General features: G+C 41.6%; 1 protein-coding gene across 1 annotated transcript; it reads right to left on the reverse strand.

Moving 5' to 3' along the window:
• Positions 1–24,267: 24,267 nt before the first annotated feature.
• Positions 24,268–116,095, reverse strand: ZFPM1 (zinc finger protein, FOG family member 1). Its single transcript, XM_075282153.1, has 12 exons — positions 116,068–116,095; positions 114,943–115,548; positions 67,283–67,423; positions 66,827–66,937; positions 61,807–61,908; positions 40,199–40,338; positions 32,720–32,819; positions 32,425–32,634; positions 31,669–31,893; positions 29,764–29,859; positions 29,015–29,164; positions 24,268–27,590 (listed from the first exon to the last, which is right to left on the reverse strand). The coding sequence occupies exons 2-12, from the start codon at positions 114,980–114,982 to the stop codon at positions 25,345–25,347; spliced, it is 3,561 nt and encodes a 1,186-aa protein (XP_075138254.1). The 5' UTR covers positions 114,983–115,548; positions 116,068–116,095; the 3' UTR covers positions 24,268–25,344.
• Between the last annotated feature and the right edge of the window lie 9,899 nt (positions 116,096–125,994).

The raw sequence follows: 125,994 nt of genomic DNA on the forward strand, positions 1-125,994 counted from the left end.
AGCCACTGTCACGCAACTTTCCCAGTCTTCTGAATGTCACATCTGCCTACTTATGCTGTAACAATGGGTAACCGTGCCCAACTGGACAGACTTGCTATTCACTAGGGTGAAAAAGCTGAGATTCCTCTACCACAGGTGTAATGAAGCTCCTATTGACTGTCACTCTGCTTTCCCAGAAAGTGAATAGGCTTGATGATTTCCCATCATATCCATCCTAGAGCAGCTCTATAGTGTAGGATAGATCTAGATCTAAAGTTATTGTTATTACAGCTTTCAATGTTATCAGCAGATTAACAGCAGCCAGTTTATAGGTGTTCAGTTACGTAAAGCTTCTATTCTTTGGCCCCCCAGGACCCCTCTTATTCCTTCCAGCGTCCTGTAGGGCTGATTAGGAGAAGTTCTGGACATTATGTTCTTTCTCTCCTTTAGCAGAATTTCCTTTGTTGTGTCAGACATTGTTGCGTTTCCATAATGTGCAGTACTCAGAGAGGTTCTCATCCATGCTGGCCACAGCCTGTTCCCAGGTACAAGAGCCAGAGGCAGCGGGGAGACCCTCTTATCGAAAGTAACCAGGCCCACACAATGCTTGAAAGTTCATTGAAATGCTACTGCTGCAGTCTCCTGGATAATTTCTAAAAGCTTCACATAAGAAGAAAATGTTACGTTATAATATTTTTCCACTGCGCTAAGGACAGATTATGTTTACCTCTGTTTTAGTATATAAGCACAAAAGTACAGAACAGTTTACAACCTAATTAGTAGCAATTAGCAGTAATTATTGTTAATATGTATTTGCTACTATTACATAGTGTGATCTGGGGCCTCACACAGATCAGTCCATAAAATAAACCTTGAGTTTTTATCAGAGGGATTGCACTTAGTTTCTAGATTTCACCTGAGCAGAATTCCAGATTGTAACACACAGGAGGGCCAGGGCTGGTATCACCGGTAATATATCAGATGTGGCTGGCTTGTAGGGAGTCCCTGGGTCCCAAATGTGCACAAAATCTCCCTTTTGATGTCCCCAACTACCCATCCCCACGTGGTACCTGACAATGACAACAGACAACCAGGTCTCGGGGGTAGCCGTTGCTCTTTTACTAGCAGGACAAGGTAATACAAATGTACATATGGAGTAATTCTTCACATACAATACAGTGATCTTTGTAGATAGTGTCCAGTTAAGCAGGTGATGGAGCTTGGAGCAGGAATGCTTTGGATAGTTTAATTAGTAGTTGCTTGGGTAGTTACACTTGTATATACTTGTAAAGATGGACTGTATCCAGGGGGTTAGTCCTCAACAAACTGGGTACACGTATGTAGGAGAGGAAATAGGGGTGTTGACAGCGGGAGACCCTCAAATTCTGTCAGACTAGCTATGGGCTTCTTAAATATAGATTTGTCCCAAAGACTTACTTGAATAGAGAGATATGTGTGAGGTTCCCAGATGTATGGATAAGCAGGCCTGTATCCTTTAGTACTTGTAGACGGAACTTCAGAGGAAAACACTCTCTGATGAGTATCTTGAGCACAGAAGAGAAGACATCTCTGGTTGCAGTGCCCTGATGCTTGGCTGCCATTTTCAGCTCCCCATGTGTAGATCTCTTCACACAAAGGAACGCAAAGGGTTCCCAACCCCCTCTAGAGAGGGCTGTAACTCCTCCTCCTCCAGGCCAGTCAAGGGAGCTTGATTGGTCCTGAAGATCACCTGATCATACTGGACACTCCTTTACATTGGCAACATAAATTACAATGGCAAGTATAGGCAGGTGTAGTTCACAAAATATCCACAAGATGGCGCATTAATAGACCCCCCAGGTGTGCTGGCTATGGTGAAATAGAAATACTGGTAAATATATATAAAGAATGGGGAGGAACCTCTTTACCTTATATGCAAATGTCCATACCATCTGGGTCTGCAAGGACTATTAAAGAAAGTTGGACGAGCAGGACCGGGACATTACAAGATATTCTCCAGAATTCTCATTTTAAAAAATAAATATATATTTTTTGATCTCTGTTCTCACTATGACTTCTCTGCAGGTAACAGGGAATGAAATGTATTTATTCCAGCAGTAGTAATTGATCTGGAGTGTGTAACTGGCTCAGACTTGTTATAATGCATCTTCAGATCCTGTGATATGTCATAATAGAATTACATCTGCCTATTGTTTCACTCCTGAAATCCGCCCACAGTCACCTGCGACAATAAAGATAAACAAGTTGTTCGCTCTCTTCTGTCAGTGTATGTGATGGGAGTTATTTCAGGTTGGAAAAGTACAATTTCCTGCAGTATATGGTATCATTTACATGGATTACCGATGCATAACTCAAGTTTATTTCTCTCTTGCAGTTTTACGGCTTTTCGTTTCGGCTTTGCATTCTTTGGGTCCCCTTGGGAACGCAAAAAAACAGAAATCTGACCAGCTTAAAAATCATATGATGAGTAATAGGTGCACCAAGCAAATCAATAATAGAGGGGTCCAAATTTCAGTATGGAGTCTCCAATTAAGGAGACCAACCTTAGGCTGAGTTGGGTTTGGTGATTCGCAGCAGTAGTCTGTACACTCCCAGGCTAGGGAGGAAGAAATAGACCAATATTCGACCAACTGAACGTCCCGAATTGGTAGGGGTATGTCCTATAGTAGATACTGCGCTGGAGGCGACTGATGCAAATTCAGAATTTTTATTGAAGAAACATACCAACACAACGCTTACACCAGCATTTCGGGGGAAACTGTCCCCTTTCTCAAGTGATACATGATTAAAAGGAGGGATCCTTTTATCCAACTGGGACAAGTTTAAGAATCCTCCCGGCGCGTCTCAGCTTAAAAAGCAGTTATCCCCGGAAATCAGCGGACCCCATAGACTATAATGGGGTCCGCCAGGTTTCCGCCCATTTTTCTCCAAAAAAATGCGGAGAGAAAAGTCTTGCTTGCAAGACTTTTCTCTCTGCATTTTTTTAAGTAGGTTCAAGGACAGAAATCCAGAGCATATAGCAAGCGCTAGTGTGAACCTATTCTTATGGCTTAATGGAAGTTACCGCTTCATAGTGAGTTATGATGTACTGGGGTCCCAAATAGAGATGAGCGAGTACTATTCGATACGGCTGTTTCGAATAGCACACACCCATATAAATGAATGGAAGCGGTCGGCATGCTGACTTTGCCGGCGGCCGGCTGCTTAACCCCCTGCGTGCCGGCTGCGTCCTTTCATTCCTATGGGTGCATGCTATTCGAAACGGGAGTTTCAAATAGTACTTGCTCATCTCTACTACCAAAGAGTGATATTGCTACTATGCTGGACTAACATAAAGTAACACTATAGAAATCCACTGCAGAATTGAGCCTCCAATGTTTCACTTCACATTTATTATTATAGTTGTTACTGGCCACAACATAACCTGCAAAACCATGTAGCAAGTACTAGGAAAGTATTAACAAATGTTTCAATGTGTGCAGTAGAAACATTGGGGGGGGGGGGGGCAAAACCTGTGGCTGGTGCCTCATTGTTTGGCAGTCTGTGAAGGATGTGTGTACATGTTCAGGTTTTCAGATGCAGCTTTTGAAGCCAAAACCAATAATAAAATAAAAACCAATTTTTTTGAGGGGGAGGGGATGTTGTTGCAGATCTTATTGTGTTTTTTTTGTTTTTTTTTTTAATTTAGCAGGAGGGATAAAAATAAGAGTTTCCTATATATTTCCCATTCCTATTGAAGCTATTCTTGGCTTTGGAGTTTAAAAAAAAACAACAAAAAAAAACCAGCAAAATGTCATCCACGTATTATGTAAAAAAAAAACAAAAAACGTGATGCGTTTCCACTGCTGTCTTTTCCTCAACGTTTTTGGCTGCGGCTTGCTATACTGTGGTCACACTAGCATCGGTGATTGTTTGGGGACTCCATCCCAGTTCTGTTTAAAATATGCAGAGAGAAATGTTCTACAAGCAGGACTTTTATCTCTGTCAATCTCGGGCGTAAACTCAACAGACCCCTTTATAGTCCATTTAAATCTTTTTAGGCGGATAGGATTTCAGGTAAGGAGAAGCTAGCGTAAGTGGTGCCTTAAGCTTTATTTACAGGCATCAGTATAACTCAATTTTGATTATTTTGCCTACAAGTTATGGAATAACTATGCACAATACAATATGTTTTCCCCATTCTCTCATATAATATGTCTGTTTTGTTTAATGTAAACTGAACAACCATTTTGCTGAATTTCCTCTTTTACCTATTAGCTGGACCATAGAATCTGATTAATCAAATCTCAAACTGCTTCACCCAATATGTTCTAATTGCTTGCAGATTGCTTGCCAGCCTGTGAGTCAGCGAACCTCCAAACCAGATTGTCCCCTCAGGCCTTATGCTGATTTATAACACCGATGAACAGACCATTTTCTGATAACATTTAGTGGACTGAAAGATCAATCTCCCCAATCCTTGAAAAATCATAAATGTTTTATGACGAGCCTCTCGCCACTATATGATCTATGTTGACTTTAGAAGAGAGATGAAGCTGTCAAGTACCGCAGATAAAAGAGCAATGCCTGTCTTTGAATGGAAGTAAAGAACATGATTCATCCAGTGAAGTTTGTCCCCACAATTGCTGTGACACCTCTGTAGAATATAATCTCTGCTGGATGGAAAATAATTGGGAAGAGATTTGTTTTCCTGAATTTTATAAGCACCTCCACGAAATCTGTGCTGCAGAAAATAACCCCTACTGGCTTACACATCTCCACTCATAGACGTAGCAGAGCTTAATTTGTGAAGTAGCAGACGCGGGTGTATCGAAAATGGTAAAGGGCTCACTGGAGATGGCCAGGGCCCCACAGCACCAGGGTAGCAATCAGGGAAATCCTTGTTCACTGATCACTATACATATTGTTAATGGAAAGGGGCCTGGTGTATACAGGCATCCCAGAGCGCCGAGCCACTTTCCAATATTACCCGGCCTATGGGAAGTGATTAAATATAACAAATACTTATACTCACCCCTCCTCAGACTCTGATGGTTCCCAGCATCTTCTTTGGGGCTTTTCCAGCCAATGACTGAGGTCACACTCCCCAGATGTCATTGCTGAGGCCTGTGATGGAGCCCTAGAAGTCATGTGGGGTGCACCAGTGTAATGACATCAGCACACCCGCGTGACTGCTGAGGCCCAATTACAGGTCCCTGCAGTGATGTTTGGTGCGTATGACCGCAGTCACTGGCTGAAATAGCAAAGAGGATGCCCAGGAGAGGTGAGGTAAGGCGAGTAGGAGAGTTTATTTTCCATCACCTCCCCTTGGCCTCCGATCATACTTCAGGGTCTCAGGCGACCTGAATTTTGAAACTCACGAATATTCGTAAAATTTCAAGGGGTTCATCTGATGCAGTTTAAGTAGCACTCTTGGAGCTTTTAATACTGTTTTGGACCAATGTGGAGAGCATATTATGTGTGCGGGTTACCGTGGAGCATATTCTAACATGTAGGGCCACTTCATTATTTTTATTACACCGCATCTATTTTAGAGCATCCATGCACTATTATTACAGGCTGTAGTTACATTGCATGGTCACTATAAAACAGATACTGTACAATATAAATAGCGAAAGAGTGAGGGTTCTCCCTAAAGCACCACGGTCCCATCAAACAGTTGATCAGCAGCGACCCTGTGTGTTAGACCCCCACTGATCTCTTAGATCTCTTTGACTGTTAGGACCCTACAGATCAGATATTTACCAGAACACGCAGCTCCCAGTATTGTTTTTGTGCCGGACGCTGCTCACTTATCATATTATTGATAACCGCAGTTGTGGGTACTGTAGTTGTTGAAGTTTGAGATGGATTGTTTGAGATCCATTAGACACTCAAGAGTTAGGGCAGGTTGGGAGGTGGGGTTGACTGTGCAGGTAACATGGGTGGGGTCAGACAGGTAGGAGAGGAAGGGTACATTCACATGGAGGAAAATGTCGCTGAGTTTGGAACACCATTGATGGAGAGCAGAGAACCACATGGCGGTAAGTCCAGGTCACCGGATCAATGCCAGTAGATCATGAGTTTGAAAACCTGAGATGTCGAAGTGCCCTAGGGATGGCAAACCCTTGGGTGCCTGAACTTTTCGTTTCACAGCTTGTAGCACCAGTAGTATTTGCTTATTAGACTTGTGCCCTCACAATGAGGAATTTTATTAGATCCAGTGGGAATTTTACGGCACTTTTCTCATTTATTTAAAGAGACCTTGCATGTCCTTTAAGATATGCCATGTTACATACCACTGCAAAGATAGGAGTTTGCTGAATTCATGGCACTGTTCATTTTGCAGGTGTGTGCCAGAGATATCGGTGCCAATATCAGACCGGCTGCACAGTTCAGCGCCAGACAGTACTCTTCTATAGACTTGTTCAGTGTTTCTATACCAGTGGACACATGAACAGAGGTTTTTAGAGCCTTCAGTAGGTTTTCTGATGTCACCCTTTTGTTGTTTCTTGCTTTTTGGTCTCTTGCATTGATCATAACAGGATTCTCACGACAACAATCCTGAATTTTCCCCATTTGTAGAAATGCTTTTTGAATATATGTGCACCCAGATCTTTATGAATGCTTTTGTAGACTTTTCCTACTTCAAGTATCTCTATAGCATTTTTTTTTTCAGTTGTTTGCCTCAAGCCATAGACATTTTGTAAAGAACAGATCTGTCATAACCAAGCTTTTGGTTAAAGCTTTATTTTATGGGCAAAGCAGCTGCTGAACTGAGCCTTGCTTAAACTTGATACAATGGTAGAAAAGTAGACTAGACTGGGTTGGTTTGGGTTCTGGATATAGATATGAATGTGCTTATTTATTGACAAGTAAATGTCTTGATAAGGAACTCAACATATAGAATTAGAAACCAGGGAACTTTTCATTAGATTACTGTTAAGCAGCCAAACACATTAGCTTGGCAATAGATTTCACCAGGTTCAACAGAATCTATTGAAAATTTAATGTCTGTGGAAACTGCAAGGCTGTCATATCTATATATCTAAAAGACTCTCTCGTCTACACTTAAGAGGGGAATGAAGCTGGCCTTACACATGAGAAAAATGGTCAGTCATGATGCTGTCAATAACCTGATGACAGGATCATTTGGATATATTGATGGTAGCGTCATTTGTACAATGAGACTGCCTGGTGGGGGTGGGGGCAGTCTTTAGGAAACAAATGGAGTTTGCTCAAAGTGTCATTTGATATGGCAATGACACCATACATATTTTCAACCAACCTTGGGTGATATTTTCCTACTAATAAAATGTGTTGAATGAACATTCGTGGTGCAAGGAGAAAAAGTAAATGAATCCTTTAATATAACAACCTATAGCTTTCGCCATTAGCAGCAATTACTACCAGCAGACATTTTCTGTAGCTGCAAATAATATTAGATGTATTGGTTCACCAATAATATTGGGATGTCCTCTTCGGGACATATTACAGCCTTTCAAAAGGTTAACTGGTTGTTGTAGAGCTTTCTTTAGGTCATTTGCCATTATTCTCCCCTCCTTCAGATGCCTATTGCTTCTTAGGAATGGGCCCCACGTTGTGAAAACACAGCGTTTTGGCCATAACGGTTTTGCAAAAAAAACACTGCGTTTTATACTGCCTACCAAGGGGATGGGATTCTGGCTAATCCCATCCACATATTGCAGAAAAAAAATTGCAGCAAAAATGCTGCGATTTCAAAAACGTCCATGTTTTTGTAAATCGCAGCATGTCAATTATACCTATGGAAATGCTGGCGTTTTCTGTATAGGTATAATAGAGATATACTGTGAAAAATGCTGCAGGAAAAAAATGCAATGTGTTTCCACCACAGTCTTTTCTGCAGTGTTTTTGGGCTGTGGCTCACTACATGAGGCCTTAGGCTGGGTTCACACGGGGTTTTTTGGACCGAATTTTGACGCAGAATCTGCCTCAGAATTTGGTCCAAAAAAACACCTCTCATTGACTTCAATGGAAGCCGTTCACTTTTTCTGCGACTGACTTCTTCCCGCTCGCGGAAAAAAGAAGCGACCTGCCCTTTCTTGCCACGGAATGCCATGACAGCTGCGGCTAGTCGTGAGAGGCGTTTTTGGACCAGATTCTGAGGTGGATTCCTGCGTCAAAATCTGGTCCAAAAAACCCCATGTGAACCCAGCCTTAGAGTGATCTTTAACTTGGCACTTACCTCAAAGGAGAATAGCAACAGTCTTTAATTTTAGTTTTATGCATTGAGATACTTTTATTTTAAAAAATAAATAAATAAATAAATAAATAAATTGTTAGTAAACAGCCCACATTTTATTGGTAATTGATGCAGAAATCCAAGTGACTTCAAAGGGTTCACCTTAGAGATGAGCGAACAGTAAAATATTCGATATTCAATATTCGTTTCGAATAGCCCCTCAATATTCGACTATTCGAACGAATATCGAACCCCATTATAGTCTATGGGGAAAAAATGCTCGTTTCAGGGGATCCCACCATTCGACTCAGGAGAGTCACCAAGTCCACTATGACACCCCAGGAAATGATGCCAACACCCTGGAATGCAACTGGGACAGCAGAGGAAGCATGTCTGGGGGCATCTAACGTGCCCAAGTCACTGTATTACGTCGGGATCCCTGTCAGCTTGTGATATGCGGGAGCTGACTTTTTCCTATAGGAATGCATTGACCAGCGTTGATTGGCTGAATACCATACAAAGTACAGCATTCGGCCAATCAACGCTGGTTCTGCCGGAGGCTTGTCTGTGAGGAGGCGGGAGTCTAAGATTGGACCAGAATGGAGACTGATGTGGACTGATCTTAGACTCCGCCTCCTCCGGGAGAACAAGCGTTGGTTGGCCGAATGCTATACTCTGTATGGCATTCGGCCAATCAACGCTGGTCAATGCATTCCTATGCTGAGATGTAGCAGTGTTGGCTGTGCACTCAGCTCGTCTACACCGGAGATGCTGCCAAGCTGAGCGCACGGCCAGCACTGCTACACCGGAGATGTGAACCCTGCTGCACACTCAGCACTGCTGCATCAGAGATGTAGCAGAGCTGAGTGTGCACGGAACCCTGCTGCACACTCAGCCCTGCTGCATCAGAGATGCGCTGAACCCTGCTGCACACTCAGCTCTGCTGCATCACAGATGTAGCAGAGCTGAGTGTGCTCTGAGTCATTTTCTCTGATGAATCCCCTTTTCGATTGTTTGGGACATCTGGAAAACAGCTTATTCGGAGAAGACGAGGTGAGCGCTACCACCAGTCTTGTCTAATGTTGGAGAAGGGGACAAGACCAGAAAAGATGAAAAATATGTGCTGGACAGGAACCACAATGCCAGCAGCTATCCAGTACATTTGGGCCGAGGGAGTGAAGAAGACCTTGCATGTGATACCAGTGCGTCAACATTTTATAGAAGTTCTTCTTATGCGTGACATATCTATAAATAAATGACCAACCTGTACTCGAGATAGGTGCGCCCAGGTAGCCCTCCCACTTAGACATATAACTACGTGTAGAAAAGACATCCAGAGTGGGATCTGGGAGGAACTGATATATATCAGAAATAAGACCAGCAGTAGTAACACCAGACTTATAAAACCTTTCAAAGAATATGTGTGTTGGGGTCTTGGGTCCATGGAAAATAGAGCATGTTAGATGTGAGATGTGAGATCTGAAAGGTAGTCACAGTGCAGAGGGATCTACCCTATTCTCATTAGCACAAGGAAGTACAAGAAGCAATGGGATGAAATTAAAGGGAAAGAGATACAGATTAGACATTAGGAAAAACTTTCTGACAGTGAGGGTAGTGAGAGAGTGGAATAGGCTGCCACGGGAGGTGGTGGGCGCTCCATCAATGGAAATCTTCAAGCGGAATCTGGATAAACATATAGCTGGGATGATTTAGGAAAACCTGCACTCGCAGGGGGTTGGACCCGATGGCCCTTGAGGTCCCTTCCAACTCTACCATAAGAAATAAGAGATTTGGATATAGGAAAACTCACTAGACTGGGAGAGTATCATGGAAGGCGGATTTGCATATTCTTCCCATAGTTCCTTGCAAAGTGGAGTGCTAAAGGCTTAACAAGTCTCCACACACCTATATGGTGGTCTCTCCCTAAGGAGTGACAATATCCCCCGTAGACTGGGAGAGGGCCAAACTTGGATTGAAAGTCAGTAAATGAAAGGACACGCATGGTTTTATAATCCATAACATTGGCAAATCTGAACATCTGAACATGCCAGCTCGTAACCAAGGGTCAGCCATTAATATACCGAGCCCCAGAGGGTAATTAGGGTGGAGGAGAAATGCTGTCATGGAGGAATGTGCAGAGGATAAAGGAAAGTAGGCTGCACATCCCTTGTGAGTGCAGTGGTGTCCAGTAGATTAGTCTCCAGGAGAAAGTGAGGACTGGACCAGAGCAGGGAATTAGAAAAGTTGTGACTTGCTCCTCAACACACCATGTTCATCCATTTGGAGTAGACCAGACCAGTATCTGGTGCAGCTGGGCTGCACAATAATATAAGACAAAGGCCGCACTTCACCCTAGGAGCCAACATGTGCTGCCTGGAAAGCCTGTATTTCCCTCTGGCCCAAACAAACTGCAGGCAATTTGCCTGATACAATTGAGAAAATGACCTGGTGAAATAGATTCCCAGATACTTCATAGGAGGAGAACTACCACTTCTACTGGAAAGAAACCTGAAGGCCAGCCAAAGTAGAGGGGGGAATTTGCATCTGCATAGGCTAAAGTCCTCTATAGATTGCAATACACTTGTATTGCAGTCTATAGTGTCTATAGGTTCAGGTCCCCTAGTGGGACATCACTAAAAACCACTGCAAGGCACAATGTTCTACACCACTATACAGACTCTCTGCAGCCAGGAAGCAGCTGTTTTTTTTAACGCAATTTGTCACAAATTAATTCAGGTTGAATAGTATCGGAAAATTCGGTGAAGCTGCGGAATCAAATTTTTCAAAAATGTGCTCATCTCTAGTTATGAATAGCTTTACTTGCTATACAGCAAGCCTGGAAATGCTTGGCTGTGAACATGAAACATGGTAAGTCTAATGCCAACACCTTTAAGTTGCTGGCACATCTCTGACTCCTCTCACTGGATCCTTTGTTTGTTATGGTTTGGGTGAGACATTTTGAGTGTTTATCACCAGTGTCTTGGCTGTTTATATTTGTTATAATATGTAGAATAATTACATGACCAACAATATAGAGGAATTTATTTGGGAATGAATTACAGAATCCTTGGTCTGTGTCTGTAAAGCCGCTTTCACAATGCACACAAATATGATTAACAAGCAATAGCACAATAGCAGATTGCCTGCCGCTGTCTCCATAAATGCTTGTTTTGAATTTGAAATCCTAGAATTAATGACAACATTTTGTTACCTAGGAGATTGCAAAATCCTATAAAGCTTCAGTTAGCTGTACATGAGCCACTGTCATTGCAAAATTTAAAGGGGTTGCCTCTTTCAGACCAGTACTGAGACATATCTTATTGTTTGTGTAATAAAAAGCTGCACAAATTTCCAATATAATTTCAGTTTTATAAATCCTTGCTGTCATTCGTACTGCTTACTCCCAATTGATACAGATCAGTCCATGGTCATGTGATGGACAGTACATGTGCTGCGACTATAACTAGCTGTGCACCTGTGTGTCCATCACATGACCATGGACTGTCCACCACATGACCATGGACTGTATATCACATGATCATGGACTGATTTTTATCCACTGGAAGCAAGTTCAATGAATGACAGCAAGCAGAGATCTAGAGAACTGTGAGGAACTGATATAGAAAGTATATTGGAAAATTGTACAACTTTTTATTATACAAACTAGTGGTCTAAAAGTGGCCTACCCCTTTAAGATTTTCCCTAATTTTTCTAAGGATGAAGCAGCTGATAAAGTATAAAGAGAAAGATATAGAAATCTATAGTTACATACATGATGAAACATTAAAGGGGCGCTATCAGCAAAATTTTGCTGTATGAGCCCCACATATGCATGAATAGCCTTTAAAAAGGCTATTCAGACAACGCTAATCTTATTTTAAACCCCCATCCCGTTTTAAAATAAAACTATAAAAACACATAGGTAAATCATACCTTAGCGTGCACCCTGGGCGATGATGTACGATCCGACATCATCTTCTGGCACGCCTACCTCTTTTTTTCGACGACGCCCTCCGGTCCTGGCTCTTCCCCGGCTCCATCTTCATCTTCTTCCGGTGGTTCAAATCCAATTGGTTGAAATTCAGCACATGCACAGTAGCGCTCCCTCTGGAGCTTCTGCGCACACTCTGGCGCCATTTTTCTCAATGGCAGTGCTGCCAGAGTGTGCGCAGAAGTTCCTGTTTGCACACACCCATAGGAGATAATAGCAGAGATAAGTGCTGCTGGGAACTTCCTGTGCTGGCTGGAAGCTCATTAGCATTTGAAAACGGACTTATTCACAAACCACTGAGGCGATTTACATACTAAAGGTAGGTGTGAAGTAGCATTTCTAAAGGGTATGCAAGGATGTGATTAGTTAAAAATGACTTTTCCCAATGATAGAGCCCCTTTAAGAATGGACTTATGCTTTATACATATAGCCGTACCACTTTTTATGGACCTAATGTCCCTGAAAAGTGGCCATGTGTGTCTAGCTAAGTCCACAGAGACCATTAATTCAGATGGCAGTGAATAATGGCCATGTGACGGCAGTTTTTGAAATGGCGATCATAGAACCCATGATTTCATTAGGTCTATTCACATGTCATTATCTATGTCCGTTTTGACAGACAAAGATAGTGCATGCAAGTTTTTTGGACGTCTGTAAACAATGAACCATCAAAAAAACAGCAATGTACATAGATACATTGGATTCCATGTGTTAGACCCTATTCACATCTGCGTTCGGGGAGTCTGCTTGGAGACCCGCTGAACAGAAACCTATTGGCATAAAAAAGCGGTTACCTAATGAAACCCGTGGACCCAATAGACTTGAAAGGGGGGCATAGACCTGTAATAATATGGAAGCAGCACTTTTCTCTCTACACGTTTCGTGCGGCAACCGATCGGTACCACATGGACCCCATTATAGTCTATGGGGTTCTCAGGTTTCCATAGGTAACTGCTATCTTTATGTACATAGGTTTCCATTTGGAGGGGGGGTCCCCAAACAGACTTCCTGAACAGAAATCCGAACACAGAAGGGAATAGGGCCTTCGTGAAACCCACATGAGACATGAGACATTCACGTTTTTCACTGTACCATAACTATATACACTTCTTCTATTGAATTGACTCTTGACTTTGGCTCAATAATGTCCAAACTGTAGGGTCAAGGTTTAGAGACTTAGACCACTTTACAGGCCAGGCTACACTATAGTACAAAAAGCAGTGTTTCACACACACACAAATAATATTGAGGGGCCACACAGTGGCTAAGTGGTTAGCACTGCAGCCTTGCAGCACCAAAGTCCTGGGTTTGAATCCCACCAAGGGCAAAAAAACATCTGCAAGGAGTTTGTGTGTTCTCCCCGTGTTCGCGTACATATTGATAGGGCTCACAATATACATTTTTCCCTATGTGGAGCTCACAATGTACGTTAAGAAAAAAAATGAAATAAAAAATAATATTGCACAGAGCAGCATCTGTCATACCTTGGCCCCTTAAATGCTTTCAACAAAACGGCACAATGGGTTATGAATGAAGTTTTAACAATATTCTTCTAGTCAATGTTATTGTATAGCAGTATAGCCAATGTATAGATTATGATAATGAAATGCATTTTATACTGCTGTATTAAGCACGGCACCAAGGCCAATACACACTAAGGGAAAGATTTGACTAAACTATAATGTCCTTGATTTAATAAACATCACCGAAGGGCGCGCAAGCCGATAATCAGATTCATCTGAAGACAAAAGCGCTATTTAACAATGAATAAAGGGAAGAATATCAAGCTGCCTCCGCATCCCGCAGTCCCCCACCTCCTTAATGTAATCAGCAATAATAGATACAATTATACTGTCATTATTACTACAATACTGAGTCGCTCTAATAGAACATAATTGTAGTATTATCAGGAAGTCAATACAGGAATGTACACTCCTGCTGGCAGATGAGCAAGCGTGCTGGATTCAATAACCAAGCATGAACACAGGTGACCGTGTTGTAATTTACATTTTAACATGGTGTCAACCTAGGGCAGTCAGACACTTAACACAGTGACCCCGCTCTGATCATTGACATTTTATTGAAATATTTCAATAGAGCTCCTGTATTTCTTGCTTTATTTATTAATGCATAAAGATGAGAAGGACTGAACAGACACCCACAAAATAGGAATATCATTAATAAAATGATCACAAAATTCTTCTACATAGATCATAAATATTTTGCTCTTCTTTTATATGTTAGAGGAAGGCTAAGCTTGGATACCGCTTGGACTAGTGAAAGAACAATGCCCTCTAGTGACCAATATGAAGAACACAAACCTAAAAGCAGACCGGTTTTAATGGCCCATAGCAACCAATCACAATGCAGCTTTTATTTTCAGGAGCAGAATACACAATAAAAGCCGCTCTATGATTGATTGCTATGGGCAACTAAGGCAGTCTACCCTATTGACTTAAAAAGGATTTTGCTATAGGAAATTGTAGAGTCTACCTCTAAACAAGTTATCTCACTTTTCCTTAACTCTGAACAAGTTATCTCCGATCTGTAGCTCTCCAGTAGAGATGTGAAACCTCAAGATTCCTTTGGTGACTTAGGTCCCTGATTAGTTTTGGGTCAAGCAAGTTCAACATTCTTCAGACCTAGAGTATAAGGTCGAGGCTCAGGGGAGGTGTAAAATAAATAAATAAATTATATATTATATATAGTCACCAGTTGTGTTTATTCACTTAGCACTGTTTGGCTACTTTTGTAACATCAGATGTTAAATATTTATAAAGGCAAGTCTTTATATATATCATTATTGTATTTACTAGTGTTTAGAGGAGCCACAAAAAAACCACGTATCACCTATCCATAGCCTAGATGATAAATGTATGATTGCTAGATGGATGGTCTTTGGGATCTCACCAATTATGAGATCAGGGCTCTGATGTCCTTAACCGGTTAAGGACCAGGCCCAAAAGTATGTTAAAGACCAGGCCTCTTTTTTCAAAACTGACATGTGTCACTTTAAATGGCAATAACTTTGAGACGCTTTAACTTACACAAATGAATTTGAGATGGTTTTCTCGTAACACATTATACTTCATGTTAGTGGTAAACACTAATCAATATTTTTGCATTTATTTATAAAAAAACTAGGAAATTTGATGGAAATTTGAAAAAAATTGCAATTTTCAAAATGTGAAATTCTCTGCTTTTCAGGCGGATAGTCATACCATCCAAATACATGAATAAATATTATCTCCCATATCTCTGCTTTATATTGGCATCATCTTTTGATTGTATTTTAATTTATTTTGGACGTCACAAGGCTTACAAGTGTAACAGCAATTTTCCAGATTTACAAGAAAATTCTCCAAACCAATTTTTTAGGGACCACTTCAGTTCTGAAAGTAATTATAAAGGCCTGTATAATAGAAACCCCCATAAATTACCCCATTTTCAAAACTGCACCCCTCAAATTATTCAAAACAGCATTTGGGATGTTTGTTAACCCTTTAAGCATTTCATAAGAATAAAAATAATATGGCAGTGAAATTTAGACATTTCATTTTTTTTCACTAATACATTCATTTAGACCCAAAATTAACACATTCACAAAGGGTTGAAGGAGAAAATGCATCTGACAGTTTATTGTGCAATTTCTCCCGTGCACAGAAATACCCCACATGTGGGTGTAAACTGATTTTTGGGCACACGGCAGTGCATGGAAGGGAAGGAGCGACACTGGGTGTTTGAACAGCAGATTTTGCTGGAATAATTTTCAGCGCCATGCCTTATTTGCAGAGACCCTAGAGTACCAAAACAATGGAAACCCCCCAAAAGTGACCCCATTTTAGAATCCACACCCCTCGCAGAATTCATCAAGGGGTATAGTCAGCATTTAGACCCTACAGTTGTTTCACAGATTTTACTAACATTGGGATGTGTAAATGAAAAATTACTAAAATGTCACTTTATCTCCAAAGTTTTCATTTTCACAAGGGGTTAAAGGAGTAAAAGCCCCCCACAGTTTGTTAAACAATTTCTCCTGAACACGGCAATAACCCATATGTGGCTATAATCTGCTGTATGGGAACATGGCGGGGCTCAGAATGGAAGGAGCGCTATTTGGCTTTTGGATGGCAGATTTTGCTGGAATAATTTTAGGTGCCATGTCGCATTAGCAGAGCCCCTAGAGTACCAATACAGTGGAAACCCCCTAAAAGTGACCCCATTTGGGAAACTATACCCCCCACAGAACATATTAAAGGGTAGAGTGAGCATTTTGACCCTACAGCTGTTTCACAGATTTTATTAACATTGGGCCATGAAAATGAAAAATTACTTTTTTTTCAACAAACTGTCAATTTAGCCCCAAATTTTTAATTTTCACAAGAGGATAAAGGAGAAAAAGCTCCATAAAGTTCGTTACACAAATTCTGCTGAACACAGAAATGCCCCATATGTGGTCATAATCTGCTGTATGGGAACATGGCGGGGCTCAGAATGGAAAGAGGGCTATTTGGCTTTTGGAGGGCAGATTTTGCTGGAATATTTTTCAGGTCCCATGTCGCATTTGCAGAGCCCCTAAAGTACCAATACAGTGGAAACCCCCTATAAGTGACCCCATTTTGGAAACTACACCCCTCATAGAATTTGTCTAGGGGTAGAGTGAGTATTTTGGCCTCACAGGTGTTTCACAGATTTTATTAACATTGGGACGTGAAAATGAAAAATTACTTTTTTTCCCAATAAATTGTCCATTTAGCGCCATAGTTTTAATTTTGCAAATAGTTTAAGAATTAAAAGCCCCCCACAGTTTGTTACACAATTTCTTCTGAACACGGCAATACCCCATATGTGGCCAAAATCTGCTGTATGGGTACATGCTGGGGCTCAGAATGGAAAGAGCGCTATTTGGATTTTGGAGGGCAGATGTTGCTGGAATAGTTTTCAGGTGCCATGTCGCATTTGCAGAGCCCCTAAAGTATCAATACAATGGAAACCCCTCAAAAGTGACCCCATTTTAGAAACTACACCTGTCAAGGAATGTATCAAGGGGTATTATCATTTTGAGCCTAAAATGCTTCCCAAAAATTAATGTACAAAATGAAAATTGAAATTTTTAAAAATATGCCATTTCGGTGCCCAATACGTTGCACCCACTTTGTGTTGTCAGAGACCTGCACTCCTAAAACTATTAAGTGGGCCATCCCGGGGGTCAAAAAATTATATATGTGGGTGTAAACTGCTGCTTGGGCACACAGTAGGGCTCAGAAGGGAAAGACCACTGTGCGTTTTAGCTTTTGGGATACAGATTTAGAGGGACCCTCTGGGCGCCATGATGTTTTTGCAGAGCCCTGGAGGTTCCAGTAAACTGGAATTCACCAAGAAGTGACCCCATTTTGTAGGGGCAATTTTAGGGTCTCTGCAAATGTGACGTGGTGTCCAAAAACGAAGAATCTAAATCTGCACTCCAAAAGCACATATTGCTCCTTCACATCTGCACCCTGCTGGGTACCCAAATAGCAGTGTATGCCCACATGTATGACACTGGTGTACCCCGGATAACGTACTTAATGCCATATGTGGGTAGAATCGGCTGTTTGGGCACAACCGGGGACAGAAGGGAAGGAGCGCTATTTTGGTTTTTGGAGCACAGTTTGGTTTTTTTTGCCACTTTTGCAAAGCCCCTGAATTGCCAATAAAGTGGAATCCGCAGACATGTCACCCTATTTTGGACACTACCCCACTGATGGGATTTATCAAGTGGTGTAGCGAGAATTTTTAACCCTTGAGTGTTGCATTTATTTAGTTTCCAGAAATGAAATCGCAACTGATAGAGAAGTTAAAAATGAAAATTTTACAGATTTGCCATTTCAGTGTGCAACATGTTGTGCCCGACTTATGTCAGCAGAGACACTCCAAAAACTGTTAAACGGGTATCCCAGGCACAACAGCTTTTAGAGCGTTCATCTCTGATACAAGGTGGGCACAACATATTACGCACTGAAAGGACGTATTCCTGGAAAAATGGTCATTTTCACCTCTCACAATCCACTACAGTTATAGTTATATATATAAAGTTATAGCAACACTTGGGGGTTAAAAATGCTGTCTGTACCCCTGGATAAATCCTTCAGGGGTGTAGTTTCCAAAATAAGGTAATTTATCAGGGGATTCCAAATTACTGGCGTTTCAGCTCTACAAAAGTGTCATGGCATCCAAAAACCAAACCGTCTGTGCTCCAAAAACCAAATGACCCTTCTTCCCTTCTGTGTCCGGCTGTGCCCTAGTATCAGTTTATACCCACATATGACATTATGTCCGTTATCCGGGGGTACACCAGTGTCATACATGTGTCATACATGTGTCATAAACTGCAGTTTGGACGTACAGCAGGGTGCAGAAGGGAAGGAGCGCTATGCGGCTTTTGGAGCACAGATTCAGATGTTTGGTATCTGGACGCCATGTCATGTTTGTAGAGCCTGTAAGGTACCAGAAAAGTGGATTCCATGGGGTACCAGGAGTGACCCCATTTTGAAAACTGCACCCCTCAAAGAATTTATCAGGGGGTGTAGTGAGTATTAGTATCCCGGACGTGACTGCACAGCGGATGGCGAAGAGGGAATGTATAAGCTGTGCGGAGGACATTGCAAACACCAAATTCCCTACTATGTCCCCGTAGCTCCTATGATTGGGGGAGTCACTCTGGGGGTCACTTTAGGGGTCACTTCTGGTGTCTGTTCCCTCATAAGCTGTAAATCTGGGGTGTCCCCTGATATCCGCTCACACAGCTTATATATTCCCTACATGACGCACCCAGTTGTGTTCTAATAATTTGGCGATTTTTGAGGGTTTTTGTCTTCACATTGTGAGATGCTATATTTTCTTTATGTTTCTGGTGACGCGGCCATATAAGGGCTTATTCTTTGCGGGATGAGATGCATTTCGTAATGACACCATTTTTGGGTGTCTACATCTTATTGAATACATTTTATTAACCCTTTTTTGCTGGATTTAAAAAAAAAAAAATCAATCCTGGCATTGAGTTTTACTTTTTTAATTTTGCGCCATGCAGCGTACAGTATAAGTAACATGTTCCCTTTATTCTGCGGGTCGGTACGGTTACGACGATACCTCATTTATAGTATTTTTTTATGTGTTACTAGTTCTGCAGAGGAAAAACACATTTGGGGACATAAATCAATGTTTTTTGCATCGCATCTTCTAAGAGGCGTAACATTTTTATTTTTCGGTTGACAGAGTTGGTTGAGGGCTTATTTTTTGCGGGACAACCTGCGCTTTTTATTGGTACTGTTGTCGGATGCATATGACTTTTTGATCACTTTTTATAGCATATTTTGTATGGTGAGATGGCGAAAAATCATTACTTCCGGCGAGTTTTTTCCGTTTTTTTTTTCCGGCGTTCGCCGTGTACATTAAATATTATTTCAGTTTTATTGTACAGATTGTTACGGATGCGACAATACCAAATATGCATTGTTTTTATTACTTTTTAGTTCTTTTTTTATATAATTCATTTTCTATTGAGAAAAAGGGATTTTTGGGCTTTATAACTTTATTAATTTTTTTCATACACTTCATTTTATTTTTTTTACATTTTTTTTTTACTTTTTCATGTGTCCATTTAGGACACTTCAATCAGCAATACTTTGCTGATATAGAATGCCATGTGAGACACAGCCTGCAGGTGTCCCACATGGCATTCCGTAGCAGGATGTCAGGCTGTGTAGACGCACAGCCTGACATCAGAAGGTCCTGGCAGGATCACCAGGTATGTGGGGGCTTCGGGCAGTCTGGGGTCACTGGCCAGACCCCAGACTACCTTTTACTGCTATCGGCACCCTCCGATCTCGCCGCGGGGGGTGCCGATCTGATTCAATGGTCGGCGGATGCCTTTCGATCGCGCCGTGATGTTTCACGGCGCGATCGAAAGGGTTAAAACGTCCAGTCGGACTCAGTTCCGACTGGACGTTATTGAGGAAGGGGTTAGGTGTTAGTAACACCTAACCCCCGTCCTCCCCGCACCCATCCCCCCGCGAAATAGGTACCTAAAGACAATAGTTTTACAATAGTCCGGTCTTTAGGTACCTGGACCGCAGGCCGTAATTTTACGTACGGCGGTCCTTAACCGGTTAAAGGGGTTGTCCCATCACAAGGATCCTATCTATACTGCTTGTTAATGTGGATGTAAGACTTTTCCTAAATACACTGCTTCAGCAAAACTGCTTTGTTTGTCCACTATCTTACTTTATTCATTTCTTTGTTGACACAGCCCTTGACTTATCTGGTCAAGAGTCAAGTGATGTATCAGCCTGCTCTCAGGGGGGAGGGAGAAGGGGCTAAGTGCACGGGAGCGAACCTGGAGGGGGGGGGGTAGTTTACACTTTGGGGGAAGGGGCCGCCAATACAGACCCAGCATCCACTGTAATAGAGAGGCGGATGCCGGGGAGGGTTAGACGCCGACACAGGTGCCTGCGACATCGCTGCGCTCCTGCCCTGCATGAAGCCATCAGCGGCAGGAGCGATGCTGCTATTCCAGAGGGGGGGGGGGGGAGGAGCGGAATAGCAGCATTGCTCCTGCCGCTGATGGCTTCATGCAGGGCAGGAGCGCAGCGATGTCGCACCTGTGCCGGCGTCTAACCCTCCCCGGCATCCGCCTTTCTATTACAGCGGATGCCGGATCTGTATTGGCATTGTGAAGGCTGGAGAACTGACTGGTCTCACCATCTATGAGCGCGCACGCAGGGCCAGCGGCATAGAAGTGACGTCATCTCGCCGCTGGATTTGCATATGTAACCCCGCCCACGAATGACGCAACAAAGCCGGAAGAAAGAAGATTTTACAGCAGCGAAGACTGGTGAGTATGCGACGTGGGAATACCCCTTTAATTTGCAAGGAGAGATTTTAGTACAGGTTGTGCTTCTCAGCCATTGAATGGAGCAGTACTGGGTGTGTGTAACCAATACTATATCCAAAGGGGGAAAGCGGGACCCACGTTCTTGTGTTCATTGGAGATCTCAGCTGTTGGGCCCCCTATTATTGTACAGTTGAAGATAAGTGGTAAATTCTTATACTTGGCCCATAAAGCAGATATTTCCATTAAATATACTACTCTAGCTACAGGTCTATCCTGTTAGCAGCCACATGCACAACATATTTTATGCACTTTGTAGCTACTATCAGTGATCATTGAATACATCAGTCTCATGGTGCTACCTCCACTTCCCACTACCCCAAGAGGTGGTGACTGACACACTGCCTTGTATACACTTATAAACAGCTACCTGTCAATCACCATATCGATGAGTGGCTGCAGGTGGTGGTAGCACTTTGCTCCTATAAACAGTCAGTCAACTACAGTAAGAGCATGGAATATATCAGGCTAGCTCTTTTTTGTGTGTTTTATGGTGCTATTTTGGTTACTATCCAATCTATATCTATACGATATGCTGCCTCATCTGCTTTAACAAGAACTAGATTTTCCTGGCTAACACAGCAACACACTATTGTTCCTGTTTTATATTACAGATATAGTAGTAAAACCGTATGTAGCTCTCTGCTGGCCCCCAATGGTTCTGTGCAGCAACATCACAAAATCTAGTTGTGTAATAAGAGGTATTTCTATCCTACACATAAGACACAGCCAAATGATCTACCATAAATGTGTGACAGTTCCAGAGACAAGACCGGCACCTAACTCAAGAATTAGGGCCCCGTCACCCTTGTTCATCTCTTTGCGGCTGCTGTCCATGCATATATCACTTAGTTACATGGCAGTTACAAAAAAAGGCAGAGCATTGTGTAACCAGCCATAAAACAACCGTATAGCATAAGCCATGAAAAAAAAAGTAAATTTTTTTGCACATTTTTGGGTAAACATCAGCCCTGTCAAATTCATTATCAGTTAGGCCAGTTTTTTTTATCTTAAATAAGGCCAGAAATCTATGGCAGCAAGAAGCTGCTGTAGATTTTGTTAAGATGCTCAAACCTCAGGTCATGGACTTACCTTGTGACAAGGCAGGCACCTAGTTCATATATTTGGTGCAAAATCTGGAAGGGGGCTGAGATTATCAAGACTCGCATGGAAAACGCTGGTCTTGACTAATCAGCCCCATAGATTTTTTTTGATGTGGAAATGCAGCACTTTTAACAAAGTTCACAGAGATTTCCTCTGCTGACTTTCTCCTTCAATAACACATATAGGTAAACATCCAGTGTCTCCATACGTATAATTGACATACTGCGATTTCCAAAACCGTGAGGGTTTTGGAAATCACCACGTGTCGGCTGCACCTAGTTTAACGATCTGCGGCATTTACGTTATGTGGGGCCCCGGTCTTAACCCCATGACACAGCAGATAGGAGCAGGGTAGTATGGTGTGGGTTAAGGAACTGTGCTCAAAGATAACTCCGGTCATATAATATAGCAAGGTCAGTAATGACTGTGACATCTAAGGCCTGGTTCACATCTGCATTCAGTATTCCATTCAGCTTGGGGACCCTCCCCCTGAACGGAATACCGAACACATTGCAAGCGGTGAACAATGAAAGCATACAGACCCCATAGACTATAATAGCGTCAGTGCGTTTTCTGTGCGGTGTCCACATGAGTCATGTGGAGGGAAAAAGCACTTCAAGAACTACTTTTCTCTCCGCATGATTGAGGCGAACACTGCGTGGAAAACACACGGTCCCCATTATAGTCTATGGGATCTGTGTGCTTCCATTGCTCACCACTTTTGCAAGACCCTGAACGGTCTAAGGAGAGGGCCATGGACTGAGTGGGCGTGGAGATGGTGTTATCTTTTAAAATTGGTGACGTGTGTAAACAAAAAATGGGGAAGGGGAGCGAGAGTATAAACTACTGTGAGGGGCCGTAGGCCAGTGTCTTACCCTCAGCATCCATGTGAGGAACACCCGCCCACCCTGCCCTTTTAATGAGCTTATCTCCCCTGGTGCTTTTCCTTTTTCTTGTTTTTTTCAGGTCCATTCCTGTTGGCAGGAGTCCATGCTCAAAGACTGAGGAAATCGAGGTCCTTCATGCCCGCTGATCCACAGAGGGGCATTCCGGTAGGTAGCAAGAACGTCTATAGGAAGAGGGGAATTTGGGCATGGCTTTATGTGTTTGGTTACTTGATTATTTTTGGTTAATTATTAAAACATATGTTGGTTAATAAACTGTGGCCAACCCAACAATTATCCACAATTGTCTTCTTTATTTAAGGATGGTAATCTTTGGGGTTCTTCACTTATATTTAAGTCACCAATGGGTAATGGGGGTTTGAAAGTCCACTCAGTCTTAATGCGTTCGGTATTCCGTTCGGGGGGGTTCTCCAAGCAGACTCCCCAAACGGAATACCGAACACCTGTGAATCGGGCCTAAGAGAGGACAATCAGTGGGCTGGGGGTTCCTTCTAACGCTCAATGAGTTAGACTCTTCCATTGGTGGAAAAAAAACTATTCCGGTCCGACCTTATGCCATGTGTGCCCAACACTGACTGCTTTTCCATCCAAGAAGGGTGAGCCAGGTTTGTGTCACAGAAAACTGTGGTACGGTAAGATGGTTGGAGGCCCAAGATAAACTCTTACACCAAAACACATGAACCTTTCACTTCTGGCTGCCATTCCAGGTCTCAACCATATGCAGTGTCAGCAGTAATGAAATGTGAGGAGATGAACACAAGGACAATGCGACGTGAAGAGACAATATACACAAGCTTTATTTCTGTACACAATTATACACACTTGTTAGTCACCAGAAATGTGTGTTTATTTGTAAATCAGTGCTCTTGGTATCTATATTAATATATAAATATATTTAAAGGACTATTTTAAACACAACTTGTTGGTTTTCCAGTTTTCGTCATGTATATAATGCCATGTACAAAATACAAAAAAAAGTGGAGCAGGGACCAGAAGGCAGAGGGTGAAACCAACCCATTCCTTTACCTAACAAGATGCTTGTTACCAGTCCTCCTCTGTATTACTGTGGCGCCATGACCGAATTCCAGGACACAATGCGCTGTGTAAACTTTTAAGTGCCCAAATTTTTTTCTGACAAATACAGAACATTCCAAAATGTAGAACTCCTATTTACTCTATAGGAGTAGACTATTCACCTTCATATTAATGGGGGATGCTTAAAGTGTTCCCGATGTAAATAGATCTCCCGCCATGCTGCAGTACCTGACAGCCAGTGTTGCAAAATGAAACAAAAGCAACATACAGTATCTGGATAAAAAAGTGAAACAACACTGACCTTGTGTATGAACAGCAATGCTTCCCAGACAGGGGGTGAAAAATACGGATCCCAGACACAATGCATCCCACCCCCCAGAAAAAAACTAAACTAAAGTTTTCCCTTAATGTAGCACATAATATTTTTGCTTGTCATCCTTATGACAAGATCTGGGGTACTGTTTTTATCTGCTCAAAATATTAAGAACAACAAATGGTCCCAGAGGAAATACCGTATTTCCCCCTCCCCAATAAAATCTATTTTTTTTTTTCCTGGAAACATTCAAAGATTTATTTTTTTTTCCAAAATTTATGAACTTTTCACTATAAAAAAAGAAAAAAAAACTGTAGATTTTTTTTCTTCTTTTTACCTTTGTTTTAAATACATCTCAAAAATAACTTACTGAAAAAAGGTATTCCCTTCCCCCGCCCTGTAACAAAGACACACTTGTCTTCATGGTTTTCATTCTCTGTAACAGTTATTGTGCTTCAGAATCAGGAGGCGTTCACTACATAGACTGAAATGACTTATAGTTTTTGTGTCGTAGTGACAGACAGTGCAATTCTGAAAGGGTCTGAAAAGCGTGGGGAGGGGGCACCTGGACTGAAATGCATACTGTCGTCACTGAAAGAACCTGTGTATCTTGTGGGCACAGGAAGCAGAACACCCTAATGCCCTTCTTGGGATATTCTCTCTATGAAGTCTTGTTAAATTTAACTTCCACCATGCTTCCTGGCAGTGCCACAATTTCATTCTAAGTGCCAATATGACAGCGGATTCTTTATTAATAATTTTCTGATCCTGTGGCTGCCCTTGTAGCAGAGACGTCTCCTGGAGTCACAACGATCTGCACTGTCCCCAGATCGCTTGGTCACTTTAGAGCTCTGCCACAGTTTCAAGCAAAGTCTCCAGTTCAGGTTATTTAACATGCTCTGCTGCGTGTGATGAACAGTAGTATTTTTTATGAGCAATGAATGTAGACAGGCTACTAAACTTGATGTTGCAGAGGCGACAGTACCTGTGGTTGCCATTTGGCAATGGAGTAGACAGACCTGGCTTTGGAGGCTGCATTGCTTTATCCCCAGGCAAGAATGCAAGGGTAGTTGCCCTCAGTCCATCTTCTCTTCGAGTTTCCACCAAAGGATTTAGAGGGAGAGCTGGAGAGTTTGGCAACAAGGGCCGTGGGGTGCTGCTTAACACTGGCCGAGGTGTGGAGTTTGAGACAGGACTACCATTGACAGAGGACGATGGCGACGAGGCATCTTTGCTGTTTGCATTGTCTCTTGGCATTTGTAACGGAGAAGTAGATGACACGGGAGGACTGGGCAAGCTACCCTCTGATTTAATACTTGGTTGTGCTCTTGCAGGTAAAACAACTTCCATGAATGTGCCTTGTAGACGATGAGCTGGTGTGGCTTTTGACAACAACAAGCCATGGACACTTCTGAAATGTTCAAGTAAGTCTCCTCGGATAACCACATTTGGAGGGCAGTAAGGGCAGGATGTTGTAGAAGATGGAGATGCCTCTGCTGCAGGGGGGTACTGCAAGATAGGTTTAGTGTCTGGAATGGAGGTAAAGGGAACGGCAATAGACTGGGTGGCGTCATTTACAGATACTGGACTTTGTCTCTCTACTTTCACCTTCACTATGTCTTCCCCAATCTTTGCAGCGGTGTTGACTGGAGTTTTCATTTTCTGAAGTTGCTGCAGAGCTTTCTGTTGCAAAGGAGCTGCAGGGCAAGAAAACTTCTTGTGAGCCAGGTAGCTTTCTAGGCTATTGAAGCTGATACGGCAGGCAGTGCATTCATGGTAGTCTGTCAACGGGACCACTGCTGCAGCTGGAGATGGCACTGGAGCTTCAACCAGGAGGCGAGGTTTCTTGCTTAAGTCTATTGGCCCATCAGCAGCATCAGGGCTCGAACTTGGAGAGGGTACAGCAGGAGCTGGTATGAGGCCTTGTATGATGGGAAGTGCCTCTATTCTGTTCAGCGGTAGTAATGCTGAAGGAGTCACCTCTGTTGGGGCAATGCCATGGATCTCGTACAGCTTTCGTCGTTTGCGTGTTCGTGGAGTGGGCTGAGGTGTATATGGTGGCCCAGGTTTGTTGATACCAGTCCGGCGAAGGGGAGGATCATGGCGTGAGGCACAATAGTAACGTTTGTGCACCACGTAAGTATCATGTCTGCTGAATCGGATGTTGCATGCCTCACACACAGTGCGGGTTGGATCTTCATCTGTGTCATCTAAGGAGCTAGGACTCTGACTGCCTTCAGTAACATGCCCACTGCCAGTGGGTTCACTCTCTGTGCCAACTCCCTCTTCAACTTTAATTGATACAACTGGGGCACTCTCTCCTCCAGCTTCTTCCTGGGGTGGGACTGTCCCTTGATCATCAACAGGGGGTAAAGTGGAAGTGCCAGGGGCCACTGTGGCTCGCATGGGTGTAACTTTAATTTTGCGGCCACTGGCCGGGCTTTCCTCTGCCACATGCCTCCCCGAGCAATAAAGTCTCTTGTGCACATAATAATTATTAATATTATTAAAGGTGATTTCGCACTCAAAACAAGTAGCACCCTTAGGTGCTGCATTTCCTGAAAAGCCAGCCGGACTAACTGCTTGCCCTTGTTTTAGCCGGCTGTGCACCAATTCCGACATCTTTGCCAGGATCTCAGAAGCTTGTGGTACAATGGCAGGAGTTGCTTCATGTCCAAAGATATAATGTGGCATGATGACTGTACCACCACCTGCTGCTGCTCCGGACTCACTGGGGACCGGACTAGACCCAGGTGTGGGGCTTGAGATTTCAGTCTTTACTTTGACAGTTGGGGATGGCACCAGTGCTGCTGCTTCTGTGGATTCAGAGGTAGCAGCACCAGACTCACAGATGGGTATTAGCAGTTCTGGCTCCTCTTTAATTTTGATTTTGAGTGGAGGTTCCTCATTTCCTGACAGAGAGGACACTGGAGATGTAGCATCACCATTTTTCAGGACTTCTGCTGGCTGCTCTCTTTCTGGATCAGGTGGGGACTGGACAGATTGTACGTTGATGGGGATGGGAGATGTAGTGTGCATGATGGCATGTTGCTGGAGACTGGTCAGTCCGTCTGCCAAAAATCCACACAAGCTGCACTTTAGAAGACTGGAGGAAGAGCTTTGATTTACCACTGTGGAAATTAAAGAAAATCTTATTACTAGAAAGAAAGCAAATGATAATTTCCAGAAAATGGTCACAATTATTACATTCTCTTAACTGGAAATCCTGTACAAAGAATCCTGCCAGAGGTATTGCACCTTCTTAAAGGGCCAGCTGCCACTAATACTAAAGTCCACGTGTCAGATCAGTACTGATGTGTTATAAAGGAACTGGCAATGTCACTGCCAATATGTGAAGCAAAATTGTGGTCACCTCCTGTTACTCATCCCAATTAAGAGCACTACAGTTAGCCCCTTTGTGAACAATATGGAATAGTACATTGTATCCAAGTGCACAAGAACTGGAGAAAAGATGAATTGCACTGAGTTATGCTTAGGGCTCGTTCACATCTGCGCCGGCACTCCGTACTTGAGGTTTCCGTTTCCTGCATAAAACAGAGGCAGGAGACAGAAACCTGCTGGACTCTCTCACCCATTCATTTGAATGGGTGAGAAAACTGTCCGGCCGTGAGCGGCGGTGAGCGTTTTGCACTCTCCGCCGTGAAACCGGGTTTTATAATCCGGACACAGAGTCGGACATGCAGTACTCTGTGTCCGGATAAAAAAATCCGGTTTCGTGGCGGAGAGCATAAAACGCTCACCGCCGCTCATGGCCGGACCCGGTCTATGGTTTCCGTCTTCTGGCATGCAGAAGACGGAAACCATAGAACAGAGACCCTGAACGCAGGTGTGAACCTAGCGTCACAAGTGTTCTATATGATTAACCCTAAAGCAATGTGTTAGGCCTCAATACAGATATAATGATAATGATATCATATTATATAAAACAAAAAAAAACCCTGAAAATAAAAAAATCAAAAAAAAATCACACCCCTTTCACTAGACTTCAAAATAACTACAAAAATATTTATTTTACCGCTACATTGTTTGCAAAATGAAATAATATCAGATTGTAAGCTCTTGCACAGCTTCATACACAGAAACAAAGAAGTGCCTGATGTCAGGAGATGGCGACTAAAAAAATTTTTAAATTTTTTGAAAGCTTTTCTTTTTTTGTAAAAGGTATTAAAAAAAACCATTATATAAATTTATTATCACTGTGATCATGGAGACTCAAAAAAAAAATATAAGGAATATGTCTGCACAGTAAATGCTGCAAGAAAGTGGCAAAAATGCAATTTTTCTCTAATTCTACCATCCATTATTATATGGTATCTCTATTGAAGTACAATTTGTCCCACAAAAAATAAGCCTTCATACAGCTTTGTGGAAAATAAAAAAAAAAGTTATTGCTTCTGTAAAGTAGGAAGTAAAAACGAAAATCAAAAAATGGAAATTGGCTGCACCTAAAAAAGGGTTAACTGGTGTATAAACGGTAAATTTATTACATTTATCATTATTCTTAAAGACACAGTGATCAGCTATACACACACACCAGAGGCTGTAGACTTGACTGTAGGTAGTGTTTTTACAAGGGGAAACACGTCAACCTTGGATCCTGGTTGGCAGATCATGTGATTGGTCACCAAGTGGCTGTAGAGAATGTCACGAGTGATGGAAATGAAGCCGCATCCGTGACATACACCTAGAAATGGATAAAAGAAATTAAGAAAATTATGGGAGGTGTGCACAGAAAAGGATTCTCTCCAATATATAAAACTTGTTTATCCAGCATCAGTCTTGTCATGTTTTAAGACTATGAAGACAGGACAGTGCTTAGCTCAATCTTGTAGTCTAGAATAAGACAAGATTGGAAACAGAAGATAAGTTGCTGGTTAAATTTGACTACAGAGTAGGGATAATAAATCTTGATAAGAAAATGTTGGATCAAAAGGAATTTCACTTTTTACATTACTACAGATTAATAGTTTTAGCGTAATTTTATAGATAAACCAGTTATTTAAAAGTACATCCAAACTCGGCACTATGGATATGACACTATAGTGAACAGGCAGTGTGGTTCTGTTCTCTATGTTGGTGTTATTAATATAAAAAAAAAAACCTGCAAAGGATGTATAGCCAAGCGTGAAAATCATCCTGACATTGTAATGTATTATCTGTCACATGACCTATTGGTCTCTGTTATGTCTGACCTTAGGGAAACCCTAAAATGTGCCTTTCCTGTGGGAATAGTTAGAGAATTGATTTCTATTAAGACGCCCCAACCTACTGTACATTACTTACCATTTAGGGTGTCTGTGTGAACCTTCAGATGACGCTCACAATTTGCCTTGGTGGTGAATGCGGACAAACAGATCAGGCACACAAACGGTCTCTCGCCTGTGAAAAGATAAGCGTCTCAAGTTATTTAGCCTCTCGCTGCACCACCTTGGGCTCCTTGTTATCACAAAGCAACGCTAGCCACTTGTACTAATAGAGAGGAGTGCGCTGCACTCTGATTAAGATGGCGAGATAACGTCCTATGATGCTATTAATCTGAAGGGGACACTTTGAACAAATGGATTGGAGCCTATTACAAAACAGAGGCGGCAGATTAAATATCTCCCTTTCTGGAGCGCAAAATACTTCTCAGATCAGATTGTTGCAATGGGAAGCTTTAGATTAACCCCCCAGTTTCCAAAAGCCTATCCCCGGTTGTCAGGGCAGCTAAGAGTTAAAATAGGCTGCTCACATTGCAAAGTGTTGGAATTGTCTTATGTTGTCATCCAGATGTGATCTAGAGAGGAGCTCCGCTGTATGGTATCCTTAATTCACCTGAATGCTCCATTCTGTGCTTTCCTTATCAGGACTAAAATGTATGCAGACATTCACCCGTGTTTCTCCGAAAATAAGACAGCATCTTATATTATGTTTTTTTTCTCTGAAAAAAAGGGCTAGGGCTTATGTTTGGGGGAGGTCTTATCTTTAAGGAACTTTATTTTTCACAAATGATGGTGCAGGGTCCATGGGTTTTAAATTTGCTGGCACTCTCTCTCTAAACACTTTGTGTGGCAGTGTCCCTGTGTCCTCTCTCTATCCTCTCCTTTATGCTAAGGGGAGAGGTGTTGTAGTGTAGTGGCTGCGTCTGGTCACATAGGTAGCCAAACCCATAGGATAGTAGCGGCCAGGAGGCAGGAAGCAGGACTCTGTAGCCAGGTGGCTTAGGAGCGGGTGAGCCAATTTTGCACTGCCATGGCAGGAGGTAGCTGGGCACTTGTTCCAGGACAGGTGGGAGCTATGGTATGCTTATTCTCAGTCACTGTGACATCAGATAATCTAGCGCTGGACGCACTAGGGCTTATTTTTGGAGTAGGGTTTATATTTCAAGCCTAGTCCAAAAACCCTGCAAAATCAAGCTAGGGCTTATTTTCAGGGTAGGGCTTATTTTTAGAGAAACAGGGTAGTTATTTTCTGAGGACACTTGTAAAGTAAAACAGTCTGAAGTCGAGGCCGTTTAGCCCACTGTAAGAAACGGTCATTTGTGATTATTAGGCCAGGACAGGTTTTTAGTCTCTACATGTAATTGAATGGTTTCTAGACTCGATCAGGAGAATGTTCTTCGGAGCTGAGATAGTAGGTCGGCATTCCAAAAATATTAAGTGTATATAATATTTTTTTTAAGATGAGAATACCTTCCTGCTACTATTTGGCAGAGGGTCTGGCAGATCACTTCTAAGTGTATTCCCCAGCATTTGTCCAATTCCAGCAATGTGGTGATGGGTAGAGCCTCCCTCCTTACATCTATAAAGGTGTGGAAGACTATGGCCACAGAAGAGATTACCGCTAGCTTTTATTCACAAGAACCTGTCTGCACTGGGATCACTTTATGGCCACTGATAAATACCCAGCCATTCTCCAGACCACTCTGTCTATGTCGGCCACAGCACCCCTAACAGTCCTCTCTTTTGGAGCTCCTATCCTTCCTAATTGTATGCTCTACATTCTATTTCATCCTTCTGAACTTGTGTTTGGTAGTTTTGCCCATTTATATTGCACGCTGGGGATGGACGCCTGGTTTTCTATACTGTTCTATAAGAATTTATAAAATATCTTTTTAATCTTTTTAATATACAAGATAGGATCTCCTCAGAGACTACAAGGATTACAATGTATTATGGTGTTCAACACAATTTAAAAAAATGTATATACCGCTATGACTCCTCATGTGAATCTCCAAGGAGCTCGCACTTGGGCAGCTTTTCTTGCACTGGGGGAAAGGACATATCCGCTCATTTGGGTAGGAGTCTTTGGGCTTTTCTTCAACTGATGGAGAGGTGGAGCTCTGCCGGCTGGCACAATAATACATGAGGTGTGCCTGCAGATTTCGCTCACTGCGATACCAGATGCCACAGTCTTTGCAGGGAAACACATCCTCTGGAATAGACATGCAACAAGGATATTAGGAGGGAAGCAGTGATATCTACAAATGCTGAAGTTCAAGGAAACATGTCATGCTAAAATGTAGCCCAGTCTGTATTCAGCATGTTATAGAGCAGAAGAAATTGAGCACATTGATACACAAGTATAGTCTTATGGGTAAAGATTTACATAACTTGTAATTTATTACTTTAAACCTCCTGCTCTTCTTATGTTTAGGAGTCCAGTGGACGGTCCTACACACTATGTCTCTATGCACCCTCATACATACAGGAAAGGCCTTCCAGTCTATACCATGCTGTCTGTAGATTGTACTGCATTGTTAATGTGACAAGTTTCCTTTAAATAAGAAGTAGGATGACACAGATACAGAACTGCAAATATTGTGACCCGAAATACAGCTTCAGCCTGGTATTTGTATCAGGTATTTTGTGTATTCCATAAGTACACATGTATTCACAAGAAACCGATTACATCACTGGTGCATTGATATGCTACTCTGCTGTATGTGACAAGCACATCACTTACTGTTGACAACTGCTGTAGCCAGTATTGCAGCCATGCCAGCTTGTTGAGGGAGCAGAGGAAATTCTGTGTGGATAGGGATCTCCTGGTAGGATTCACAAGGCTCCTCTTTTATTTTAAAGTTGGGAATGGCCTGAGGTTCAGCCATAAGGAAGGCTCTTATGACATCTCCTTGTTGAATATCTTTTGAGGTCTTGCACCAGATCTGGTCACCTGGACAGAAGAAATGCTGTTTAGAGTCTCGCCGCAATAGAAGCAGTGACTTAATACATTACAGTATGAGACACTAGGTTCTAACCTTTCCGATATATAACGGAGTTGGCTTCCAGCTCACAAGGAACAAAAGTCAAATTCTTCAGCCAACAGTCACTATCCACTTCCAGAGATAGGGAGGCGTTCTAAGATAGACATGAGAGAGGTCATTACAAAATCCAATACCAAAAGAAAATCTCATTAGAAAGGGTTTAATATACACATACATCCTGGCACACTTTGTGCTGGTATCCGAATGAAAGTAGCAGGTGACTTCACCCAAAAGAACAGCAAACTTCTAAAATACTGCGTTACTGGGAGCATCAGGGTTTTGTCATGATGTAGTCAAACTCAATCCCTTTAAATGCCATTACATTCCATGGCCAGCAGGTGGCAATCTTTCCCTTCAGTTGTAGATCAAGATGCACGGAGTGCTGTTCTTTACTCTGACTTATCAGACAATTCGAGTGTTATTCTGAGAAATGTCACCGCGCTTCACTTCGTGAGGGATTTAACACGCTTAGTGGTTCTCAGACATTTTCTAAAATTTTTGCAACCAGTTTAATGCTGTCGGCAGCTGGTGGACCTCCGCAACAACCTCATCAATGTGTTCAACGGGCCTTGAAGCACTGTGTCACTTATGGCTGTAAACACTTGTAAAATTACAAAGGTACTGACACAATGTAGACTCTAGGTCTCAAGTCATATTTACAGGACAAAATAATAACGTCCCCCAAATTAGCCAATTATAGGGCTCTCCGCATTAGAAAGATTTATGCAGTAATAATCCGATGCATTAAGCTCCAGTATAAAACCACTTGAACCATAAACATTTCAACATTGCAAAAGACGCATTGCTGTGAGCCCTGCGGCTTCCCGTAGAATCCACTCTGCTCAGGACCAAGTCCTTCCATGTCTCTAATGAATATTAATGAGTGCAGAGAAAGAGAAATTAATCTGCCTGATCCTCAGATGGCTGCGTCAGTAACGATATGAAATCTAATTATTCCTTCCAATATTTCTAAGACCCTCGAACACAGAGTGCTGGCGCTAGTCAGCTCTGGCTTATCACTGCGATGGGCCGCGTGTTCCCGGCACGATAAAGAGCTGGGCACTGCTGATGATGCAGAAAAGCCCTCATTGTCAAAACACGAGCTGCCTGCCTTTTTCACCTTCCCTTGGTGCTGCTCAAAATGCATTATAGAAAGTACAGCTGCTATGATGTCACAAGCAATTAGGAGGAATGGGGAGGGGGGATAGTTTTCTGCTGTGGGAGAAGGGACTAGTTATTTGCATCTTCACATATCCATCGTCCATAGCAGTCACCCTGTATTACTTATATTATTCATTTCTCTGCTGGAATGAAGCCAGCGTAACAAGACACAAAACAGTGCACCACTATGGCCACGGACCGTAACAATGTATACAGTGGTCATTGTGGTACTTAATATCACCTTAAATTCACATATAATACAAGTGTGTTTGCTGACATTCGGTAGGAAACATTTTTTTTTATAGAACATGGTGGAAAATGCCTCTCTGTAGATGGTCATTACTCAAACCTTATATGTGGCTATGGGATATACTATGTATAACGTGTACAAATGACTCAAAATGCTCATTCATGGGATCCTGGAAGGGATGGAAAACTACTTACAGGGCAAACAGGAGTAGAGTACAAGGAAGCTGTATCTTTAAACCACCCCCTTCCCCTCCACTTCAATGTCTGTGACAAGATGTGTTGTTTTCTTCTGAAACAAAGAGGTCAGTGTCTCTGCTCTGAACTTTGCCTGATACCATCAGAAACTCTATCTAGACTGCATCCGCTGCATGGCTTATCCAGGGAAGGGGCTTCTAAAGCCTGGCACAGTTTCCAGAAATGCTGCAGAGGATGAACTGAAGAGGGAGGGGGCAGCCTATTTACTTACACCAAGTTGGATAGTTTAGGGGGAAAAAAGTGAATTTTGCAGCTTGATGTGCAATAGATATTGGCATTGCAGGAGTGTGTGCCTTATAGGACAGCACTGATTTATCCTAATAGTACATTTAATCCACATAAAGTCTGCATCATGAGGCAAGCTGAGCTGAAATGTGTCCATATAGGAATTACACATGATCACAGGTATACGTACCATAGCAATAGCGCATACAGTGGCGTCACCCTAATTAGGTTTAACTTGTGTTTATTAAATTATCATTTTTAAAATTGCAAAGAATTTAAATATCTACGTTGTTCCTGTGAACACTGTATATAGTCACAGTGCCACGAGACTGCAGCAACGTCATCCGCACCATACAGCCTGAAACATAGCGTTTCATGATGTGTCATTTCAATGCAATTATAACACCAACATTATAAAATATAAGAACATTTTGCTCCAAGTGCAATTGGTTTTTAGGTTTTTCACCCTAATGACAAATACATTAGTGGACATAATATAATAAGACATCTATTCTCTCACGTATGATTGAAATGCAAGACGTGATTCATCTCTGACCATTAGGGGCACTGTTCCATACCAAATGGTAATTATTGTAATTTGCTTTCCGTTTGGAGCTGTGAACACCAAGGAAAACTTGTTTTTCTGTGCAGCAAGTGCGAGAAGTCTTAAGTAGATTTTTTGTAGAATTCCAGATGGATTACAAATGTCTCTGCAAGTGCCGGTAGAGAAGGAGTTAATTCATAGCCTGGCAACCTGCTAGCTTCTTACAGAACAGGGCTATCTCATCAGAGGATGTGCGACAATTAGAGAAAATGGTTTTCTGCCAAGAGGGAGAGAAGCAAAGGAGGAAGTTTAAAGATACTTAAAGTGTTAAGGATAGACCTTCTCCATCCTGCCTCTCCTAGGGCTGTACTGATATCAGGGAAGAGGGGGGAAAATGATGAGCTGCAAAGCATCAAGACACCCGATAAGGACTGGGGTGAACGTTGAAAACACCAGTGAAAATATTTAGACAATAAATGAAGTATCGGGAAGGCAGGACATTATCTGAGAGGAATCAATCACTTGGCTGTCTTATGTCTCGACTAGTGGCGCCACAAGATCATAACACCCCGAACGGGGAGATAAGGGGTTAATGAAGGATTTCATTCTGAGCAGATAACGGGCTCAATCGCTATCACAAACCCAGCTTGCTCTCGTCTAAAATTTCGAGCTTTAACCTTAAAGCAGAGGAGATAACGTCCCCCCCTTCTTCCCCCTCTTTGTACAAGATAGACGAGCTCAGATTTTGCGTTATATTTAGTTTATTTCCCCCATAAGCAGAAATTCATGTTATAACCTCTATGTGCCTCCACCCACAAGAAAAAAAAATTGTATCTGGAAAATCACAACCCCATGACAACAATGACAACAGAAACATTTAGTTCTTAATTGGGACATTGCAAATATTCTGGCACTGGATAGAAATATTCATAGAGTCCCCCTCTGGCATTGAATATGTCCACATGACTCACTTGGGTGAGCGAGACAGAAAACTATACAGGAGACCAATCTTAATGTAACCAAATTCTTCCATTTTGAATTAGAAACTGCAAATAAAGTGCTCATAAGCTGGGCAGCTGCTTAAAATATACAGTAACAGAAGCGCAACGTGAAGCTCATGGGCTCCAGAGCAAAACATGTAACAGGGCCTACCATCTACCTTATGTATTTAGAATCTCTCCAAGACTAAACTTCTACTGTTTCCACCATCTAATAGATCTGTCCCCTGATATATCCATTGCAGTCTCAGGCCTTACTATAACTCCTAGGCAGTATGCCCGCTGCCTTGGGGTAATGTTTGACTCAGACCTTTCCTTCACCCCCCAAAAGGAATCACTCGCATGCTCATGTCACCTCCACCTCAAAAACATCTCCAGAATACGCCCTTTCCTTACCAGAGATACATTAAAGACATTTATTGTATCTCTGATTCATTCTCGCCTTGACTACTGTAACTCCTTACTAATCGGTCTTCCCCTCACTAAACTCTACCCTCTACAATCTATTCTGAATGCAGCGGCCAGGCTCATCTATCAGGCTAGACGCTACAGCCATGCCTCCGGTCTGTGCCAGTCGCTACATTGGCTGCCTATTCATTATAGAATAAAATATAAAGTTATCACCCTCATCCACAAGGCTCTCCATAATGCTGCACCTCCATACATTTCCTCCCTCATCTCTGTCTACCGCCCAACCCGTGCTCTCCGTTCACTCAATGACCTAACACTTACATCCTCTATTATTAGAACCTCCCACGCTCGTATACAAGACTTCTCCCGAGCTGCACCACTTCTCTGGAATGCTCTACGCCGGACAATCAGATTAACTCCCAATTTCTACAGCTTCAAGCGGAAACTAAAGACACATCTTTTCAGACAGGCGTATCACAATTCCTAATGTAAACCCCTTCTGTACAGTAATTAGAATCCCTAATATTTAACCCTCCTCTGTCCCTGCTCCCACACTACCCCACATGATATGATGCCATTTCAGGCTAATTTTATATGCCCAAGCACCATCCACATGTTAAAGGACACGACTGGTGACGGCTCATAAAGTTTTATGTTTGTGTAATGACAGTAATCTCTATTACAGAATTATCTGACCCCCTGTATAAGCAATGCCACCCCTGCTACCTCGTGTCACCCCCTCTACCACATAGATTGTAAGCTTTTGCGAGCAGGGCCCTCAGTCCTGTTGTGTGAAATAACTTTCTTTGTAATGTATCTTTTTGTCTGTATTTGAACCCTACAAATTGTACAGTGCTGCGGAATATGTTGGCGCTATATAAATAAAAATTATTATTATTGTAGTATATTTTATGTGGCAGAAGGACCTCTGGGCAACTGTTTCTGCTATACCAGCTCTGTCCCTGAACAGAGATCTACAGGACAAAAACGGGTTTCAGTTCTTCGGGTCCGATTGGAGACCTGAATAACGGAAACCCAATCTGCTTACTAGAGGTTACCCACGGAAACCCACAGAATCCCATAGACTATAATGGAGTCCACCAGGATTCTATAAAAAAAAATCTGCATTTTTCAAGTGACGTGAGGAACAGAATCCCTGAGCGCAGATGATAACCGAGAGACTTAGACATTGACCAAGCACACAAATTTTAGTAGGGCTAGCCAATCATCTAATGTTTTAAAGGTGTGTCCTGAACCTCCCTTGCTAGTACCTAATGTAGAGAAAGAAGGATCGGACATGTTAGATTTCAATATACCCAATTCTCAATAAGCTGGCACCAGAAGTGTTTATCCAAGTCACATGCCCACCTTAAAGGTAAGAACAACATTAACCTTTTCCAGCCAATACTTCATACGTTGACATCATGAAGGAAGAGATTAATGGCATACATTTATGCCAATGGTGCAGATTCATCAAATGACCCTATGTCATCTGCAGCAGAAGCTAGCTACAATATACAAATGGGCTCTTACTGCAATGGGCAGGATTAGATTTGTTTAACTTCTTAGGGGGCGTTCACACTACCGTCTGTGTCCGACAGGTAGTGTCCGCTACTAGTGTCCGCTCAAAATGTGGCACGAACATTAGGAGCGGACACTAGCTGTATCCACGACACCTGTCATTTATTTAAATGGCGATCGGGTGCGTTCTTTTGCACTCCGTGCCCTTCCTTCCGACATGTAGGGTTTTTCTGTCCGCTTGAGAAGTCAGACATCTTTACATGCGGACAAGGAAGGAAGGGCACGGAGTGCAAAAGAACGCACCCGATGCCCATTTAAATAAATGACAGGTGTCGCGGACATAGCTAGTGTCCGCTCCTAATGTCCGTGCCAGATTTTCAGCGGACACTAGGAGCGGACACTACCTGTCAGACACCGACGGTAGTGTGAACGCTCCCTTAGTGGGCTGTAAACTAAATAATGCAGGAATTGTTTGTTTTGTTTTTTTCTTTTTTTGATCCCTCCCAAATCACAGAATAGAAAGGGTTTAAGAATTGTATATATTTCAAAGTAGGGGGTTTTCTGGAAATTACATAATGATGACCTGTCCCTAGGATATATGTGATAACCAAGGCTGTGGAATCAGAGTCATGGAGTGGGTTGTAAAAATGTTATATCATTTTTAATATATAATAATCAGATGCATAGTTTGTTGCATATTTACTTTTATAGGATTCAATAACTGGCTTTTTAATGAATTAGAGGATTTACTTTAGAAAGCCTAAGTCAGAAAAGGAGTCTGAGTCGGTCTAGGGAAAAATGCAGGTGTTGGAGTCAGTGGTTTAGCCTATCGACTTCACAGCCCTGGTGGTTAGTATTGGTCCAACCAGCCGTTTGAATATGCTATGGCGTTCACGAGTGCTGCAGTATCTTACCTCTGCCGATGAAGTCACGTTCATTGGTCAAATGGTATAGCAGCAGCTAAATCCCATTAAAGTGAACAAGGTTAAGATGCAATAGCAAGCACAGCCCCTACAGTATGTACGGCACTGGACTTGATATTCAGTAAATGCTGCAGCCTCTCTAACCAGCTGATTTTGGTGGGGGACCCAGTCCCAAGAAACTTCAAGTGTAATTATTGTGACACTATATAAATCGTGTATCAATATATTTGTAATGGCCCACAGAATAAAAGGTATCACATTATTTTCAAAAAGGACAAATTGATGAAGAAAGAAAGAAAGAAAGAAAGAAAGAAAGAAAGAAAGAAAGAAAGAAAGAAAGAAAGAAAGAAAGAAAGAAAGAAAGAAAGAAAGAAAGAAAGAAAGAAAGAAAGAAAGAAAGAAAAAAAGAAAAGAAAAGAAAAAAAGGATAAATAATAGATAAATCACTTTTAACAGGTCATTGGTTCTAGCAGTGGCAGCCTGATCCCTCAGTTACCAGTCTATGATTATATCCCATTTGTGTTTATTTCATCATGGCAGCCAATGACTGGTTTCAACAGTGTCTACTGTACAAATAATACATTGCTGGAAGGTAAGGAATGTCCCCTCTGAAAGTACAGGGCTATGGACGAGTGCTGTCAGGGGATGGTATGGGGGATGATGCTAGGCTGTGAGGAATGCCCTCCTGAAAGTGGGGAGATAATGGTGCTAAAACTAAAGGCACCGACTTCTCAAAACCCAGGCACATAACGGGAAAGCAGACAGTTCACTGAATTCATATAAAACTGCATATGCATGAGGACATGAAAAGCTCTGTAATGCCAGAAGGGTAGTGTCAGGTGTGGTGTCAGGGGATTCAGATCTCCAATCAGAGGCAGCCAGTGTCAGAGCTCAGAATCACACCCCTTTTCTGCCCCTGCCTCATCTGGCCTTTTGACAATACAGACTCTATATATAGCATTTCCGGCACCAAAACGAACAACAACTACGCCAGAATCAGTGGAGTAGCACCTATTAATTGATGTAAAGAGCTGAAAGTGTTGGAGGTGGAGTGATTCATTTATAGAGGGCCTATGTCACAGAATTTGTGCTTGGACACATGAACCAGGTGGCGAACGGCAATGCTCACTCCCATGCTCAATCCTGTCTACAGTATCAACAATTGTATAATTAATGCATGTCTTACCATATCTGTTCGGTCTGGAGAAGACGAGGCACCACTGAAGCTTCCTCTGTATGGCCCCCAAGTGAAGCCCTTGAGGATGTTGTTCTCTGCTCGAACCAGACTTACTCCATCGGGTGATGGAATCTCCAAAACCAGCTCCTCTGTGGAGACAAAAGAGACAGGTTGACTAGGCTGGTACAAGTATGTTGTAGTCCTTTGCTATATTCACATATACATTCTACATATAACGTCTAAATACCCATAATAAACTAAAACCTCCAAATATGGGGAAATAATTTCATGGGCCTCAGCTGTCGCAGATGTCTGTATGCTACTAAAAGTGACTGGTGCTGAAGGTAGTAACAAGGGTAGTAACGGCTTTAAATTAATATTAGACTAATATAATACTAATCAGTTATCATACAGAGAAACGCATGCACAGCAATGACAAATATTCCCATATTCCCTTGTGCGGGTATCTGCAGTGTCTGCCATTTTAGTTGTTATATGCTTAGTGGTATTTTTGAGTTTGCAATAATAACAACGTGAATCCTTTGTTAACATAAGGTTAACATAAGAGCAGCGAGGTCGGGGCGCTCATGTCCAACTGATAAGGTTCCAGGCCTGACACTTTCCATGTCAAAACATCCATCTATCTTCTCTATATCAAACCCCACCAAGGAAAATACACAGAGCCACTGATAAGGCTGCCTGAATGAGCTGGAGGACATACTAACAAACAGGGCCACGGCACAGTAGCAACTGCAGCAGTTACATTCCCAGGCACAAGCATCCCAGGTGCAGAGACCTCAGACTAGAGTGTCAGCTCTTGGACGTTTCACTGTAGAAAACTGCAGTTGTATAGAGGAAAAAAAGGAGAGATAGCTGTAGTCGCCAGTGCGGAGCAGAATTATACAGGCAGTTATGTAAAGAAAACTGCAGTTTTATATATTATTGTAGCAGAAGATTCACAAACCATATCAAATAGATTTCTCCCTAAACAGAAAATCTCAAAGGGGAAGCTGGATAACAAGCGGCACAGCACCCAGTTATCACAGACATTGCAGAGACTGTGGAAAATTGTGGGAGCGGTTCTTGTAGCCATACTGGTTATGACATAGCTTTCCCAGGAACAAATACATTTATGTAAAATTCTTAATTTCTTAACTTAATGCACTTTCACACATACCAGTGATTTCACACATGTAACTAGTATTGTGTAAGAGCTGACACAATGGACATCACCGGTTAGCAGTGTGTCCGCCAGGCTGCGTTCAGTCACAATGTAAAACATACAACACCCACTGTGTTTGTAACAGAGACTTCTACAGCAATATTAGAGCTGGCCTAATAACCGGAGACTCCGTGTTACTTCAAGCAGACGCAGGCGACCCCCAGACCTTTATACTCTAAACCTCCTGATGGCGGTTTTTCCTGAGCTGGTGAAAATAAAAGCTGATCTGGCAGTTATTAATATTAAGAGCACTCAGTAAACTAGTAGTTAAAAATAATCTTTTTTCCCCCGATTATCACAGGAGGCAAAGTCCACTCTGAATCCTATCTCTGTATCAATAGTGTTGGTTCTCGGTGACTCCGAACCACAACAAATACAGGCCCCCGTAATCTAATCTCCCATCGCAGGCGAGCATCTGATTGGCCAGCGCCAGCCAGCTGGTCTGCGTATTATCAGACTATTCCATATCGCTGGAATCATTAAGTAAATGTTGCAGGTAACTGGGGCTGTTTGTTACTGATAAGTCACTGTGAAATGAAATAATAGGAGAGTCACACTATTAGCGGGTTTCCTGGGAGAGGCGGAAGGTCACTGGAAGACTTTATATAATGCTGACACTGCTTAGTGCTGGAGAATGGAGACTACAAGCAGCACTGACTGATCAGAAGGACACTGAGGTGCAATGGTCGTGTCTTGGTCTAATAAGTCAATGGATTTAACTTCTAAGACATGGATGCCAATATCGACAAGGAAAACAAGTGTAGGCAGTGTAGTATTCACTCTTGCCACTAGGGGTAGTAGAGAAATATAGGTTTCCCTCGTCAGCAAGGAAATTGTCGTGTATATTAAAGATGCATTAAGCTTGATGCATTTATACAGTGACTCAACTACTATATACAAGAAAGTGGGATTCACGTGTAGCAGAAGAAACCTGTAACACATTTTAGTGAAATAGATTTTCAGATCTGGGCATGTCCGACCTGTGGCAAATATCTGACTTTGCCAATTTTGTTGCATATTTTCAGTCTAGACTTCTAGCAGATCCTTCTACTGACACTTTAGACCGCGGCCACAGCATTCCTAAATGCCCTATGTTTGTTAACATTTTTTGCAAAATAACATGAAACCGGCAAGTCTTTGAAGGCAACCTAAGGATATACAGATTTAGGAATCTCTTTCATTGGATCCGTAGCTGAAGGCTTAATTTCGAAGAGGTAATAGCGCAGGAAATTCCCAGGAGGGTTGTATTCAGCAGCGTTTGCTCTGGGACGGTTATGGGTTATATAAAAAGAACCAGTCTGGTGTTCCCTATCAGGTAATTAACTGCCCAGGTAGAGGGAAACAATGGAGACGGGCAGAGGACTAACTGTCCAATTACACTTCCCAAGTGACAGATGGAGCATGAAGGAAGAAGGGATTGTCGTGCTGGGGAAGTGCCAGGAACAGCCAAGTTAAAGGGACAGCATCACTTGATGCCCAAGAACATTGACTTTTCTATAGAGACCTGAGTCCTTAGCATTTATCATTCATTTGGATCACCACAATTCCTGCAAGGCCCTGAACTATCTAAGGAGAGGGCCATGGACTGAGTGGCGGGAGGGGTTGTATTGGTTTGAATATTCAGTGATGTAATATAAACAGAGAAGTTGGGAGGGGGAGAAAGGATGAGGAGGGGCCTTAGGCGGTGCCTTACCTTCTGCTTGCCAAAGCGTGAGGAACACCCACCAACCCTGCCCCTTTATTCCAGTTTCTTTTTAGTGGCTATATAATGGTTGTGCTCTCCTGTGGTTTTCTCTTTTGTCTTTACAGATGTTACAGCTTGGGGGAGACCATGCCCAAAATAGGGAGGAGAACTAGATCCTTCATGCCCGCTGCATCACAGTGGGGCATTCTGGGTGGAGAACCGCTGTTCATATGAAGAGGATCAGGGGGAATGGTTGTTGGTGTTTTTGTTGATACACTTGTTTACAAAAATTGTTAATAGATATGGTCAATAAAGCTGTGGCCAACCCCACGTTTACCATACTTTGGTCTAATGAGTTTTGCTTTATCAGATTAATAAAGGGCAGTGCAATTTTCGTCACACGTTTAATAGATTTAGTTTGTGGAAGTCCACTCAGTCCAGTGTTCTCTGTGAGCAGGAGTTGTACAACTTCATGACAACTCCCATACAGTTACACATGCTTGCCTGCAGCTCTGTCCATCTTTTTTTTTTTTTTTTTTTGGTAGAGTTGGAAGGGACCTCAAGGGCCATCGGGTCCAACTCCCTGCGAGTGCAGGTTTTCCTAAATCATCCCAGCTATATGTTTATCCAGATTCCGCTTGAAGATTTCCATTGATGGAGCGCCCACCACCTCCCGTGGCAGCCTATTCCACTCTCTCACTACCCTCACTGTCAGAAAGTTTTTCCTAATGTCTAATCTGTATCTCTTTCCCTTTAGTTTCATCCCATTGCTTCTTGTACTTCCTTGTGCTAATGAGAATAGGGTAGATCCCTCTGCACTGTGACTACCTTTCAGATATTTGTAGACTGCTATTAAATCTCCCCTCAGCCTTCTCTTCTGCAAACTAAACAGTCCCAGTTCTTTTAGCCGCTCCTCATAGGACATGGTTTGCAGACCTTCCACCATTTTGGTTGCTCTTCTCTGGACTTGCTCCAATATATCGATGTCTTTCTTGAATTGAGGCGCCCAGAACTGTACACAGTATTCCAGGTGTGGGCTGACCAGGGAAGAGTACAGCGGAATAATGACCTCTCTTGATCTAGATTCAATGCTTGTCTTAATACATCCCAGAATTTTATTAGCCTTTTTTGCAGCAGCACCGCACTGTTGGCTCATGTTGAATTTGTGATCTACTATTATGCCCAAGTCCTTTTCCCCTACTCCTACTCATCATTGGTGTTCTAGGGTCAGAAACAGGATACAGGGGTCTTAGTGGTGGGCTCACCAATGGATTCAAAATAAAATAAGAAGAATAGTGTTTTGTGTCACAGCAGATCATTCGACCCACAAGCACCTTTATGTGGTGCTATTGGCATATTACACTTGGCATCAGTTTTACAGTCTCTAAGGTTACTTGCTCAGATAAATGTGTTTGCTGCAGATTTTTCACACCAAAATTCACTACAAATCCATTTACATACCGGATTGGTTGCGGATTTTGTGGCAGATTTATTATGCCTAGTATGTCAGTTTTCTATGCCAGTTGTCTTTTAAAAAGTTGTACATTTTTATGCAAAACAATTGAGACTCTTTTTGCACCAGTGCCACTTAAAACAGGAGTGTGGCAAGTGGTAAGATGTAGATTTAACATTTATGCTAGTGTACTATCATAAAAGATGTCTGAATGCTACACAATCTATGAGGTGGTGAAGATTTCAGACTGGACATATAGCACTGCTGGAGAATGCGTGTGACACCACATATGTAGACTGGGGTCCACTACATCGGTCTTCATATATCAACCTTTTTGTTCTTATTTTCACCCATTGTTTTGAAAAAATCTGCAGTGAAAATCTGAAGAAAGTATTAACATCAGCACCGCATCTCATCTTCGATTTGGAAAAAAACAGCAATGTGCATGAAATTAAGAAAATCTTCTGTTAAGCACTACTGTATAACACTGCAGATATTTCATATGAAAATCTGAGCATAATCCACGTGTGTAAGTAGCCTAAGGCTGGTCTTACACGACCGTAGTCTAAGTCCGCAAATGGTCTGCAATTGAGGGTTTTCAATTGCGGACGATTTGCGGATACATTATACTCAATGTGGCCTCTTACACCACCGGATATTTTATCCATGGTGTGCCGGGCCGCAACTGAGGTCCGCACTTTTTAGAACATATCCGTAATGGCCGCAATTCACGGCACTGCACGGACTCGCCCATAGAACTCTATGGGCGAGTGCAGCAGGTCACAGACATCTGCGGAGTGTAAGTTGAAGATCAGCAACTAGTGTTGCTGATCAGCAACTTGCGGACCGTAAAAGCATTATGGTCGGTCGTGTAAGACCAGCCTAAAACAGACTATTCTGAAGTCATTTCTGAGAGTGTGGGAGTTACTCTCCCTTACAGACTGGACAGCATGACACTAAACATCCAAAAGATTTATTTATTTTTAACTTTTTGTATTTCCCTATGGATTTACCACTTACTTATGCCATGGTTTGATGTAAATGTTATTTTATGCTGAATTGTGTGAGATCTCGATGAATGTAGGGATACTTGCTTAGACAGTATAGGCAGAGTACATGAGAGTACCTAGTTTTTGTCAATCTGGCATGTAATAATTTCATTGTATTTAGAAGCTCTAGAACATGATGTTGTGTTAGTGCTGAGACACTAAGAAGATTCCCCATGTCAGGATGTAGGGGAGGTATGTTGGAGAAGTCAATGAGAGATCCATAATTTAGGCCTCAGAGTTTGCAGGCATAACAATAAGCCCCCTTCAGGGTCTTATGTTTGCAGTCATCCCTCTCACCTCAGTTGAGATCACAAAGCATGGAAATCACAATTCACAAGTATTGATTTTTTTGACACAGCACAAACTGAAATGTTTATCAGCGCTGAACTGTGACCTCCACTAATAGCTCTGAGATCTCAGCACCACAAGAAACGCGTCACACAGAGTACAACTGGATTATGGAGAATTGTTCTGCGTGGTGACAGGGACAAAGAACAAAGTGAGACCAGCCGAGAAGTAATGCTGATAATAATTCATTTTTATTATGATATTAAGAGAACTAGAATAGTCCCCTTCTATAAAGGACAACACAAACAACATGGCTTATGTATAGTATATAACAACCACACAAAAGCTGACTGACTGCAAGAAGTGATTTTACTTCACTTAATTACTTTCCTCTTAGCCTATATTCACAGGACTGGGATGCAAAACCATTCATTTCTCGTGGACTTTTTGCATCCAAGTAGTGGTCATTTTAGGGCTTTTTTTTCTGCTAGCAGAGAAAAAGAAGTGACATGACCTTTCTTCAGGCGTTTTCCACCTCAAGAAAGCAATAGAAGTGAATGGGAAGCGCAAACCGCGCGTTTTAAAAATGCGTAGTAAAAACGCAACGTGTTTTTTGCGGCTCGTTGTCTTTAAGGATGGGAAAACCGCCTGGAACCTTTTGGAAGCGATCTAAAAAAAAAAAACGCTCCACAAAAAGCAGTGCCAAAATAAGTCACACGTAATTTACATGTGAACTAAGCCTTATGGATCCCTCATACATTGCAGTGTATGAAGGGATCCGTGAAAATAGACAAAATGATTGACTTATATTCTGATGGGCCGCGACAATAAACCATCAAATATCGGTCATGTGAATAGCCCCCATTCAGTGACATTGAAAGTAATGAATCCATGTAAATCCAGTTTTTTTTAACCAATAGCAGCATGCTCCCTAACTGCAGTAATGCGTTGCATATTTTACTTGTTTTGTGTTGTTGTGATGGTCTTTAGCATATAGGTGAGATGTATAGTAACATGTACTACTCATTACAGTAAAAAAAAAGCCTTGTAAATCCAGCTTCAGGTAAAAATATATATATTTTGGTGCTGACCAATGACATAATGAGCCAAGCTGACCTATTACACAGTATAACATGTACCGTACTTTCAAATCTTGCCATCAGCATGGCCCATATTGCACAGGATGAACTACAGCCAGTGAACATCGTACATCGAGTGACCTTAAGCAGGAAAAAAAATAATCAAACACTCATTTATCAGGTGATCGGCGGCACATTAGACAGACTGACTCTTGAGGACGTGCATTCATAGGATTGAAAGATTTTCCTACTGGTCAGCAAGAACAAACAGACTAATAGGGCCTTAGGCGATCCCACTCCTGACTCACTCATACCAATGTACACTTGACTCAGCTAAGTGTGCATGCATTTCTGAATGAGGAGATTGAAGCAAGCAAGTACCACACTCCTTAAAGGGGCTCTATCACTAGGAAAAGTCATTTTAACTAATCACACCTTTGCATAGCCCTTAGAAAGTCTATTCCACACCTACCTATAGTATGTAGATTGCCTCAGTGGTTTCTGAATAAGTCCGTTTTTATTCATATGCTAATTAGGCTGGTGCACGATACATCATGCACTCCTCTCCCTGTTGTTTTCTATGGGAGGCTGCTGCTGCTGATGATGACTCAGCTTCCTGTTTGCTTCACACACATAGGAGATAATAGGAGAGAGGAGGCTGCTGGGAACTTCCTGTGCTGGCTGGAAGCTCATTAGCATGTGAATAAAAACGGACTTATTCAGACACCACTGAGGCAATCTACATACTAAAGGTAGGTGTGAAGTATCATTTCTAAAGGCTATGCAAGCATGTGATTAGTTAAAAATGACTTTTCCCAGTGATCGAGCCCCTTTAAAGGGGTTGGCCACTTTCAGACCAATATTGAGAGACAAATGTTTTTTGTTTGTATAATGAAAAGTTGCACAATTTTCCAATATACTTTCTGTATCAGTTCCTGACTGGTGTAGATTTCCATTCTAGCATACAGACATGCGCATGATTTATTAAGAGGCAGGAACATCTTGAGAATTCAGGGCCTTTATTAAATATGGCGAAGGAAATTCCAACCTTGATAAATTTTCTCCCATAAATATTCCTAGTTATAGAGTCCCAACACTATTATCCCTAAATAACTAAGCCGCAAGAGCTGCTCACAGAGGACTAGTGCGGAATGAAGTGATGTACGGACCATCCTAGCATGTGACGTTTGTGTGGCTGTCAGTTGTCAAGCCACTCCACCTCGTTAAATCTTGCACTCACCCTTCACTCAGACTGCAAATTGAGCATAAATCGCCCCCAACACTGTCCACATACCCCAAATACACGTCACCACCACTACTGACTTCAGGATCAGCAGAAGCATGTCGCATATACATGGCTCTTTCCATTAGTCAAACACACTCACTTTAAAAAGTTAATGGGATCATAGCGCAAACACAAATTCCTATTAAATGTAATAACAAAATACCCAAAGGGTCTCACGCTATATACAGATTTTATTATAGATATATAGAAAGGGCACATCCAGCTTCCTTTCTGGCTCCCAGGTTTGACACCAGCTTCAAGGTATCCAGTCTTTTGTAAGGTGAAGATCCTGGCTTGCGCTTAGGTACGTCTCCTGCAAGAGTGTCCGCCTCCTCCCACATCTTGACCAACCTGGGAAATGGCTGGTTTCATCTGTGTCTTGGAAAGCAGAATATTCCACAGATGGCAGAGCTCGCTGTCTAGGTCACACTCTCTTATGCCTGACTGCCCAAGTTTTAAAGCAAAACTTGCCTTGGCAGTATGCCAGGTTTTGATGACAGGAAGGAACATTTTCACCACTGACCCTCCCGTGACATTACTCGCATACACACATACCGATGTAATAGACTGATGACATATACATAAACAATACAGCCACTAAGGATATATGTCAACAATATAATTCATTAATTATACATACACAAATGGGGCTTCATTCATGACATGGGATCTACAGATTACCTTTATAATTTGACAACGATGGAGAAAGTTCTAAAAAAATAAATATATATATATATATATATATATATATATATATATATATATTTTTTTTTAACTTCTTTCAAAGGGCTCTCCGTGAAGACCTCCATTTTTATAGCAGAATATCTCTTGAAACTCCTCGCTAGTGGAGAACGCAGAATACACTGCTGGGGGGGGGCTGGCCTTCCAAGGATAGCAAAGACTCTATTCCCAGGAAACCGTGGCGGGAGAAGGAAGCAAGTGCAGAGCGATTAGCTGTGTGCCAGATATGATGAGCAGTCCTGATATCCTGTGCCGGAAAGGGGGAACCACATCTCTGATGTCACCCCAGCTGCTGATAGCCAGAGGATGACTGTGAAAAATGGGACTTCAGATTGTCAGAGCCAGCTGTCAGCAAAGCTTGGGACACTCAAAGGGGTCTGGGCCTATTGACCTTGGTCAAGTGCCTGCATGAGTGATATTGGCTACTAACAGGGGTCTTGGTCATATTCAGAAATATACAAGTATGCACATAGGATACAATGTTATTAGATAACAGTAAAGATTTTTACGCTAGGTGCCAACCTGTGATAGAAGTGATCAAAGTCCATGGGGGTACCACATACTGTAAATGCCAGACAAATCTATAAAAGTGTTATATACGGCTTTCACAAAGTAAGAGGAATTAGCACTAATAAAAGTGCCAGTCTTCACTGATGTACTTGCATTATATTCAAGAACAAGGAATATAGAATGTGCAATTGGCCGGACAGTGGAAATGAGTGTATGTCTACCCATGACATGCTGGCTGGTGTCTTTCTGATAAGGATGCTGTCTGTTTCTCAGGATCAGTGAAGATCCCTGCAGCTCTACTCATACCAGTCATTTTTTTACTATGTTACCTATAGACATGGCATATAAGATTTTGGTGAGAAAACCCATGTAAACTGCTCAGGCACATAAGATACACGTCGGTCACAATGCTATTGGCAACAAAGGATAGTTTTTCTTTTAGACAGTTTGGATGTATCTGCCCCAGAGTGTTAATCTAAAACAAATATTTCTATCTGCCGTCAAAGCAAGCCGAGTCTGATAAAGAGCAAAATAACTTAAATTATTCTCCCCACCCACACATACCAAAAAAGTGACTTTATCAGCTGCATCTCTTCCCTCCCATGTCCATCAGAACATGCTGTGCCTCCGTGGTGTGGAGTTCTGGTCCCACAGATAGCAAGACCTTGAGGTTTTTACCCAAACTCCAGGCATTTGGAGATTAGGGAGGCAGGAGAACTGGGGGGAGATAAAATTAACTGAAACCGGTTTTCATCACATTTTAATGAAAAGGCTTTGAAAATAAAGTTAAACACGAAGGACTTTTTCACACACCAGGGAAGGAAATGGTACATTCTTAGGAGAAAGGAAAGGATTCCTCAGACGTCCGTGATGTAAATAAAGCCAAAGAAAACAGAATAGATAACTGGGAGCATAAGAATATTTAATCTGGACAGGTTTGGGGGGGCAAGATGACCTAGTTCAAGTCCTCAGACAAAACAGAGAAAGTGGAACCAAATCTGTGTAGGTTAAAACATCTTTTCCCTCTAGGGCTAAGTTGCTATAAACAGTATAACTATTATCATTGGAACTGAAACCCTTATAAGGAGGCATAGAAAACAGGCCTCACAGGAGGTCTCAACAGGAGCAACATGGCCGCTACCTATAAACCACAAAGTTAATAACAAGACAAAAGAGGTAGCTTCAAAGTAAAAGTGTATCTGCATTATTCCACTAGGACACAGCTACAGGGTATGTCAAAATAGTTTAAGATCTATCTCAACAGAGAATCAGACTACTGTAATAAAAATACACTTGCTAAGCACTGTCAAGCAAGTATAAGAGCTGCAGTATAAAGCATAGTGGCAGGAAACAGCAAAGTGAGGCCTGGTTCACATCTACGTTTGGTATTCCGTTCGGGGAGTCCGCATGGGGAATGGAATACTGAACGCATTGACAAGCGGTGAGGAATGAAAGCACACAGACCCCATAGTCTATAATGGGGTCCATATGTTTTCTGTGTGCTATCTGCATAAGTCCTGCAGAGAGGAAAATAGTTCATGAAGTACTTTTGCCTCCGCATGACTCGTGTGGACACCGCACAGAAAACACATGGACCCCATTATAGTGTAAGGGTCCGTGTGCTTTTATAAGCTCACCGGTTGTCAGTGCGTTCGGTATTCCGTTCAGGGGGGTCCCGATGCGGACTCCCCAAACAGAATACCGAATGCAGATATGATCAGGTAACTACTCTACAGGGTCCTACCCAAACTCAGCAATCTAAGACAATGTAGTGCACCTTTCTGTTCAAGATGTAGGCAAGGACCTCCACTAGTCAGAGACACGTCCTGAAAGATATCAATAGCTTTGACATAAAAAAAAAAAAAAAAAAAAAAAAAAAACACAACACAACCACCATTGTATTATGACCACATTATTCTCAGGAAGGTAAATTCTACAGGATGACAACCAACAGTAAATAACTTCCCCTAAATTATATAAAAAGAATAAGAAAAGACACGAACACAAAGTAAAAAGAATACAACACCCACATTCATATAAAGTGCATGATCCAACTTGCAGTAGACTTTGTGTCTTGTAAACCGCTAATATCTTGCTGCAGGAAATGGTTAACACCCCCAAGTCATCACGAAATTCGGAAAGCTCAAGGATAAAAGTTTATGAATTACGATCCAATAAATGTAATGGTAGCCTAAGAGGTAAAGCGCTAATCCTGGCGCTCTGGCATCACATACTGAGAGTAAAAACATGGCTGAGTAATCTGCTGCAATTTGTCCTTCCTTGCCAGTGGAGATACATCCCGATAACATCTCTGTCCCGTGCGCAGTAATGAACTTTTAATTTTTATGCTTCCAGGCAAAATAACATAAAGCCCATAAAAAGGGACACGATGCAGTAAAATGGATTTCATTAACGCAACACAGAAAAAAAAAAAGCGGAAAACAGATCATCAAGTGTAGAGAAAGAGAAAATGTAACCAAAGCAGAGGAATCATCCAATATATGATATATAGGGAAAGAAAATCCATATGGAATACATGGGATCAACTTTCACCTTTACATAATTAAGGGTTAAAGAGCTATTCCCCAAAGTATTAGAGAATTACATTCCACTCCAATATGGCTGCATATGTTAGCCAGCTTTGTAAGGCTCTCCGTTCAGAACTCGCTGTAGTTATGCAGCTTACCCTTTTCTGTACTGATGCATGACTGAGCAAATTTACCCTTCCGGGCTCTAGAAAAGTTGGGCAAAAAAAAAAACCTATGTAATGGTGAAGCTGTGTTCATGTTACTTGTTACCCAGCCTTCAGTGAAAGAGATAAAAGCGAATAAACTTAAACAGACAAGGATGAGTCAAGGATTTAGGTGGCAAATGGTGAATTACAGGGCATCATGTGTGTAGTCTGCCCTGTAAATTCCCATAAGTGCGTGTGTGTCTGCGGCTCCGGGGTTAAGGGTTGGCGTTTTCAGGGAACCGTTTGCTCATCAATTTGTAAAAGCAAATTAACCAGTCCTCCATCTGTAAATGCGACCAAGTTGAGGATTATAGATTATAGTTATCAGTTATTTGCATATCAGAATTTTAAGCAGTCAAACCCTCCAGCAAACAAGGTCATTCCAAAGATAAAAATTCAGTTATATTTTTCTCTTCTTTAATTCCCAGCCTCAACTTGTCTTGCTGAAAGTGACATTATAAAATTAACCCCGGAGGTGCTGGAAGATCAAGGACTTCAACCAGAACAGTGAACACCTTCACAGCCAGCGCAGACAATGTGGGGAGGAACACATCACAGAGGGGATCTCGGGGTCCCCTGCACCTTACAATACATCTTTTTTATGCTTTTTATTCAATGTAAAAAAGATCTCCAGTAAACTTTTGAAGTTGAAGTTAAAATCTACATTTATTATTATTTTTTTAAAACTGGGTTACTCCAGCGGGTAACAGTCGGTTTTCACTTACCCGTCTCTGTTCCTGTCCATAGCTTACTTAGGCCTCCATGGGATGCTTCACATTATGTCCTGGAGGTCTTGTCCTGACTCCTGGAGGGAGGTTAGCCGTGGACAAGTGTGAGGATAAGTGAAAATCAGCAATTGCCTGCTAGAGTAATCCAGTAGGTAGCAGCATAAATTCCCCCTGTGAGGTCCTATAACGTTGGGCTCTTACTATGGTGGTTCTTACTGTATGGGAGCCTGTATACTGTGTGAATGTATTAGTAAAGGATGAATTATACTGTGTGGGGCCAATAAAAGTAGCTTTATACCAAATGGAGCTCCAGTCAAAAGCTTGCTATGGGGCCCAATCTTTCCTAGTCCCTATGTCCCTCTTTTCAATTTTATTTCAACTCACCAAATGAGAAGTTAAAATCTCCAGAAAGAATTACAGTAAAGACACACGCTACAGTGCTAGCCCACTGGTGTTTTCGCCAATAATGTGAAACATTTACTGCTTTTGACTTGTTACCAGTAGCACAATAACCCCCCAAATCGGTAAGTTACAGGCAGTAACCAATGGGATTTAAAAAACAAAAAACAACCAAAAACACTAAACTTTTACTTTAATGGTCATTCCCAATAATCTGATTTTACAGATTCAATTTTTAGATGCATAAAAATGCACCCTTTGGGCATATACAATACCAGATATTACTTTAGACTAAAGTACAAAGTTTGATATTTTCCATCAAATCGTATATATCAGTGAACCATTATCAAAGTATTGAAGAAATGAGAGGGATACTCATGAATGGTGAATGAAAAGAAGAAACTTGGAAAATGGGCTGAGTACCTAGACCGAGAATGAACATATAGACCAACACAAAAGTGTCACAGACAACACTGATAACATCCAGACAAAACAGAGAGAGGGCAGAAAACAGGGGATGGGTTGGGGGGAGGAGGGAGATAAGGACTTCCTATGTGGCATCTCTACTAGGATGTCAATTATCGGGTGGGCATGATCATGTACAACCATCCAGGTAGGATTATCCATGGAGATAAGATTGCTCCAAATTTGTTCTGGGACAATGCTCATCACCAAACCATTGATCCACAAATCACTGTGGTTTACTTTTAACCAATAGATGCCATATTTTAAGCACAAACCAGTCAAAAATAATAAAGAAAGAGCATTGAGCAGAAGGGAGAATTGGCATCTGTTTCAGTCAACAGCAAAAAAACCAAAGCAAAATCTCCAACAACAAAAAAAGCTGCTTTTCCGCAACGTGGGGCCTCTGCCTAAATGAGCAAAAGATCATGCAACAAATGAACAAACATTCATTTGTTAGGCGATTGCATATGTGTTGTTGTTTTTTTTTTTTTTCAATGTAGATTGTGAACCCCATATAGGGATCACAATGTACTTTTTTTTTTCCTATTAGTACGACTTTGTTGAATGGGAAGAAATCAATGCAAACACGGAGAGAACATACAAACTCCTTGCAGATGTTGTTCCTGGCGGGATTTGAACCCAAGACTCCAGCACTGCAAGGCTGCAGTGCTAACCACTGAGCCACCGTGTTGCCCCTAATCTGTGTTTTAACATGAAAAATCCTAGATTGTCAGCATGGATAGAACCAATGCATACGGTAAGAGAATGAACAATGAACAATATGATAATCCACAAGCAGTAATGTCTATTTCCAAGAGTGGTCAAGAACTGGAAACATTGAACATCAATGTAGAGCAGGGTGATGGCTATGCGAGAGGTCTAGACGTAGGTCTGAAGGGGTACTGTGTCTCAATGGGGACACAGGATGTTTTAGACCATACATAACCTGCTAAGAAATCTGGGTAAGGTGTATGCAAACAAAACCTCATTGCATGTGTTTAATTGCAGTAATAAGTAACACGTTAGTATACATCTCACCTGTATGCTAAAGCTTATTAAACCAGAGATTTTCAGTTTAATGACTATAAGCAAACAGGCGATCTGCATAGTAACGTGCAAATTACTGCAAATATAAAAACGTGCAATTCAACATATGCCTTATGAACCCAAACTTATACTTAGGGCAATTATTGGGAACACCTCATCCTTGGAATGCTCGTTCCTGATAACGTCTTATGAGGTCTTATTCACACTGTCCAATGTCTTGCATCAAAACCAGGGACAGGGACAAAAAATGTCGTGTGAATAAAGCCTAGGGCTGGGTTCACCTGGCAAACACTCACTGGTCAGCGGATTGCATCTTTTATATAGTATGATATGGTACTGCCACATGGTTGTTCTGAATGTAATTCTGGGGCCACCAATGCATTTACTTATAAGTAAATGAAACCCAATTAAAGAGGACCTTTCATCAAATTGGGCACAGGCAGTTCATATACTGCTGGAAAGCTGACAGTGCACTGAATTCAGCGCACTGTTGGCTTTCCCGATCTGTGCCCGGTGTAAAGCGCTATCGGTCCTGGTACCTCTTCTATGGTCAGAAGGGCGTTTCTTACAGTTAGCCAGGGACGCCCTTCTGCCCAGCAGTGCCTATCGTGCTGTACTGTGTGAGCAGGGCGGAACTCCCCCCTCCCTCTCCTGATAATACTCGTCTATGGACAAGCACTGTGAGCAGAGGGAGGGGACGTTCCTCCCCGCTCACAGTGTACAGCACGATAGGTGTTGCTGGGCAGAAGGGCGTCCCTAGCAAACTGTCAGAAACGCCCTTGTGACTGTAAAGCGCTACGGTACCGGGACCGATAGCGCTTTACCCGGGGCACAGATCAGGAAAGCCGATAGTGCGCTGAATTCAGCGCACTGTCAGCTTTCCAGCAGTATATAGAACTGCCTGTGCCCAATCTGATGAAAGGTCCTCTTTAAATCTGAGGCCACAGATTATGGGAAAGCTGCTCTTTTTGTTGTATATTTTGCTGCAGTTTTTTGAGCCAAAGCCAAAGTGGATTTAACAGAAGGGAAAAGTCTAAGCACTTCCTCTATATTTCCTATTCAGAAACAGCCTGCTTTACTGTAGTGTGTGGACTCTAATTAAATAATTATTGTATTTGGCACAAATTTCTCCATAATTTTGGCACATTTTCACTTGCAAATCTGCCCCATGATTCTAATCCAGGCTACACCTTGGTGTCTGTGCCCCAGTCACACATGTCAGGTACTGTGAGCAGCTCTTGTATCCATCAAGCATTAACATAAGTGCCTCAGAGCGGTTTTTGGAATGGTCGCTGGTATCAAATGCCTCCCTCTCCACAAATGTTACCCAAGTAGACGTCGCGTGAGCTCCCGGTCATGTTTTACAAGCTGTGCAATGCAAACAGCAGGGATCCCATGGCTGCTCCAGAGATGGAGAATACTATGGGACTGTGATAGCAATCTGAGCCTAAATTATTCACCAGAGCCTCAATGTGAGGCAGAAACGCCGGGCGGGCGGACAAAGGAGGGGGCAGACTGCTAAGAGAACGGCAGAGGGGTTTCTGTAAACTAATCCACACTGGCTGATGTGCATGGCCTATAGTGTCTGGGGAAGAGGGTGCTGGCAAAGTGACTATAGCAGAGGCAGAAAAAATATTTTAAGTCATGGGATACAAGAGTATCCCATGTCTCCAAAGGAGAATGAAAATTGCATCATGTAAATGAGAAAAAATAATACTTACTAAAGAACTGGGAAGGGACAGAGCAGTAGCCGGAGCATCTGATGAAATAGAATTGCGAATTTCAAGATGTCGGTGATAATTTCGGATCCTAGCTGTGTACTAATGGAGTAGTTCTGCAGTGTAAAGTTATGGCTACACAGCAACACAATTAAAAATCACACGAATGCCGCACACAATGTGATATGCATACGATTAAAGTAATTAAAAACAAAACAAGCAAAGAATGTAATTAACTATTTACACCTACACAAATACACATGAATATGTGTATTAAAAAAAAATAGATAGTATACAAAATTTCAAAGGTTATAAAGTAATTGCACGTGACATTTGATGCGATGCTGTATGTGACATGAACATTTGCAAATACTGAAGAAGGCCGGATTGTCACATCGCAGTAGCACCACATCTTGTGTGTGTGTGTGGGAGGTTCCCCCATAACAATAAAAGGTTGCCATGTAGCCCTGGACTAAAGCATTGTGAATGAAGAAAATCATCTTTACTAGGTCTCAGATGATCTCAAGACTAATGATCCATAGAGCCACTGCGTTCATGAATATATGTTAATATTGTATTGGCAACATTAGCATAGAGTCTATGAACCGGAAATACTATACTGTATATGGCTATGCTATAAAGCTGTACCTTTACTCTACACATGTAAATTACCAGGAAGAGGCATTTGACTATTTCACACAGTTTCGTACAGAAGACAACTTTCATGAACATCATGGGGTCAGATATCTTTTGCGCAGTTTTCTGCACCTGACTTAGAAGAACAGACACAGGAGGCGTGATAAATGTCCCCAAAGGATGCAGGCTCCTGAGGAATACAGGAATTCTCTAATACAAAGATGTGTAGAATGTGAATGGCAGAAGCTGGGAGGGAGAAACTGACCATATTCTGTGGTTTTGGCGCTGAATGTAATTCCACGGTTCACGCATTTACACTATGCTTCACTGTGCGTGTACAGAGGATTTGGATGATAAATAAAGAAATACAGGGCATCTCGTCCATTTCCTTCTCTGGTCTTTTCACCAGTGCTGTCCCTGATAAGTGCACAGTCTGCACAGGAGCAGATAGAAAGCCTATCAGTCGGGTATGTGTGAGCGGAGTCCCCTATCACCATTTCATCACAGCCATTGCCATCTACTCCCAACCACACAGAAATTAATAACTCTCCAATTACCGGAATACAGCAAGGCTGAAGGCACACGATAGGGAAAGATCTCTTACATGGAAAGGATGCATTAAAAATGGAAAAAAAAGAAAAAAACCTGACAGGTTGGATGTGCAGCTGAGGAATGTGGGCAAAACAGGAGGGTTTGGGGGATGCAATGCCTTCACAAATTAACAAGGTACTGGGAGGAGCCCCAGTATAGATGTCATACAGTTCTGCTGGCCATATGCAGACTCTCACGTCCCCTATACACATGTGAATATACATGTGTTCTAAACAGGGGCAGGAGAGTAAGCTGCTGCTAAATACCTTTGGTGACTGCTTATCTCCTGTTACAAAAAGGATCAGGAAATTTTAAATTCAACATGGTAAATCCTCCCCCTCCCTTCTCATCTGCTGGGGACAGTTGGGACTCCCCCTTACTCTGCCAACTCTTCTTTTATGGGTCTAGTCTTTACCTGGCTTGAAATGGCAGAAACAAGACAACAGTACACGGTGACCACTGCACATACAGATAACATACTCTGTATGTATACCGTCCCTTTACAGCATTCATTCAAGATATAACTTACAAACAGGAATTAGCAGCCCCATCATGCATTCCACTGTGCAGCAGAAATACAAGTCCCTTTAAGACCTAGACTTTGCTGGATGTATTGTTCTTAAACCTGGATAATGAAGTTTCACAACAGACCATTACACAAGGCTTTCTCAACTGCCACCTGGCACAGCCCGTGCCCACGGAATGTGCAGCATCCAATGCAGTAACCATAGCAGAGACGGAAACTACACCTCGGCTCCATGTACAAACAAAATAAAGAGTGCCGGAATAGCACTGGACAGGTGAAAAGTAACTAAGGGCCTGTTCACACGGAGTAAACGCACCTGTATTTTGGCAAAATACACGTATAAAAATATACACGTGTAAAAATAAGACTCCCATTGACTTCAATGACATTTTTTTACATGTGTAAAAATACACGTGTAAAATGTCATTGAAGTCAATGGGAGTCTTATTTTTACACATGTATTTTTTTACACGTGTATTTTGCCAAAATACAGGTGCGATTACTCCGTGTGAACGGGCCCCAAGCTTGCTATAATCAAGGATGTAATACCAAACAGTGGCAAGGGTCAATTACAGGCTTCTGAATTGGCACCACAGTCTATTCACCATAGGGAAGAGTCCCCATAAAGAGTGCTTGAACAACTGATCCACCATTTTACTCAGATGCTTTGTAAGGTTTGCCGTTCCAAGGCAAACTACTGTAGTATTCCAGACAGCTTGCAGTGGGTTAATCCAGTAACAAGAGACCTCTAATGTGAATGAGGGTCTTGTTTTTGATGTGAGAAGCAATGCTGCCTTTGGAAGGTAACCATCACTTGGTGTGTTTTACATGTTTTTCTGTGTGCTCAGGCCTACAATACATGTTAAGGCATCCAGTATCTGAACTGGATGCTTTAACACTGAAAGCACCAGTGGAAATCTACCACTCAGCATCACTGATCAGCAATTAATCAAGCAAGGCGATTAGCTAATCTTGTGAACTTTGCATGTGTCAGTTTAGTCAGCGTGTAGGTGCAGAGGGGCGCCATGCGTAATCCTGCACATCAGATTGTATGAGGCAAGGGTGAGATGTCAGGTGACACAATCCAATCATACCCAACCATCATCTATAGTATACGGTGATGTCCCAAATTCCCTCCAACCAAAGAAAGAAGGAAGAGGCAAACTGAACTTTGGCCTCATGGAAGATATGGCTGCTAGAGAGGTCTGGCTTATTCCCTTGTCTCTACTGAGAAAACGTAGGCACTTGGCCAAGCCCAGTATGCAAGTATTTTGGGGTTAGGAGGACTAACTATCTTACAGGAAAAAAAAAAAAGAAATTAGCAATCCGCATGTGATCAGCGTGGACACAGTGATGCTGACTAGAATGGCTGACAATACAGACAGCTTGTGACTGCCGCATGGCCTAATGAAGCATTATAAACCCTTCGTGTCCAGTTGTTGTCTATGAACAACTGCTACCTACACTCAGAGTCTTAGGGTTTCATCTGCCTGCGTACGTGCCACCTATTTCCTATCTGACACTCCACTTCCTGTTTATGTTATCTTGTAGAATTCCAGAGCATTCCAGTGCAGCTCCGTCACTCCACGGACAGTTCCGCTACCACAATTCCCCTACGGTCATTTCTGAGCATGAATCTAAAAAGTGCAATTCAGGCCATATGTCTATGAGTAAGCGGAGCAATCTGAAAAGGGAAGCATTAAAGGGGTTCTTGGTTTTGTGTACATAACGTGCAGAATAGAATTTTCTAATACACTTTTTTTCAGTTCATCACTATTTGCAGTTATTGAAAATGAGACATTCATGCAAAGACTGTACAGACCTAATACTACACAGAGGTTTTCTACACATCAATTTATATCACATAGAACTGGCTTGACTGGATACATCTGCACTGGTGTAACTATCAAGGTAGCAGACATGGCAAGAGCTATGGGGCCCAACAATTAAGGGGCCCCATTACTGGAGACCGAGAGAGAATTAGTGAAAACTGTGTATGATGGGAGGGGATGGGGAAAACTGAATATACATTACTGGGACATCATAATGCATATGATATCATAATTACTTGCTTCATGTGCTATGATGTCATAGTATACATAGTGATGTCATATTTGGAATTATCTCTGTAGTATGAGATCACAGTGAGCACTATCCCTGCATGGTGACAGTGTGTGCATTGTTTTGTGACTGCACAGTGTTTATCATCACTATACTAAGACATCACTGTGTGCATTCTCCCTGTACTGTGACATAAATCTGCTTAAGATGGTCATGGGGCCCATTACAAGTTTTACTATGGGGTGGCATGGATTCCTAGTTCATCCATGTCAATAACACTGATGATCTGTTACAATGTGTCAGTGCAGGTAACATGTATACCACTGAACTCCAGGCTGTTTAACTATTAAGTACTAAAATGGTGTCTATCATAATGATATATGCATGATAATGGTGACACCATGATAGTACTTAAGGGTTAAGCAAACATGGGATTATATAGATTAGGAACAATTGTAACATTCTCTTGGGTGTGAAAAGCATTGTTTTTTTCCCCTTTCTCTGGATATATACAGGGTTTCCAACAAGCAGGAAGTTCTGTAGTGAAGAGGAATTATTTAAAGGAAAAAATGACCTTATTTTTTTACAAAATAAAGAAATAAAACTAACAACTTCATTTACAATTTCACAGCAAGAAACATTTTACAGCATTTCCCTGTGATGGATTTTGGTTTTTTTAACCAACTTTCTAAATAGCTTAGCTGGCACGTTACAATGGTCTAGATCAACTAGACATACATATGTATAGCGGCCAAGATGGGACACTGTTGGTAGCTTTTTGTGCAGCCCACTTCACCTGAAGACTGATAAAGCCTCCGGCAGACCCCCCTGCTTGGCAGCCACTTATATCCAAAAAGAAAAGCATCATGCAGTTGAAAACCAACTGCAAATTCCTTATTTACCCTCTTCCCAACATGTAGGGTCAGGGCCCTACACACAGATCATCGGCAAACATACACCTAATGTGTATAGTCAGTTTAAGTTTGGATGCGGCTGTGTTTTAAGCAGGCCATAGACATTAGATTAGCACTGGCTGAACCAGATTGGCATCTAATGTGTATGGGAACCTCGAAACTCTCCTCAATGGCAGATGTACGGGGAAGAGGAGTTTGGATTTCACATGCCTGATCCTTTTGATCTTAGGTAGATAAGCCACAGCCAGGGGTGTCTGGCATAGATTTTCTCTTCTTTGCCCATTCAGAACAGATGCACTACTTGGCCAAGCCAGGCATGTTGTGGAAGTCTAGAATGATACTAATGTGCACAGCCATTTTTAGTCATTGGTGCTGCAGCTCTCACTACCAAGCTCACTGTATTTCTGAAACCTTCCAGCTTCTACATTTTTGAACAGTGTCACAAGACATGTTCCTGTTACAGGTGAAAAACCACAGTGACACAAACCTGGACCATTCCACCTTAGGGGCTCCTCCATGTTTTCCATGCTTGGTGAACACTCTGATGCTTTGTAATTCAGACTTTCCTCATTCTCTGGAGACTGGACAGCTGCATCCAAAAAAAGAAAAAAAAACAAGAATTCTGTATCAATTTATTGCTAACACATCATCATCACATTATCAGATAGCAGTGGCATATTTTCTCACTTAGATATCATCTCTCTCTTATAAGATTATGGATAACACTATTCATGCTGGGTTAAGGTTTCCGTTATAATAATAATCCTGATATTTCTGTTTCTTGCAGATCAGCTAGAGTGAGATTTCAATAATCCATAAAATTTACAATCTTGAACTAAAATATTGAATTTTACAAGACCAGAAGACCATGTAGAGAGAACTCACTAAGGCTACATTCACACGACAGTGCCCTGCACTCAGCCATCATAAAGTATGTTTTCACAGCCGAGTTGAGTGTAATCCCTCAGTCATGAGTCTGTGAATTCAGCCCATGAAATACTCTATTTTTTATCGGATCGTTCACACAGATCGTTAAAACAGTCATGTGAATAGATCCTTTAAAGTCTATGGGGCAGTGTGCTGCCAGTAATACACAGCTGATGACTTCCTGTCGTGTGAATGAGTCCTTATTACTTTCCATGACCATCCAATCTGGTCTTTAGACGCTGGGATTTTGCCGAATTTTCAGATAAGCAGGTGGTGTTTTGTATAAACCTCTATCCATTTTGTGCTGCAAGGTTCTTATAGTAGCTATGACTGGCAATTATTAAAACTCGGATATCGGACTATGTCAATCTGACCATAACTTTTGGATGGATTATTTTTGAGTCTATGGTCACTCTTCAGGTTTTTACGGACATGTGTGCATCTAGTAGCGCCTACTTAAGAAGATAGTGTCCTTACAGGAAGGGATTTATTATTTACAGGGCTGTGAAGTCGGGAGATCCTTTATATTTTCACAACCTGACTCCAACTCCTTCATAAATGGCTGACTTGTCATGATCAGTCAGATGCTGTAACACTTTTATAATTCATTAAAAATCCAGTGGTTGAATTCCTGGCCAAGTAAGGGGCTATACATATTATTAATGACACTATATGAAAAATTCTATAATGGAATTAAAAATAATCATTTTAAGCTGAATTCCGACTTCACCCAAAACTGGAACAGATTCCACAGCTCTAATTATTTTAGTTCTCTCTTGCCTATATAGCGCTAACATATTCTGCAGCGTTTTACAGACAACGTGCCAAACGTGCACCAGTACCTTGTTTTGTGAATATGGGTGGAGTGGGGCATGCTTGACATATAAATTACGGTATATAGTTTTCTGCATCTACATTTAGACGCACAGAGTCTCTTCGAACCAGATTTTCTTCATATATCATGTTGTGCGCTATTTGGAGCTTTTATTAAGACTGACGTATGAAATACAGTGTCATCACTCACTGTCCAAACTAGAGACTACAATCTAAACTCCCATTGAAACTCACGAATACAAGGAAAACATACAAACCCCATTCAGAATCCTTGATCAGATTCGAACCCAGGATAACAGATCTGAAACGTAAAAGTGCTAACTACTGAGCTTTTAGCATTTTTATTTTTTTTTACTATGCATAAGAATAAGCCTTATGTGCGCTCTTTAAATCCCCATGTGTTTTTTCCTTTGGCTGACATTTGTGTGCTTCTGAAACAATTACATGTATTAGACGTTTAGACCATAACTTTATGAAAAAATAATGAATCCATTTTGCCTACAAATAGCAGGCATCATCATCATAATCTCTTTATCAGTCTCCAACCTTCCCATCCAGCGCCACAGCAGCTTAGAGGTTAACAGAGAGCAGGGCCTGGGCTTTTCACTCAGCCTATTCCTAGCAACTGTGCTGATAATATTTCTCCCCATTACCAGCAGTTAAAGATGGCATGATAAGCCTATCTGCATATGACAGTCCTGCTGATTACTGCACAAAGTGCATGTTTGCATATTGTCCTGCAACGATAACCACAACAGTTGAGATCGATAATGCCCATAAAAGCTGACGTCAGAATTATTAATAGCGCCTGGGATGATGATTACCATCAGATCGATAGGAATTAGGACCGCACCCCAACATGTTTTCCTGGGAGCAGCAGCTTCACTCCCACTGCACAGTCAATGTGTATTGTAAAGGGACATAATTGATATCAATTTTTCAGCTTTTTTACCAATGGAGAAGATATTCCAGAATCGACTCAATTATTGTATTGTTCTAATAGATTGCAGGCATGTCAGCTATGTAAAGCTCCATAGGACCTCATGTAAAGCAGTTGTAAAATTCTTTTAGACCAGCACCCTATAATCTAGAACTCCTGTTTATAACCAGAACATACAGCCTGGTAAATGTGTAGTATTAATAAAGGATTCAGTTACCTACATCTGCCTCCTTGGATACTTTCCACCAGGGTCAATTTATTTAGCATTTTCTGCACTTTGTATGTCTGCACTCTTGTGTGATATAATGTACTGTTACAGTGAGCAGGTAAAGCAGCAATGGACGCCTTCACCGTGTTTTCAAGCTCACGGTGGTAACATTGTCTCACTGCAAAATTCAAGCAAGTGAGCACATTACCAGCTGTTGTATCATCTAGTACTTTTCCCATACATGCATTGTACAGTATATAGTACTGGAGTACTAAGCAGGGTTACGCTCCTAAACACCACTCCCCTTCTACAACTGCTGGTGGGTCATTCTTCCTGGTTCTTCTGAAACCCCATCCTGATATTCCGGCTTCAGAAATAAACCATGCTATAGATCCAGACCAGGTAGGGAAGCCTTGCAGGATATAGGATTCCATGAGGACCCTTAGCCAGAAGTATATACGAGGGGTTGTCTCACCAGGAGTGGAGTGGGAGATGTGAAGTCAGAGTTAGGGCTAGTTCTAGGTGGAATTTGGAGTCAGAAAAAAATTCAAAATTTTAATCTAAAAAGTCCCAGTAATTATATAATGTTATATTAAATACCAATATTGTATAATTATTCAGAGATGTACAGCTTGTTGAATATTTACTTTCATAGGAGTTCAGGAACGTTTACAAATGTTCATCATATAAATAAATATCTATTGTGTTCTGTGAATCTAATTCCCTCCCAACAGTTGAAGGTTCTTATAAGAAACTTCTATCTCTTCCTGATCTGATTTTGTCTGGCGTCATCTGCGGGTTATGTCTCTTTTGTCTTGTTAATGACTGTCAGCCATTAACAAAGGAGTCAGAGTTGTAGACGGGCTATGGAAAGGAAAGGGAATCTGAGCTGGTGGTTTGGCCTACCAACTGCAAAGGCCTGGGTTTCACAGTTAAAGTATCACTCTTGCACCCTGAGGCACTCTCAATCTTATCTACTGGCTGCCTGTACTACCTTACCGATCACTTCAGGACTGAGGTGTACAAGGCTCTGGCAACATGATCCAGTGAAGTCATCTTTACCAGTCTGTGCTGTGCTTCCTGAAAACCTCTGTTCCGGTGTAATTTTTTCAGAGCCAGTTTTATAGTGTGGGGGCGCTTTGTGCATTGGACGCAATCACTGTAAGGGGTAATAAAGGGGTAGTATATTTTTATGGAGGGCACTAAGGGTCATAGTGTAAAGGTGTAGCGGTATTGTTCAGACACTATATGGAGGTAAATATGTGTTCTTAGTTTGAAGGTATCATTCAGTCACTATGTGGGTGTATGGTGTGATCATGGCGTGGACAGCTTATTTGCCCCTTGTATAGTGGTATTTCATGGTGACTGTATTATTTTGAGCCTGTATATAGTACAGAAGACTCTGCTGCGTAGAGGACACAGCTGCCTGCGTATAAACACGAGCAGCCACATATTCTGCCCAGCCTGTCCAAGAACTGGGATAAACCATGTGTTGACTAATACTACTGTTAGCTAGCAATCTCTCCAGAGAGGGCAGGCTGGACAGTGCAGTACAGGACATGGTTGCCAGTGTCTGGGAGAAAACAATCACAATGCCCTTCTTCCTGGCCATTTCTGCTGCATTGGCTACAGCCATTAAATTCTGTAAAATCTGAGCAAGCAATGCAAGGAGAGTGTCAGTGTGCTATAGAACAACTTACCATTCTACCTCACACAGGGTACCCCAAGTCAGATAGTCCTCTTTATGACATCACTTGCCCATTTTAAAAATTGTAAGAGGTAATAGATTTTAGAAGAAAACACAGTCTATGATTCACAGTGCTTTATCTGTAGAGTATATCCATGACACTCTTATCAATACCTGCCACGTAACAGATTTTCACAGTACATACCGAGCCTGTGTTACGTGCAGCTTCCTGAGTACACCCCTTACTCATTGATATCAGAGGATCAGATATATTGTCCAGTGAAATCACTATACATCTTGGATACAAAGAAAGAAATTCAGGATAGAGTTCTCAGTGCACATTGTGCAGCAATGGAACCCAGAAGAAGTTTTCCATGCCAACAGAAGGAGTCCTCACTAATTCCCTTTAGTGCAAAGTCCCCATTAATCTACTATTGAAAGGGTAACCATGATTGGATTGGAGAATTTTTTTTTTTTTTTTGTTAAAATTCTGGTTACCATTCTGTCTGAGATGCTCCAGTGATAAGCTGATGATGGCATAGCATAGCTTGCACAAAATTCTGTATAAAAATAACAAACCTGAAACTAGGGAAAGGAAAGTGTACGGTAAATCATTTCACCTTGATGGAAAAAGGAAAAATTCACAAAGAGCCTCCTATAGCTAAATGCCTAGTTTTTTTGTGAAATCTAGAGACATTGTCTAGGATTACAACAATGGCAGAACAGAATTTCTATAAGGAAGAAAAACTTATCCACAAAACAGTTGTTTCTGGGTTGTTGCCCCTTATGAGTACAAAGCCAGGTACTAGTTTGGCTTGGTGGAGGTCATAGACATAGGCTCCCTAACAGAAGGTTCTGATTCAAACCTGAAACTGCTCTCTCATCCAGTGCTTGCAATCTACTTTGGTTACCTGAGATACTTGAAGGTGAAGGTTCCTTAGTGAGTTCGCATAGGTTTGTCATCTGTTCTGTTTCTTCTGGCTCTTGGTCCAAGGACTGTGGCACTGGACTGCATTGTTCTCCTGGTAGTACAGATAATTGGTCACTTTGGGAACATTACAGGGAAAGCAAAGGAGTTTTGATGCCAAGAACCAGAAATAAATCAGTTTAGTCTGGGTATCTCCACAGAGACAACAAATATGGCAGTAACTATGATATATTTTTAAAAGGTTGTTGCCTACAGGCTCCATCGCTTGAATCCCCCTTTCCATATCATTGGTTGGATTTTACAGAAACAGCATAGCTCTCTTAACTATACAGTTTCCATAAGTCCCACAGAAGTGCCTGGTAGAAGGTCCAGACTGGCAGAAGGTCCAGACTGTGAATTATAGAGAACATCTTAACACTGAAACAATAGTAGTACTCACCTGTAGCGCAGTCACTGTACGATGTACTGGAGGAGCCACAATCTTGTGACTCTTCTGGGTCGGAGGTTGCTTCATCCTTTTCAGAAAGGGCAGATTCTGCTTGTAAGTTCTCATCTGTCTCTTCCATGTCACCAAGAGAACCTTTCAAGAAATAAATAAAAAACTAAACATCAACTTTAGATTGGAAAAAAACTCATTAAAGCCATTTTAACCTTATTTGGCAAGCAGTGCTGTCACACATGTATATTAACTCATGTCACATGACACATGATAAATATGCACCACAGCAGAAAATGTCATTATACAGTTTCACTGTCATGTGAATAAGGCCAAAGACTTTCCACATATATAATCCGTCAAAATTCAGTTCAATGTTAAAAATAAAAATGGAAGGTCTCTTTCATCTGGTTTCTGCTTTTTCCCCACAAATTTGTCAGATACAAATGTATCTGTTAGTAAGAAACTTATCTTTTTATGGCTATGATATTCTGACAGAACCGAAAAATGGAAAGCAACGGCTTGTGAATGTAACCCTAGTTGTGTCTACACAATTATTTTTGTGCATTATTAATAACTATGAATTACGAACAATGTATATGGAAAATGTCCAACCTACTACCCAAATGTCTATGCTAATCAGATACACCAGAAACGGACAGCAGGTAAACTAGAGATGAGTGACCCGACATGCCCAGTCTGTAAACAGATCACCATCTTGTATGCCATTGGGAAACTGAGCGAAATTCACATTTAGGGTTTGCTTTATTCATTGTATTATATGAGATGTTGGTATAACTGGATCATTTTGCTCATCTCAACTTCACGACAATGATCAACCGGCCTTGAGTAATGTCAAAGTCTGGGTCATGACCCAAATACTCCTTGGAGACAGCCACGCATGTGGATGTGGGAAGCTGAAGCTGTTCTGAGCCTGGGTTTTGGGATGCGCTGAGCAGCATTCAGACCTCAGAGGCTCCCTGACTGCAGGCATGTATATTTACGCAGCGAGAACAAAGGCTCTATAATCTATACATAGCGCACAACAATGAGCGTGGAGAAAGCCACTGCCAGACCCTGCACAGGCAATTTTTCTAATTCTGCTAATTTCAGTTCCAGCACAATTAAAGTCTGCACTGATAATGCTGAGAAACAATCAGCAGCTAACAAATCGCTTTTCTCCTCTTGTAAATGTAACATCGTTAAGCTAATTTCTTCGTTCACGGCTGCACGGCTCCTGGGTGTCTGATAAAGTTAACCCGTGGCTGCCTGGTCACGTGGCCTGCCTTTCTTGCCAGGGAATGGAAAGGAACTGGTTTGTAATGGAGAGGAAAGAATGGACCAGCAGGCAGACAGGACAAGAATTATGAGGAGTCTCTGCATGGCGTAATATTACTGCGAATCCGAAACAATTATCTCACACAGGCTACAATGTTGCAGGCACCGCGTCTTGAAATGAGGGGTACTAAAGGCAGCAATGACGTGCTAAGATGTAGACTAATGGGGGTAATAAAAATTCTGAAGAATAGGAATGAATGGGGGGGGGGTGAAATGGCACCAAACGCCAATGAATATAATAGGGTCCAGCTGATGGGGCTTGGCATTTTTGGCCAGATCTGTGACAGAGGTTCCTAATGAAGTCCCCAACGCAGATGTAAACAAGACTTTTTGGAATCCAAGAGTTTTTACAAGGCTGGACCCAAGTGTCCCTCTTTTGAGCCACATCCCTCTTTGCTCCTTAAATGCCCTTCGTTATGATATTGGAAATAGATATGCATTCATAAACTTGAACTATAATGTTCCTGAAACTACATGCATGTGGTCTCTAATAGTATATCACACCCCATCTAATATAATGTGCCCTCATGTCCTGTATTTTAGACTTTAACATGTCTATATTCAGATATTGCTTGTTCTAATATTATAACAAAAACCTACCCAAGCACATAACTAATATAAACTAATTTTAATCTTTCACCCAATAATCAAAAAGTTGACGGTGCAAAAAGTTGGTAGCTATGCAAATGAAGATTATGTATTAACTGAAATCTAAGGCCCTCAGAGTAAGACTGCAATCTTCAGACATAGATACTGTCTAGCTGCATATTTAGCTGGATTTCTCAGTTGTGCTGAAGCCATACAAGTGTGAAAAAGCTGATCTTTTTGTTTCGGATTCTGATTTTGCGGCTTCAAAAGGAATATAAAAGGAAACACTTATACTGTCCCCCTTCTGCTAAATCCACCCCTGACTTTGCCGCAAATACTTAAAGTTTATGTAGTTTAGATATCAGGAGCCCTCCAACCCATCGTCATCACCTTTTAATAGTCAGATACTAAACATTCCTACCCTGCATGGTCCTAATATGTAAAAGAAAGACATACTCTCTATGCAGCATACAGTCATTTAAGCCAATGACGGGTTAATTAACATTTTATAAAAGCAATATTTTCACACCCCATCTAGATTCCTGCCCCTGAAACAGCGTGCATGAAAAGTGCCCTCAGAGGCTAATGGAAGAGCCCCGGTTAGGGAACAAAGGATCTTTTCAGCAAACTTTAAATTCTCTCCTGATAACAATCTGAGATCAAACGCCTGCCGTTCAGGCCCAAGATCAATGCAATGAATTTAGTCTTCTGGCAGACATTATAAAAAAAAAAAAAAAAAAAAAAAAAAGGAAAATGTTGATATCTGACCCAAATTTCATCCCGTTCCATTTTCACGATGCCTGCTGTTGTCTTAACTGCTTTGACGTTCTACTACAGTCCAGCATGAGGCCAAGTCACATAAAACCTTCATTTCCATGGGGCAGAACAACACTATAAATGTCCCGAAGAGTTTACCATCTGTTGACCCACTACTGTCTATAGCAGCCTAAAGTAATGGCTCATACCCACAAGCAAGGGTGGTACACTACCCATGGTATAGTGGTTACCAAGCTTTGTGAGAATGAATTAAGCTTGAACAGATATAAATGTAATTATTTTTCCATCAGGTAGCACAGTAAAATAATTATTAGGTATAAGGACTACTAGGTGTCACATGTTTGCCACTGAGCAAGACGTGTCTTCGCAGGCTTAGCGACTGCCGACTAGGGGCTCTCATTTTCTTATAATAAGCTCAGTAGCAGCTCTATAGCAACAATACAGCATCCCTGGTATCCAGTCTATATCACAGGATAAGAGATCAAGAGGAAACGTGCCTACTGCCATCCTGCCCTTGGCAAAACCTCAAAGACCTAATTTAGGAACAGAGTGCCTGACTTCATGAATTTTTTTTTTTGGTTTGCCTTTAAGGTTAAACACAGGAATGCGCTCCCTCTCTTTTCTTTCCATATTATCAAGCTTTAGCTGCTGGACCCATTGGCCACTGTTCGTGCCCATTGTCCATTTGCAAGAACTAGGCTAAAAGCCACCAAGCCTGCCAATATGAAGCAACTTGCCAAAGCGAGGGGGTGTGGGGGGAGGGAGCAGAGAGAAATGCTTGTCTATGCTCACTTCGCTGGGATAGCTGGCACTTATCACCTCTCGCAGGCATCCTCCGACAGACTGATCTGTCTATTCTTCATTAAGCAAATGCGCTGGGAAGGGAATGAGCACATAATAGCCATTTGATTTGCTGAGAGATATTTTGCATATTGGTTTGTCGCTGATAGTGGAATTTCATCAGCGTCCTTTTTCATGGTTTAAAAATGGAATTACTCGGCCGGTCACTGAAATGTAGAGAAGAGGGGGAGCTCAAACCATTACACGAACTCCCTTGCTATTATTATTATATTATTATAATGAGGGAAGGAAAATCTGTGCCCCTCCACAGCACTGTCACAGTAACGGCATCCCAAGAAATAAATCCGACAAAATTATCAAATTAAAATCCTTGCATTCACATTATTTTTCAGAAAAAAAATATCCATGATTTTCAAATGATAAACCTATGACTTAAGGTGAAAAATCTCATAGAACATCTATTCACATCTGCAGGAGAAAACACAAAATGAAATGTACAGGAAGGAAACAATCAATCAATCACATCATCCTTTCATTACATGGCGTCGAATATACATACAGTCGACCAGCAGGGAAGTGGGCCACAAATGATTTTGTGCATGGTATGACTGTATATTATGCCTATTGCTCAGAATTATAATGCTTTGAATCAATCAGTAATATACAGTTGTAAGGCCTGGTTTACATCTGTGTTTGGTATTCCATTTGGAGAGTCCGCATAAGTACCCCCCCCCCCCCCCCAATGGAATATCAAACACATTGACAAGCGGTGAGCAATGAAAACACATGGACCCCATAGACTATAATGGGGTCCGTCTGTTTTTCGCGTGGTGTCCGTGCAGGACATGCAGAGAGAAAAATACGTCATGAACTACTTTCCTCTCCGCATTACTTGTGCGGACACCGCGCAGAAAACACATGGACTCCATTATAGTCTATGGGGTCCATTTGCTTTCATAGCTCACCGCTTCTTAATGCGTTCAGTATTCCTTTCAGGACTCCCCGAACTGAATACCGCGTGCAGATGTGAACCAGGCCTTATATGTTGGGAAATGTGTTACATTTTTGGCACCTAATATATTTGCATACCTGTCCAATAATGGACACTGTGGATTGGCTTGAGGGAAAAAGGGTTAGGGTCATATATGTCACAATACCTGGGTATGACAAAAAGACAACTCATATCAGTCTTGCTGTCAGTGCCAGACTGGGGTGACTAGAGCCCACCAGTAAAATCCCACCATACAGCAACATGTCAATATTACTTGACACTTGTTCACAAATTCCTATAATCTCCATAACATATTTTTTTTAAGCAAGTTGCTACCTGGCCCTTGCCTCTGATTGTTTCTGTCCTGATAGCCTGTCAGTATCCTGCTATCTATGGCCCTTGCCTCTAATAGCAGGACACCAGGACAGAAATTATCTGGCTCTGGCCTTGGACTAGGACTCTTAGTCAGGAACATGTGCCCACACAGCAGGAGACCTCAGGAAAGAAGTTTGGCGACTGGGGTCCCTGCAACGTAGTTGAGATGATGGGACATAGGGAGGATGGATACTGGTTGGCCTGACTCTGCACCTAGATATATCTCAGCAGCCCAGCATGTATCTACAGTATACTGTATATAAAAATGGACCCAGTGTATAAATCAACGCGTAGCCTGGTTGAGATGCTATATGAGGAGTATCATCTGTATTCAGTACAGTGAGTGCACCGTGCCCTGCCTGGGTGAGTAGCTCAGGGTCCCACTGGGGGGATGTCCCTGTTCATCTTTCGCCCAGTCCAAACCTACTTGCTGTCTACATATACAATGGGGATGTCTACGTATAACCCTTGAGACCCGCATTAACATGAAAAGGCAGTCAAAATGTGCAGGTTAAACCCCTGTAGAAAGAAGGAATTGGAGCTAGCAGACACTTGTGACTCCTCAAGAACAATAAGATCACCCATAAAGATAAAATAGAAAAATCTAAATACAGCACTATATCAAAATTATATTAAAAAATAAAGGAATATAATGGAATATAATGGAGAACATAAGTAATACCATTCTTTCAATCCCTTAATGATGGAACCCCACAAGAACTAGATTATCAACCATTCTGTATTACTGACTAGATAACAGAACATACTACTAATATTCTGAATCTCTGCCTGGCCATGCCTTCTCTTTAGTTTAAAAATGTTGTTCCCAAATAATCCAGATGCCGGATTATAGGGAAGAATCCTAAATCTAGGGGGGAAAAAATGAGAAGACAAAAGATATACACTGTTGAATAAATGAGTAGGGGCCAACACCAGCCTTCTGATCAGGGCAAATTATCCTCTTGTCACGCTTAATTCCAAGCACTTTCAGTTCTCTACAGCTCACTTGATGGATTGAGATACAATTTATCCCTAAATCCCATCAGCATTCTACAGTACTACAAGCTCTGCAGTGATGGTGTGTGGTCAGGTCTGACCAGCTACTGTAAAACTGCAACTCTCAGCATGCCATGGCAGACACAAGCTGATCGGGAATGCTGCTGGGTGAAGATTAAGGCAAGGAAAGAAAAAATAAAAGTAACTTGGTCTCCCAACTTCTGGGGTAGCAAATGTGCTTACATAAATGTGCATACTGAAATATGGAAAAACTGGGTGACAACCAGCATGGCTGCCATGATAACTCACAAAATAGTTGACAATCAGCTTTCTTAGACACCTGAATGGACTAAGTCTAGCAATGATTTTATACCATTATATGTATCACTGCATATCTTGTCATCATTGCTTATAGGAATATTGAAAGTGTGATTGACAGCTCACCTGTAAGTGGAAATGGTGGCCCTATCTATAGTCACCAAGCTGTTTGGCTATTGAGGAGTTAAAACTAATCACCTTGGAGGGGAACCTTGATCAGAACAAGTAGCGAATGGCAAGGGGTTAGGGCAAGGTACAGGAGAGGATTGGAACAAAGGATGGGGGAAGCCACGGTTCAAAGGAGAAAAGGATTCCAAGTGATTGTCTGAGCGCTTCACCCAAATTAAAGGTCGCATTAACTTCTTTCAACAGTGAAATAATAAACCGATTCAGAAATGCTCCTCATTTACCCACTAAATTAAAAAAAAAAAAAAAAAAGTGGTTTAAAGAGAAAGAATTTCAGGCTGGCAAGTGAAAGACCACGCCGTATCAGAACTCAGGCATGCAGACAAGAGCAGGCCGATAAGGAAAGCCGATAACAGAAAATAGTAACACATCCGAACTTTCCCACCAGTCTGGAGATCATGGGAGAAGGATAGTACTGCACCCCCACCATCGATATGGCTATCTACTACAGCCCTCCTGTGCCACACACATACACTGCCACTTAACCCTTGGGTGCCTGGGCAGGAGGTCTCAGCACTGAAAATTCACTAAAGAGTTATTTGCAAAAAAAAAGTAACAGGTTACACAGAAATTACTAGGATTTACTATGCTAGCACGTTCAACATGATGCTTTGTGACAGTCATGATATTTGTCCCCTACTGTGTGAACGGACAGACGTCACCGCCACAGTTGTACTACTAGGTGCTCAAGGGTGTGGCTGTCACTATCACATCCCCTTAGTCAGAACAGATTGTCAACATGACGGACAAACTTAAACTCCTTATTTGTCTCCTAGATGACACCTACATGAAGACGACCTAGGGACACAAAGCCAAAACTTTCCAGGCACGGCCTGAACTTACGCCATCTGGTTTATAGCCTCATCTGCATTAAGCTGACAAATAATAAGTGTAATGTAGCAAACATATTGATCCTTCCTGTATGTATATATGGATACAACTGATTCTACAGTTTCAGATACTTTTAGTGACAGATTCTTTTCAAAACTCTAAAAAGCAAAAAAAAAAAAAAGTTGGCCTGCTAAGCAGTCTAAAAGTAATCACATAAAATGATCAAGGGTGTAAATTTACTATCAATCTATAGTTACGCTTACTGAAACATACCCATATCCAACAAATTTTAAAGGGAGTCTGTCAGGTCCAAAATGCCTCCCAAACCAATAACAGAACTGTGTAGGTGTCTTTAGTAGGACCAGAAGCATATGTCATTGTCCACAAACCTATAAGGCAGAAAAAAAAATTGTTTTATGGATACACAAAAAAGTCATCAAGAATATTGGATGTGGAGTAGACGGGCCAGATTTACCCATAGACTGCAGCAATCCAATCAAATGACTCCACCATAGCAAGGAATGACATTATACCCGTCCCCATTGCACTTGCATATCCATAAAAAGAAAAAAAGAAAAAAAAAGGCTCTCTCTGTATTATTTCATCGGTTTGTAGGCTATGTTACCAAACCCAGAGCCTGTGGCCCATTGAAAAACAAAGAACATTTTCTAGGGTAGCTTAACATACTCAAGCTGGATTCTATTTGGGTAGATTTGTTAATAGCGAACAAGAAAACCAAGTACAATACCAAAATTGTAAATTCCTAGGTTATGCAGCGTAGATTTTTCTTAAAAAAATAAGTTAATGGCTTTTTTGTTTAAAAAATTAACTGAAACACCCCTATGACATAGTGTGTATATATATTTATATTTATTTATTTTCTCCATTCAGTAGGAAGCTCCATCCAGGACCGGGTCTTCACGTCCTTTGATCTGGACATGAGCGCATTACTCAATCAGTGGCTGAGCTGTGATTATCTGTTTGAACGGAACAAACGATTGGTTGACACAATAGTGCATAGGCAGAAAGAGAACAGGGGACCCAAACCAAGACCCCCATAGGATCTCTGATCAAATGGAAAGGAGAGTATGCATGGCTTATTATTTTAAGTCTCCCTAGGGGTTAAAAAATAAACCTGATTTTGTTGATGTACTATACATAGTCAATGTGCATGAGGCCTTTACGTGTTACGGAGGCTGGATAAAATCACTATACTTTAATAGGACACCCCTCTTAAAGAGGACCTTTCACCGATTTGGGCACAGGCAGTTCTATATACTGCTGGAAAGCTGACAGTGCGCTGTGTGAGCGGGGAGGAATGCCCCTCCCTCTGCTCACAGTGCTCGTCTATAGACTAGCTTTATCAGGATGGGAGGGGGGCGTTCCTCCCCGCTCACACTGTACAGCGCGATAGGCGCTGCTGTGGAGAAGGACGTACCTGACTGACTGTCAGAAACGCCCATCTGACTGTAAAGAACTATGGTACTGGGACCGATAGCTCTTTACCCGGGGCACAGATCGGGAAAGCTGACTGTGCACTGAATTCAGCGCACTGTCGGCTTTCCAGCAGTATATGGAACTGCCTGTGTCCAAATCGGTGAAGGGTCCTCTTTAAATGTTGCACTTACTCTAAAGACAAAACTATCTTATACCCCTTACGTGATAGATACTTTGTTTTCGCTTCAGATTACTTCATACACACAAATAAATATATATATATATATATATATATATATATACAAAATACATAAGAAAATAATCCAGAACTTATCAGAAAGGCAGATAATACAGAATCAGATGAGGAAGGAAGAATGGAGGAAGATTTTCCACATGCACTCAGCATTTCCTGTCCTCCATCTACCACAAATGATATAATCTGGGCTGTAGAGCCAATTGTGGTGCTTATAATAAGAGATAACAAAGGGCAAAAAGGTTGAGCCCAAAGGCCATTCATACTGTACTGTACAAACTCCAATAATGACCGTACATTTTATTTTTTTTATAGGCCCACAAACATAGAAGTGGTTGAGGATTCTGGCTTCATCAGGTTGAAGGATTGGTTGAGAATCCCGAATTCATTAATGATCTGAGCTTGAAGCTCCTCAGCTGTTCACAGTCCGACTCCAGCAAAGAAGAATTCTAGCAGTCGTAGGCAACAACAGATTAAGAACTAAAGAGTCCAGAAAACTGACCCATATTCAAACAATATAAATTTATTATATATATATATATATATATATATATATATATTTATATATATTATACACATACATATATATATACACACTCATACACACTCTATATATATTATTTTTCTTACATATGCTTGGAAGCCTGTGACCCTGAGCAGTCCAGAGATTAGTGAACTCTTGGGAATGAAGGGGAAGCATGTATCCCCTCCACAAAGTGACTCGAAATAAGCAGATAATGGCTGGATTTCACCCTCTTCAGTGACTGTTAGTTCCTCCATAGGCCATGACCCTAAATTCATCTTCACATTAGACTGAGTAAAACCAGTATCTTGTAGGCAGATGCTTTTTATCAAGCCCTCAGGAAGCCAAAGAGTGTTATTATGCATCTGCGTTTTTATGAATACTTGCATTTTTTTTCTTTTGAAAACCAATACTGTGTTTTAGCATTGTTGATAATTTTCATTAGTGTAGAAAAAACAGCACCTGAGTTAACAAATATAAATGGCACGTGTAATAGCACCTTAATCAGACTAAATGTAATCAATCACTATACACAACAGAGAAACCACAGCAATGGCCACAGTCTGAAACCTGGCATTTTACTCTTCACTTGCCTCAATCAGTGTTTCTTATTTCTTATGGTAGAGTTGGAAGGGACCTCAAGGGCCATCGGGTCCAACTCCCTGTGAGTGCAGGTTTTCCTAAATCATCCCAGCTATATGTTTATCCAGATTCCGCTTGAAGATTTCCATTGATGGAGCGCCCACCACCTCCCGTGGCAGCCTATTCCACTCTCTTACTACCCTCACTGTCAGAAAGTTTTTCCTAATGTCTAATCTGTATCTCTTTCCCTTTAGTTTCATCCCATTGCTTCTTGTACTTCCTTGTGCTAATGAGAATAGGGTAGATCCCTCTGCACTGTGACTACCTTTCAGATATTTGTAGACTGCTATTAAATCTCCCCTCAGCCTTCTCTTCTGCAAACTAAACAATCCCAGTTCTTTTAGCCGCTCCTCATAGGACATGGTTTGCAGACCTTCCACCATTTTGGTTGCTCTTCTCTGGACTTGCTCCAATATATCGATGTCTTTCTTGAATTGAGGCGCCCAGAACTGTACACAGTATTCCAGGTGTGGGCTGACCAGGGAAGAGTACAGCGGAATAATGACCTCTCTTGATCTAGATTCAATGCTTGTCTTAATACATCCCAGAATTTTATTAGCCTTTTTTGCAGCAGCACCGCACTGTTGGCTCATGTTGAATTTGTGATCTACTATTATGCCCAAGTCCTTTTCCCCTATGCTATCACTTAGTTCTAGTCCTCCCATACTATATATGTTTTTTACATTTCTGTTACCCAGATGTAGAACTTTGCATTTGTCCCTGTTAAATACCATTTTGTTCGCCTCAGCCCATTGTTCCAGTGTGTCTAAGTCCTTTTGAATGCACTCTCTCTCCTCTCTAGTGTTGGCTATTCCTCCTATCTTCGTATCATCTGCAAATTTTATGAGTTCCCCAATAATTCCATCATCCAGATCATTTATAAAGATATTAAAAAGTACTGGGCCCAGAACAGAGCCCTGCGGCACCCCGCTTTTGACTTTCTTCCAGTTCGATGTGTAGCCATTTAGTATTACTCGTTGTGCCCGATCATTAAGCCAGTTGTGAATCCACCTAACTGATTTTTTGTCAAAGCCATACTTAATCATTTTTTCAATAAGAAGGTTATGTGATACTTTATCAAATGCCTTACTGAAGTCAAGATATACTATGTCCACGGCATTCCCTTGGTCCAACCATTCAGTGATTTTGTTGTAGAAGGAAATCAGGTTAGTCTGACAAGATTTATTGGTCCTAAAGCCGTGCTGGCTCTGGTTAATTAATGCCTTCCCATCCAGGTACCGAAGTAAATGTTCCTTGACAATTTGCTCAAAGATTTTTCCTGCTATCGAGGTCAGACTTACCGGCCTGTAATTTCCTGGATCGTCCCTTTTCCCCTTTTTGTAGATGGGGACAACATTTGCCCTTTTCCAATCTAAAGGGACCACTCCTGTTTCCCATGACTTACCGAAGATTATAGCAAGGGGTTCTGTTATTTCCTCTGCTATCTCTTTCAGGACTCTAGGGTGTAAATCATCTGGTCCTGGGGACTTGGTTTCCTGTAACTTGGCTAAGTGCTCTCTTACCAGACCTTCGCTTATAGTCAGCTTGGAGTCCTCCTTCCCCTCATCTCCATCACCATTACTGTCGATATTTCCATTAGTTTCTTGGGAGAAGACGGATACAAAATATGAATTTAGTAGCTCCACCTGCTGTTCCACCATGTTAACTGTTTCTCCTTTGTCATTCTTCAGGACTCCAATGGTCTCCTTCACTTTTCTTTTGTTGACCGATGCATCTGAGGAGACGCAGTGTACAGGCACCGCCATATTGCTTAAAGGGGCTCTATCAGTAAAATTTTGCTGTATGAGCCCCACATATGGTTGAATAGCCTTTAAAAAGGATATTCAGGCACCGCTAATCTTATTTTAAACCTATCGTTTTAAAATAAAACTATGAAAACATAGATATAAATCATGCCTTTGCGTGCACGCTGGGTGGTGATTCACGTCCCGAGGTCTTCTTCAAGCACGCCTTCCTCTTCTTTCGGTGATACCCTCCGGTCCCCGGCTTCATTATCATCTTCTTCCGGCGCACTCTCCGGCACCATTTTTCTTAATGGCAGTGCGCACATGCCGGATTTCAACCAATCGGATTTGAACCACCGGAAGATTATAATGAAGCCTGGACCAGAGGGCCTTATGGTTTTCTAGATCTCTGCTTTACTTCAGTGGATAAAAATCAGTCCATAGTCATGTGATGTACAGTCCATGGTCATATGATATACAGTCCATGGTCATGTGATGGACACACAGGTGCACAGCTTGTTACGAGGCAGATGCCCGATTATTGCGCTGTAATGAGCTGTGCAACTATATGTTCATCACATGACCATGGACTGATTTTTATCCAATAGGGGTAAGCAAAATGAATGACAGCAAGCAGAGATGTAAGAAAACTGAGGAATTGTTACAGAAAGTATATTGGAAAACTGTATATCTTCATTTTACAAACGGTAACATTTGCAGAAATTGGACAATCCCTTTAAGGTGAAGTTGCTCAAAGCAGATTTGTTGCAAGAAATTCTGCAACAGTCTCATTCATCTGAATGAGACTTGCAGAATTTCAAGCATTAGCTGTAAAAACCATCAGAGTTGTATATATTTGTATAATGGATTTTAGAAACTGCATAAATTTCTCCAATACAAATGTACCGCTCAGGGGTGTAGAAATCACTATGGGGGACAGGAGCCTCAAAGGCCTCTTTACAACATGACACACCACTATTAGGGCCCGTTCACACGGAGTAAACGCGCATGTATTTTGGCAAAATACACGTGTAAAAAATACATGTGTAAAAATAAGACTCCTATTGACTTCAATGACATTTTACACGTGTAAAAAAATGTCATTGCAGTCAATGGGAGTCTTACTTTTACACGTGTATTTTTTTTACATGTGTATTTTGCCAAAATACACGCACGTTTAGTCCGTGTGAACAGGCCCTTATAGAGGACACATGATAAATGGGGGCCCCATTACATATTTGGCATTGGGCCCAATAAACTTCAAGTTAAACCTCTGGCGCTACTTGTGAATTTACCTTTTCTATTTTATTTAATTCTGAACTAGTTACACAAAAAAAATCTAATTATATTAGCATTATTGGTGCATGGGAATGAGACTTGGTGCAGAAGTTGAATGTAAGCTCATTGGGTGCCACAACCCTTCTGTATTTACTAACCAATCTGAACAAGCCTTTAATATAAACTATAGAGAATATAACCTTAGGATGAGTTTTCAGGTACAGATAAATATTTCCGTTTAGTGGCATGCAGAGATCTTGACTATAAAGAATTTAAACCTTAAATATATAAAGCACAAAAAACAAAATTATGCTTTATTTTCTTAACATTACACCCGAAAGACTCTTTGAGAGGGGGTTAACCATCCCGAGGTGCTTAGATCCTTAGATTTATTTTCTTGCCAAAGAACCTAACCTGGTAATAACCACAGTTCCCCGACTTTATCTGTCAAGAGATCTGGTTACTGCCTCATAAAGTGAGAGCGCTGGGTTTAGTTGTTATCTGCAGAGAGACCACAACTGGGACATAATCTCCAGCAGACACACAGTCCGCCTGGCACAAGGGTGTGAGTTATGAGGCTTTCCTCTCCTGCAGAATAAACATGGCATTACTGCGGTTATAAAAGATCACTTCCACCTTAACACCATTTAAAACAAACAAGCTGCTCCAACTTTTTTATGTGATCCTCGGCTTGAGAATTAATAGTCTTACAAGAGCAATGGCCACGGTTACCCTGATCTGAGCCTGTAGCAATGTGTACAGATCCATAACAATTAGCTCTACTTGTGTCTTGTGTTCATTGTGGATAAACACAAAATTCAAGGCAGACGTGTCTAAGGAACACAGATGGAGCTATGCGGACCAGAATTCACAAAATCAACCATTATCTGTGTGACTAAAGCGCTCTGACTAATGGCTAATTTCGTGTAGGACGCATTACAAGGGTTGTCTGGTTTAGAAGTCAATAACCATTCAGGAAATTCTGCATTAATAAAAGGGAGTGCTATATTTAGGCCTTTCATCTATTAGCACATGAGGAGAGCGGCATCTCTTGCTCTGGATCAACAGGCACGTCTGTAAATTATGTACCGCCACATTGGACTTGCAATGGCACTTCAGGGAAATTAAACATTTGGAGTAACTTCCAGGACCTGGAGGCTTCTGGAAATGCCCATCTTAGTGGGGTCCAAGTGTTAGATCCCTACAGATCATACACATCCACAAGAGCAGTCATCAGTATGAAAATCCATTTGGGGCTGTAAAAAACCTTTAATTTTACATTTGCTTGCAAGAGGTCTCAGCAGTGGGAAACCTTATGTTCAGTTGACCACAGAAGGAGGATTCTAACAAGAAAACATTGTATTACATAGAGGAGATAACTCCTTTCGGACTGAAGAGTTGTGATTGTGGCATTTACTGAGCTAGTCTTCAAGAAAGGATCAATTTTCCACATTGAAGAAAACGTTCAAAGTCCTTGTGCATTCAGTCACAGGCCTCAGTGGTCACAGGTGGGGTACCAGTGAGGTCACTGCGGATATGTCTCCAGCATCCCACATTGGACCACTAAGGACAGCGATTGGCCACATTGCTCACATGAGCCTCTGCACTTCCACACTGGCCAGTCCTGGCATCATAGGGAACAAGGAGCAAGCCACTAAAATGGAAGATTTTATATATATATATATATATATATATATATATATATATATATATATATATATATATATATATATATATATATACACAGTCCTATGAAAAAGTTTGGGCACCCCTATTAATCTTAATCATTTTTAGTTCTAAATATTTTGGTGTTTGCAACAGCCATTTCAGTTTGATATATCTAATAACTGATGGACACAGTAATATTTCAGGATTGAAATGAGGTTTATTGTACTAACAGAAAATGCGCAATATGCATTAAACCAAAATTTGACCGGTGCAAAAATATGGGCACCTCAACAGAAAAGTGACATTAATATTTAGTACATCCTCCTTTTGCAAAGATAACAGCCTCTAGTCGCTTCCTGTAGCTTTTAATCAGTTCCTGGATCCTGGATGAAGGTATTTTGGACCATTTCTTTCTACAAAACAATTCAAGTTCAGTTAAGTTTGATGGTCGCCGAACATGGACAGCCCGCTCTCAAATGATCTGAAAACAAAGATTGTTCAACATAGTTGTTCAGGGGAAGGATACAAAACGTTGTCTCAGAGATTTAACCTGTCAGTTTCCACTGTGAGGAACATAGTAAGGAAATGGAAGACCACAGGGACAGTTCTTGTTAAGCCCAGAAGTGGCAGGCCAAGAAAAATATCAGAAAGGCAGAGAAGAAGAATGGTGAGAACAGTCAAGGACAATCCACAGACCACCTCCAAAGAGCTGCAGCATCATCTTGCTGCAGATGGTGTCACTGTGCATCGGTCAACTATACAGCGCACTTTGCACAAATAGAAGCTGTATGGGAGAGTGATGAGAAAGAAGCCGTTTCTGCACGTACGCCACAAATAGAGTTGCCTGAGGTATGAAAAAGCACATTTGGACAAGGCAGCTTCATTTTGGAAACAAAAATTGAGTTGTTTGGTTATAAAAAAAAGGCGTTATGCATGGCGTCCAAAAAGAAACAGCATTCCAAGAAAAACACATGCTACCCACTGTAAAATTTGGTGGAGGTTCCATCATGCTTTGGGGCTGTGTGGCCAATGCCGGCATCGGGAATCTTGTTAAAAGTTGAGAGTCGCATGGATTCCACTCAGTATCAGCAGATTCTTGAGAATAATGTTCAAGAATCAGTGACGAAGTTGAAGTTACGCCGGGGATGGATATTTCAGCAAGACAATGATCCAAAACACCGCTCCAAATCCTCAGGCATTCATGCAGAGGAACAATTACAATGTTCTGGAATGGCCATCCCAGTCCCCAGACCTGAATATCATTGAACATCTGTGGGATGATTTGAAGCGGGCTGTCCATGCTCGGCGACCATCTAACTTAACTGAACTTGAATTGTTTGTCCAAAATACCTTTATTCAGGATCCAGGAACTGATTAAAAGCTACAGGAAGCGACTAGAGGCCGTTATCTTTGCAAAAGGAGGATCTACTAAATATTAATGTCACTTTTCTGTTGAGGTGCCCATACTTTTGCACCGGTCAAATTTTGGTTTAATGCATATTGCACATTTTCTGTTAGTACAATAAACCTCATTTCAATCCTGAAATATTACTGTGTCCATCAGTTATTAGATATATCAAACTGAAATGGCTGTTGCAAATACCAAAATATTTAGAACTAAAAATGATTAAGATTAATAGGGGTGCCCAAACTTTTTCATAGGACTGTGTATATATATATATATATATATACACACACACACACACACACACACACACACAGTACATGTCTAAATTATAGCTGATGGAATGGAAAATAGTCAAATTGTCACTGTACAATTTAGTTTATATGCTCTGAATGCACACAAATCTCAATATATACAGTATAATGTAACTCATACTACTTGGGTTACATGTACTGCCTTTGCATTACAGTGTTATACAATAGAATAGAATTCTAAATAATATTAATAAACAAGGGACTTCCACAGTAATTATTAGTTAATAATTCACGCTACCAAATTACATAAAACACTGCTTTCTGCACAAGTTTGGAGAGCTGCCTAGTCATAGGCCCCCTCCTCCAATAGGCGATATTACCCAGATTTCACAATCCTGGAGAACCAGAGTAGCCTCTTGCTACAGATGGCAAAATCTAGGAGCCATTATGTATTTCACGAATGAAAGCCCTTACAGGGAATCTACCACTTCCCTCAAGCACATTCAGCTGTATTACACAGCACAGTACAGTCATATCTTTGTTACGTATGTCACTTTTGTAGATTTGGAGAAAAAACAACTTTAAGTAATAGGCAAATGAGGCAGTTATGCACTAGGGGCTGGCCTTCAGCTTGCTGGAGCACTACTATTGCCACTAAGGGCTCGTTCACATCTGCGCCCCGCCTCCGTTCTGCAGGTTTCCGTTTCCTGCACAAAACAGAGGCAGGAGACGGAAACCTGCAGGACTCTTTCTCACCCATTCATTTGAATGGGTGAGAAAGCTGTCCGGCCATTAGCGGCGGTGAGCGTTTTATGCTCTCTGCCGTGAAAGGGTTTTTAAATCCGGACACAGAGTCGGACATGCAGTACTCTGTGTCCGGATTTTAAAAAAAAAAAAGTTTTGCGGCAGAGAGCATAAAACGCTCACCGCCGCTCACGGCCGGCCCCGGTCTGTGGTTTCCGTCTTCTTGCATGCAGAAGACGGAAACTACAGAATGGAGACCCGAACGCAGGTGTGAACCTAGCGTCAGACTCTGACCATCTTGTACATGCAGGACTCCATGCAGCGATAGCAGATCTTCCCACTGATAAGAAATCATCCATCCTACCTGACTAGACAGAGCAGTGCACCCAGGGCTTATGAGTCCTGTCCCTAGTACCTAAGGAGAGAGGGAAGTTGATGGACTCCCTTGTTGTGCTTTCATTCATAAAGTGCAGTCATAGTAGTCATCTATAGAAAGTGACTACTATGGTTATGGTAGTTGAATATATTTGAGGAAGGCGATAGACTCCCTTTACATTGCAGTTTATTAAAGAGATGCTACACCAAAACGTTGTTACCTCTATTTTTTATTTCATTGTGCAGTGTTATTCATAAGAATTAGTGAAACGTTCCTGTCCCCAACGATAACTACTTTTATTTCACATGTCTCTGAGAGCCTTCACATTTCCATCCATATGTAATGAATGTCAGCCCTTCCTCTTATAATACCATCGTACCTTGGTGGACACAGGCCTAAGCATGCCACTATCTCACCTTAAAAAGGAACCTATAGTTTATGCTCTAGTGAACGGCGCACAAATGAAAGCCAGGATATAGCAGGTGAATTTGGTCTGACAGATTAACCAAGGCAAATAGGAATCTGTGCCTTGAATGTTCTGTGAATGACATCATCTTGTGGGAACAGGAGGAAGGGGATGGATCAGAATGTACTGCATAAAACATGTATTGTTCTCAAAAGTTATTTTTTAAAGTTATAAAAGGAGAAAGATATAAAGGCACAACTGTTGCCGGAGATGATCTTGGTTCCTTGAGGCGTTCTCCGGCGTTCTCTACACACCTGACTATAATTATCAGATGTATATAAATAAATAATGTTCGACAAACCTCCTTTTCTTCTAGAAAGTAAAAAGACCTTCAGTTCCACAACACTGAAGGGGAAGGGGGGGGGGGGGGTATGAGGCTTTGGTTTCACAGAACCAAAGACCCATAATAACTTGGCAAATAACACTGATAAATAGCAAACACTGCACCACTGATTGGCCTAATACATGTATATACTAGTACATAAGGATATCTGGCATGGGGGTGGGGCATGACCTGTAACCAGAAAGCTAACCATTATAACAACTATACAGTTGTGACCTAGCTGTACCCGAATCTACAATCTACTTATATGGCAATAAAAGGATGTATCATAATAAAAATCAATAATTATACGTATAATCTAGCACTGTATAAATGGCGGGTGATACTGCTGTAAGAGCATTTACTAATATTGCTACACAGAACATCTATACAGATGTTTATTTTAGGGTAATATGCCTAATATTGGGGGTTCCCATTTTCATCTTAATTTACATTTATTCCAATTCAGGGTCTCTAATCTGATTTATCTCCCATCTATCTACAATTCACACACCTCCAGGATGGGTATACAAGGTTCAATATGTCAACCCACCTCATGATAGTCAGAAATGTTCAGTATTGTGTTAGTTATCTTATTATCATACTGCGGAGAATCTGATGGTGAATAAATAATATTGCAGAAAAGTAATAAATGGCCTGGGAATCTCGGTGATACCTCAGCTCATGTATCATTGCAGTATCCTAGCAGGGCCCACCCCACACTGGAGGACTCCAGGCAGCCCCTTGAGATGGATTGCATTGTACATCTGGCGTAGAAGGTTGATAGTGTCCTCGGCCTTGTCCTAATGCGGAGCACTGCCTCTAATTAGTAACCCTTTTCTATCCAGATAAGATAAACTTCTGCTGACCTTTTCTATCAGTTGCTATGGAGACTCCATTGCCCTCTTGTCATTAATAATTTTAAAGATTAAAATAGTAAACGGCAGATGGAAAAAAAATTAAAGGGGGGGGCATAGATGGGGGTGGGATGTAACGAAGCACCTTTTCTGCTTCAGAAGGACACGTGATTATGTGCCAAGTCATAGCCAAGGCAGGTGGTGTCATTCACACGTGTGGTGTGGACAGTAATAGACGTGTGCAAAGAGGAAGAAAGCTCGATTTTCTTTTCAAATGTAGATAAGAGATTAAGAATTATGATCAAAAGAATGTAAAAGGGAAAAAACGTTTTGGTCTTTTTTTCAGAAATTTGCATAAAGGGTAATGATAATAAATAGCAAACCACACATATACAATGTCACTGGCACCATCATGTTTTGGTCATAGACTTTGTGATCTACTCTACTTATAAGAATAGCAAGTCCCCCCTCCATGTGCCATAATGGAGATCTCTCTAGAATTCCCAATTCATCTATTAGAAAATGAGTGCACTAAAACGTTTGATCTCCAAAGAAGGGGTGGCATTGATGAGAGAACTCCTTTAAGGGTGCTGAATTATCAGAATGTCATTTCTGCCCATGTGACATCCATGAACAAAATCAGACAGCACATGGACCCATCAGGGTAATTCACACGTCCAATGTGTTTCAACTGTGTCCTACAGTGTTTTTATTTTTTTAACAAATAAATTGCTAGGTGTTTGCTGAAAAAACAAAGACGACTACATGTGGCAACAAACCCCCCCCCCCAAAAAAAAAACAGGTGACACCCAGATAACACAGAAATACACTACTATGGACAACCTCTGTTTTATGTTGTGCAAAATGTATAGCTAGTGTGAAACCAGACTAAATCCATACCTTGTGGCATATATCAATACTCAGGCCCCATACAATTTGTTCCTAGCGATCATGTCACCCTCGCCTTTTCTCACAATAAATGTTGATTTTCAGCTGTGCTTGAAATTTATATTTCTCAGGGTATGGTGGGAATCTCACAAAAGTTGAAAATCCACAGGTTACAGACCAGTGATCTACATGAAGCCTTCAAACTCCCCCCCACCCCCCCAAAAAAAAAAAAAAAAAAAGTCAAAAGTGCCACAGAGTAAGGTTACTCGATAAAAACCCTATATGATCAATGGACACGTAGACAATATTTTATATAATTTTACAAATTTGGATCCCCTTCCCCCACTTCACCTACCCAAATGCCAAACCTTTTTAAATGAATGGACAGTACAGAAAAGAGGCACATTCACTGCAAGTCAGAAGAGACAGCGCAAAACAATAAGAAAAGAGACACGCTGACGGAGCAGGAAGATAATGTGGGGGGGAAAGATAAAGAAAAAAACTGCTAAGAAAGGAGGGAGACAAAGAGGGGGGAAGATAGAGAGACAGAGGTAGGATGCAGAGAGAGGGAGCCTGAGAAAAAACAGCTCCAATGATATCTAGGAGATTGGTTTCAGACGAAAATGCTCTCCTTGCCAAGTCTCTATCCCATGTAACTGGCGTGTACTCACTCAACATTCATCACTGCCTGAACTCTGAAACTTTATCAGCTCCGCAGCATGGCGCCATCTCCAGGCCCGGCCATTCTCAACTCTCTGATAAAGCAGATAAAAGTCTGATAGATTACAGCAGATTGTTACACTTCACGGCACACAATTACTAATACTAATAGTGAGCCCACGTTCTCCAGAGCAAGGCTGGGGGAAAGGAAGGGGGGGTGCAGAAGGAAGAGAATGAGGCAGAGCAAAGAGAAAGACATCACACTTGCTACATGGGACACATAAAAGCGAATGCAATACAGGAAGAAAAAAAAACGGAAGAAATTTGCGCTGGTCCTTTCAGTGTAGTGACAGATTTATGGGGCAGAGTTGGCGAAGATAAAGCACAAAACAGGAATTAAAAATTGCTTGATAAAACAGTCGAGATAAATCTGCAGTAACCATTAGCTACTGCCTGAGAAGCAGGTGTCACAAAGGGGTTAACAGCGTAAGCCTGGGTATGAGCCCTCATACCTAGTAACCAGAACTATACGTATAAGCAACCCTACATAGGGGAAAACAGTTATGCCTTATGCACAGCCCCCCACGTTTTTGACAAACCTAACGTCTATGAAAAAGGGACGCGTATTCACACAACAGTTAGTCATTTTTTTAAACTGCTATTACATGGCTATTATAACACCTATGAATGTCGAAGGGTCTATTCACATGGATATTTGTGTCCATCAAAACAAAGAAAATGGTCCATCAAATAAAAAAAAAACAACAAAAATAGAGTCAGATTTCACGTGTTTTAAAATGGTCTGTGACATCATAGAAGCTTTTACCCTAAATTCACACAACAGTGTTTCACCCATTCACCGATTTTCATACGAGACAGGACGTCACTGGGAGGCAGGGACTCCTAGCAGTATATATTACTATGACACGGACAAAGTTTCACAGTGCTTGCTCGTTCATACAGCTGCTTCAAGGTGTGAGCATAAAGTTCATAACCTTAAACAAGGACATATACAGTATTATGCAGTTCGTTGAAGATTATGATGTGTTGGAAGCAGGAAAATAAGCAAGTGTAATGATTAGAGCTATTTTAACAAGAACAAAATTATGACACCTTAAACTGCGCTGCTCGCTTAATTCACCTCACCCCTCGATCTTCATCGGCCGCTCTCCTTTACGGATCCCTTCACTGGCTACCCGTTGCCCAACAAATAGAGTTCAAAATACTAACGCTGTCATACAAAGCCATCAAACTACCTGTCCCCTCCATATACCTCCGACTTAATCTCCCGCTACCTGCCCACACGTAACCTCAGATCCTCCAATGACCTCCTACTCCGCTCTGCTCTCATCCGCTCCTCAAACAACCGTCTCCAAGATTTCTCCCGTGCATCCCCATACTCTGGAACTCCTTACCAAGACACATAAGACTGACTCCCACAATCACAGGATTCAAGAAGGCCCTGAAGACTCAGCTATTCAGGAAAGCCTACAACCTCCAATAACACTACGGTCACCACACCACCATCTGAACTGTCTCCCCCCTCTCCTTCTGTCTCTATCCCTCTTCCCTCATAGATTGTAAGTCCTCGTGGGCAGGGCCCTCTATCCCACTGTGCCAGTCGGTCATTGTTAGTATTATATTTGTTTTGTATATTTTATGTACTGTATGTAAACCTTCAAATGTAAAGCACCACATTATTATATTAATTATGTCCAGCACCATGGAATTAGGGTATGTTCACAGAGTTTTTTGCAAGCAGATTTTGACACGGAATTTGTCTCAAAATCCACTTGCGAAACCGTATCCCATTCATTTCTATGGGAGTCTCTAGCAGTTTTTTCCCCACTAGCGATTTTTTTCAGCTAGCTGGGCAAAAAAGACAGATGGCAGAAAAAGGTTTATGCTGTGTGAACTTACCCTCAATGGTACTATATAAATAAATAATAATAATAATAATAATAATAATAATAATAATGTGCACCAAAGCAGGTTTACAACAGTAGGTCTTGTGAATTAATACTGCTCTGGACAGATATCATACCTTGCAAATCAGTCATAGTACCCATGCCCAGCACCAGTAGGACATATAAGAATCAGAATTGGACTATGGAACAATAGAATAAAGTGGCCTGATATGATGAATCGTGTTCTTTGGTGTAATGTGAATGGATGGCTGGATATGCATTTCTACCTTGGAAAGAGATGGCACCAGAATGTACTATGTAAAGTAGACATGCCTGTGGATGCAGTGTGATGCCTGTACCTTGGATTCTGGAATTCACATGTATGTTACATTGACACGTGCCATCTATCTAATCCATCTAATAAACTTTGTTGCAAACAATACGCACTATTTTATGAAAATAATTTTCCATAATATAGTGACCTATTTTAACAATACAATGGCCTCTGAGAAGAGCCAGGACAGGAGGACGTCGCTGAAAGAAGAAAGAAGAGGAAGGAGGGACCAAAGATGACGTCGGATCGTGCACAATCGCCCAGCGTGCTCGTTCAGGTATGCTTTACATATATGTTTTTATAGTTTTATTTTAAAACGGGCGGGGGGGGGGGGGGGTTAAAATTAGATTAGCGGTGCCTGAATAGATTTTTTAAAGGCTATTCACGCATATGTGGGGCTCATACAGCAAAATTTTGCTGATAGAGCCCCTTAAATATCAAAGCACAACGTCAGAGGTCTTGTGGAGATGATGCCTCATGGGTCAAAGCTGTTCTGGTATTGCAGCACGAGGCAGTTTTAAAGACGGATGGAACATGCAGGCATGTAAAACCAAATGTGTATAAAGCAAAAGCTGCAGAAAAAGATGTCTCACAGACCATACATTACATTACATTTAAAGAGTCACCAATATAGATATTGAGACACAATTTTGGTGTCACTTGCAACATGGCAAATTGATGGGAACCAAGACAAAAGAAAGTCAGCCAGCATGTTGCAATAAAGATGAAGCTTATTTTATTATGGCAATTGACATCACGTATTGGCCCACATAGGGGCCTTTGACAAAATCCCCCGTGTGGGTCAATACGTGCCTAATAAAATAGGCTCAATCTTTATTGCTACATGCTGGCTGACTTTCGCTGATGGTTACATATACTTGAGTGGGGAATTTAGTGACCACTCTGTAATGTAGCTTGTGCGCTCGGGGATGTCCTCTTCGCCTGGATTGTGGGGACCAAGACAGTTACTAGTCTTTTGCCCTGCACTGCCACTGAAATGGGACTCCAAAAAACAGAACACTATAGAATCTAAATGGCGCAATACAAGATCATAAATCCCTGCATCTAGGAGAAAATAAGATTCAGTCTTGGCTTTAAAGTCAATATTCTTTTGGCAAAAACCTATAAAATAATAATATATAATTTCCTGTACAAGACATATGTTCTTTTCTACACTTAGACAGATCCATTGTAGCACAAGCTAAACATGTACAATTGGAAGGCAGAATGTATTATGGATTTTTATACGGCAATTATTAACGCACATAAGCTGAATTTGTTAGAGAACAAAGAGCAACAGAGAGAGAGAAAGCAGCTGCATATTTCTTAATTTATTGTTAACATTTTATCATGGGCTCCATGAATTATCAGAGTGGCTATTCTCTGTTCCTGGCATTTTGGTGGAGCGAGATAAGGTAAAAACAACAGCAGTACTGGAAGAGTGAGAACAGGCAGATAGATAACATTGATAGAACTCCTACACCAAACAGCCCCCATGCTTATCTTGGCTTTTTATCTTCCCTTCCCTTCCCCTTCGATTCCCTCCCCTCTTCCCCCTCCTCTTGAGGAGCCCCATCACGACTGGACCAAAGCCTTACAGCTGAACTTTACTCTGCTTCTGATACCGAGGTGCAAATAACATGGAATGATCGCCCTGTGATAAGTGCAAGATTAATTGTAATGGCGCGAGATAATAACAAGTTTCCACACTTCCCCTGTTTGTGGATTGTGTCTTGTGACTAGCAGGCTGAAAGACTTTAGCATGGACGGGGTTAATAAAGTGCCACATCACCGGCTGCCATGGGAGCAGCTGTATCTCCCAGCATGCTCAGCCGATGGAAGATAGGGGTTATAGTCGTATTGTAAACACAAGTGATCGATACAGTGTATTTACTAATTAGTTAAACAGTATGCAGTATATTTTAGTATATGATACATCCACATGAAGAGTCGCCTATGGATTTGTAACGCGCTGCATGTTACATAGGCGATTTCAAGATAAAAATGTTTTTATTTTTATTTATCCCCTCCTGTATGTGAGATACTTGCCAGTAAGGCACTTCCCTTGTATGCTCATGAGATGACATGTTCTCTTTATAAGCCAGAGCTTATGGATGACAGCAGTTGTGGGGAAAATCAAACTCACCGGCATTGTCCATAGAATAATGTCAATGTTCTGCTTATGGCATCAGAAACTGCATCTGCTCTATGTACAAAGTGTACAATAGAACCGATTTAAGTTGTCCTCAGTCACATCTGAAACAGAAAAGATCTGGCCAATTTACAGAGGTAAAGGTTATGTTGGGGCGGGGGTGTAGTGTTCCAGATATAAAAAGTAGCATTGTCATGATGGTCATATAAAGTCATCAGGCCATAGAGGGCGGTATAGTGTATGCTAGAACTAGATTTAAGCTGGTCTCCTCAGAAGAAGCAAATAAGAGGGAGTTCATAGATAGGAATCTGACACTGAATTTCTGCCTCAGGAATTTGAAACAATTTTTTTTTTTTTTTTCAGTGTCAAAAACCAGATGAGGATTTTGACGCTGAATTTGAAGCAGATTTTGACACTGAAATTGAAGCAAAATTGAATGAAACGCGCCACTGATTTTTGCTTTTATTGGGCAGGGCCCCATTCCAAATTCTGCAAGACAAATTGTGACAAATTCCTTCCAGAAGGAATAGGGTGTATTTTACACCTCCATTCATTTCAATGGGAACGCTCAGGCGGAATCCACCTGAAGAATGAACAGGACACAATTTTTTTTCACACTAGCAAAAAAAATAAATTATCTACCGCCTCCCGTTTAAGTGAATGGGGGGCAGATTTCAGGTGGATTCCTCCTCAAATTCCTACATGTGAACACCCCCTAATTGTTCAGGTTTATTAAAAGGGGTAACAATTGCTTCAAAAGACAATTCTGAGGGAAACTTTCAGGGCTGTGAAGTCAGTAAGACAAACCAATGACTCAGATTTCTCTATTTTTCCACAGCCCAACTTCGACTCTAACTCCTGACTTCTTCATAAATGGCTGGCAACCATGGTTAGACATAAGCAGGATTTAATTCCTATGAAAATAACTATGCAACAAACTATGCATCTAATTATATAATAATATAATAAAAAATGAATGAATCATTTTATTTTGAAGTCAGAGTTGGTAACTTTTTCACTACTCTGACTCCACCTCCCGCCATGTTGTGCCTGGGGGGTGGACTATCCCAACGCACTTTGAACATCACATCATTTTGACAACAGTACATTTTTCTATTTCTATCCCAGATTAGTATGTAGAACGTTAAAAACAAGCCATTAAATCTGTGTCTCAGTATCTCCATTACAGATGGTTATTTTGGAAAGCAACAAGGTCAGGTACTGAACTGCATGCACTTGGCTCAGGTCACAGTAAATATGGCTTCCTCACTAAAAGGTTTCCCAGTCTCTCACATAAACATCCACACGTACAGATTTACATGTATTATTTACATGGAGACAGTTTGGCCCCGGAGCTGAGGTTAGGCAAGGCACAGATACCGCACAATGAATTATATTCATGGAGAGGGTAACATTAGCTCCTGAGAGATATTATCACGTCACACGGTGGAATTGCGTGGAACAGGATTTATCGAGCAGCGAGAGTCCTGAGAGCTCAGCCAATCTGCATCTACATTTAGCCTGTCTTACATGATATAATATCAGTCATCTATAGCCAGGCTCAGCAGAGACGTACATCTCCAAGAGCTCGGAGACTGCAAGTCCCAGCAAGTTTAGCCACACTATGCAGGGCTTATAGTCGCAAGCCATTGTGACAAATCCAGTAAATACTACTGATCAATTCACAAGGGATTCCATCAGATGTGATGTACATAAAGAAAAGATAGTGAAGAAAACTTCAGACTCAACATCTAGACTAGATTTTAATGTAGCCAAGAATCTGTCAGGACTGGGCCAGATGACTGCGGACCATACATAGACCAGTTCTTCAGCCAACCCTATGAGCGGGCATAATGAGATCATGAAAAGACGCGAATACCTAGATAATGCAATAACTGACAGCCTGAAGATATAGAAAGGGTCAGTTCTTAGGAGTTATCGGCAAAATGCAACAGCTTTCCCGGCTACCTGCTGGCATAACTTAGTCTACTGCACTTTACTATGCTGTTACAGTTTCCCTATGCAGCGGACCACTGGAAAAAAAATGTATACTCCATCATAATGTGAACAGAGCCTAAAATGCACTGGTTGAGAAATGCACCAGGACTATTGAATCCTTTAATTGTATGTTTTTCCCCTCAAAAACGAAATGACCAAACCACTACTGCATTTGCAAATAAATATATCTTTCCCCATCTATGGCCCATTAAGTCACATAGATGCAACCAGGGCGAGCTAGCTAAAGACAGCAAATCATTGCCAAAAAATAGCAATAACCCCCAAATCTCTACTAGCCTACATAAAAACAGTGGGGTTTATCAGATCCCAGTTTAGTCTGATAGGCCTCACATATTTTTCACATATCAGGAATCCTATGATTGACCAATGCATTATATCTGGTAAATGAGTAGGTTGCAAGCTATAGTGGTGACTCAGTGTGACTTATCAGCACTATGGCCGCAGAGCTATCTATCTTCTGTTCTGAGATTCTAAGTTATCCCACGATCGATCGATCGGGCTATATGACTCTGAAAAATTAACATCTTACAATTGACTTAAAGTAGCAAGCCCAAAGTCCAGAAGTGATCCAACAAAGCAGAAAATCTGTCCAAGACAGTAAGCAGTAATTTTTAGGCATATCCACATAAAAGAAACCATTTATACCTGATCAAAATGGAATAAATGCAAAGATTATCATTCTGTAATGCCCTGTTTTGTTATTTTGGAAAAGACAACGCATCTGTTCGCTGTTACAGCAATGAGTTGTAACTCTACTTTGTCAGGTCCCAGAAAAACTTCAGTAAAGCTGCAAACCAAGACACTTTACTTGGTAGAGTTTGACAGAATTATAAAAAAGTTCCATATGACCCAGGCAAATCACATTTTTTGCACAATTGCAGCAAAATTACTTGTTTTTTTGCCACAAATTTGTGCAAAGCACAGAAAAAAAGCACTGGGACACAAAGGCACATCTACTAGGTGTCACCGAGCCATTGCAGAGGCATAAAAGAACTAGTTTCATTAATATGGCCGACAGATCAGCTCTTGGATTTGGCTGCCCGGTTGCATAAGGCTTTTGAAAAGGCAATTCTGTAATACAGGAGTGTAAAAAATATACAAAGAGATAAAGACACACAAATGTAGTGTATTCTTGTCATGCCTAAATCTTACAGGTGCTTTTCAGCTACCTTTTGTCTTAGTAGAAAAGTCCATTGTCCATTAAAAAGGAAATGCAAGCAAAAAGCAATCTGTGTATCAGCATAAAAGGACATTAATGCTTGCGCTAATATTTTATGATAAGATTACACTGAGCCAAAGGACACTGACAACATTGAGAAAACCAAACAAACAGTCTCCCGCAACCTCTGCACCCCCTATTGCTGGGCAAAAACACCTATGGCATTAAAAATGGCTGCCACAAGTCACTATAGCCTACCACCTGTTATTGTGAATGAGGAAAAACACAAACTTTGATTTGTCTTCCATTTACCTCTAACAATTTCCAGAAAAGCATTCCCATTTGTGTATGACAATCATTATTTGTGATGGTAAGGGTGCTCGGTTAATAAATAGTCATCCTTCAGGGGGCGCTAGCGCACAGTTTGGCTTTGTCAGTTTATTCCACCATTAGGCTTAGATGTAACATCATGCAAATACTGGAAAATAAAGGAGTTAAAATATTCAGGACTGGCACAGCAGACACGGCTCAAAAGGTAAATGAAGATGGAGGGAAAGCAAGAAACACCGAGAGGCATTGGCCATCCATCATGACAAGGGCCGAGGCGCAGTCAGAGATTGGTACATGGTGAAGAGATTATATAGTTTCCTGGCAGGACAGAATCCTAATAGGAGCATCAAATGTATCCAGAACAACACAGTACACAACACATTCATCTGTACCAAGTATTTATATTCATTAGGCTATTGTTACTAGAAAAAGGATGGACACCCAGCTTTCCCAGACTCCATTACACAAGATTTGTTGTTCAGGAGTATGCGCCCTAATCTTACTGGTGAACATGAGGTTGCCCAGCCATTTACAAAATGATACAGGTCTGCTTCGGGAAATCTGTGTGACACGTCTACTATCAGAACTAACAGTGGTCACCCAGCTTTCCTGATGCCCATGACAGAACAGGATGACTAGAGGGTGAACTGGTCAGTAGAAGAAAATATACCTTCTGCACTGCAAAAGACCCTTGTGGTGCCATATACCTACATATAAGCTGCAATAGAAAATTGCTCAAGCAACATATTTCCTGTTCCACCACAAATCTACAAATGGTGCACTTGGTCTACTACAATATCCTTTTGCTTGCGTCAAAAATCAGCATTTTTTCCATGCAGGGGTTATGGCGGAGGAGAAGAGGGGTGGATTGTTATAATACATGTGGATCAGGCAAAATGGAAAAAAAAAATGTCCTTTTTATTTTATTTCACTCCCTTTCCTTACCTCTCTTTGAAAAACATAATTTATCTGTGTATTATCAAGAAAGCCAGACACTTTAATCAGTGAGCTATGAAGTCAGTGTTTCCAGCCTTATCTGGTGGAGGAGTGGAAACGGAGCAGATAGGCAGCTCCCAGGCCGAGCACTGGTGGGGAATGTTAATAGGAGGAACAGCAGAGAGATTGGCTGCGGAGGCCTGCCTATCTCCACCATTATCAAGGCCTTATCAATGCAACCATCACAGCTCAGTAATGGGGCCGGTTCAACTTTCTGCTTTATCAGGGAGACTGATTCGAGCCAGAGGGACACAAGGCTGCGAGACGACCGGGAGAGTGAATAAGCATCCAGTGTATTTAGAAAATCAAGGAGATTACTTATTGCCATTTGCGTTGATACAGCGTGTTAACCCTACGCGCTGCCAGTGGGAAGCAGCTGGGGCAAAAAATCCAAGCGTTTAATGGGAAAGGGCCATACATAGCGCCAGTAGATTCCAAAAAATGTATGTATTTCACACCAATTCTTAATCGGCTCATATAAAAACAAAAAGACATACCAATACGATATTATTGTAGTAATAGGTTTAAGTCAATGACAGTGTTGGATTTAATGTAATTCCACAGTATGTGTGTATATATATCTGGCACCAACATACACACAACAGTAATATAGCACCCACATATTCCACAGTGTAGAATCAATATTGTCAATATACTCTTTAGTATGTGCTGCACTTACATGGTTCCAACAATCAGCTACCTGAAAGCACCACTAACAAGACATTCAAGCACCATTGGCGTATTACAGGATCCTTGACCATTGCTTTAAAGGGGCTCTATCATTGGGAAAAGTCATTTTTAGATAAGCACATCCTTGCATAGCCTTTAGAAAGTCTATTCCACACCTACCTTTAGTATGTAAATCGCCTCAGTAGTGTTTGAATAAATCTGTTTTTATGAACTGTGCACTGTCTGCTCTATGTGTATGTATAGCAGAGATGAGTCATCAGCACAGCAGCCTCTGCTATACATACACAGAGCAGACAGTGCACAGTTCATAAAAACAGATTTATTCAAACACTACTGAGGCGATTTACATACAAAAGGTAAGTGTGGAATAGACTTTCTAAAGGCTATGAAAGGGTGTGCTTATCTAAAAATTACTTTTCCCAATGATAGAGCCCCCTTTAAGTCACAGCCTACCACAAGAGAAGTCAGTCAGAATACCTGGGTAAAACAGAATGGCCAGGAAGACTTCCTAAGAAATCTACACTCACATACAGTATAGTTTTGACTTTTAAAATGTAACATATATTCTTCACTGATCGTTTTGTTTTGCTATTAGATTATGAATAGTTATTTGGAATTTTTGAAGTTATGTTGTCCTATAAGAGAGTAGGTTGTGTCGCACCGTTAAGATAATTGGTTGGGTAAATCAAGGTTTCCAGGCACAAAGTGTTTAGAAAATCTTTGGTGCTCGCTCACACATTTCGTGCCCACTACTCGTAATCCCTGCTCCAACCTTTCTAGACCTTGTTGTGACTATTTATACAACAGTTAGCATAGAATGTTCCACATGAAGAGATACAAAGTCAGAAATTTGCAACTAAAATGGATTTTCCTTGTACAATTTTTCAGAATAGCTGCATCAGTACAGAAAAAAAAAATCATAAACCTTCTCTGACAGAAGAAAAACGTAATATGCGACTCTCACCTGACGCTCAGTTTGAGGTCAACCATACACAGGTCTCATTTCACTCTATGCAGCACTAAATCACATTACCAGACATTCACATGTACCTGGGAAGAGAACTCGCAATGTCTGCTAATGCCATTTAACTGCTCCAAATTCTTATCCCAAATGTTTCTGGCAGGAAGCATGTTTTCAGATTGGTGATAATTTGAGAACACTGAGCAAGATTTCCTTCCAATCCCTAGTGCATCTTAAAGTAGTACCAGCAGCACATAGCCAAAAGTAGATTTAAAGAAGTCCTCCACCTAAATGCATGTATTTTGTTTTTAAGAGAAATCTGATTTTGGCTACAGCCGCACCTCACAGCTCTCGCCGTGGGGTATTCCCCTCATAGCGAAAACCAGCTAGTTTAACTCCAGCGGCTAAGACAGATGTCACTTTCAGTAGCACAAAACACTTTGCACTGTGGGATTTTCTGCAGAATGTAGATGGGAATAGTTTAAATCCAATCTACTTCATTTCACAATGATTTATACCAGCGACTCTACAAAGGCCAAGTGTCAAGTTTAAAGCCTCATACATATAGCAAAGCCATATGCAACATGCCTAAATGACAGCACAGGTTCCTATGATTCCCTAAGCATTGTGTACTGCCACATCGTGCCACGTTAAAGGGCCATATTTAGGGAGAATGACATCCATATTCCTTTTCTCACAGGTGCTTTGTCACGAATCATACGTATACAATTGGGAACATACAAGGAATAGTATGAATGATGTATTATGAAATAAGTCATGTGCACAAAATGCAACATCAAAGGAAGAGATGGATAAAAATATGGATCACCACTGTCAAGTTTTCTTTCCCCCTTCTAACCTGTTAGAACAGTAACTATTTAGAACTAGTAACAGTAATTATTAAAGTGTTAATAAACCAAACAGACTCACAGCCCAACACCGCCATCACCAACACCAAATAGAGATCAGTCAACAGTAGCTTGTTGATTGTCTTCATGTAGCACGGATTTCCGCAACGTTTTACAGTCACTGCAGCGTGGATGGGATTCTAGCGAATTCCATGCACACTTTGCTGAAAAATACGCACGGGGGGGGGGGGGGGGGGGCACTGTGTTTTTCGACATTGTTGTGGTTTTGGAAATCGCAGCAGGTCAATTATACTTATGGAAAAGCTTTCTCTAAAGGTACAATTGAAGCAGGAATCACTGCGGCCCACAATGTGGGGCCTTAGCCTAAACAGATACTGAAATTCAATCTAATGAAAGGCTGCAAAAAGTGAAACTGATCAGTATTACTATTAAAGGTGTGTTCTGAGAAATCGTTTTACTATTTAAAACTGCTGCTAGTGGGCCTATAAACATAAACAGTACTCACCGACCCCAGGCCTCCATTTTCTGTTCTTCTGTATACAGGTACCCTGGCTGAAGTCACCAGTGATGTCCTGTTTGTGTGATGGGACTGCTGCAGTCAACCAGAGGCCTCAGTGGTGACCCCTTCACAAATTACATGGGGCCTGTACACACACAGACCCACTACCACTGGAGACGTTTGTTATGCTCATAGGCCCACAAACAGCAATAAATCTCTTCATATAAGTTTATTTTCACATAGACAGCCATATCTGACAGTAATACATAGCACCTTTAAGAAAACACACCATGTAGAATGTGCAGCTACTCTTTATTTAAACAGGAAGAACCTATAATAAGAGATAGCACCTTATATATCATTTTCAGTCAGCAAGGATAGATTTATGTTGTATATTAGAACTGCACTATACATTAAAAGGTAAGATTTGTTCCATTTCTTTACTAGTATGATATTAGCTGGCCACAAGCATCAGCAGGACTCGGACACTATACAGTCGTGCACATTTCACATGTTGCGTATCTCTGATAAAGTAAAATACACATTGACACTCCCTCCGACACGACTTCAGACAACTGGACTTTCAATGGATCTTACCCGGAAATATCCAAGGACTACATATCCAAGGAAACCGCATAAGAAAATCCCCCCAGCTCTCTACATACGTATTAAAGGATTATTGCCCCATGGCAGCAGAAAACACTCCAATAATATCAATCTTTATTTTTTGGATTGGTTTTCAAAGAAAGACTGAATATCCCAGAAGGGAAAGCTGCCCATACATTTCAGAAAGTTGCTAGGCCACTGAATACTCCTCTGAACCCTCCAGTACATGTGTATACTTGACCATGTGCTCTGAATGGAGTGAAGGTAGTAAGCTGCTGCCTGGCTCTTGGGAAAAAGGATAGGAAATATTAAAAAGACCCCAAAAAACTTGTTAGTCTTCAGTAGTTGATACCTTTTTAAATGGCTAACTAATAATGATGACAGATAACAACATTTCGGAACTCTAGGCTCCTTTCTCAAGTAAATTTAAAAACCATTTTTGAAGGATGCATAGCAGCTGAAATTAAACATGCCCCATCCTAAATCACCTCCAACATCATCTGTCAGGAGACCCCCATACAGATAAGATAGCCAGCAGCTGCAAATTCCCTAATTCCTTCAAAAATAAACCAATAAAACATAAACATAACCAATACATATTGTGGTTTTCAGCAGGAAGGCCATAAGTTAACCCCAAAGACAACCACCCTGCTCTACCACAAGCCCAGCATCCAGCCAAGAAGTTGGTATATGTGTTGCAAACCAAAGGCTTATATGAAGCACAGAACACACACGTATCCAAGTGTTAAGATATGCTGTACAACTCTATGCTATATGCAAAATATGTGCTAGACCCCCCCCCTCCCATCAGTAGTCAATCACCTCCTTCCAGCTGATAAGTGAGTGGATGGCATTAATCATGGCTATGCAGTGACCCAGCAGAGCGGAGCCCTTGTGTCTTTGCCTCTATTCACTGATTGTTATTATAGCTGAATCCTTTTCCCCGGCTGCTTGCTGGAGATAAGGGTCCTTTATCTGTCTGAGAGATCTTTATCAGAGAGCAGATCAGCCCATAGAACTTATCTGAAATTTACATCTAGTCAAGAGCCTGAGCAGAGAGGAAAAACAGGCAAACCAACTCCTGAGAACAGACCTGACTTCATGCTTCCTCTTATAGTATTTTTAGTTGATTAGAAATGTTCGGTTTCAGTTGGCAAACTCCAAACTTCTTGAGCTTAAATTTACACAACCAACATAACAGGGTCATAGTAAAAGAAACCAAGAACCAGCTATTCATTTCAGGTTCTCTTTTAGGGTTGCCATGTGTAGTAAACAAGAGTACTCCCATGCCCTCCTAGACACTCCCTGTCTTTACATTATGGCTTCATAAAAGTAAAGCAGTATATTATGATACCATGAGATACTGGTCCATTGCTGCCTATCCAACACAGAGACTTGAGTAAGAACTAAATAGGAAGATCAGTTTCTTTACAGGAATGTTCTGTGTTATATAATATTTATATACAGAGAGAGCAACCTTGGCATATTTTATTCTGCATTGCTCAATAGCTTAGCCCAATACCATTCAAAGGTTGATAGTTCTGGCAGATGAGGAACTTTCTATCACCTACTATGTATCAATTAGACCATGTATTCCCTGCTAAGAATTCTCAGAATGGAATATGCAAATAAGTCCTGCTTGACAGAAAAGGGGAACTTGCTCTAGCTCCCTACAGGTCAATGCCTAGTCTTCCTGAAACCTAGTGACACAATCTGGGAAGCCAGGCATTGATCTACATAGGGAGCTCCCTTCAAGGTGGGAACTAAAGCAGGTTTCCTTTTCCACCAAGGAGTTGCCATTTGCATATTTCTTTCATAGTATAACACTGATACTTTGCAGTGTGACTTAGGGGACAGATCAATGACAGAGAACATCTATCACTTGCTCCCCATAGATGGGATTATGAGAAAGTGCAGTGTAATGAGTCTCCACTCCCTCGGTCTACGAAAAAAACAGAGCTATAACAGGCTATATAGCCTGCTTTATCAGAAACATATCAGAGGGGGGACAAAGAACCAGAATGGCAGACAACTCATGAATGGAACATCAATCACAACTGGCATACAAAAGCATACAAGAGCATACACAGCCTATACACATACATTATTCCTTAATAATTGCCCATGTCGCATTATAAAGCAAACACAGCTAAAGTGCTCAACGAACCCCAACAAACCTAATACCAACACAAATCATTGATTTCAATTTGTGAAAAGAGCAAGTAATAGGAAGGTTGATATAGCGGAGCTCTTGTAAAAAGCATCTGTTGCTGCTGGTTAGGAGACAAATTGTATTTGTAGGTTCATCAAAGAAAGCATCAGAGATCCCATTCTGGAGAATGGGCAGGAGCCAAACCATCTGCTACAAGAAAGATCAAAACCACCTCATAGCTTTCATTACCAATGCCACATACTTCATATCACACAACATACCCATGGGCAGGAGCCTGGCATACAAGTATATGAGGTTCACTCTTTCAACCACCAAGACCTGTAACTCACACTGCACAATAATAATGAAGAAAAGCGGGAGATATAAAACTATGATCAGATATCCAAACACAGCATTGTTTTTCGCCCGTAACTCTATTGTCTGGTGGTGCAGGGTCCTGGTAACCAAATTTATTCTTTCTGGCTATACACTACTACAGACCACGAAGGGGATTGATAACTTCAAACTATGCATTCACATGCTCCGAGTGTAAAATATTATGGCTGTTATGACATACAGGGGGGATATATCATCACTACTCCCCATATGTTGTCTATAATAAATGGCGCAATCACTGCTCCCCTTTCGCTAGCTTTAATATATTGTGACATCAATGCTCTCAATATACCAGCTGTAATATATAGGGGCATTAAATTTAAGACAAATATACATTTCAATTGTATATTCTGCCATCTCCATCCACCAGTAAGAGGTTTGCCATTATTGATCAATGCTGAACACAAGAGGGTAAACTTAAATAACTTATGACCTACGACCTCTTTGTGGTTAAGTTCAGCAACAGAAGAATGTATGTATCCTATAAAGTTAATGTCTGAAATAATAGGTGACATACGTGTAACCAGACCATTTTCCATTTGTCCCATTTCTTTTCCAAAGTTTTCTATGGAGACCAGGAGTTCTGTAATACCATCAGCACCTCTCTCCTCCACAGGAATAACATTGTTCAACTGCTGAATGAGTTAAAAGTAAAATGAACAAATAAATTCTTAATATAGAAAGGTCTTTCTCCCTGACTGTAATCTCCAGTCTGATCAGCTCCCTGTTCTTATCAGTTCCATCTAACTGACAACAATAAGAACAAAGGACTTGGAAACTGAGCCCCCTCCCCATCTACCTCCTGTGCCGAGCAAACAGCAGCTAAATGTGGTGGCACCACAGGATCAAAACAAAGTCCTTGACCATAATATTGCACTTTCATAGGAAGTGACATCATCCTTTTGTTTAATTGGGTTTTTTTAAGATAAAAGATAGCTGGACCCCTGTACAAGCACTTTCACCTTTTGTGTTACCCCATTTCCTCATAGATTGTCAGTTAAGTGTTGTTCTGTAATGTCTGAATTTGTTTGTACATGTACCCTATGCAGTGTAAAGTACTGTGGAATATGTTGGTGCTATATGATGATAATAATCTTTATAATCACAGCATTTATGTATAGGTATACAGACCTAAACTTAACCTAGAAACTAAAAGATTATCAAGATAACATATCAAGATTGTGGTTCAGATTGTAGGCCCCTCACTCTAAAGTCCTGGGCTATGATGTGCGATTCTTATAGGACCACATGGCCACCTGATTAATGGAGTCCTCAGGATAGAAAAATACCTAGGAGCCACTAGATATAAACCGTATAATGCTCCCCATGGCTCCCTCCACACAGTAGAATATCTTAACACCAAAAAGTTTAGGCACCACTTGCAAACTTTTAGTTGCATTGGCGGCCATTTTGGTCTCCTTTTGGAGTGCTGTAAAAAAAATAGTTAAAACTACACTGAAAGAGAAGTTTAATAATTTAGTGTAGTTCTATGTTGAGATCTGTTAGCTTTCTGGCCTGTCTTTACAGGCCCAAACCCTGGGGTGAGCTAAAAAGTTTCATTTACAGTTACATTTTTCTTCTGATTTCTGTCAACTACAGTCAGGGTGAGGAAATCTTGTATGAATCCAAATTACAACTTACAGTAAAGTGCAGACACCTGTCACTATTCAAGCTAGGCAGGATGTAGATATTGAAGTGGATGGCGATTTGGTTCTATACAGTACAAACTTAAAACTATAACACTATATCTAAAATATGAAGAAACTTTTACGATCCGTGTAATTCAACCTCAGGTTTTGGTCCTGTAACTTAAAAGGGACTCAATTGTCTACCGCTATTTTCCATTTAGACATGTACAAGGGCCTTGTTGCCACAAGTCTTGCGCCTCACACGTCTTCTAAGACCAATCAGTCGCCAGATCCTTACCAGTGACTGCTTTGGCCACTGGTTGGTCTTATTGGACCAAACAGGACTTACAGCAGGTTAGTAACCTTTTTATAGGACACCTCCCTCGGCCTCCCCTTTATGTTGATCTTATCTCAGTACAGAAGATATTTTATTGTAGTCTACTGAAACAAAGCCATAAGTGGAGTTGAAAAGAATGGAAAATATGAAATAAGGAATCCTTGGACTTCTTCCTGTTGGATCTACTTCAGGCTTTGCCGAAAAAAAATGAAACAAAAACTGTGGTGGCTTTCACAGAAAAAAAAAACAAAAAAAACAAACAAACAAACAAAACACTGTGTGCGCGCGCATGTGAAGCCATAATTAAATTATTGTGGCATTTACTCAAGTTAATATCAAGGGCACCTAAATGGTTAAATATATATTTTTTTTTTTATTATGGGCTTTTCATCACTTCAGAAAATCTTGCTACGCTCTAAGTTTCAAAAGGGAATTGACAACATGAAGTTAATCAGATATAAGAACAGCCTTCATAGTCATAGCAAGCAAAACTAACATCTGTCAGTCAAAAGGAAGATCCATGCTAAAGATGGTAATATATCAAGTGACCCAAGGTGACATCTAACAAACACAGGTAGCACTGCCAATACAAGATGACTACAAGTACTGAGCAACGGGAAAAGTGAGCAGGATACCATGACGCATACAGGTCATGATGGTCATGCTACAACCCTACTGGAATAATTCATCTATTTTAATACAAGTAAAATATAACTGGAGTCATTAAACTGGCACACACGTCAGTGGAGGCCATTATCCATCTAAGATTATTACATAGTTTGAGGCTTGCCGGTAGTGCATTATGACTAAATAAAGGGCTTCATAACCAGCGCGGTACATTACTAGGCCAAGAAAATAAAGACATTGAAAATTAAAGTGCAGCACTTAGTGTATAGGGATTGCCCAGAGTTGCTTTCTTCCAATACAGCACCACCATACCTGTCATCGTCTCTGGATTGCTGGGATTGAGTTGCATTGCTAGATGCAACCAATAGTCAGGTGAGGTACGCTTTTTTTTGGAAGAAAGTTTTTCTATTCCCAGACAGCCTCTTTAATCTCATAAGTGACATTGGTCAAGTGCCATCACCTTTTAGGTATGCTATTCACATGGCATAGGATTAGCCCTTGTCCAACAGTTGGTCCCTGCCAAGGGACTCTGGGCCTGGCTGCAGAATACCTGCTTTGCTTCCTGTCGTAAGAACTTTACCTTTATCACACTGCAGATCAGTATTGTATTTTAGCAGCTGAGTCTTTGAAAAGCGGTAACAGCAGACAGTGTGGCTACCCGCCTCCCTGGCAGACCTGGTACAACGAACGCGTGGGAGGCACGTTAACCCCTTGCCTGCTGCCACTCAAAGTTCCTTGTTGGCATGCAATAGACAAGGTTATCATTCCTTATTACAAAGCTAACCACCAAAGCTTTGTTCAGGAGGCGGCGACTGAAGGGGTTCAATGAGTATACGGAAGAAAAAAAGGGGGTTAAAAAGGTGGAGAGGAAGTCAAAATAGGAAATGGGATGAAAGATTTGGGAAGTGAAGATGAAAGAGAAAAATGGGAAGCAAAGAGAGAGGGAGAGACTCTGATTTATCAATTTAATAATCGCTTCTGGAAAAACCCAGACAGGTAGATAGAACTTCAGGCTTGCAATTACTTCCCCCGTCAGATAAACCAGTTTTATCAGGCAGTTATTTCTGTCATCCTCAAATCAGCTCCTTATCTGCAGCCTAGATCTCTGCAGAGCAAACAAGGTACGAGATGCCCATGGAACACTGTCAGAAAGTTCTGGGAGAAGCAGGTCACCCCCACCACCCAGCCATCACCCAGGCAAAGTCTACACATATCACACAGCTGACACCGACTCCCCCTCCCCAGTTATCAAGAAAGATTAGCAGCATAACATTATTATTGGAACCCGCAATCTAATTCCATTCTACCATCTGCTCCCACAATGAGAGTCCAGTTCATTTTGCATTTTCTTCTTATCTATGCTCAGAATCATCATCAGGAAAAAACCCTATATGTCTGCTGGCTGCAAAGTAATATCTAGTGAGGGGGAGATAAGATCACAGCAGCTGCGAGATCTCAGAAGAAATACTTTGCAACACACGTGATCCTTTTAATACAATGAATGTGAGAGTCACAGGAGATAAGATCTTGCATTCAGGCCTGTCCCGACACACTGATTCTATCAGGATGTGACTGCATAATAGGATATTTTAAGCTTATCTGCCTGCTGATCAGAGCTCTGGCTCTTATCCTGCCCAGCATCTGGGTGGGAACTGGGGCCTCAGAAGATGCACAAGTAGCTTCTCACCTTTCACATCAGCCCTTCCCCCAATCACAATAATCTGCATAAAAGCAAGCAGAGTAATAAGCTCCTGGAGTCCAGGCAGCCTCCATCATCTCCATGTATCTGGACTGGGGAGATAAGGTTACATGTGACCCTATGTATATGCAATCCTTCTGCCGCTTGCTTCATCCTTTTGGAGGAGAGTCCAAAAAGCGAACACAAACTGGAAAAACGCTCCCGGTTGTTCAGTCTCCAATTTACTGACGACAATGTAAATGTTTTATGGTTAGTTGACGTGCTCGTCTCAGATATTGAGACGTAAGGAGTAGATTCACGGTTGTATCCCAACAACAAAAGCTGTGACGTAGAATAAACATGAACTATAGAGCGCTATGGTCTAGATTTTCATGCATATAGTGATATGAGACATAATTACACAAGAGTTTGTATACACACTTTATAGAAGTTGTACAAGGACCATGGTGGTATAACCTGATAACTTTTATTAAATAGTTATGCTATATATAGCTGGTATACGTCATGTATCTTCCTGTAGATTTAATTATATATAATAATAGGGAACATGTTGCGATAACTTAGATAGCTTCTGATGTACAACTGTATATGTATAGCTCTTATAACCTTTACATCTTCTTGTATGTAGTGACCTGGACCATGTTGTTATAACCTGACCATGTTTTGTATGTGCTCTATGTACAGCTGGTATAGGTTATAACATAACCGGCCTTTGTCTCCATTAGCATCTCTAAAATGCTGTGACTGTATAACCAGACCGCCATATTATAACAATGTACCTGATTACTTGCAAAATGACTTATCACCACATTTGTGAACCAAGAATCACTTCAATGGTCACAATCATATCCATGGTGACATCCTGTGGCTGTTTAGCCATTGAGTCACATGGTGTTATTTCCTATACGTCACCTGCACGGTATACTACAACATATTAGTAGATCCCCATAATAGAGGTGCACAATTTGGAATCTATGCTTTATGTATCAATACAAATTCCACAGCGGATACAAAACAATATCTCTAAGAGATAGCAATTTCAAAAAGCTGAATATTCTTCCAAGGCTACAAGCACGTGGATGTGTTAGCTGGGCCGCAATTAAACGGCACATTGAATAAAAACCTACACAGCCCCTTTCACTCATGTCAGTAAGCGCAGATTCAGGGACATAACTTGAGGGGGGTTCAGAGGGGTGCAGTCGCATAAGCACGGACATCAGTATTGAGATTGCAGCTTCCATCTGGCCCATAAGCCAAAGAGACCCACAGATAACCCTAACCACACTAAGGTGGATTAAACTCCTTAGCATTTGTAGCCATCACTATCTAGAATTCATGGAAAAGATGAGGTAGGGGGCCTTGATAAAAGATTGCATCGGGCCCACAAAACATTAGTTACACCACTGCACAGGCTGCTAAATGGATAGGAATTGAACCTGTCCTGAGTTTTGCCATGAATTCACGGCACCATAATACATGTCCCTGTGTATGGACCGCTGAAATGAATGGTCAGTGTGCTAGCCATGAAAAACATGGCTAGAATTCCAAAAAAAAGCACAGAGCAGTCTGCATGAGGCCTAATACTGAAAAAACAACTTAAAGAGGTCCTTTCATGACTTTGGGCACAGGCAGTTCTATATACTGCTGGAAAGCCGACAGTGCGGCGGGTAAAGAGCTAACGGTACCGGTACCGTAGCTCTTTACAGTCAGAAGGGCATTCCTGGCTGACTGTCAGGAACGTCCTTCTCCACAGCAGTGCCTATCGCGCTGTACAGTGTGAGCGGGGAGGAACGCCCCCTCCCTCTGCTCACAGTGCTCGTCCATAGACTAGTATTATCAGGAGGGGAGGGGACGTTCCTCACCGCTCACACTGTACAGCGTGATAGGTGCTGCTGTGGAGAAGGACGTTCCTAGCTGACTGTCAGGAACGCCCTTCTGCCTGTAAAGAGCTACGGTACTGGCACTGATAGCTCTTTACCCAGGGTACAGATCGGGAAAGCCTCTTTAAAGTGACTGTAACCTCTGTACCAAGCCTATAACACAAACAGAATTAAAATATATGTGGGATGAACATCACTACTCACGATTATTCTTTTCCCATCCAGCTGCATGGATTATCTGTAGCACAACTCAGTTTACATAGGGCAATGAGCTGCCAACAACAAAAAAAGTTGGTCAGCCAACCACGAGCAGTTGGTGTATCCTGGCCACATCTGCCATGTGCTAATTGGCTAGATGCACCTATACTCTCCAGTGAAATCAACAGCAAATGCAGCCTGGTTAGTACCTTCAAAGCTGTTCACATCTGCATTGGAATCTCCATTAGGAGACTGTCGCTGTGTCCACCTGAAATTGCCAGACAATAAGTCCTGCATGCACAACATTGACTATAATGGGGTCTGTCAGCTCCATATGTGTCCCCTACTTCAGCAGTCTGCAAATGGACCAGAAGAACTGACAACCTGACACAAAAGTGAACCTGGCATAATGACATGCGCCCCAATAATTGCCAGGCCGAAACTATATTTTTGGCATTGCATTATATGGAAAGTGGAGATGTGTCCTGACAATTAAGGCATGATGGATACATCCGGGCTCATCGTGTAAGGGCGCCCTTACACAGGGCAGTTTCTAGGATGGATTGTTTCCCCACTAATTGAGCTGATAATTGTGTTATCTAATAGGTCTTAAAGAGGACCTTTCATGGGTTTGGGAACAGGCAGTTCTATATACCGCTGGAAATCCGACAGTGTGCTGAATTCAGCACACTGTCGGCTTTCACTATCTGTGCCCCGGATGAAGAGCTATCTATCCCGGTACTGTAGCTCTTCACAGTCATAACGGCGTTCCTGACAGTCTGTCAGGAACGTCCTTCTGCACAGCAGCGCCAATAGCGCTGTACAGTGTGAGCGGGGAGGAACGCCTCCTCCCCTCCTGATAATACTAGTCTATGGACGAGCATTGTGAGCAGAGGGAGGGGGCGTTCCTCCCCGCTCACACTGTACAGCGCTATAGGCGCTGCTGTGCAGAAGGATGTTCCTTACAGACTGTCAGAAACGCCCTTCTGACTGTGAAGAGCTACAGTACCGGGATAGATAGCTCTTCATCCGGGACACAAATCGGGAAAGCCGACAGTGCGCTGAATTCAGCACACTGTCTGTTTTCCAGCGGTATATAACACCGCATGTGCTCAAACCCATGAAAGGTCCTTTTTAAAGATCTGTTTATCACAAGCTAAAAGTATAATGAAAAATGTTTCAGTTCTTTTTTTCACAGCCATCACAACAGCTGTCATCCACATATGGTTGTTAAAAAATGGATCCATTGACTTTTTTTTTTTGACAGACCCGTGAATACACCCAAAGATTTTCATGATCTTTAAAATTCCGTAGCGCTTTTACAGACACTGTGGTCACTGTCCCATATATGGTTCACAATCTACATTCACTTATCAATCTTTCTTTGGAGTGTGGGAGGAAACCGGAGTACCCAGAGGAAACCCATACGAACACGGGGAGAACATACAAGCTCCTTGCAGATGTTGTCCGTGGCAGAATTTGAATTTGAGCCCAGGACTCCAGTGCTGCAAGGCTACAGTGCTAACCACTATGAAGAAGGAGTAATGCTTTCCAAAAAGTGTAACATAGAGAAGCCACAAGAATTCCAGCATTAAAAAAAAAATATGCGCATTTTCTGTTAGTACAATAAACCTCATTTCAATCCTGAAATATTACTGTGTCCATCAGTTATTAGATATATCAAACTGAAATGGCTGTTGCAAACACCAAAATATTTAGAACTAAAAATGATTAAGATTAATAGGGGGTGCCCAAACTTTTTCATAGGACTGTATACATCACAAAACAGGAATTTGCAACAATTTGTGCTCAGATGACCAAAGGTTAGCAACATTTTGCATTTTTACAAGGTTTACTTCAAGACTGAAAAGTAGGTATGCTTAAGCCGTCAAGCTGATGTACACCAGAGTTGTCAGTTGTTTTATATATAGAAAAGAGGAGGAAACAATTAGCTCCATTCTCTATGTATAGGCCATGGGATAGTTACTGCAGCCAGCTTCCATACAAATGAATGGTGAGAGCCAAATTGCAGTAACTCAGTATAGCCACTACACAAAACACAGCTTCCTGCTTCCCCTCTCTACTCCATATAGCGACTGCTGAGAAGAGCTGATCAGCTGGGGTTCCAGATGTTAGATCCCAGTCAATCTAATGTTGATGGCTTTTCATTAAAACTAGGACAACCTTTAAAAACACCATTTGGGCTAAAGCTACATGTTGTGGAAACACAGCCAAAAAAATGCAACATAAACTATTGCAGTAACAATTGTGTTTTTTCAGGGGTTTTTTGCCCAGTTTTTCATTTTTAGCTACCCAACCCATATAAATCTATGGGGAAAAAAATGCAGCATTTCTGCATACAAAATTTACATCCTGCATGTTTCAAAAACATGCTCATCAAGCAAATACTCTATGTCCGCTAAGTGATTTTAGTGACCAATTACCTACAGGCGGAAATGTGTAAGCACCAGTAGTCAGGCACCAAGAGATCAGCTACTTGCCAGGATAGCTGCAATATTACATGGGCTGGTGCCATCAAGACTGAACCCAAGTCCATGTTCTCCTTATATGCACTTTCTGCATCATGTAAGAAGAGTAACCCAGGGAATAGACATTCCAAAAGCCACGTAGACATCTTCTACTAGTGCCAACCTTTCAGGTTTGTAACTATAATATATATGTTTTACCAGGCCACTAAAGTCGCAGAAGCTCCTGGAGTGCTGAAATGGGCTCCTATAGTCTATTGCAATGTATTTAGTCTGCTTATATAACGCCAACATATTCTGTACCACTTTTTAGAACTCACTGTCCCAAGTAGGGTTTCTCTACCAGAATGTAGAAACTGGACCACTTGGAGGAAACCCACACAAACATGTGGAGAACATACAAACTCCATACAGATGTTGTCCTTGGCTGGATTCAAACTCAAGGCTTCAGTGCTGCAAAGCAACACCACTAACCACTGAACCACTAATTATAACTTATGTTAAAGTACACTCAGTATATAAGAGCACTAGATACAATATCCTTGGGCAAGATACTGCAATTATTATCTGCAGACATACAGAAGGACTATTCGGCTAAGACCCCACGTTGCAGAAAAGCTGCTTTTTTTTGTTGCAGATTTTGCTGCGTTTTTTTTTTTTTTTTGCCAAACCTAGGAGTGGCTACAACGGGAATGGGAAATATATAGGAGACATTTATAGTTCTCCTTTCTGATCAACCCACTCCTGGCCTTGGCTCAAAAAAACGCAGCAAAATCTGCAACAAAAAAAAGCTGCATTTCCGTAACGTGGGGACTTAGCCTTAAATGTTTTTTTTTTTTACTTAAGTAAGTGATAACTTATCACTGGGATATGTGACCACTAATAGGTGGGGGACTTACTGCCCAGACCCCATGACTGTGGCTCCTATACAGTATTTCACTACATAGCTGGGTTCCAGGTTATCTGTTGTGCAAGAAACTGCAACACAGCTCAATATATTTCTGGAAAGTCAGAACCCAACCAGCCAAAAAGTTATGGCACGTTTTTTATGAGAATGTCCCTTTAAAGCCGACATATAAATAGTAACATTTTACATCATAAAGAGACTGTTAGATGGACATGTTCACACCTGAAAGGGATAGGAATGACACTTCAAATGCAATTTTCCTCCTAGTTTATAGAATTGTGCACACTGCTGGACAAGCATTCTCTAATACATTAGTTGAAATGTTATACTCGGCTCATTCAGCAGTGACAATTTACAGCAAAACAGCAATAGGGATCAATCATTTTAATAGCATACACACAGCAATAGCCCTTAAAAAGGAAATCATCATTTGAAAAGTCATTGATCCCAGGTCATATATCACACTGGTGACCTCAGGCCACCATTGATTCCACGGTTCTATGCAGTGTGGAGCTAAAGCAGAAGTAGATTGTCATATCATGGATACAGTAACTCACCTGTGTACAGCACAATGGAATACGTTGGTGCTACAGACAAGTGATAAAATAGAAATAAGGTGCATTTTCCAATCACAGTGTTACTGTGTTACTAATAATCAATAAGACCTATTGGACAGTAGACACTAATGTCCGCTGACATCACCACTCTGCCCTTGCCGCCTGATTTCCCAGGGTGATGAAATGACATTATTAATGACCCTCATGACGAAGCTCAACACATGACTAGAAGCAGATGATAGTCTGTCTACAAAATCTCACACAGGAGGCTCTGGAGGGTTCACAGACTGCCCTCTGGGCATAAATGTGGGAGGCCGCTACACACGGCAGCCACCAACAGTTTAAAGAAAAACCAAATAAACTTTGTGCCATTGTGTGAAGGCCTCACTGCCAGTTTTTCCTAGGTACACAGAGTGCACAAATACGAATTACCTTCAGCAAACCTCCGCTATAAACAGCTCACCTTTTATTGGCACTTTGTGTTGACAAGTGATAATCAAAGTATATTTATCAACGTGTCAAGTAGTGTGTACTGCACCCAACAGACAAAGAAAAACCCTTTACAAGTGGTCAGGTTGTTTGGGCATTACCAAGTAATGATATGCGGCAGATTAATACATTAGGACTTTTGGGACAGTATCAAGGGATGGTATAAACAATTGATTTGCAACCTGTGTGCCAACAACTAGTAAAACATCAATATTCTGAGCATGCAAAGATTCGTGGTCACTCAGTAGTTAGTGAGACACAGGTTCCATGACCTGTGGAATAAGTGGATATAGTGTAGTATGAATAATTCTGATACCTGTCATTAATGGTTCAATAACAGTGTATTAGGCATCTGAGGAAAATATGAATGAAATCGTCTAGGGAGGGCATTGTCACCAGAAACTAGTCGTCCCCCCCCACACGCCATCATCTGCAATAGTGTCAAAACTACTGGACAGTGTACCAATGGCGTGTTCCCAAAAAGGGAAATGTCAACCATGCCAACAATAATTGCCAGGGTACGATGGCAGCATCAATTCCTCAAGCACAACTTGACAATCGTAAAACCAAAACCAATGGCAGTTTACTAGAATTCATTGTTAGCTGGCAGTGCTGCGTGTCACCTCAGCTACAACTGATAATCATGTGAATCATGCCAGAAGTCTATAACCTAGGGCATAAAAAGGTACTATTTATTCAGTGGCATGTGAAACATATAGATGCTAATAAATTGTCTTGTGGGACTACAGATACCAGGGCGTATTCTACAGACATCTGTGAAGAGAACTCCAGGACACGATTTATTCAGAAGAACTACACTTCTTTCCCACTGTCAGTCTCCATAGTGTATTCTGTCCACAAAATGCCACATCTCTACAGTGTGATAAGCCCATGTACATTATACACCACTACAATAGAGCCATGCACTGTGATAAGCCTGTATACACTATATACCACTAGAAGAAGAGCTATGCCTGCTCCTGCCATGGGGATATGGACATGAGGAAATAACTTGGCACTTCTTCTAGCAGTGCAGGCAGATGCCAGCAGCAGGCACAGTACTCACGTTTAATCTGCCTGGGATTACTCTGTTTTCGCCTGGACATCTCTCTGTGATGGGCTAGGAGGGATCACACTGTCCTCATGCCCACTTCAGCCCTTGGCTTTAGCAGCAGATCACAATGAGCTTCAGGCCAGGCAAATGATCCGCATGGACGGTTCCCACCAGAGGTGGGCTCTTCTCTTGTACTTGCCAGAGGTAACGTCAAGTCCCTCTATTAGTTATTGCAGTGCCATCAGTAACATGAATGAATGTACGGTCAGCAAGCTGTGGTAGCTCTCATGCTTAGAGCATCTCATTCACATGCCCTCGCAATGGCTCGGCTCACAAATATTCTTGTCTTAGTATTGTCATATATGCCTCCAGGTGTGTAATCCGCAGAGTACAGGTTTACTGGACAAAACCACCAAGTAATAGACGTCCAATCCTGCAGACACAGTGACAAGCGAGCAGGGACCTGAGCTACCGGCAGTCCACGGTCCAGCTGAGGGGTACCGGTGCTGGAGAACAGGTGCAGGGCAGATAACGGTGCTGGCAGCAACAGGACACAGGCGGCTCCTTAGGGCCGGGCTCTGCTTCTCCCCGGATAAAATTAGAAAATCAACTCCAGCACTTCAAAAATTGAAAAAAATAAAAAGAATTTTATTATAACATCTTAAAAATGTAAATAATCATTCGGCAATATATCAATACTGATTAGACATCACGTATAAGTTAAAACCGGAACGTTTCGGTCCAAGATAAGACCTTCATCAGTAGGATGTCTGTAACAGATGACAATATTTACAATAAAATCTCTCAAGGTGTCATATACTATACAATATCTCAGAACTAGATCCATCTATATATATATATATATATATATATATATATATATATATATTACAAACACAACTATATACATATATCATAAGGAAAGTCCAATCTGCAGAGAATAAAGTGTCTCCAGAGTATACATATTATAGGAAACAGGCATTGGTATACAACCCCAGAATCTCTGTGGAATAATACATACATATACACCTAATAGTCCCAGTAGTCAAAGTAAGTTGCGAGAGAACAGAAAACCAGAAGAAGCCTAATGTAGAGATATCAAGACAAAATGAGACTAAAGCATAGACTGAAACTCACCAAGGTCTGCACGCAGGATCATTCAGCAGCCGACTGTAGCACACTACAAGCAAGGAGTCTCGGATAGTGCACTGAGACACGCCCACCAGTGTCATATGACGCGCTTGTGCCAGAGATCACATGACACTGGAGCTCTGAGCATGTGCAGTCGTTCATGTTCTGTGTAGATCGCTATTGTAGTGCTCTGGGCTCACTGGTTGGTACCACAAGTCTCAGCATGTCTATACATGATATGAAGCAAAGGGATGCAGCTGGTTATCAGATCAGTACGAGTGGGAAGCTAGTGGCCGAATGTATACTAATCCAGCCCAACGTATAGGACAGATATGATCAATAGCAACTACTTGTCACACTTACTAGATGTTAACAAAGTGGAAATCAACCAGACAATGAACAAATACCATGATAAAGATAGTGATCATCGAAAGTTATATCACACCGTATACACAGAAATAAGGTCTCAAGGTCTGATCTATAATGAGAATGGAATTCAGATTAATATCATTTCTATCCACAGCTATGCAGAACAAAGCCCCATATGCCCAACTAGCAATCCCCTCAGAAAATAAACATATCACATTCACAGTTTATACCACTTGGTGCCAAAGTGCGTAATGTCTGAATCCAATATCATATAATAATAATAATAAATGTTATTTATATAGCGCCAACATATTCCGCAGCGCTGTACAATTTGTAGGGTTCAAATACAGACAGAAAGATGCATTACAAAGAAAGTCATTTCACACAATGGGACTGAGGGCCCTGCTCGCAAGAGCTTACAATCTATGAGGTAGAGGGGGTGACACAAGGGGACATGATCCAACACCTGGAATGTCAACTGTGAAGGGGCAGGTCTTATCCTAGCAAAGTGATCAGGTAGCGGAAGAATGGTCGTCTCACACCTAATATCTGGTTTGTGCTTTGATATGTGGTCACTTTAATAATGCACATGCGTACTACAAAGATTAGTCTTCTCGATACGATGGAATTTTGTCCTTTGATTAATATCGTAAACCGACTTCTAGAAATGGACTTTTACATTTCTCAAGTTGCCCCTCTAGGTCAGTCAAACACCCACTTCCTAGGTCACTTCCTATTGCCGCATGATTATTTACATTTTTTAAGATGCTATAATAAAATTCTTGTTTATTTTTTACATGTTTAGAGTGCCGGAGTTGATTTTCTAATTTGATATATGGAGATTCCAGTACTCCAAGCACCCGACCCTGACAGGTTTATCGATGGTTATATGGGAGTGCACATCCTATTACATTTTTCTACCTGGATAATGCGCCAGGATGGTTACTTTTTCTCAATGGAATGCTGAAATCTATCAAAGCGGCCGCAACATTCCAAATGCGGCGTGGCCACAGCCAGGGAGGCGGTGCCATGAAACCCTTCCACTGTTACACACAGATATGTTACCGCCCAATTCACAACGTTACAACGCACGTTTCTGAGGACAGCAGCCTGTATTCTGAGTTGTCAGTGTTCTTCACACTCTGGACCTAGCAGGGTCACACATACGTGTACAGAGCACTTGTTTGTCACAATGCACTTAGGTTTGTGAAATGTGTGATAACATCTCCTTGTAGATAACATCTTCTCCTGCTGTGTTATTGTATGGGGCTGATTCATTAGACTCTCAGATCAGATGAATCAGCTCATAGAAAACACTGCATGAAAAGATGTTATCTTCACAAGATCATATCACCATCTGCTGCATACACCCAACTCACTTCTCGTTTCTTTCATTATAGGCACGCTATTGTGAAAAGCACAAGCTATCATTCCTTTGTAAATAGCAAACAGCGTCCTATGTGTGACAACAGTTGAACTTATGCATTTGGGAACTAGGAGTCACTAGGGGAAATTTATCAATACAGCCTAGCTATTTTTCTGGAGTAGATGTGTCACCAATGGCACACATTTGGTGCAAGAAAGTGAACGTTCCTCGCTCCGCTCCCAGATCACCAAATGTGAGTGGAGCAGACTGGGAAGAGAACACCTCAGCTTGACATACTTATTATAACTTGTTTCTAGGATGAGTTATACAGTAATTCTACACCAGTTCGCACATCTGCATTCTAGCGCACACATGTGCATATCATTTATTGAGAAGCCAGAACTGGTTTTCTGTCTGATATACTGTTGTCTAATGTATAATGTGTAACGCTAGGTTCACACTTGCGTTCTTCTTTCCGTACTGTGCTTTCCGTCTTCTGCATGCCAGAAGACGGAAAGCACAGACCGGGTCTGGCCGTGAGCGGCGGTGAGCGTTTTATGCTCTCCGCCGCGAAACCGGATTTTTTTATCCGGACACAGAGTACTGCATGTCCGACTCTGTGTCCGGATTATAAAACCCGGTTTCGCGGCGGAGAGCATAAAACGCTCACCGCCACTCACGGCCGGACATCTCTCTCACCCATTCAAATGAATGGGTGAGAGAGACCCCTGCAGGTTTCTGTCTCCTGCCTCTGTTTTAGGCAGGAAACGGAAACCTGCATAACGGAGTTCACAACGCTGATGTGAATGAGCCCTAAGTGTGTCTACTGAGTGTCTGTAGCTAGGCCTGTAATGTGTGATACTGTTTGCTAAATTGTTGTATCTAAGGGTGGTCATATACTGTGCATAGCCGTCAGCAGAATCTTCTCAGTTACCTCAAACATTTGACTGAGGGAGTGTTCACACTTATGCCCCTTTGTCATTTCGCCAGATTTCTGTCCTCAGCCCCGGAGAACCCGGACAGGGGACGGCTTCCCGTCGGTCATTTTTAAAACTCATTCATTTGAATGGATTTTAAAGGCAAACCGCTGGTGTCCGCCTGCAGCCTCTCCGCAGAAAAACTTTTTTTTTTTGGCCAGACAAAACCCCTAAAATATTAAAAAAAAATAGCAATTTCCACCTAGGGCATGGATTCCAGGGGGTAAATCTCACACTAATTAACCCATAGACAAAAGGATACACAAGATACCACCATGATAGAAAAACATTGGTTCAATCTTACCAAGTAGACGTTTTCAGGTGGTGCAGATATTCAGGTACCAAGAAACAATGGCGGCGAGATGAGGTGAGGTGAGATGGCGGCCTCAGGCTGCACTCTGGAGGGGGCAGCAGCTTGATTTTTTTTTACTTTTTTTTTTTCTAAACTAGCGCAGGTTTAGACTTCTGCGTTTCTGCGCAGAGGCGCCATCACGCCTCCTACACTGAGACGCAGATGTCTTATTGCCGAGTGAAGAGGAAGTGGTAGCAGCAGCAAGGTAGTTAAGTAACTTTTTTTTTTTTTTTTTGTTTTATAATAGTCCGATACCTGCTGGAGTATCCCCAGCAGGTGGCAGCCTATTTACCTACCTGCCCTGGCCTACTCATTGCCTCCCCCACTTCCCCTTCTACTATAGGCCACGGAGGGCAGCAGTTAATCCTAGCAGGTTTCAGACCCATATGGTAATGTCCAAGACGTCACGTGGTCTGGGATATTACCATACAGGCCCGAAGCCTATGCTAGTAGTAACAGCCTGTTACTGCTAGCACAGACTTTGGGCCTGTATGGTAATATCCCAGACCACGTGACGTCAGGGACATTACCATACAACCACGAAGCCTGCTAGGATTAACATCAGATCTCGGAGAGGTGAATAACACTGTTTATTATATTCCCTCACCTCCCCTTAGACTCCGATTATTATATTATTACGAGTATAATAATAGTTCATGGATGTGCAACTGTGGGGCACAATAGAGCTTGCAGCGTCCACTGTGGCCCCTGCAACCTCTATTATGCCCCACAGCGGCCCCCATGCAACTTCTATTATGCCCCACAGTCTATTGTGTCACTGTGAGGCATAATATAGGCTGCAGTGGCCATTGTGGGACAGTATATATATACACATACAGTGTTGGCCAAAAGTATTGGCACCCCTGCAGTTCTTCCAGAAAATGATTTCAAGCACAAACTTTTTAGTATTAATATCTTCATTTATTTTGCTTGCAATGAAAAAACACAAAAGAGAATGAAAAAAAAAAAGTAAAATCATTGATCATTTTACACAAAACTCCAAAAATGGGCCGGACAAAAGTATTGACACCCTCTGCCTAATACTTGGGATTACCATGTACATTATTCTTTTCATTTAAGTATGTCTTTTGTAGAATGGGAGGAAATCCACGCAAACACGGGGAGAACATACAAACTCCTTGCAGATGTTGTTCCTGGTGGGATTTGAACCCAGGACTCAAGCGCTGCAAGGCTGCAGTGCTAACCACTGAGCCACCATGTTGCCCCTTTACCAGTGAATAATTCTGTAACAGTACAGTGCATCCAAGCGATTCTGATATTGTTTTTTCGTGACATGTTGTACTTTACTGAAAAGATAAAATTAGACTGATATAACTTGCATAAATTTATTAAAAAAACTCCCAAATGCTGAAAATTTTTCATTTTTTTCCCATTTTTAGCTGCGATATCTCACATATACACAATCATACAGGGCAAAAAAGTTAGTACCGTATTTTCCGGTGTATAAGACGACTAGACATATAAGACGACCCCCAACTTTTCCAGTTAAAATATAGAGTTTGGGATATACTCATCGTATAAGACTACCCCTCTTCTGTGAGGTACCTCTTTTTAATGCATACTTACCCCTTGGCATACTCTTTAATGCCTTTTTATTTGCTTTCCAGTCCCAAATAGAGATGAGCGAATAGTATTCGAAACTATAGTTTCAAATACCTCGCTCCCATAGGAATGAATGGAAGTGGCCGAACACCAAGGGGTTAAGTTAAGGGGTTAACTATAGTTTCTAATACTATTTGCTCATCTCTAGTCTCGAACCATCTTTTAAGTAAAGGAGAGTTCACACTACCGCCGCTGTCCACCCTGGGATTTCCATCCTAAAGCCTGTCCGCGGTCTGCTTTACAACCCATTCATTTGAATGGATTATAAAGCAAACCGTCCATATGCGGCCTCTCCGCCTGGATAACCGTTTTTGTTTTGCACGGACAATCTGGCGGGGCCAGATTTGCTGTAGATATACCATTTTGGGGAATGTCTATTACTTAGATCACCTTTTATTTATTAAATCAGAGGAGAAACAGTTAAAGAAACAGGGGGTTTGGCACTTTTGATTTTGACATTCACCGTACAGGAAAAATTTTATAAGTAGTCCGGGCATTTTCGGACATAGGGGAAACTAATATGTATATGTTTCACAGTAGTTTTCTGCTTTTATATGTATTCTAGGGAAAGGAGGTGATTTAGAACTTTTATTTATTTTTTTATATATTTTTTTAACTATTTTTATTAGCCTCCACCTAGGGGGCTTGAACCTGCATCATTTGATTGCAAGTCCCCATAGATGGCAATACAAGTGTATTGCAATGGTTTGCATTTTTGGAGGGGGGGTTAAGTTTTAATGCCCACAATTAGAATGCATTCTGATTGTGGGCATTAGCTTCAATACCAATTCAATCGAATGCCGTTGGCTCATCTCTAGTAGGGAGCGCCAATTGGATTTCAAAACACAAATTTTGCTTGCAGATATTTTAGGCCCATTGCACATTCAAACAAGATTTCAGTTACCAAAGCAAGTGAAAACCCCCATAAATTACACAATTTTATAAACTAGACCCCTTAAGGTATTTATTGAGGGGTAAAGTGAGTATTTTGACCCCATAGGTTTTGAAAAAATTTGCGTCAAACAAAACATTTTCATATTTTTTATTTATATATTTATTTTTTTTAATTAGTAGTTAAGTAGTTTTTTTGCTCATAACACATGAAAATGAATAAAAACACCCCAAAATAGATGACCCTATTTCTCCCATGTTCAAAAATGTACACTTTGTGGCCTTAATCCTATGTACGGACGCACGGCAGGGCCCAAAAAGAAGGGAGCACCAACTAGATTTTAAGACAAATTTTGCTTCAAAATGTTTCAGGCCCATTGCACATTCAAACAAGATTTGAGTTACCAAAACAATTGAAAACCCCCCAAAATGACACTATTTTATAAACTAGACCCCTTAAGGTATTCATTGAGGGGTATAGTGAGCATTTTGACCCTATAGCCGTTTCACAGATTTTACTAACTTTGGGATGTGTAGGTTAAAATTTACTAAAATGTCCCTTTATCCCCAAAGTTTTCATTTTCACAAGGGGTTAAAGGAGAAAAAGCCCCCCACAGTTTGTTAAACAATTGCTCATGAACATGGCAATACCCCATATGTGGTCATAATCTGCTGTATGGGAACATGGCAGGGCTCAGAATGGAAAGAGTGCTATTTGGGTTTTGGAGAGCAGATTTTGCTGGAATAGTTTTCAGGTGCCATGTCGCATTTGCAGAGCCCCAAAAGTATCAATACAATGCAAACCCCTCAAAAGTTACCACATTTTAAAAACTACACACATCAAGGAATGTATCAAGGGGTATTATCATTTTGAGCCTAAAAATGCTTCCCAAAAATTAATGTGCAAAATGAAAATTGAAATTTTTAAAGAAATATGCCATTTCGGTGCCCAATATGTTACACCCAATTTCTGTTGTCAGAGACCTGCACTCCTAAAACTATTAGGGGGCCATCCCAAGGGTCAAAAAATTATATATGTGGGTGTAAACTGCTGCTTGGGCACACAGCAGGGCTCAGAAGGGAAGGAACACTGCGCTTTTTAGCTATTGGGGTACAGATTTAGAGGGACTTTCTGGACGCCATGTTGTTTTTGCAGAGCCCTGGAGTTGACAGTAAACTGGAATTCCCCAAGAACTGATCCCATTTTGTAGGGGTTATTTTAGGGTCTCTGCAAATGTGACGTGGTGTCCAAACACCAACAATCTAAATCTGCACACCAAAAGCACATATTGCTCCTTCACATCTGCGCCCTTCTGTGTACCCAAACGGCAGTGTATGCCCACATGTATGACACTGGTGTACCCCAGATAACGTACTTAATGCCATATGTTGATAGAAATGGCTGTTTGGGCACAGCCAGACACAGAAGGGAAGGAGCGCTATTTTGGTTTTTGGAGCACAGTTTGGTGTTTGGACGTCATGCCACTTTTGCAAAGCCTCTGAATTGCCAATAAAGTGGAATCCGCAGACATGTCACCCCATTTTGGACACAAACCCACTGATGGGATTTATCAAGTGGCGTAGCGAGCATTTTTAACCCTTGAGTGTTGCATTTATTTAGTTTCCAGAAATGAATGCGCAGCTGATAATGAGAAGTTAAAAATGAAAATTTTCCAGAGATTCGCCATTTCAGTGCCCGATATGTTGTGCCAAACTTATGTCAGCAGAGACACACTTCAAAAGCTGGTAAGCGGGTACCCTGGAAGAACAGCTTTTAGAGAGTTCATCTCTGATTCAAGTCGGGCACAACATATTACACACTGAAATGACGTATTCCTGGAAAAATTGTCGTTTTCACCTTTCACAATCAGCTTCGTATTTATTTATGGACTAGAGGGAGGACCCGGCTTCGCACGGGTATATTACATTTTATGTTTGTGTAGTGGCCCCATAAGAATTGTCCAATTTTGCACTGGTGTATTTTGTATGTGGTTTGTGTGTATGTCCATAAGCGTCATGTGATTATGTGTATCTCATTTTGAATATCAGTGAAAAACCTGTGATCAGTTGTTATGGATACCTGGAGTAAAGCTGTATCTAATCCTTCCCCGTATAGTACTGTGTTTAGATGCAAGTATCCAATCCTTGTTGGTGTGGTACTTTGTGCAGATGCACATATCTAATCCTCACTGTGTGGTATTGTGTGAAGAGGCGCGTATCTAATGACTCTGGTGTGTGGTACTGTGTGCAGATGCGCGTATCTAATACTCTGGCGTGTGGTACTGTCTGCAGATGCGCGTATCTAATCCTCCGCCATGTGGAACTGTGTGCTGAGACGCGTATCTAATTCTCTGGCATGTGGTACTGTGTTCAGATGCACGTATCTAATCCTCCCCTGTGTGGTATTGTGTGAAGAGGCGCGTATCTAATCCTACGGCGTTTGGAACTGTGTGTAGACGCGCGTATCTAATCCTACAGCATGTGGTACTGTATGCAGACGTGTGTATCTAATCCTATGGTATGTACAACTGTGTGAAGATGCGTGTATTTATTCCTCTGGCGTGTGGATCTGTAAGCAGATGCACGTATCTAATCCTACGGCATGGGGTACTGTGTGCAGACCTGTTTATCTAATCCTCTGGTGTGTTGAACTGTGTGCAGATGCACATATCCAATCCTCTGGCATGTGGTATTGTGTGCAGACGCATGTATCCAATCCCCCGGCGTATGGTACTGTGTGCAGATGCGCGTATCTAATCCTCCGGCGTGTGAAACTGTGTGCAGATGCACGTATCTAATCCTCCCCTGTGTGGTATTGTGTGAAGAGGCGCGTATCTAATCCTACGGCATGTGGAACTGTGTGTAGACGCACATATCTAATCCTACGGCATGTGGTACTGTGTGCAGACATGCGTATCTAATCCTACGGCATGTGGTACTGTGTGTAGACGCGCGTATCTAATCCTACAGCATGTGGTACTGTGTGCAGACGCGTGTATCTAATCCTATGGCATGTACAACTGTGTGAAGACACGTGTATCTAATCCTCCCCTGTGTGGTATTGTGTGAAGAGGCGCGTATCTAATCCTACGACATGTGGAACTGTGTGTAGACGCGCGTATCCAATTCCCCGGCATGTGGCACTGTGTGCAGACACGCGTATCTAATCCTACGGCATGTGGTACTGTGTGTAGACGCGCGTATCTAATCCTCCCCTGTGTGATAATGTGTGCAGACGCGTGTATCTAATACTCCCCCGTGTGATACTGTGTGCTGAGACGCGTATCTAATTCTCTGGCTTGTAGTACTGTGTGCAGAGGCATGTATCTAATCCTCCAAAGTGTGATACTGTGTGCACACACACATATCTAATCCTCCCCTGTGTCGTATTGTGTGAAGAGGCGCGTATCTAATCCTTCGGCGTGTGGAACTATGTGTAGAGGCGCGTATCTAATCCTACTGCATGTGGTACTCTGTGCAGACGTGTGTATCTAATCCTATGGCATGTACAACTGTGTGCAGACGTGCGTATCTAATCCTCTGGAGTGTGGAACTGTGTGTAGACGCGCGTATCTAATCCTATGGCATGTGGTACTGTGTGCAGACGCGTGTATCTAATCCTATGGCATGTACAACTGTGTGCAGACGTGCGTATCTAATCCTCTGGAGTGTGGAACTGTGTGTAGATGCGTGTATCTAATCCTACGGCATGTGGTACTCTGTGCAGACGTGTGTATCTAATCCTATGGCATGTACAACTGTGTGCAGACGTGCGTATCTAATCCTCTGGAGTGTGGAACTGTGTGTAGACGCGCGTATCTAATCCTATGGCATGTGGTACTGTGTGCAGACATGCGTATCTAATCCTACGGCATGTGGTACTGTGTGCAGATGCGTGTATCTAATCCTATGGCGTGTACAACTGTGTGCAGACGCGCGTATCTAATCCTCTGGAGTGTGGAACTATGTGTAGACGCGTGTATCTAATCCTACGACATGTGGTACTCTGTGCAGACGCGTGTATCTAATCCTATGGCGTGTACAAATGTGTGCAGACACGCGTATCTAATCCTCTGGAGTGTGGAACTGTGTGTAGACGCCTGTATCTAATACTTCGGCATGTGGAACCGTGTGCAGACACACGTTTCAAATCCTTCAGTGTGTGGAACTGTGTGCAGAAGTGCGTATTTAATCCTCTGGTGTTTGGGACTGTGTGCAGACCCGTGTATCTAATCCTGTGGCGTGTGATACTGTGTGCTGATCTGTGTATCTAATCCTCTGATGCGTGTATCTCAGTTTGGATATCAGTGTTGTATTGTGCATGTGGAGTGACCGTGTGTATTGCAGTTGGAATA

This window comes from Leptodactylus fuscus, chromosome 7 (genome assembly GCF_031893055.1).
Source record: "Leptodactylus fuscus isolate aLepFus1 chromosome 7, aLepFus1.hap2, whole genome shotgun sequence".
NCBI classification, from domain to species: domain Eukaryota; kingdom Metazoa; phylum Chordata; class Amphibia; order Anura; family Leptodactylidae; genus Leptodactylus; species Leptodactylus fuscus.

What these genes read in the sequence shown, in the direction of transcription:
- ZFPM1 (XM_075282153.1), bottom strand. Translation starts at nt 114,982, where the DNA reads ATGTCCAGGCGAAAACAGAGTAATCCCAGGCAGATTAAAC. An exon ending in CCTAAGGTGGAATGGTCCAG is followed by an intron (nt 40,339 to 61,806) that starts GTTTGTGTCACT and finishes TTGTCTCCACAG; the next exon opens with AGGAGCTGGTTTTGGAGATT. An exon ending in AGTCAAGTCTACAGCCTCTG is followed by an intron (nt 27,591 to 29,014) that starts GTGTGTGTGTAT and finishes TAATTTCCACAG; the next exon opens with TGGTAAATCAAAGCTCTTCC.